This window comes from Lepeophtheirus salmonis, chromosome 3, assembly GCF_016086655.4.
Source record: "Lepeophtheirus salmonis chromosome 3, UVic_Lsal_1.4, whole genome shotgun sequence".
NCBI classification, from domain to species: domain Eukaryota; kingdom Metazoa; phylum Arthropoda; class Copepoda; order Siphonostomatoida; family Caligidae; genus Lepeophtheirus; species Lepeophtheirus salmonis.
Genome location: NC_052133.2, coordinates 27,769,322 through 27,913,500, shown reverse-complemented (window position 1 = coordinate 27,913,500; position 144,179 = coordinate 27,769,322). Strand labels below are relative to the sequence as shown.

General features: G+C 30.2%; 3 protein-coding genes across 5 annotated transcripts; 1 reads left to right on the top strand and 2 right to left on the bottom strand.

The window, feature by feature from the left end:
• Window positions 1–22,875: 22,875 nt before the first annotated feature.
• LOC121114830 (uncharacterized) lies at window positions 22,876–23,817 on the bottom strand. Its single transcript, XM_040708910.2, has 3 exons — window positions 23,714–23,817; window positions 23,419–23,656; window positions 22,876–23,356 (listed from the first exon to the last, which is right to left on the bottom strand). The coding sequence occupies exons 1-3, from the start codon at window positions 23,729–23,731 to the stop codon at window positions 23,157–23,159; spliced, it is 456 nt and encodes a 151-aa protein (XP_040564844.1). The 5' UTR covers window positions 23,732–23,817; the 3' UTR covers window positions 22,876–23,156.
• Window positions 23,818–74,096: 50,279 nt separating this feature from the next.
• On the bottom strand, window positions 74,097–74,724 carry LOC121114829 (cuticle protein 18.6). The gene is made up of 2 exons (XM_040708908.2): window positions 74,624–74,724; window positions 74,097–74,561 (listed from the first exon to the last, which is right to left on the bottom strand). The coding sequence occupies exons 1-2, from the start codon at window positions 74,630–74,632 to the stop codon at window positions 74,232–74,234; spliced, it is 339 nt and encodes a 112-aa protein (XP_040564842.1). The 5' UTR covers window positions 74,633–74,724; the 3' UTR covers window positions 74,097–74,231.
• Window positions 74,725–82,677: 7,953 nt separating this feature from the next.
• Window positions 82,678–123,734, top strand: LOC121115343 (potassium voltage-gated channel subfamily B member 2-like). 3 transcript variants are annotated; one of them, XM_071887246.1, is made up of 2 exons: window positions 82,678–83,338; window positions 122,382–123,734. In XM_071887246.1, exons 1-2 carry the CDS (start codon window positions 82,745–82,747, stop codon window positions 123,198–123,200), a joined length of 1,413 nt encoding a protein of 470 aa, XP_071743347.1. In that variant the 5' UTR covers window positions 82,678–82,744; the 3' UTR covers window positions 123,201–123,734. The 3 variants fall into 3 exon arrangements, 1 of the variants encoding a protein (XP_071743347.1); XR_011779350.1 differs by lacking the exon at window positions 82,678–83,338 and adding an exon at window positions 114,010–114,255; XR_011779351.1 differs by lacking the exon at window positions 82,678–83,338 and adding an exon at window positions 120,983–121,456.
• Window positions 123,735–144,179: the final 20,445 nt, after the last annotated feature.

The following is a 144,179-nucleotide window of genomic DNA, read 5'->3' as shown; positions in this document are numbered from 1 at the left end:
GAATAATTACATAAAAATCTATTTGTAAATTAGGCGCCTTTGTTTTAAATGATTATTTATAAATTTTTTTTGCAGGAATAATGAGATATTCTTTGATATCGAACATAAATAACAACATACTTGATTACTCGAGACTCACATAAATATTTCGAGTTTCCATGGTTCAAGTTCAAACTATGTCGAGTTTTTCAAAAGATATTTTGGACAAGTTCAAGTAATTTAAAGAAAAAAAATTGTCTTGACATATATCGTGTATTTTTCGAGTTCGAGTAATACTCAAATCCAACTCTAGTTATTATACATATAATATGGTTATTAAAAATTAAATGAAATCGGAATTTTGGTGTAATTTAGTCAAAAAATCTTCCTTTAGGTAAAAATGGAAGAAATATACACTTTGAGCCATATTGGCCAATCTTTCGAGGTTGCAAATAGTCTTTGAAATATCTTAATTTTTTTTTTCTTAAATAGCATTTTTACCTGAACAAAATCAATGGAAAAAGAGCAAATAATAATAAAAAACAATCTGAATAAAAAATCTTCCATTGACTTTTATATGATTTTCCCATAAAATAATTATTTATTATAAATAAAATATCGCTCTAACGCGTATAGCACGTAATTTCTTTGTACTTTATTAATGACTAATTAATTATTAATTTACTATTTTATTTTATTTTAATTTTATATTTCTTCATTTTTTACAAAAATTAACATTTTTAGACAGCCCAAAATTTTTAAGAAAACAAATTTAAGAACCAGTCTAATGTATACAACTATTATAGTAATGGCTGGAAGTAAAAGGAAATTTGATTTTATGTACCTGTATTTCCCTTTTTTTATCCTTTACATAATATATGCATTGGTAGGCATGTTAAAAAAAGGTATATCAAGTTCATTTATAATCACTAGGTATATAAAAAGAAGAGTATTAAGGGTCATTTTTTCAGTGGGAAAGTGCATTTAGTTTTGAGGTTTTGTATGAGTTTGTGGCTTTAAATGCTATATTTGATTATTTAAAAATGGATCTTAGGGGACATTCACAAACCACTTGGGCACGGAGGGGTTAAGGGGGAGTGCCTAAAGCATGTCTATTTTAAGGTTCAACTTAGAACTACGTAGACCTGAATAACGTCACCTCAAGATTATGTCAACAGGGGCATCTGCAAGGGGTTGCCTGAAGGAGCTGTAACCAACATTTTGAGAGGTCAAAGTAACACAAAACGTAAAAATCCATAATCGATCATAACTTTTAAAAAAATGAGATACATTACTCAATTTGATTTTAGATGGAGGTTTTGCACTCTATCGAGTGCCCATTCTACTTTATTATATATTTAAGAATCCTAAGGTTCTATGAATAAAAAAAAAAACATAGCGTAAAAATAATTCACTTCGGAATGTCTTTTGTATAGAAGACCTTAATGAAATTTTAGACAAGTGTTTGTAGTTACTTATGGTAAAACAGAAGTTTCTGAAAAAATTATTCTCAAAAAATAAATAAATAAAAATAAACCACACATTTATCTTAACATAAATACCCCCCTCTCCCAGATAAAAAGTAACCAACAACAACACTTCTTTGATAGAATAATCCAAAAAAAAAAAAAATTAAGGTCTTGTAAAGGAGAAACAAAACAGACTTAACTTTGAGCCTTATCCAAAGCAAGTTTGCTGTCAGGGAGAGGAGAGATGATTCAATGCACCGTATCTACCCCTTCATCAAAATCCAGGAGGGGTGCTTTTGTAGGAGCTTATTACTTTTTTTGTATTTAAGTTAAGAGTTTCCAATGACAAAAATTCTTACTTAAAAATATATACACTTAATTAATTATGTACTTCCTACCAAGCTGTCTACATGATTTGATTGGAAAATGGATCATAAATCTTAGAAAATTGATTTGATTGGAGACTCTGGATTAAATAATTATACTTTATTTTTATGTCGAGGAGTGTGGGTAGTGTAGTTAGGTCCATATTTATTTCATTAAGTCCAGTTTAGTCTGAGCACCGGTACATCTTCGAAAAGAAAAAAGATCGAATGTCAGTGCATATTCTTCTCAGAATTAAGCTCGTATCTCAAAATTCTAGCCTAAGTGTAGTGTTTTTGAATGTGTAGCTTACCAACAACTTCTAGGATGGCCCAATGGCTATAAAAACAACATACTTATCACAGTTTTTGGAAGCAAGAAAATCCACGTTGTACAGTCACTTTTTTCGTACTAAAACCCGTAAAATCGAAGAAAGTATTTTTCAAAATCAACTTTTTACTTTTTAAAAGTATGATTAGCACAATAAAACCATTTTATCCATCATAAATTATTATTTAAAATAATATATTCCAAACAAGATAACCTTTTTAATTGCAAGTTCTTTAATAATTTAACAACTAATTTTAAGTCTAGCTAGTTATTAAATCAAGTATTTACGGGACTACCCCCCTCCTCTTGAAAAATTATACAATTCCATTATATGAACAAACTTATCAACATCTCTAAAAATTTTTGTTTACCTCAATGTATAGTTGCTTATAATTTAACTATACGGGGAGTTAAAATAATTCGAACACCGATTTATGCGAAATCTGTGGTGCTTAAAAACTTCGTTATGCGGGGACTTCCTTTATGTAAATGTTTCAGTATTATAATAATAGTCACTAATTTAAAATTTCTTATGAATTCTAATAAATTGCCTCTGTTGATCGGGTTTTGTCTCAGCTGAATATAAGAAAATAAGGTATCTATTATTTTAATGTAACTATCGAAGTTTGTAGTTGGGACATCCTCCAACTTTCCCCAATTAGTTAATTATTTACAACACAGGCAAATACTCATTTTGTAAAAAAGAATTCAATTCAAAAAATTTATCATTGAGCGCAAAATCGAAAACTGATCTCAGTATGAAGTATTTGGGATTATAGTAATACGAGAATATTGTCGTTCAGAGTCTGTTTTAACCTTAACACAATCCCCAAATTAAAAGCAAGATTAATAGTAAAAGTGTTTTTTTAAGATAAAAATGTGTTGTTATTGTTTCTGTATCCTGGTTCTTAACTCTAAAAATTTTCATTTTTAAGCTAAAAAATGATGAAAAACGACACTCTTTTTTTCATAACTTATAACTTATTCATAATACATAGTGTTGAGGAATGTCATAGCTTAAGACATATTATAGAAAAATGTTTAATGTATAATTTAAAAAAAAGATTTATTCAAAAAATATGCATCTCCAAGGACTTTCCTTCGAATTTGTATTTTTTTAAGTGATCCCATGTTGAAATATAAAAATTATCTATTCATCGTCAATTGATCGCTTTATTGTTTCGATCCCGGTATGTCATTCCCAATGAAGGAGTCAACTCTTCTCTCTTATGAGGTCTGGTAGTTTTCCTCGGATGAATTCTTCTCCCTTCGTGCCTCTTGGAATTTGGAATCCGAACATCTTTTGAGATGGATGATCAACTTAGAAGTATCTTCCTTCGATTGCCTACATCTTCCTTTTACGAGGCATGCTGTCATGAAATTGACATTGCAATCGGAAAAAATATGATAATAATGTTGATTATTTGTAAATAAAACCCCATAAAAAATGGGATCACAACAAAATGGAACAAAAATCCTTGGAAATGTATATCAAAAGTACGGAGAAACTATAATGACGAACCCATTAGGGTAGCCAAATGATATAAAAGAGTTGTAAAGCTACCAGAAATCTGGATGAAACAATTACTAAGATCTGCATGTGGGATCTTGAATGGTCTGAAATTGATGGCTTAGTTCCAGATTTTGGCAGAATACATTTCCTTTTACGAGCCGTTCAAAGACTGTGGGAAGATATATTGTTCGGACGCTAGGGGGTACAGGAAGATGGAGAATTAAGGATTGCTTTCAATCTACAGATAGATAGTACACATGATTCTTATAAAGAGGACTCAGCTAAAAATATATAAGTGTAGGAGGGCCTTGGCATAGTAAAGTTTGGAAAACTCTGGATTAAGAAGTATTATAGGGCCCGGACTAGCTTAGTAACGGACCTAGATCCATAATTTAAAGCACCCCTTCACCCTTGCCTACAACCACTTTTCTAGATCCATAAGAAGCCCTTAGCTAATTGGAACTCAGATAAAACTGTATTGTGGTTAAATGTAAAAATTTAAAAAAATCATTAGAAAATCCTGCAATAGCACAAAAAAAAAAAAAACTCATAAAATTTAGTTATTGTCTGATTAAAGTTAATTATTTTTTTTTAATAATATACATTGTATTTTCTTTATATATTCTATATAGGAACAAAAGCACAAGAAACAAGACAGATAAGCAATATATTTCAGTCTGGGTTCTACTTAGTCGATTTCGGTTCTACCTGTTACAGAACCGGAACTGCTAGACCGATAAGGGCAAAAACTTGGTAATGGAACTTTGAAGTATTTTTAGGAAGCATCATTGACCTTCAAAAATACTATAGCTCAGAAGATTTTATTACTATATTTTTATTATATCATATTAAGTTTTCTGTGTATTTGTATCTATATTTTGAATATTTATGTATACTGTATAGTCGTGTATCAATCTATATTTAGGACTGAAAACGGAAGTTCCAACTAGTTCAGTCTCGGTCTGGTGCAGTTCAGTTCTAAAACTTATAAAGTTCGTTCCTTAATGACCTCAATCAAACTTTATTTCTTCATTCTTTAAATAGATCTAGTACTGACCATCCAAAGGACCGACGCCCATTAAAGACTGATCTCAAGGACTGATAAACCGGTTTTAGAGGTGGACTTGTCTGGACCGAATAAAAGTAATTATTTATGAGCATGTTTTTTTTTTATAAATGTTATGAATTATTTTCATTTTATGTCCAATATATGTACTTCATACTCTTTTTAGAATTTGAAACAATGATTCTTCATCTTGAATCATTTCTTGTTTTGAAGGAGGGGAAATGTTACGATAAATTTGTAACTGCAACGATATAAGTATAATTTTTTTTGGTAAGTACTTAAGTTAATATTCGGTAAATGAAATGTCCTAAAAACAAATTATCTATGTATATGAAGTGTTAGTTGGGTTGATTTGAGCGTGATAGGGCCTAGGCCAAGGATAAATGTGCGGGGTTATTTTTTTCTTTAATTTTTGAGAAATTGATTTCAATATCAAATTTTGTTTGTTAAGTTAAAATTCTCTAGTTCGGTCCAGTTCGAGTAAGGCAATGATATTCATATTTTACGTCGAGTTTCTCAAATCAGGTTCCAGATACTTTTAGGAAATAACATCAAAGGAAGGTTATAACGTGTATAACTTCAAAATATTCCATGGCCCTTGGCTTGCTCCGTTAAAACTTTCAGTCATAAAATGTAAGTGTGTACCTTATAACTCAATAATTGTTATTATCTGTAGGTTATTGAGCCATTTCTATCCTTTGTTAGGAATAATTACTTACAAAATATTTATAAACTTGTTGTCAAAAAGTATCCTTGATTTTGAATAACTATTTATAAATTTGTATTTAGCAGGAATAATTAGATATTCTTTGATATCGAAAATAATTACTAAATACTTGATTACTCGAGACTCATATGATTATTTTGAGGTTCCGTTGTTCGATTTCAAACTATATTGAGTTTTTCAAAAAATATTTTGGACGACTTTGAGTAATTTACAAAAAAAAAAATTGTCTTGACTGATATGAAGTATTTTTCGAGTTCGAGTAATACTCGAATACAACTCTAGTTATAATATTTATTAATAAATTTTTTTTCTATGTATTGATGTAATTTTTCTTTTAAAGAGTAAGATAGATATTTATAAAACACATAAATGTTATCGAGTATACTGTCTTCTACAGCATAAGCTTCTAATTTTGTTGTTGAAGTGTAACACTTCTTTACATATTTTTCTTTGTGACGAGGCAAAAATCAAAGACAACAAGAACGTTCATTGTGCTAGAAGTCTCCGCTGTGCAAGAAACGATGCTCAGTATCCTTGAATAAATTATTACTTTACTCATAATTTGATATCTTGGTAATTCACAAGGTTATTTACATTGACATACCGCTTCTTCATAGGATATTTCAATTTAATACTCTCACTATGCATTTACAAAGTTTACCTTTCCTATCTTCTTGGGATAGAGTTTAGGGTATTGATAGGGGAATATTTTAGTTCAACATATAGGAATATAAACTAAATTCATGCCCTGGTTGTTAGGACTACGAGGGTGGTCTGAAAAGTTTCCGACCTAACAAAGATACAAGATATTTTTTTCTGAATTTTTATTTTTCAAAATAGATCGTAACTCCACACACTTCTCCCAGCGATGCTCCCATCTTTGTAACCCGTCCAAATAGTACTCAGCGTTTTTCTCTGCAAAATTATTGTTCAATAAACACTTTTTTGTTTTTGGTTCACTTACTCCGAGTTGGATTGACTTAGACACGTCAAATTTTAACAAAACATGCCTTAATATGTCTGACATTGTTTTAATGTATTTAAAGGTTACACTTTCAAACGGTTACGGTTTTGTTATTGGGGGACCTTGTATTAATACAGGAACTGTAATAGTTATTAAAAACATAAATATAAAAAAATGGCAATGCATTTGATGCTTATTCATCCCTTACTGACTTTAAAAAATTAGCAAACTATTTCTAATATAATTGGCAAAAATCTATGATGAACTTAACAAATTTCTGAGTATAGTCCAAAAAAAGATTGCTGGGCAAAATCCATACATCGATGAAGTATTAATCCGTCTTGGAAACGCATCTACTTTTATTTCTAATCTAGGAACAGTTCAAGCCAGTTAAGCGTCTTTTGAAGATTCTATTAACTGTTGTATTCTTTTAATAGTGGTTTGATTTTGGCCTCCTTCTTCATGTGATCATAATCCCTTTGACTTTGTAATATGACCTATGGTCGAGGCAAAGGACAATGCAGTATTAATGATAAGTAAATGACTCCTTGATGGCCGACGTGGAGGTCGAGTGGTCAGAAATTTCGAAAGACAGTGTGCGTACTATCTGAAAGTTGGTGAATAGGCGTATCCGCCAAGTTGTTAAAAACAAGAGCAAGCACATGTAATAATATATTTGTTAATTGTACATAGGACAATATTAAACCTTTGAAAACTAATAATTATATTCGAATACAAACTATACTCTATGAGTAATTTAATTTTTTATTGATACTCTCATTTTTAGGACCACGCTGAATGTAGGTTGAACCAAGGTTAATAGAATTACATGGTTAGACCATTATGTAATTGGGCATGCTAGAATTTTCAATCTGATGTATTGTACCGACTGCTGTGCAAGACAGGCAGATTTTGACAAAATATGCAACCACTCATAGTTTATGACATCACTATTACTAGAATTTTCAATTTAATGGATCGTAATTACTGCTGGGCAAGAAAAACAGTTTTTGACAAAACACGCAACTATAAAGTCAATATTAAAAGCGTGGTGGAAGTCAGACATCAGTCGTACATGCGTTATGTTATAACCTTGTATTTCTATTAACCTTGGGTTGAACGAAATAAATTGGTTAAATAAAACCATGCTTTATTTACAATAAGTTTCAATGCTGCTTCGATTGGATTTTTTTCTTCCAATCTTTATTTCCATAGCATATTATTTAACTTCTTAGAACTTCAATAAGATTTTAAAATTACCTTTTAATTTTATTATTTTGCTAAGTCATTCGCATTATTCCATTCATACAATAATTAATTATGTGTGCAGTACAGTTTATAAATACTTAATATTCCGCAACTTCTCCTAACTAAAGTGGTGGTCTTCCTTCTATGGCCCATTTACCTTCAGAACTAACATTCAGGATAATGGTATTTACTAAAAATTATTCGTCAAATAATTTATTCTATGAAAGACCCACAAAATCTCGTACACTCATGGGGTGAAGGAGGAATTAAAAAACTTTCAAAAGACAGCTGTCCAAAAAATAAAATCTTCTAAGACAATACGGATGGTTTGGATGGATCTTTTTCACAGAACATGTAGATATATGGATCTGAGTCCACTCATAGTTCCATTGAATTCATATCTGTTTATGACAATGCCATATCAATAATGTTCAGGGATTTCATCACTTTAGAAAAGGTTCTTGTGCCTTTCTCGGTGGATGTCATCTCATTTAATAGAATAAATATCATTTATTTTTCAAAGTCAAAAAATTTGTCAAGCTGCTCAAATCAAGGATTTTAACACTCCTGTGTCAGATATGATACGTATGACATAATAGGTCCAAGGACTATAGTTGTTTTATTACTCATTTATTCGGTCGAGTTCAGTCCTAAGACTGGTCCTTATGCCTATCAATCCTTGGGACTGATCCTTAACTGTTGGTCCTTGGAACTTTTCCTAAAAATATATATGATTTATTAAGCCAAATAAGATATATTAAATATGTATTAAGAGCATTGTACATATCTTGCAAAAACTATTCATGTTTTCATTATAATGTAATATAATACGAACATATTATATCTTTAACGAGTTATATAATTTGTTTTATTATATAATGGTAGGATTAAAAAAAAAAGGAAATCATGAACTTGTCTTAAGAAATCCAGCTGTAAAAGAGGAGTTAAATGATGAAGAGGATGGTAAAATATTTAGAAAATTAATAACCAGTCACTTCTTTAGGTCAAATATGCAAGAAAATGAGCATGATGAGGATGTAATTGAATCATAGGAAACTTTAGAAGATTCTGGACTTCTTGAAGCTCTTGAAGCCGAAAAAGTAATTACAGCAGATACAAAAGAACCATCTCAAGTTTCCAAGGATTGTTCAGATCATGGTCTGGATTATATTGCAGGATTTTTAGCAAAAAATTGAAAGACTAGGGATCTAGGGAAAAGGACATGTGACTTGGGATTTTTTGAAAAAGCTTCTAGCCTTTGGATTAAATTGGTTTCTAAGGGAGGCCTTACGATCCCCTCATGTGAGTTATTGAAATTCCAGACAAGCTCTTTCCTTTCCTCAGTTTCCATACGAATATCTCTGGAGTATTTGGGTTCATCTGAACTGGGAGAAGCAATGGAGTGAGGGGACTGCACTACTTTTTAATTTCTTCCTGGCCTTTAAGTAAAGAAGCTCAGCCTGGAGATTCTGCTCAAAATCATTGGATGTAAAATGTATATCACAAGTCTTGGCTTTCTAATTATTAAGTCGGTCTTTTCTTCTGCAGACTGAGATCCAAAGACCCTGGAGCATCAAATTTTTCTGAGAAAATGCAAAATACTGGGCATCCCATGGATTGGGACAGCAGGCCATGGCAAACCACGCATTGAACCTCGAGATGATGCTATTTTTGCTAAACATATCCAAATTAGCCTACTTAACTTCTATGAAATTATCTGAACTACCACAACAGTGACGTCATTACGTCAGCTGAGTCAGCCAACGTTAACCAGAATGCCTTAGAATATATTTGTTGCCTCACCTTTATATATAGTCACCTTGGACTGTACTACGCCGCGGTCCTCGGTCCTAAATAAGGACCAAACAACACAACTAAGTTCACGATTTTACTTTTACCCCACCACCTGCATTATATCTATCTCCTTGAGTTGATCACCTATGTATTGTATTGATTTGAAGCTCACAACGCCAATTTGCTTTTGCAAAATAAATAATTTGAGATACAGTTCTAGAAAAAAATTATCTCAAACGTATTTAGCTATGAATTAAAAATCCAAAGCAGTTGTTCCAGTCCGTCATAACAAATATATTATTTTCTTATTTCCAAATTATAAAATATTTTTCCAAATAAAAACATAAATAGTGAACAAATTTTAATAATATTCAAAAACAATATTTTTATATACGTTCATAGACAAATATTCTACCAATCTTCTGCCTTCCCTTTTAACAATCAATCGCATCTAACTAATTTTTCTGTTTTCTCGATCCCAAGTCTATTTCTTAATTTACTATGTACATTTCCAAATGTACATAGTAAATTATTTCAATACGAATTGAACTGTCTGGCATAGTTCTTATTTTTATCATTAGTTCATTAAATTCTGAAGACATTATATTTGTTTTTGTTTTTTCGTACTTATTTTTCATCATCTTCAACTATTTAAATGGAGATTATGTGTCAATAACACTAGGTATGCTCATGAATCTTGGGTAAAAAAGATGACATTCTATACAAAAAACCTTAAATGAGGGTACACAATCCTTGTTCACTTCTTTTAGCCAATCCAAAGCCTGCTCTTCAGGGCTTCAGCTTCTTTTAGTTCCATCCATAATACTACAGACTCTCCCAAACACTTTTTAACACTTAGGATATAATGGAAATTTAGTGACTAAATTGCATTACTTTCATCTGTAATGATCCATCCTTCTTTATAAGTCATGATTCATTTCTTTTTTAGGCCCATAGCAAACTAAGTTTATCAACAAATGACCAGAAATAGCTTGCCGTGAGGGTGGTTCATAAAACAGTCTTAACATTTGAATAAGCTTTTAAATATGCTGATTGTCTGGAATACTGAATATAATATTACAGGCATGAAACCCTTTAGCAAATGAAGATCTAAGTGTTTCTTTTCTTTATTTGTAGTTTAATAGATGTATTTGGCAACTGATTGAACTATGATATAGTTTTGATTGGCTGATGTTTGCTCTGAAGATTGCATTAAGGTATTGGGTTCTGATATACTTGGCTTTTCTTTGGAAGGGAAATTTGTTTGACTATTCTCTGCATTACCCAAGCTCTGTGTTTTTATTGCATACCATACTTTGTGCATTTCTTCAGATGTTCTCGTAATTATCCAACTTTGGGACTAACATTTTTACTACAATATCTATATTTTTGCTTCTTACTTCCTTTACCATCAGTTACTTCTTTAAATTTCTCCATTTCATGAATCTGAATCTTCCTTTTGATGACATTCTTCAATAAATAAATTGATGCTCACTTTCAGTTCTTCTAAAACCAATAATAAATCATAAAAGAATGGTTTTAGTATGAGTATTGAGTAAACATGGGTAAAAATCGCTTTTACCCCTAAGTTAGGTTAAACATGTATACATATATTGGGTTTTTGTGAACACCACTGCAATCCACCAAGATTATTTCAAAAATGTAAATAAGTTTCCTTCACTCAGTAATGATATATTTTTTAGTAACCTTTGCACATTATGGTAATTTTCTGGTTTTAAAACATCTAAAAATCATTAAAACCCATGAAAACTTCAAAATACGTAATCCTTTGTGCGAAGGAAAGATCCGACACTGTTGCAACATGCCCTTTTCTACGCCCATCAAAAAAGCTACGGCTAAAAAGTTTATTATTGCAATTGTAGAGTATAATGCAAAGTATTGATGAAAAAAATCTATAACTTTGATGGACTTCTCTTATAAATAGTGGATAAAAACTGATTTTGAGGTGTACTTGTAATTTTTTGGAGGAACATTATTTTATAATCAGTCAGTTTTAGTTATTTTTGTTTTGAATGATATCATTTGAATTAATCCTTCTTTCACTAATGTCTTTATTAATGTTCTCAAAATGGAAGCCTTACTCAATAAGGAAAAGTTTGAGACATTGTAAAGCTTAGTATAAAGGGGTCAGTTTCAACTAGTTCAATTTTCCTCGTAATTTTTATTCTTTATACATTTAGGATTAACAGCAAGTTGTATTAGTAGACTTGTCAATCCTAAACATTTTTTAGGATGTAAGATTATTTGTATTTGGTGGCCTAAACAGTTTTTTCACTTTTCAAAATGGTTAACATTATTCTTTAAATAATTCTTGTTGATTAAATTGTCAGACTTACCATGTCCTTTTTCGTTTTTGTTTTTTCATATTAATATACTGGTAGTGCTTATAATTTAAGAATCTATTTGATAGCCAAAGTAGCACAATAAAGAGGGATGTGGGAGAGAATTTATACGATCTATGAATATATTAATGATCTGTATAAAAGGAATCTGTGTAAAGAATAAGACTAAGTTGAGCGATTAGAATAGAAAAAACGGCTGATGCGTTTTTCTTCTTTTTTGTTCATTATTTAATAAGTCATAACTCATAGGGTTTTAACATCTCCCTCTAAAAGAATAATTATCGCCTATCTTTAAAAATGCAAAATAAAATCAATATATTAGCTTGGGGAAAAAGTTTATTTCAATGCTTCATAAGAAGTGTAACAATCATCCGATTTAAGGCAAGTATGTTCAATAAGATGTTGCCAACAAGAATAAAACTTCATAATGCCCTTCTCGTAGAAGCCCTTGTCCCTAGTGCCAAAAACTCGGACAACTAATTTTCCCAGGCTTCTATTGAGGCCAAATTTGTACCCCAAGGGCGTTGGCTATAGGCAAGAACAGGTGATAATCACTTAGTGCCAGGTCCGAACTAGAGGTTGGATGCATAAAAACTTCCATCCGATCCCCTGGAGCTTCTGGTGCGTCATCCAAGAGGTGTGCGGCCTGTCGTTGCCTTAATGAAACCAGACTTCTCTTATTCGAGTTTCTTTTTTATCCAGCCTTCTGCAAAAGGTTCAAAGCGATTTTATGATCAATGTTCAGCTCCTAGGCAATGTTACTACCTTGATATTTTCCATGATTTTATCGACATTTTTGACGACAGGCCTGTCAATGCGATGTACATTATTCACTTCTACTTCTCCAGAACTAAATCGCTCGAACCACTGTTGTGCAAGACGAACCAGAAGAGTATCGGCCCCCTACATATGGTAAATTTTCTTGATTGCTTTTGAGGCATTTTTCCCTTTCAATGTAAAAATGTAAAATATAGCGAATTTCTTATTTAGAAACCTCCATACTCGACGCACGATAATTCACTATTGAACCGGTCAAGCGCAATACTGTAAAAAAAAAAAGGTTTGTTGTATACACTAACACCTTCACAACATCTATATCGTATGATCCGATGTGACCAATAATGAATAAGATATACTTAGTTATAAAGGTTTATAATATGAAATTAATTTTTCATCAACCTATTATTCCAATTTAAATATCCTTACAATATTATGCTATTTTAAATCTACAAGGCTCTCTCTATAGCCGTAATTCCTTTTATCCACCTCCCGCATCATACCGAGTTATTGAATTTTAAACTTCAACCAGACATAATTTATCAATTAACAATAGAATTTCAACAAAATTAATATACACATAGATTTCTTTCTTACCTCTCTTCATCATTAATGTAGCCGCCCTTAGCGACAATGATAGCTTCCAGTGGGCGTCGGTGGAAGGCCTGGTACCGACTGAGGATGTAGTCCTCTGTCATATTGTCCCAGTGCTTCCTGACAGTTGCTTTGAGGGCCTCGTTGTTTGGATGACGGACAGTGCAGGCCTTACCCTCGATATGCACCCAAAAAGTTGTAGTCGAGGGACTTGGCATCAGGGCTGTAGGGGGACTAATAGTGTCAAAAAGAGTTCAAAAGAAATCCAAACACTTATTTAAAAGAGTATTGCAACGGATGAGATGGGTTTCTTTCATTGTTGATGTCAAAATTGCCCCCCCCTCACAAAGCTCTTTTCACTCACTTTTATGTTAGCTCTCTGAATAGTCTGGTGTGAAATCCCGAGATCTCTTGCATGAACCCTTATGGACTTGAGGGAATTGTCCTGGGCTGTTTTCTTTCACTCCTCCGGGTCCAGTTTGACAGAGCCCTTCTTTCTTTCCAACGTTTCGAACTTGATGAAGGGACATTTGGTGGTCCTGGCGTCGCCCAACTGTTTGGAGTACGCAAATGGAAATTCATCAATCGCGTTCATGGGTAATTTTCTCGACTTGAACGTAAGCTACAGAGCTCAAATTTGTTTTGTTTCGTAAATAATTATATATACTTTAATATATCAAAATATGAATTAATTTCAATCAATCAATTTAAATTAATTATTAGTAAGTTTTTATAATTCAATGGACCACCCGGTATAACAAGCAACTGATATTAACAAGAGTCTTAATTCACTCACCGTGTGTCTAACTCCCGCCTTCTCCTCGTACTTTTATACAAATATCTACTTATTAAAAGATCAGTAAATTTATATCTTAATTTGCTCACATAAATTAAAACTAATTTTCTAGAAAAATTTTCATCTAAACTATTATTCAGTCTTCTTTCTTTTTTTTTTAATTCATAACTCAAACTCGATTTTTTAACTGTTGCTACTGACTCTGCTTCTTTATTTTCGATTTAACACGTAGTTACCATTAACTTTTTCTTTAAAAAAAGGAAAAAAATGCCCCAAAATCCGTTGGTTGTCAGATAATTCTTCTAATTAGGGAATTATTATTCAATAATTGAGAAGTGTTCAGAGTTTAACAAGAACTCACTGTAATGCAATCCATCAACGTTCAGAACAGTGATTAAGGGGGAAAAGAAGCAACAATATCGGCGGCTGAAAACTAAATACGCTGTATATGTTTGTGTTAGTGAGGTAACACCGTGTTAAATGACAAAAAATGCACATTGCATAAGAAAATATAAAATATTATTCCAAAAAGTATTTAAAAAATATGTATTTTTTATTCTAGCTGTTCCAAAAAATTTAGTATAATATACGATCATAAATTTATATATAATATGTTGATATTTTTCTCTCAATACTAATAAGGATTTTTTCTTTACGACTGGAATTAATTTTATTCTTTGACTTATACATATGTTTTACTTCTTCTACATAGAAGGCCTTTGAAGTTAAGAAAAAAAAAAAGAGAGATTAATGGATTATACTTTTACCTTCATTGTTTGAAAAAATACAATGTGATTCTTCATTTTTTTAAATTAAATCCTTATATTTTATTTTCTATTCAATATATTAATACTATTGAAATGAATTGCAACATATTTTAAAGAAGAAGAAAAAAATATTTAAGGATTATGTATTGAATTTGAAAAAAAAAATAATGAAAATTATGGAATTAGTTTTCACTTACTACATCACCACCTACTCAAATAGATATAAAATTGGGATTTCTTAAAATTATGATGGGATATGATAGTACAAGGAACTTGGAAATAAATTGTAAGGCATTTTCAGCATGAAAAAAAATGAACATGGTAACATTAAATATTTGGAGAATGTTTTAGAGGAGAGTACATAGTTTAGCTGTTATGAAGTTCTATTGGGCCAACTACAAGCAGCTATGGGAGGATAGAAATTAATGCCAATCCCATTCCGTATGTAGCAATGGTATCCATTGTCGATCCTCAATTCTGCTTTGAGTTCAACTGGGACTTACTATTATAGCTCCCTAAGAAATCCTAAGGGGTTTTCTCTGTCATTCATGAGCACATACAACCATGGTTACTCATTTTACTTAGACGTTCCCTCCTCAATAATAATAATAAAAAGTTTCAGAAAAAACCACTGTTCAGGTTGCCACCAACAACAAAACTTACATTTTGAAAAATTCATTGGATTTACGACCCTAAAAAAGCATTCTTTTTTTTAGAACAACTACAGGGTATTTTTTTTACTATTCCATATATGTGGAATAGTAATTATTAGGGATGGGACGATTCCAAAAAAAAATCCCGATGCCGACTTTTTAATATTTTAAATAACTATGTCAAAAAATACAATTTTGCTCTAAATTTCAAAGAATTATAATTGATAAAATTAATCTTCTTCCTTTTTTGAATGTAAATATGTAATATTTATATTAGAGAAAGGAAGCCGATTTGTATGCTACTAGTAATCCCCAAGCAAACTTTCTAAAGGAAAATTCTGCAAAGGTTAGCTTTCCTAGATCCCTTTATAAAAAAAAAAAAAAAAAAATATTCCCCTAAAACCACTAAATTTACACCGACTGCATGTTTTTAGAACACTTTTGTTCACGTTTAGCTTGTGTTTAATTTGTTTCTTCTCAGTTTTTGACCATTTTTATCTTATATTATTTTATTAGAATACTTATAAAACTATGAGACTTAAGTAACAAATTCACATGGTCATTTTTTATATTTTTAATATTTTTTTGTTCATAACTTAGAAAATTAATAAGTAATAAATTATAATAAATATGAATTGGAATCGTAAATTTAACATTCCAGAATAAACACCAGAAACTCCGATTTCCGATGCCTATTAATCGTTCCATCATAAGTAGCTAAATGAAAAATAATGTGAACGGAAATTTAGCCGAAACATTTTTCATTTTTGAAGCTGGTAATTTTGCCTCGATGAAATTTTTCCGTATGACATATTTACCGTTTATTTATGTTCTTATATTATCAGTTTCAACTTTACAAATGCATCTCCATCAGATTAATTATGTAGCTAGGAGAAGAAGAAGAAAAGAGAAAATAGCGATGAAATAATTAATAAATAGTAATAAAAAAGGAATATTCGAATACCACCTTGAGGAGCATAAGCTCCAATGACGCAACCTTTTGTTGCATCATTGTTAACTGAATTTTATATGCTTGCCCTAGGAATTGAAATAAGTATACAACAGTGCTCGCGTCCGGACTTTCGTCTTTTTGAATGTGCCCGAGACGGACGCTTGAGACTCAAATTTGACACAGAAAATATGGACTCGACTTCAGTTCTGTTATACAGAATATTATTCAATAAACATACCAAAATGAAATATTCATGAAAATGCTACTAAATGGTTTCAAAATAAATCGCTCAACCCAACTCCTACCGTTACGGACTAAATTGAACGACTCATGATGCAATTTAAATATATGGGGCACTAAAAATGTGGTTATTTCTAAATTTTTACTTTCAAGCAAATTTCCTGTACTAACCGCCAAATTTTTATATATATATCCCCCCTTTCTTTTTTGAATTTGTCTTAACAGAATTCGTCTAGTCCAGCTATTTTATTGATTTGTAGCCATAATTTGTCTCCAAAAATGAGCTCAAATAAGCTATATTATCCATATAAATAATTAAGCATAGGTATCGACGGAATCAGCAGTATTGAGCTCATTCCGATACTTCAAAAACAAAAAAGGCCGATTCTTGGCAATTTCGATATATTGGTTCATCCATAAATAAAAGTGGTATGAGGTCCTTGCATGACAAATCAATGGTTGAGAACAGCTCAAAGAAGTGTGGTAAATGACAAACAGAGCTCCATGGAAAGTTAAGATCCGATACTATTTTTATTGAGGAATTATGAAGATTCTTCAGTGTACTTTCTAACTCCTAATTGATAGTTGTTACTTCTAAGTAGATACTAATTATTATACATTATTTACTCAACGTCAACATCTTTCAAAACATTTCCTTCTTACTATTTATAGAAATATACTACATGTTTTTGTTTTGTCTTTTTAAATTTGGACACTAATCACTTGTGCAATGTTATGAATGGAAGTTTATACGTTAATTTCAGACACAATACCGTCTGTGCATTGGTTACAAGACCCCCTCGACATTCACCTCCAATGCTATTTATCCTCTAAGTAAATGATGGGATGTTTAATTAGTTATTCTTAAGGCTGTGCCCTTATCGGTATAGAGGTTTAAGCGGTTCCAGTTCTTGAAACACTAGAACTTGAACCGACAAAGTCGAACCGAGATCACGATATATTACTTATCGGCCTCGGTTCTTGGGCTTTTGTTTCTATATAGAATATATAAAGAAATACAAAATATAAATTAACATTAATCAGATAATAACTCAATTTTATGAGTTTTTTTCTGTAATTGCAGCGCTTTTCAATGTATTTTTTTACTTCGCTAGGATGATACAGCTATATCTGAGTTGTTAATAGCTAATGGATTTTGATGGATCTGGAAAGTGTGTTTTTAGGTACCAGACGGTGTAAATAAAAGATGGAAGGGGTGCGATAGATTATGGATCCAGGTGTGTTACTAAGCTTGCCGGGGCCCTATAATAGGATGATTATAATATTTATTAATCTAGGTTTTCCGAAACTTTACTATGCCAAGGCCCCCCTACACTAATACATTTTTTGCTGAGGCCTCCTTTATACAAAATATGTGTACTTTATATGTTTGGACTGAAAGCAATCATCGATTCTAAATATTCCTGCACCTCCCCCCCCCTCCTAGCTTCCCATCACGGTCCCACTTTGAAAACCATTATCTTAAGCAACATTAGTGTTCGGGACCCCAGCTGAAACTTGAGGCAGTATGGACTCTGTGTATAAGGTAGCTGCAGCCCTGATTGTATCTAAAATCATTTCGTGGGTCCGAATTTTCTAGCGACGTCCCTTGTTTCAAGTGCCTGCTACGAAACTGAGCCAGTATAAAAAAGAACTTACACTGAAGACTGGAAGCAAACAAAACTGACAAGACATCAAGGTTCTGATATTGTGAAAATGATAAAATGTCCTATTTCATAAAATTTAGTTTTGAGTGTTTTGCTATAAACAAAATTGGATTGGAATAGGTATCATTTATCAGAAACCCACTTTGCTTAATTTTGTAATTAATTATTGAATATTCAAAATGTTTAACCTTGTGTCGTCATTCTTCAGTACGAATTACTGACTACGTTTAATAGTGAATCATTTTAGATAGTGGGAAAAATAGATAAAATAAAATATTGTTTGAAATTCAAGTATTTATCATAGTCATTTATTAATATATTTACGCTGTTTGAATGCTTTAACTAATGTATTTTTGTAATTAATTAACAGCTGAAAAAATCATTTTCATATTGGAAGGGGGGGGGGGAGTAGACCTTTTATTTCTGGCCTTGTGGTTCTTAGATCTCAATTATTATTTAAATAATTGATTTACTCTAACTAAAAAGAACAATTTATGTGGGGAAAGGTGTTCCTACACTGTTAGTAACTTTTAATTTTGTCTAAAACCAAAAGAACTGGGAATCATTCTATTCAAGACTTCTAACACAGCCAGGACTTGTGATTAAAAGAAACGTTCAAATAATAGTTATTACTTGAGAACCCAATATATATTAAATAATCTATTTATTCTAGTTATCTAATCATAAAACTATTTATTTTAATAAAATGAAACAAATTGTTTATTTACAGACTTAATGCGTAAAAATTCAACATTCTTATTTATAGAGTTATTTTGAGTAGTGATGAGCGTATAACTTCTATTACAAACATAAGTATTTTTTAAACCTCGGAGACCCTTAGTAAAATAATATATTTTAAGTGAATTGGAAATTGAAAACACAACAGGATCGACGAAGCGAAAAAGAAAAACTGAATACATTTTAAATAAATATACATTGGAAATAATATTTCAGAGGGATGTCTCGGAATTAGACCATATAAATAAAAATTAATTTTTATAAAATATGAATTATAAGTTGAAGAATTAGAAATTGTTTCTATGATAATTTATTATGCATTAATTTCATAAACTATTTCGCGTAATTAAATGAAATAGGTTTCGTAATGTATAATGTTAAATATTTCTTTTTATCATTACTAATAATAAAGTAATTAAAAAAAAAAACCATTTAAGTACAAGGATATATTTTGTTCCACTGATATAAATATTAGGTTATAATAAAATTTTATTATTTAATATTTTAAAAATTACGAGATGGACACTAAATTTTTTGAATTGAGTCTGAAGACTTTTTTAACAATTTGATATACTCTTCCGATTCTAGCAGCTTATGTTCAAGACATACTGCCTCATCTTCGAAGTCGAGCTATTTATGTTCTGGAAATTCATTCTTGTGGGTATGTTCTGGATATTCCATATCTTCTTACGAAATCACCAGAATTGGTGGTTCATTTTCTGAATATGCTACCTCATCAACTTCAGATTTTTGCGATGAAGTAAGCACTTTGAATAATTCAGCTCAAATAAATCCAACATTAATATGTTGAAGTTGAGTACAACACAGGCATCACTTGTTTATAAATGATTGAAAATATACAATTGAAATTTAAATGACCAAGATTTAATTCCATTGCACAAGAGATATGGAAGAGTGATATAAATTGTAGGCAGGTACTGTTTAGTATATGTTGTCTAGTTGACGTTGCCTATATAATGTATTATGTAGAATACAGAAAGTATTCTATAGATTTCATAATTATTAATTAATCAATAAAAATAGTATTGGATCTTGACTTTCCATAGAGCTCTGTTTGTCACTTCCTTCACAGCTTTGAGCTGTTCTCAATTATTGGACTGTCATGCAAGGACCTCATACCACTTTTATTCATTTTCTACAGGCTAAAACGATCTAAAAATAATAGAAACAAAAACAGAAAAATAAATTCTAATGCAAACACACATCCTTGATATTTATGGACCTACACATGTTACAAACGAATCCCAACTTCTCGAGAAAGGGAAGATTCCTCTGAGGTAACATCCTTGTTGAGAAGAAAATGTAATGATTCTCCATTCTTCAATTAGAATAGAATGACCCAAGTTTTATATTATTTGAATTCGTGATTTCAAGTTGTTATTACTTATATGATATTTCAATATAACCTTATATATACCGGGTAGGTGGAAATTCCGTGGATCTCACTTTATAGACTCATCGCTTGATTTTGAGTAAGACGGAAATTTTTACAGAAGTTTTTTGAATTTATCTTAAATCTTTCTGCGTTGATGTTTTTTCTCTAGCTTGATGTAAGCAAAAATTACAAGCCTTTATCGAAACGATTGAAAATGGAGGCTTTTCACACAAAAATGGCAGAGCGGATCAAGGCAGGAGATAAGCTGTTGGATATCGCTAATATGTTTAGTGTGAACGTTAAGACTGTGTATAAGGTTAAGGAAAAGGATCACGAGTTTCAGATATAAAAGAGAAATGGGAGGAGGCCAAGAACACCAGCTAAGATTGAGGCTGCCCTAGCTCTGAATGAAGCCAACCCATCAACGTCAACCAGGAGGCTATTGAGAGAGCTGGATGTTCCTGCAAATATCATACGGGAGTTGCTGAAGGACGACTTGGAGGACTCTAGCCATGAGTTAGTTTCCTAAAAAAACATTTCCAGAGTTTCTTCTAACTCTGTATATATGAATAAAAAATGGGTTAGGGTACTTCAGAGACTTTTGGCGGCACCACTGTTTATAACTACAGCTTAGTATATCTGCTCCATCTTGCAGATACTTATTTGATGTGTCCATGCCCTATCTGTAAGCTGATGTACTATACTCTAGTATTTGTGAAAAGGATACCCTCTAGAGGACGCTCTAAAATTGGAGTCTTTTTCAAAGACCGATAATAGGGAATGGACGTGGGTTGGGACCGATTTTAAGTCCCATGTTAAACTCCAATACAATCTTATTCATGAACCCGACTCTCTCCAAAGCTGTGGGTGGTGTTCTTTACTAAACTCGTCACCAGGCCAGGGGCAAGGAAGATAAGAACGTTGGGAAGAAGGAATGGGGGTGGATTGAGATTTAACAAAAGGGGTAATATATTCTATATAAAGATATAATAGACACGAGGACAGGCAACATCCTCGTGGAGATTAACACACTGAAATTGCATATGTGAAATAAGATAAGGTACACATAATCAAATAAATAAAAGAGTCGATTTATATTAAGGGGTCAAGTGGTATGAGTGCGTGGACACTACACTGTGAAGAAATTCTGTACTGGTACGGTACCAAATAATGGTACAGACGGACGGATACCTAACCGTCAGAAAAAAAAATGGGACGGACTTCATCCAAATCTAGTCTGTACCTTTGTTAGATAAGAAAACCTTGTAGCTCATTTTTTTTTGTTGATCATTATATTTCCTTTGATAATGACTGAACCTTGGGGGAGTACATTGAAGAGTACTTACAAACAAAGAGGAAAAAATATCTTCACATCAGAAAGAAGTACTATCGATGCGACTAGTACACGCTAGTTTTTGTAGTATAACATTAAAAAAAAGTATGTCTAAAAAAATGGAGTTAAAAATGAGGTTACAATACGTAATAATTGTCAAGCGCACCATTTTTGAACTTGTTCTTATTAATCATCATTCTTCAACGAATATTGATTTAAAAAGTACTTCATAAATAAAAAATGTATTAATAGAGCATTATCTAGATTTTAAATGATCATAACTCATGAGCATCCTTAGCAAAAACAAAAGATAAAATAAGTCAAATATTAACTGAGGTATTCAATATATTAACAGATCTCAATAGCAACGTAGAAAAATTTAATCAAGGGCTTCAATATGTTAATGAACTTTCACACTTTTCAATCTGTGTTGGTGCAGGCGGGCACTTATTTCCAATCTTTTTCCTATTATTTGTCTAATCAAATTTGACTTAATTAGTTACAGTTGTTGTGCAAATGGGCCCTTTTTTATACTCCAATTCCCATCGGGAAATATAGTTAGGAATCATGGATATATAGAAAACGGTGTAGACATGCCTTTTTATACGTCCAGCCAGAGCTCTATCGGCCAGCTTTGACTCTGAAATCTTGTTATTTGAGATCTTTTAGAATATTTATTACTAGAATATCTTTGATTTATTATAAATAATTTGGTACAGTACGGAACCAAAAAAAAAAAAAATTGGTACGCTGCCTGGCTTTGCCTTTATATAAATCTAGTTAGAATCTCTCGGTAAAAATATAGATATCGGTATTAAGCCTATACATATAATCTAACAAACTCAAGCATGCATTAAAACATTTTTCCCGAATTTCAAAAAATGACTCTTATAATTATAATTTTCTGAAGGTTACTTCTACTCTTCATTATCTTTGTTCTTTGTATATTATATACGAGTACATAAACATATACTTCTGGATTTCAAGGATAGTTAAATTAAGAGATATACATTTGCGAAGGAGATAAATACATTTCTTCATAGTAAGGAAACATACAATTTTTATTATAAAGGGTGTGTCAATTCTATTAGGAAGAAATAACCTTCGTTAGTTTTTCTTCTATACCATAGATAAATATTAAATATATAAAAGAGGCCTAAAGAAATGTATTTATTAATCTTTTGACATAGAATATAATATGTAAACTGTATGTGGAGTGAGTACAAACTGTAGAATGTTGAATATACATACATACAATATAATCAAATATCAAAAGGATGAGATCTAAGTTATAACCAAAACAAGGTAATTAAAATGATTTTTTCATTCTTATAATCGTAGTATATATAGCATTAACATATGGACATTTTCACTTTCCATTATTAATGTATTTAAAAATTCCTTGCACCATATAGTGTGCAATCCTTCTAGTTCGATTGTTCAGGATTGGAGTATGATGATTGCTGCGTCTTCCTTAACTTGTAGGTATTACCATAGCCCTCAGCTGGCTCTGGAGGGAACTGTGCCTCTCCTTTATATTTAACATCAGCAACAAACCCACCATAGGAGTCTGCATGATAAGTAACCGTTTGTGTTCGACCGTCAGGAAGATTCACAACATAGGACCCTATAATATATAAGATATTTGTACCATTTACATAGTATGTCAAATAATTTGAATATACAAACCCAAAACAGTTCCCTTATCATCTTGAGTCTCTACTGCCTTATAGTTTGTACCAGTATATTGATCGGATACTCCATATTGGAAGGAGTAAGGTTGAGGAGGAAGGTCATCATCTAAATCTCCTCCCTTTAGTGAAGTTTCTTCATAAATAGATCCAAGTTTGTCAGGTGAATGAGAAGGTCGATCTGCCCTTGGTGCAGCAAATGTTAATCCAACGAGGCAAATGGCAATTAAATATTTCTATTAATTATATGAAATACTGTTGAATAAATTTATTTATACCAACAAAATTGTTACCTTCATGTTTTGGTACATCCAACTTTTTATACTATTCTGAATGGTTAAAGTATTCACAAATTTATATACTCATAGGAATACCATGAGCGCTTCGTCAAGTCCGCCTTTGCGTCTACCTGTACGATATGCATTTTATGCTTCTAATACATTCATATAATATTTGATTATCGTTTATATAGTCTCTACTTTTATATTCTTCTATAGTGTAGGTAGGGACAGTTGTCATAATTACTACAGAGGCCGAACGATATGGGTTCTTTGAGGTCGTTGCCTATTACACTATGCAACAAAATGAAGGTCTGAAACCCCCATTTATTATTATTATTTAAGCCATAAAACACGAATATGACCCTTACAAACTTTCAAATAATATAGTTTTGGCCTTTAAAGCCTTTTTTACAAAAATCAAGTTTTTAGGGTATAGCTACGATTCAGTGCCATATTTTGACATGAAAGACTTATATAGATGAAAATCAAATTAAATAACAAATTGATACAAACATTCAGCATTTGAAAAATGAAATATTTTTTTAAAATTTACCTAGATTGCAATTAATAAAAAATGTATGCAACCACTAAAAAATTGAGTAAAATGAAGGACCTTAATTAGAATTTAAAAAAGATCAATTTTGATTTTTTTTCGTCTATTTTGTTTTAATATTTATTAAGGAATTTTTATAAAAAAAGGTAGTTAGTTTGTGTTGAACATCGATTGTGATAATATTCCGTAAAAAAGAATGTAACTCTTAAAGCCTTTTTCAACAAAAATATAGATGGAAGGGATTAAAACAAGTTTATAGATGCTTCATATTTAAAATCATGAATTAATTGATAGATACCAATTCAATTTTCCCACCATATATTGTAATATATTGTCACACAAACTAAATAGCTTATTTCATAAAAATCCCTTAATAAATATTAAAACAAAATGGACATTTAAAGAAAAATTAGAATGTCTATTCTATAACTTCAGGTAGGATGTAAAACACTAAAATATATTTAGTTCTAAGCAAGGTACTTCATTTTAATCCAAATTTTTAGTGATTAGTATATAACATATATAGTATATAAACACTTATTTTTTATTTATTATAATCAAGATATATTTAGACAGCCCAAAATGCGTCTATTGATTGTTTTGGAACTGCAGATTCGTAGTTGTATACAAAACAAGATAAGTTTGTTTTCTGAAGGTACGATTCACCGAAGGGAATTTTCTCCGAATAAGATTATATAAATATTATCCTATGTATTAGAGATATCCTTATTTTTTTAATTGTTTTTCCTTTGTGAGTCATGGGATTTTGGTTTGCTAAATATTTTTTCCCCCAAAAATCTTTTGCAGTAAATCTTGGACGTTGATTTCAAATTTTGATTAATTTATGGCAAAAGTTGTGTAATTTTAATATTATAATCCTTAATTCTGAAAATGATCTACCCTAACAGGGAATTGAATAACCCTAGAAAAATACATTTGCCGTCATAACAAACATCACCGCGCTTACTTAATAAATCATAGACACTTTTTCGAAGCTCGGATATTTTGAAAACTTTTCGATAAATTAGTCAAATAAAAAGGTCGAATGCACGAATACAAATACCTAAAAAAAAATGCAAAAACAACATTTATAGAAACTATTTAATTAAATAATATTATACTTATTTTAATATAATAATTCTTTTTTTTTTTGTTCGACATAAGGTATGCAGTTTTATTTAATCAACAATTTAAGAACATAATAGGTTTCAAAAATAATTAAAATCATGAGTAAAAAAAAACTTAGTAAGAAAAACAAGATTATTATAAAACGTTTCAAACAACAATAGTGAAGGACTAAACATCAGCTAATTTGGTTAGAACATTGTAAGAGAATTTCACAATAGGCATAACTTTAGCAATAGTATTTTCTTTGACAGTTCGTAAAGTATAGATAATATAGTATATTGCACCTTGCTTATAATTGCATCGATTTTTTCCTTGTTCGAAGTATGTAATACGTCTTATTTATGTAGTTGGCATTAAAAAATTCTTCGAAGAGTTTTCGAATTTCGCTATAAGTGTCAGCCAAGATTTTACAATCCCACATAATACGGTAGGTTGTTTAAGTTGTTGTTTCAAAGAAAAAACAATTAGACCGTCTGCCTTTAAAGTATTTGCCAGCAACTTCAAGAGTACCTGACAAAACTCTATATTTGAACACTTTCTCGGATGGTGTCAACAATTTATTCTTAATTACATTGTTTGGGAGTCCTTGCAATATCGCGGCAACATAAAGAAGAGATAAAAGGTGAAAGAGTTGCGCGGTATAAATATACCAGTAGTGTTTACCGCACAACTTTCTAATCCAGTAGGAGTTAAGACATTGCCACATGTCTTCAATGGGTATGATGTTCAAACCTCCAAGCTTCAAGGGATTGTGCATTCTATGTAAGGATATGTTCATCTTCTTTAGTAATGAAAAAAAACAAAAAACACACTCCTGAAAGGCCCTTATTTCAGAAGACATTTTTACACAGAAAAGAATTACTCGCAGAAGATGCGTATACGTATTCCATGCTCATATTTTATCCCAAGTAAAAATTAAGGAGTGATAAGTTTATTTATTTAATTTCTTGACCTCCATTGGCATCCTTTTTAAATTACATTGTTGTTTAATGATACCCCAAATTCATTAAAATATTGGTACTCACAAGCAGGCTTGTACCCGTTCACCCTTTTCGCATTCAATCGCTCATTTGGTAAAATATTCCGCTCACCCTTCAATCGTTCGTTTTTGAATTATTTATTTATTCATTTTATATTTATCTAGTATAAAAAGTCCAACCTACAAAATAGTAACTATTCTATAAATCCCTTTCTGTTTCTCAATACATAAAAATGAGCCTCAATGGTGTAGCTTACTAAAACCAAAACAGTCAATCCAAAGGGTCCTGAAATGTAAAGGGCAACAATATACCAGTAAAAATGTTGCTCTCATTTTTTATAAGATTGTGTCCAATTTATTCGAAATGTTTTTTGGATAGCCTCTAAATACCCTCCATGCATTTTTTAGGGCAGCCTCGAAAAATGTCAAGATCCAAAACTTTTATTCAGTGCAACCTCCAATGTATTTTCAACAGCCTTCCTCCTTTAAAAAACAGTTGAACAGGGATATTTAATAGCAAGGTAGACCTATGGTATAGACAATATCAGAAAATGCTAAGGGGTGCCATAATGGGTGTGAAGAAAAAAAAGTTGAGCCCGAACATAATCCAAACTTCGGCATGGTCGGGCTTTAACTTTTAATTGTCAGGCTCAGTGGTGTTTCATTTTTTTATTTTCTGGCTAATTTTTTTTTTGGAGAGGCTCCAGATTGGGTTTTAATGGCTTGTTGTTTTTCAAAACGCTGTAAATTCCTTCATATTCCCACAGTTGTTTTAGTCTGTCTATAGTGTTAAACCTCTTCAGACAGGTAAGTTCTGTTATTTTTATCATTAGAGCATAAATGCAAGACTTGGGGGAGGGCTGTTTGAGAGAAGAAAATTAGTCCTGAATAACTTGTCTATAATTTCAGCTCCCAACCTGAATGAACTGCTTCGACTGCATTTCAATGGTATAAACATATTCGTGCTGTTATAATAATTATGATTTATTTTGTAACACATATCTGCAGTTTTTCGTTTTGGACATATTTCAACTTTATATTTTGCATTGGCTATTGATGTTACATTTTATTTAATTAGTTATTATATTAATAGATCCTTCTATTGTTTTTGAGAATATAATGTTTGTTTAAGGCAAATAATCTTTGAAAACATATATTGATACATGTTCTACGAAAATTAAAACAAAATCAGATATGCTACTTGGCAGGTGCACCATTTTGAAGGCTGCACCAGAGCTCCAAACTTTTATTTTTGATTAAAATACGACTATGATTGAATATAGGTTAAAGTTTGTGTTCTTGTGCATCTTTTGACGTAACTTATGTTAAAATTAAGCCTCTATGAGCGGAATTATGGCCTTCTAAACAACACTGGTCCAATGCATTAGGCCCAACTTTGAGCGGGCTTAGAACGGCCCAGGTGAGTCACAGAACCCTAATATTTCACACACTCTCTTATTTTATATAGAAAAGACAGCTCAGCAAGAATAATCAAAATCAGAGATGATCATGCCGTAAATTGCAAAAAAGTGTTCACACTTGACGTGGAATGACCCATTTATCTACATTTTTAATACCATATGTCCCCCTTCACAATCAATAACAGGCTTGACACGCCAGTGAATAGAGTGGACACTCTTGATTTTGAAGGCTGTGTCCATGGCGCTCACACTATCATAATGGCAGCTCGAAGTGAATTCAAATTTGGTTGGGAGGTGCGATAGACATTCTTCTCCAAGACGTCTCTATCTGCAGAGTCCAGTGGTTAGGGAAGGGCCTCATAGAGGTAGGCCAGAAGTAAGCCATATTGTTGCTACAGAAGTAGGGCTTTAAAAAAAATTCTAGATGTTGTAGACAGTCTAGATGGATATGCCAGCAGTATCTGTAACCTTCTGGCCACTGACACTGACGCAAAGGAGATCCCACACGCGTTGATTTTCTTTTCTTTGTTTTGAAATTTTTACTCGGAAAGACATGAAATAAAAACGGAACTTTTTTTTTTGTTTCAGCTGTCATTTGTTTGCATAATGAAAACTTGTAATTAAATGCTACTGCAATTTTTGGGAAGACTTTGTTTACCCTCATCTTCCCCCTTTCCTCCTCACTATTTATGCCCTACCTTGCTACAAAATAAGATGTAGTGAGTCTTGATTAGTTAGCATCATGTCAAAGTGGAAAAAGTACAAAAATCCTACAACTTAAATTATTAAAAACTCATGTTTCAAGTATTCTAATGCAAAATAAGAAATCATATTAATTATATCTACAAATAGATGGCACTAAAAAGAAATAAAAAAAATCAACCCTCTCCAGACACACAAATACTGAATTGAAAGAGATATAAAATATTTCGAATCTCTAATACATATTTGTAATATCTTATTAACCTTACCAGGGCTTTGCTAATTTTCATCATTTTTTAAAGGGGGGGGGAGAGGGGCTTGAACCCCCAAAAGAGAGCTAGCGACGTCTCTTAATCTTACTATATATATATAAATCTACATATTTATCTTTAAAATAAAAAACAACTAAATTTTTACTTTCTTTCAACGAATTTTTTTAGAAATCCAAAATGCAATGATGCAACTAGCTTAAAAGTTGCAAGTTATAGTTATTTATTCCTTTAAAAAATATTGTTTTTTAACTATTGCAACTGCCCTTGGCTACTTGCTACGGGTACACTTATAACATTTTCAGGGTTGCATGTAATTGCAATTTGTGCACAAACTACTAAATGGTATAACATTTAAATATATTCAAACACTAGCTAACGTATGTAGTTATGTTGTGCAAAATTTGAGAAGGTTTAAGTTGAACCAACTTAGAGCAATTTAAGCAAAAAGTGTTACAACTGCAATAAGATGATTCGGAATACATAAAACATCCTTTGAGGTAGAAGTCTGCTTAATCTTTTTATTTGGACGACACTACTGATGGTCCCATTAATATGCTTCATTGCTATTTAAGTAATCAATTAATACCGAATTCATCAATTATGTCAGTTTAGGGTTTCCCTCTCAGGATTTCTTGGGGATTTACATCTACGACAAATAACTGATAAAAAAAAATATTTGCTGATATATATTTTTCGTTTCATATTATCACAATGTGTTCTTTATGTAATTAATTACTTGAAATGTTGGACACAAATAATTATAGATTTATTTTAGTTAATGCCTTTGCCTAGTTATGCTGTGTAAATGAAAGCCTTTGTGCATTGACAAAAAATGAAGCCCACAAACATACAAATAAATATAACTTCAACTTCGAATGTACAAGAAAAATAGATTAATTTTAGATCTTTCACAAATGTATGGATAAAATACCTGAAAAGTTATATATATCTATAAAATATAACATGTAATAAATAAATTTTCCAATAGTTTTTATTTACTATCTCATCCAATAATTTCCTGAGATCTCGCTGAAGGACAATTTCCTGTGCAATGAGAAATTTATATTTATTTATCTATAATGTGCTAATTAAATAATATTCTGTTGGTTGAACATTTTTGGATATAAAAATCGTATGTAGGTAGAAGCTAGAGGGGATGGTAGTTATTTGAGATGTAAATGATTAAATCTATTGGATCAGCTGATTGAGTAGATTTAAAGAAAAATGAATAAAGTCGGCTACTTCCTGATTTGAAGCCAATACATTATTCCCTTGTTTTATACAAATGTACTAAATTTTGTCTTTTGTTTTGTTGTGCAGTTTTTTGATCAAAAATAGCTTTTTCACTGAATGTTCTATATTCGAGATGGTAACAAGAAGGGGTCTGGAGGGACTGTAACATATCCTTCAAAATCTCTATAATTATAAAAATACATAGAGTGTAATAAAGAGAACAACTGTAGAGTTGTCAAAAAAATTCCTTGCTAGAAATCTTCTCCCGAACAAAAATCATCTGAACGTCCCTGTATACCTAACAAAGACTGGAAAATGTCCTTGTCCTGCAAATCCAAGTCGAGTCTCAAGTGGAAGAGTTATATATCTTTATCTGGGAGCCATAAAGGTTATTTGATTTAGAAGAGGAGGAAGGATCCGGATGGGTGTTGAGTTCTGTTTTTAAAAGAGACTCCTTATGGATGCTTAGTTCGCGTAATTATATATTATTAGTAAGTGGATTGATTAATTAATACATGGCAAGGATATGCTTCATTGTAAATCTTTTTAGCATGTAACCATATTGAAATATATTTGTTGTTCAATATGATTTTCTTTCATGATAACATTGAATTAATTTATGTCATGTGCCCTTGGACCTCAACATATTCAACATAATGCATAAAGCACCAACAATGATAAATTTCCCGGGTCGTCAGTCTAATCCACCGCCTTGTGAGAGACGCAAAATTGATTTTGAAACAACAGAAAAAGGCTAGAGTAGTTTTCTGGCTAGATGGGAATGGTTTACAAAAATTAAGAAAGTTGAAAGTGGATAGAGAGTAGACCAATTGTTTTAATGCTGTTAGGTTGTACTTAGAAACAATTTGCTTAAAACTAGTGCAAATTTTTTGGAATAAAATTAAAATGATGTTTTGTTAGCTATTCAATCCCTGGCAGTCATATCAGAAATTCGCTGTGTAAGGCAAACAGATTTATTTATTTTGAAACAATTCCATGAAGAACCAATTAAAGCGTTCGTGTCAAGAGTTCAAAGGAAAGTGATTATCTATTACTTCTCAAAAAAGTGCAAATGCGATAGGAACGTTGATTTTACAGAAGAAATATTTCGAATAATATTCATAACTGGAGTTAATGATCGAGAAATATTCAGAGTGATTGTTACTATACCAGAAATTGTTAAGAAAAGTATATCAAAGTTGACCTAAATTATTGAAACTAGAGAAAGAGCCAAAATGACTACAAGTGGCCACACATTATCGCCAACAGTTTTTACTTTCAAATTACTGTCAATGATTAATCAAAAAGTTGAGGAAGATTCAATTACGGGAAAAAACTCACATTGTGGAAAGTTTTTGAATATTTTAGGGTTATAACAAAAAATCTCATAAATAGTCCCTGGAATGTTGTTGCAAAATTTTAAAACAAAGTAAACAAGAGGTGTCGTGAATTTGGGAGAGTTCTATTTCTCACCCATAAAAAGCCCATCTAGTATTCAGGAACGAATTATGGATAAATGAAAAACCCAGGGTGCCACTCGAGTACAAGTAAATGTATCTACCCATAAGATGTACTACGAATATATATCACACAAATATCCTAAAATGGGTCCAGTGATGATCCATGCAATAGCTGATATTGGGACTCAACTTTACCTTATGAGACTAGAAGCTTTTTTTCAAAATCGTATTACGCTTGCAAAACCTTATAAAAGTTCAAGATCAAGCTATGTCAGTGAATGGGGGAAAAGTTAATATCGATGGTGCAGTTTTACTTCACATATCAATAGGGAGTAGAAATAGTGGAAATTACGGTCTACGTAAGTCCACAAGCTAGGAGTCTATACTTATGAATGGATGTATTAAAGCAGCTGAAGGTAATTGACATTTCCAAGTCCAGTTAATTCTGTGATGGTGAAGGAAAATCATGAAAAATTGAAGAATGTAGCAGTTTGAGGCACAAGGTACCTCCAGAGAAACCAAGGTCATTGCTTTTTGAAGCTGTTGAATCGAATGTTCCTCTGATGAGAAAATAGGTAGTTGAGCGATATACAACATATACTTTTAATACAATATGTCCACATCAACCTTTTCCCAATGTTGAGGGTTCACTAATTAAAATACTATTGGAGCCAGATTATATCCCTACAGCTATATATACACCATCAACCAATGCTCATTCACAAGAAAGATGCAGTGGAAAGAGATTTAAGAAATGACGAGAAGATGTGTATCATAGAACGCCTACCAATGGGATAATCAAGTGATTGGTGCCACAGAATGGTAGTAACCAGGAAAAATGATGGAAATCCTAGAAACACGGTGGATTTTACTTCACTGAATCAATATTGTGAGAGAGAAACCAATGACATGGCGACATCCATACCTGCAAAGACCTACAAAAGAGTCACTGACGCATGGGATTGCCTCCAAGGTGTTCCAATTCGAGACTAAGTCCGTCACATGACACCGTTTATAACACTTATAGAAATATTCTGATACAAAAGAACACTTCAGTGTTTTTTGTCGAGTGGGGATTAGTATAATCGAGGTCTTGATAAGATCATGGCTGACTTTAATAGAAGAGTTCGTTGTGTTGATGATGCTCTAATTTAAGATACATAGCTGGAGGATCATTGGTGGAAGATAATCGATTTTCTGGATAACATAGGGAAATCAGATATCTTTCCAAACGAAAAAATATTCCAATTTTGTAATAAGATTTTTTGTGGAGTTCAGAATATCTGATAACCAAGTACAACCCTTATCCAAATTTATTGAATCGATTCCTGCATTCCCAACTCCTAAGTCGATTACAGATATTCAGTTATGGCTTGGATTAGTTAACCAAGTGGATCTTTATGGACATATGAAAGAAATAATGGAACCATTCAAACCATTACTTAGTCCTAAAATAGTATTTCCATGAAGTAATACTCTTAATTATGCTTTTTTGAGTGCAAACCCGAAAAAGCAACATCTCTCGGAACAAACTGATCCAACAGAGGACTGGGATACGATCTGAGTTAAAAACATTGCCAGTGTTCCAGTCCTTGAATATTTTTATGGAGTCTAGTTTGACTCTTCAGATTGTTTTTAAGTTCATTTCAAGTTCATAATTATAATATAAGATCCATAGTGTCAAACCCTTTCTTGAGTTCAGTATAAGCTATCTTTCGAGTCCAGGTCGAGTTACGAGTCTTAGCTTTCAAGTCGAAGTCAATTCGTGAGTTTTTGATTGTTCAGTCAAGTTGAGTCGTAAGTCTTCAAAATATGAACTCGAGTTCAAGTCAAGTAGCACATCTCTAGTCCTCACGTCTGATATTTACCATGGCGTAATCCCACTAGTAGCACCTCAAAAATAAGTCCTCTTTTCCTAAATTTTACACATATATTCATCTTTAATAAATTCAATTTCAAAAATATTTATTATTTTTGTATTTCTTTGGGAATATGAATGTAAAAGATGGCTTATATTTTGTATTTCATACTTTATGTATGATTACATATGTTAGTAAACGCAATTTGTAAAAATTGTATGGTTAGATAAAATGAATGAGAGAACACATACTATTGATACTTATAAGCTAAATGAACAAGGTTTCACTTAACAATGATGAAATTTCCAGATTTAATTTCCCTTCTAAACTATGAAAAGTTATTATCAAAAATTACCAGTCCCAGTTTCCGAAATGACATAGAGTCGAATGGAGAACAGAGCTTGTCCATATGCAAATAAAAAAAATTGTGTCAAATGTTCAGGGGGATTATCCAAGAAAATCCAAAAATCTGAGTCAGTAGGGATCATAGTGATCGTCGCATTGCATATCATATAACTTTGATATGTATTTAATGAACTTTTTTTTTGTATTCATGAAGATTTTGGTCTGAGAATGTGAAATATAATTAATGATAAGACTTCAAAATGAACTGTTGTTTTAAAAAAACAAATTCCTTAAAATAAAACAGCGCAACAAGTTGTAATCTAAACAAAACCTAGAAAAAAAAAGAGTATTTATGGATGTTTTACGATCTAAATGATGCGATACTGGTCACCTTGTAATGTTTAATTTGTTTAAATACTATACTTGAGGGCAATTCGTTCATATGAATAAGGCACACAAGCTGTTGAAGTGGTTTTCCAATTTATAACTATAATCTAGTGATTACTCCTGACCATTAGTGATGCATCAGTCACAAACAACAGCGACTGAATCTACACTATTACGATCTTCTAGAAATTGGAGGATTTCCCTGGATTAATCTTCAGCTTTGCCAATTTTTGGGGACACATGCTGTCTGTATTCAAGACCAAGTTCTTAAATGATAGGGAAAAAACAAAACATCTAATTTATTATTTCTTATACTAATTAAAATGTAATTTAATAATAATGTATTGCCAATCTACCTTTAATTATTACAATATGTTCTTCTTTTTTTGTGCAGACAATGATACTTCTTTGGATAGCTTAGGGCGTTATTTATTAAATGTCGAAATATAGATCTCATAATTGGTAAAGCATAAATCATAAACTTATTAAACGAGTGGTTCCTCAATATAGGTTTAGTTTAATAAATTATACGTTATTAAATGAAGTGGCCTACAGAGGAGTAAGCCATAATAATTTTAATGTCAAATTGAGTTACGCAAAGTAAAGAATGCAGGATTTCCCGAATCTGAAAAATCGAGAAATAACCTATAATATGCACTAACTGTAAGGACCATTCTTAAGATCCATAAATCAATTGTTCCACTAATATACATATATTTACAAAACCCAATCACAAATATAATTAACTATCGGTAGTACTCGGCATTGACTGAATTATTAGGCGTTGACGAATATACAAATTTTGATTTAATAATATAGAAGATATTATTCTCCAATAAGTACTTGGTGTTACTCTCCGTTTTACATAAGCGCACTAACAATAGCTACTTCTAACGCAATTTCAATTTAGCCATTCTCAAGGCCTCAAATATATATTTAAAGAAAACAAAAAATATATATATGATTTAATGAGCCTGAGAATACTTTATCTTGTTCCTAAACCTCACCTAAAGTCATATTCATTTTTTTAAATTTTATATAAATTATTTAGCATTTTTTCTTTTTTAATTTAAATTGAATTAAATTCCTGCAAGATTAAATTCATTTTATAATGTACTCCCTGTATAATTTACTCCAATATTTATTTATAAATTATACTGCATTGGAATGGTATACGGTCAAAGATATAATTTAGTTCAGAGTTTGTATGATTCACGCAACTTCTTGAAAGTGTGTGCTGTTTTGTTTAGTTACATTCAATGCATAGAAGTGAATACGCCGCTACCTTTATTAGATCACGCAACCTTTCCTCCAAAAAGAAACAGAAAAAAGGCCCGAAATCATCTGGTAGTTAGGCAAATAAGTCAATCATACAATCTACCATTTATCTTTTATATAATCCCAGACTATAACCGTTATATTATTTCTTCACCATTTTTTAAATGAATCACATATTATTAAAATCTACTTAGTATTTTGTTCGATACTGAATTATAATATAACTTAGTAATATTTTATTAAAAGTGTAGTCAGGAGTAGTTATTATATTATTTCTATGAAGAAATAGGCAAAATTTATTTATAGAAATAATAAATGTCCACTATATATATAGTATATAAACGACAGGGGGAATTAATTATAATTACAACTCACTAATCAGAATTAGGAATTCGAACATTAGTTGTAATTAACTCTTTTTTAAATTATTATTGTACGAGGACTCGATTTGAAGAAGAAAAAAGGAATTTCCTATTTGACTAGGATTCGATGTAAAAGACTCGTCACTCGACAAGATTTTGTTGATAAGGCTCAGATTTAAATAAGACTTGAGGCTTGAAAATCATTAACTCACGTGTCTAAAGACTCTCAACTTCACTTGAACTTCGTGGACTTGTATATAGAAATATTTAACTTTGCTGTTGAGACTGTAAAAGACTCAAAAGTTTCAATTTTTTTGTATTGATTTGAATCTGGTTACTAAATACTTATCTGATTCTAATTCAATTCTTGGCTTAACGTTCAAATTAGATGATAAGTCCTTTAAATAACGTACTGTTGGTAATAATTAAGGCTTTCTTTAAAAATGTATTTATATAAATCGGGTGAAATATTTTCTCATTGCAGAAGCAATAGTCAAATAGTGTTTTCCTTTTTAAGTTTTAATATAAAAATATATTGTTCCATAAGAAAACTAATTGATTTAGCAACATGAGTTGTAAGAATATTCAAAATAGCTTCAAATTGTTTTTCAATGTATTTAATTGTATCAAGATTGGAATTTTTTTCAAGACCCTTGAGAGATGTTAAATTAGTCAATACTTCGGAACAGGTACCAATTGATTATTTTTAAGGAACTATATGGCTCACTACGGATAAATGATAAAATATAGAATTGATTGAATATTCTACTTTATGATCCTTCTTCAATATAATCGAAGTTTTAAAGGTTGGTCGGTAGTTAAACCTTAATCTCTATAATAATTATCTGTCAAGTGTAGGAAACATATTACTGCATTTTTTATATTTATTGATTGTTCACCTGAAAAAAATACAAAGTTGGGATAAAAATCATATCCTGTTTGAAGCTTCTACTGTAACGCCGTTTTTAAAAGTCAATACTTCATAATCAGGAACTAAAGTTTAAACCAATATACCAATATCATAATTCATCACAAAATAAGCATAGGCTTTATTAATTTCACGGATACCTAAGCTCCAAAACTAATGATAGCCACTCTTTCCTAGCAGAAGATGTTAGTCGGTGGAGAAAAAAAAAATACTTGCAATTATAATATTTTAGTAATAAATGTATTATTTGAAATTCCGGACCAATAAAATAAATTATATAAATACTAATTTAATTAATACGTTCCTATGTTAATGAAACTACGAGTATAATAACATGTGCCTAAGCTCTTGGAATTGCTATTTTCCATTTATTTATCATATTTACATATATTAGTTGGGAATCCATGTAATGCGAGTGTCGAATTAGTTTTAAATATACATATAACCGGTATCCAGTTCTACAATCCAATGCTGTGCATGTGCTATTTTAAAACTTGAAATGAGTATTGAAAATGAAACGATGATTAATGAATGACTTACCATTTAATAATATAACAACTAATAAGAAAATCGATAGTACATAGTTTTTATCAGTGTTTTTAGCGTTTAAGTAAAATATGTCTTTGGTTGATAGGATATAGTTGAATTAAAACATTTGTTAATATCAGTTGTATGTTATCTGATTTTGAGGGGGGAAAAATGAATTAGTACTATTAAGTGGAGAGCCTTCCACACTTAAAATATAATTAGTGGAGGGATAATATTGTAATTATATTTAAATTCATATATATTTATTTTATTATGCATTTGAAAAACAATTTATAACAAAAATAGGAAATTATACATACTTCAGAGAAAGAAGTTACACAATTTTTTTATAAACAATATTATAATATACCATTATTTGACTACTATACCACTTTGTGGAGTAATGATATTGAATTATTTGTTCAGAATTTTCATTCGTAAGTAGTGGATTGCATGTGACATAAATCGATCATGATGATGGTATTTTTAAATTTATATCATGTCATTATGTGAGAGATTGAACTTGAAAAGTTGGCCAGCTTCTATTAATCTCCTCCTGTAATTCAAGTAATTACATAGGTATTTATGCTTGAGCACAGATAAAATTGTAAAAGTAAAAATTACATGAGTAGTGTTGTTTTTACTTAAGAAACTAAATAATTAATTTTATTTCTCCATATGGTGTCTTTAATATTCTTAAAAAAGAATACTTCTATTATTACATTAATAGTTTTTGAAATAAAATTTGCCTCATATTTTTAGAGGGTTATTATTTTTGAATCTTACAAATAACTGTAAACTACTACAAAGCTACAATAAATGCTCGAGACGACGTTTCATGAAGAGTGCTCAGATGAATGACGAACCACTCTATTTTTGTGAGAGTTTCTATAGCTCTAGATATAACTTACTGTTGAAATATTCAATTTTTTTAATCAATGGGGTTCCTTATATTGTTTTAAGCCTCAATTAAGAACCATGACACATTGAGTAAAGTACCACTAGTAATTATTCATTTTGAAATAGACTCATGAGCCCGGACCCGTAATTTCTTATTACTTCGTCCTTGTAATCACTATTTCTTTTTTACATAATACATATTTTCATTTTTTCTTCCTCTTCTGACCTATAGCTGAAGCACAACAGTAAAGAAACAAGGCAAGGCTTTAATATATGAACATAAAAAAGCTTATAAAATGTAACGTAGTAAAACCTACCAGAGGCGAAAATGTTTGTAGTAAAATTACTGGTTACTATTTTAAATGTATGAGGTTTTTCTTTTTAAGTAGTAATATCGGACTTGTAAACGGAATCCGAAATTTACCGGCGGTAAAAGGAACGCACATTTAATATTTTTTTATCACTAAGAATGGGATTTTAGCGTTCCGCTCCACTAATTATCGCGGCACTTCATCTTAAAATTCAAATCACTTGTACGATCAGTGTTTTCACTCAAAAACATAAATATATATATATAAATTAGTATCTTTCAAGGAAACATTCGGAACATCTTTGAAATTTTCTCTAAAATTAACGGTTGCCAAGAATCCAACACCTATAATCAGTCCACATTTTTTTTTTAATTCAAGGCCATTTACATGTTTTTTGTACAACTGATAAAACATCAGATTAGTGTTGACGTATGGTTAAAATCATATTTTTCTAATTAAAAAAAATATCAACATTTTTAACAATATATTTGACAGCGGGTATTGTCGTATTCTAATTTTTTGTAGTGAGTCAAAGATACTAACTTCTGACACGTCGTCATCTTTATTGTATGACGCAACCTTTCATCCAAAAGAACAGAAAATAGGCCCAAAGTCAGTGCATAGTTAGTCAAACCTTTCAAACTATGAAACTATTGTTCAACCAATCAACGTTTAGAACATTGTTTCGGTGGAAAAAAAGCAAAAATATCAACAATTGACAACAAAATACACCGTATATTATTGTTTTAGAGAGATAACGCCGTGCGGCATCACTAATATATATGCATTTCAACGAATTACTCCACAGATACCTGATTATATGATATAATTTAATTTAACAGGAATTAAGCAGGCATTGAATAATTTGAAATGTTGAGTCTAGATAGATTTTTAAATGATTTCTATAGAGTTTTAAAATATTCTCCAACTTCAAATCTTTAAAAAAAAGGACTATATCTGGTCCGTTAAGATTGATATTTCGGCAAAGTAGTCGAACACAAAACTAGAACTCATGCCCTGAAGTGATGTTAAGAGTTTTATTTACTGTAGTTAGGCTAGGAATAAACCCGTATAAATCATAACATATAAAATTTAACTTATGTGAAAATCTTTATGATCTATCACCCTTAGAAGCATGATTGAAAGTAAAAAATTGCCAAGGAGAAAATTGCCAGTGCGGAAAATTGCATTTCATTTACTAACAAAATCACAATACCTCGATCGAAAACCTGTTTAGTGCAATGGTTTAAAAACCACCGCCGCCATTTCAGAAAGACTTTGGGCCCTTTTCAAATACTTCAAACTTAGCCCTACGCACATGGGTTGTTTAATACTACGTCAAATACACCATAAAGGTTAAAAACCATCGTTACTGCCTCACAAAGCATATATATCCCTTCCAAAAGCTCCAAAACAAACCCCAGAGCCATGGGTTGATTAAAACTAAAGGAAGGCCATCAAAGGGGTTAAAAACACTGCCGTGAACCTAACAAAGCATTTAGGCCCCTTCCATAATTTAAAAATGAACTCTGATAATTAAGACTACGACAGGAATACCATATAGACTAAAAATCATAGCTGTCACTTCATAAAGTATTTAAGCCCCGGAGTATATGGTTTTTAACCGACTGGGTGTCTTATGTATTCTCTTTTCACCAGTTTTTGTAAGTTCACTCTTTTGATTTAAAGCGACTAAACCTACGTATTAATGAATTCAAGAGGATATTAATTATTAATGCATCTTAGCTTCCCTAGAAGATACCTTAGTATAACATAAGCTTCACGTTGCTACCATAAGCTTTTGTTATTTTTTTCTTTTCATTTTGAAAGTCGATATTTTGGATGGACAAAAAAGCTTGTCATCTAATAATCTCAAATGGAATATTATTATAATTTAATTATTTTCCTCCTTTCACATTTTTTTTGCGTAGAATGAAAAGAAAGAATCATACTTTCCAAATAATGTTAACATTAAACAATAAAAAATTATTCTTTCATCCTTTCGTTTTGTATGATGAACTCATTGTATCGAAATACAATATATTTACTAATCCAACCCTTCTCAAAAGTGTTCCTAGTATAGAACAAATAGGGGTACATAGTTACAAAATCAGTTCATAATTTCTGGCAGAGAGTGACCTACACTTGGAATTTAATTATCCCAATAGTTCTCCCGTTACTTGGTCCACGCGAGCCCATAAATTACAAAAATAGGTTATAGAAACGATTTAATAAAATAATATTTTACTTATTTTTATTATAATAATTTTTTTTTTCTTGGACATAGAGAATGGAATTTTATTTAATCAACAATTTAAGAACATAATAGGTTCCAAAAATAATTCAAATCATGAGTAAATAAAAAACTTAGTAAGAAAACCAAGATTATTATAAAAAGTTTCAAACAACAATAGTGAAGGACTAAACATAAGCTGCTCTGGTTAAAATATTGTTTAAGACAATTTCGCAATGGGCATTACTCTAGCAATATTATTTTCTTTGACAGTTCGTAAAGTATAGATAATATAGTATATTGCACCTTGCTTATAATTGCATCGATTTTTTCCTTGTTCGAAGTATGTAATACGTCTTATTTATGTAGTTGGCATAAAAAATTCTTCGAAGAGTTTTCGAATTTCGCTATAAGTGTCAGCCAAGATTTTACAATCCCACATAATACGGTAGGTTGTTTAAGTTGTTGTTTCAAAGAAAAAACAATTACACCGTCTGCCTTTAAAGTATTTGCCAGCAACTTCAAGAGTACCTGACAAAACTCTATATTTGAACACTTTCTCGGATGGTGTCAACAATTTATTCTTAATTACATTGTTTTGGGAGTCCTTATGTAGTTGGCATTAAAAAAATTCTTCGAAGAGTTTTCGCTATAAGTGTCAACCAAGATTTTACAATTCCACATAATACGGTAGGTTATTTAAGTTGTTGTTTCAAGGAAGAAACAATTAGATCGTCTGCCTTTAAAGTATTTGCCAGCAACTTCAAGAGTACCTGACAAAACTCTATATTTGAACACTTTCTCGGATGGTGCCAACAATTTATTCTTAATTGCTTTGTTTGAGAGTCCTTGCAATATCGCGGCGACATAAATAAGAGATAAAAGGTGTAACAGTTGCGTGGTATAAATATACCAGTAGTGTTTACCCCACAACTTTCTAATCCAGTAGGAGTTAAGACATTGCCACATGTCTTCAATGGGTATGATGTTCAAACCTCCAAGCTTCAAGGGATTGTGCATTCTATGTAAGGATATGTTCATCTTCTTTAGTAATTAAAAAAAAAAAAAAAAAAAAAAAACTCCTGAAAGACCCTTATTTCAGAAGACATTTTTACACAGAAAAGAATTACTTGCAGAAGATGCGTATACGTATTCCATGCTCATATTTTATCCCAAGTACAAATTAAGGAGTGATAAGCTTATTTATTTAATTTCTTGACCTTCAGTGGCATCCTTTTTAAATTACATCGTTGTTTAATGATACCCCAAATTCATTAAAATATTGGTACTCACAAGCAGGCTTGTACCCGTTCACCCTTTTCGCATTCAATCGCTCATTTGGTAAAATATTCCGCTCACCCTTCAATCGTTCGTTTTTGAATTATTTATTTATTCATTTTATATTTATCTAGTATAAAAAGTCCAACCTACAAAATACTCATTATTATATAATTATGTTTCTCAATACATAAAAATGAGCCTCAATGGTGTAGCTTACTAAAATCAAAACAGTCAATCCCAAGGGTCCTGAAATGTAAAGGGCTCCAATATACCAGTAAAAATGTTGCTCTCATTTTTTATAAGATTGTGTCCAATTTATTCAAAATATTTTTTGTCTAGCCTCAAAATAGCCTCCATGCATTTTTTAGGGCAGCCTCGAAAAATGTCAAGATCCAAAACTTTTATTCAGTGAAACCTCCCATGTATTTTCAACAGCCTCCCTCCTTTAAGAAACAGTTGAACAGGGATATTTACTAGCAAGGTAGACCTATGGTATAGACAATATCGAAAAATGCTAAGGGTACCGTTCATTCAAGAGGTGTCATAATGGGTGTGAAGAAAAAAAGGGTGAGCCCTATCTAATCCAAACTTCGGGTCGGGCTCAATTTTTCAAACATGATAGTTAGGCCAAGTTGGCCAATAACATTCTGCCATGGTCGGGCTTTAACTTTTAATTGTCAGGCTCAGTGGTGTTTCATTTTTTTATTTTCTGGCTAAATTTTTTTGGAGAGGTTCCAGATTGGTTTTTAATGGCTTGCTCTTTTTCAAAACGCTGCAAATTCCTTCTATGTGCTCATCTCCATATGCCTACAGTTGTCTTAGTTTTTCTATAGTGTTAAACCTCATCAGACAGGTAAGTTCTGTTATTTTTATGATTAGAGCATTAATGTAAGACTTGGGGGGCTGTTTGAGATAAGAAAATTTGTCCCGAATAACTTGTCTTTAATTTCAGCTTCATTCCAACCTGAATGTACTGCTTTGACTGCATTTCAATGGTATAAACATATTCGTGCTGTTGTAATAATTATGATTTATTTTGTAACAGATATCTACAGTTTTTCGTTTTGGACATATTTCAACTTTATATTTTGCATTGGCTATTGATGTTACATTTTATTTAATTAGTTATTATATTATTACATCCTTCTATTGTTTTTGAGAATATAATATATGTTTAAGGCAAATAATATATTCAGCTTAGTGGGAGTATATAATATTGAATATACCTACATATTAATGGCTGATATCTTTTTTATAGTCTTGAAGAAGTAAAAAAAAGGCAATGAATAATAAAATACAAACACCTAAAAAAATGGATTTACAAAGACTCAACGAAAGTAACGGAGAGTTGAGTGAAAGGTAAATAAGAATATTCAAAAATAGCTCCATCTGCCGCATTTTGGTAATCATGGATAACTTAATTTAGAGTATTTTGATCTTATTAAAGTTTAGTAAAAATACTGTTTTTAAAAATATATTTTTTTAGTGGGAAAACACTGGTAACTGGAATAGGCACTTAAAAATTTATATATATTATATTGATATAAAATATCAATAAAAATAACACTATGATATTGCTAAGAAATTACGGAGGAAGAGGTTGTGGTAATTGGTGACTTTTCATAAAATTACAGTTTTATTGTCCAGGATGCAGCTCAAGCATTTCATTGGAATAAAGCACAGGCAACAATAAACCCTTGGGTTTACTATTATAGGAATAATAAGTGAGCTTTGTCACCACTCGTGCACTATTATATCCGATAACAACTATCACGATGTTGTAGTCGTACATTTATACCAGAAACGACTTGTACATCATTTAAAGAAAAATTGTGTCATATTAAAAAAATTTATTACTTTTCCGACGGGTGTGCGGACCAATATAAAACTGTAAAGCGTTCTTGAACCTCATGTTCCAACAAGAGGACTTTCAATTGTCCGGTGAGTGGTATTCAGATGGTGTAGGTGGCACTATTAAAAGAGAAGCTACAAAAGAGAGCCTCTGACGTCCTTATAAAAATCAAATTACAAAGCCGAATGATTTATTCAAATATGCATCGGTACAATATGAAAAATATGAAGATATATTTTTGCACAGAAGAAGATTATGAAAAGAAAATACTATTTTAAAAGAAAGGTTTGGTTTTGCAAAAACCATTTATGGTACACAAAAACTTCATTCATTTATTCCCGAATTAGACCGATCATTAAGAGTTCGCATGTAAAGTGAATCAAAGGAGTCAAAAATTGAATCTGTTATATAATTTAAGTTTAAAATGAAAATGATTGACTCAATCATATTGTTTGAAAAAACGGGTATTTAATAGTCTCAGTGGTCTTGACGACTCTGTTCTTAATAATTGTAAACGTATTTTAAATAAATCCTTTACAAACTCGCATCAGAAGCTGTTTCGATACCGATTAGTGACGGGTTATCTTTTTACAAATTCAAAACACGTGCGTGCACTCGCACTTATCCGTTAACCTGTCTCACTACAGTCTTAAATATTTCAAATCTTTTTTAAATACTCATTGTAGTTCTCTTTTATTTTCAGAATTGACCTGTTTTATATAAGGGGTGGGGAGAATAAGAAGCAGAGTAACTCGAAAGGAAGATGGGATGAGAAAAAATGAATGAAATTACCATTATACTAACTAAAATTTTCCTAATTTTATATAAGTTAAGACGCTTCCCAGTAAAAATAGATTAACTTATTAAAGATCCCTTTAATTATAATTTAATTTTTGTGTGTTTATGTGTATTTTTTTATATGCACTTACTTGTTTATTAATATGTTCACCTTATTTGGTTGAGAAAAAATAATAGTAATAGAAAAAAAAAAAAATAATCCGACCCTTAAATTTTTATATTTTTAATTGAATAATATTTGCAAAGTAATTATACTATCACTATAAACACTGATTATTCATAAAATATATTATAAATATTTACTATGGATAGTAAAATCGTAAATACATTCATGAAATGTAGTTAAAAACACTTGTCGACAAGTTTTTTACTTTTTAAACAATATTTTCTGCTATGTGTGCATCTCATTCTATTTTTACTTGACGCAATGATCGCAGATTTGTAATTAGTTTTTTAGTATAAAATCTGGTTTTCGATTACTTTAAATTTTAAATATATCTTTTTTTTTTTTTTTTGTTTAAGCCAAGTTTTGAGTTAGAAAACAAATTTTGAAAGCAGCATAAAAATATATAATTCTCTGCAATATATAACTTAAATTTTCAAAAGTGTGTTTATATTTTTTGTGAAATAATCAAATCCTTAGAAAAGTCATGTAACATTTCAAAAAAATTATGTTTTTAAGAAGGGTTGTTCAGGGGAAATTTTCTCAACTTTTATTTTTTCATATGAAATATATTATTTATTGGTTGTGTAATTAATTGGTTTTCATTTTTAAAAGACTATATGCTTCTAAAGTGTCGTCTAGTTCCGTAAAAAAGTTGAATTGAATCCAATTTTATTGAAGTAAAAATATCAATCGAGGTGTTTGAAGTGTTGAAGTTTTTAAAACTCCGTTATAATTAATGATATTTTAATAAAAAAGAGAAGTATATAAATATGAATAGATGTAAAATGCTACAAGGTGCACAGGGTGTTACCTCATTAAACAAAAATATATACGGTGTATTTTCTTGTCATTATTTTTCCCAATAAATTTTTTGAACGTTGATTGGTCGAATTAGCTCCATTTAAGATATGATCATTTCTCCTAATTATTTAATATAATTTCATTGTTGGGAAGAATTGCTAAATATCCACTGATTTTGGGCCTTTTATGTGTTTCTTTTCGAAGGAAAGATTACGTAACACAATAAAATTAACGGAGTGTGCAAAGACTAGGGAAGGGTCCAGTCTAATACTTGTACATGTGAGCTCATACACGGAACATCAATATTAAAAATACCTCCAATATTAGCTGCAAAATAGATGGGCTGCAATACTCTGCGGGTAATTACTCGACGGTGGGTAAAATTTCAAAAAAGAATTTAGATCTTTAAAAATTGGCGGGTATTTACTTTTACCTGGGTGCTTTGGAACATTTCTTTTTTTTTATGAGTACTTATGTAAAACTAACACATTACAAGTGATTAAAAGTCTAGAAAACTCCGCACATATGTTGCTAAACTATTCACTTCCTGTGTTCTCAGTCATCACACCAAGGTCGCCGGAATCAATTCAAGAGGGGGGGGCAGTCTAATAAAATGACGTCATTTATGGATGACAACATATTCGTGAAACTTTTCGTTATAATTGTCTTTCAAAGGTGGTAGGTACACCTATGCTCATCACTCATCAGTAACTTAGTTGCATTAGTGAATTGTTCAATATTTTTGAAGGTTCTTTGTAATTAAGGCTATATAGTTAACAATTAAACAAGGGTTTCAAAATACGTGGTAAATATCCGATTCTATCCAAATACGAAGTTCAATTACCTGAGTATCCGGTTAAAAAAGTATGAGCAACACATGCATATCACATATTAATACACGACGACAGTTTAGCACAAGATAACTCAGTGCAAACACTAATCAGAGTCATTGTAATGTATTTTTTATGATATCAAATATACTCCATTAAATATAATTAGAAAAACATTAAATATACATGTATATATGTGTACTAATAGCAGTGAAGACTTAGTCTAGGAATTCTTGACCATGAAGTCATTATGTCATCATAAAATTTATTTCATTGACCTCATAGTGACTGTTAGCTAGGTGACAGATGGTTGTTATGTAATTATTACTGCTGAAGAAATTACCTATGCCCCAAGCTTTCTGGCCCCTCAATGATTAATTATCTCCCTCTTAATTATTTTTGACCTCCAGCAGAGGCCCTTAACATTGACCATCAAATTTCTTATTTACTTCAGAGAACAAAAAATATCAGCTAGTACCATGTCTGGATTATATTATGCTGGGCTATCGTTTCGATACCTTTTTGACGTATATAATTCTCTCAATTGAGTGTTGTGAAATTTTTTTTTTTGGTTCTGATCTTTTAAATCGTTTCAGAGACCAATAAATGCAATTTAAAATTCGTCTATTCGAGATACATTAAGATTATACAACGAATTTATTAAACATGATGTCTACACACTCGATAAACATGGAATTTCGGAATTTTATAGAGGATCCATCTCTAGGATCACTCGGGCCATCTCCTTTCCTTAACTTCGATACAATTCTCCAGAATCGTCTTATGGCATTCATTCATGATGGTTTTTATCTCAAAAGAGGTTATTGATCCCATAGGCAAGTAAAAAAAAGTTTAAAAAAAAACTAGTATAGGAATGTGTGGATAGTAACTTTTGATAGTCTATATGGGTAGCTGAATCTGGGAATTTCAAACTTGTTATGAATTGAAAACTTGCTTTTAAGTAGTTAATTTATATTTCAAATTCACTAACAAGTATTAAATTGTACATTGGAACGTACCGCATACTAAAATTTGCTGACAGAAGTGACATGACATGTATCGAGTGAACCTCTTTTTTGTTTTGTTAACTTTAATATTATAGTCAGGTATCTTTTATAAAACATATCCTAAATATCATTTTTTGTAGTTAAAATATATTCACTTTCATTGTTATATATAAAACATATGTGTACAGAAAATTATAGAAAGTAGGAACTACCGTAATGTTAAAAAACAACAACAACGAAATATGACTTAGTAACCCGAACAATTGGGCGAATGTTTGGCAGAAGAGTAACTTAGCTGTCATGAAGCTTTATTAGATTAGTTGCAAGTAGCTACGCAAGGAAGGAAAAACACAAATCTCGCTCGGTAACTAATGAAAACATAGAAAGGAATTACTTTGATGTAGTTTTAGATCGCTTTAAACAAACTAAAATACAGCAGTCTTATCAGTCTGTTATAAATAAAAAAATTGTCAGTCTTAGGACCGGTCCTTATCGGTCTTTTATGAAAACTTCAACAGCTGAAATGATGTAGTTACTACTAACTACGTCATTTAAGTTGCTGAAGTTTCATCATAATTCATAACCTCTTTTAAAGAGAAAAGATATATCAAGTTAAAAGTAAGAACTTATTATTAAACGTTCTAGCTATCAAGAATTATTTTTTGAGTTCTTATACAAGTATTCTTCAATCCCAGCTAGGATCATAAGACTGATGTACCGGTCCTTAGGACTGTTGAATGTTAAAAAGATCCTACTGATAAAAAAAAAAGACTGAAAGGAGGGGGGAGGAAGACTGATTGATGTCGATACTTAATTCTACTCTGACCAATAATGACTTATATTTATAATTACTCGAACGATTCTCATCTCAGTGTTATTCTACATATTCCATGAACATACGCACTAGTAATTACTGTATACTTATATGTGCTCTCTTCACATGAAACTTATCTTCATCTCCAAAAAATTATAACTGTCAAAATGTTGTAATTTTTTTTTTCAATTTGTCGTTTTATTAAAAAACCAGGGTTCGACCTAATTGTGTCTCTTTCAAAAAAATTTAACACTAAAATATCAAAGTATTTTTTCAAATTTACATTTATAAAAAAACAAAAACATTCTGCCAAAATTGTCAAAAGGCAAATTTTCAGGGGTACGATTTAGATTTTTGGTATATTTTTTTCTTACATATGGAAAATGCTTCGGATTTATAACTCTACATCTGTAGATAGTGTTATGTCAGTACTTATTTAGGATTGAAGACTGCAGTCCCGCCCAGTTTAGTCTTGGTACGGTTCAGTTCTGCATTTCAGTCCTTCAAACTCATAAAGTTAGGTCCTTTATGACGTCACTCAACTTTGTTTCTTCTTTTTTAATCTGTTCTAGTATTGACAATAACGTTGATGGTAATATCTTATTAATTTTCAATATGACCTATTTGGCCCTCAATTCTCCCACAAAGTAACCAATTGACCTAATAAAGAAAAATATTAATCTTACATAAACGGTCCAAGAGTTGGTAAATTGATTTTAAATCAAATCTTTAGTAGATCGTTTGAATATAACAGTTTTGAATAAAAAAAGGTTTGCATTTTTGTACATTTTTCACATTAAATAGACTTTATTAGGCCGGTTAGTACTATTTGAAACCATTGGTATTACTGATATTTTATCTTGTTTCAACTCTTATATGTCCAGATTTGCATTTATATGAATTTATAAAGTAAAAACGATCGTAACCATTTTACTTCATAAATACAAATTTTAATCTTCCATAAACAGTCGGTTTGGTCAGAGTTGGTTTCAATTAACTGATCTGAATCCAATTGGATCCTAGCGCAACACAAAAAGCTGTGCACACCTCATCTCAAATTCCATTTTAATAAGGAGAAAAAGATGGAAGCTGATTTTGTGAATGACGAGAAAATGGGAATGGTAGAAGGAATACCACATGGAGAGATCAGTGACTTTTGTCACCGTATGGTAATCACTCGTAAACACAACGGTATCTCCAGAAGAACAGAATACTTTTCCCAATTAAATAATCATTGTATAAGAGAGTAGATATCTTGATGATACATTTGTTTATGGTGAAAACTTACATGACCATTGATGTAGTAATAGGGGGTAAATGATGGGGGATGTATAGAGGGTTCAGGGGATTGATGGATCAAGTGATGAAATGCTCGGGAGTAAAAGGACGGGTGGTACTCGCTCGAATTCAAAATGAAAGGGGGTAGGAGTCCTAGAACAATTTCCTCCGCCGAATTATTATTATTTAACCCATAATATAGACAGGTTATGTCATCTGCACAAACATCTACTTTATGATCAATTTCGCCAATAGCTGTGTCCATTATTTTTACCTACAATTTTTTTAATTAATGAATCGGGTGCCTTTATAAAGAGACTTGGAGCAATCGAATCAACTTGCCAGCAACCATGCCGAATTTCAAAGATGTTTTTTCCATGCCATACTTAGTATGAAGGTTAGGCTTTTTTCTTCCAATACTTTAATAGTTACTTCGATTTGATTCAAATTGCGGTGAATAATCATTATTTCTGACAAAAGTGAATCATTCTTCAAAACATTTTTAAATTTTTGATTGCATCATTGTTATCGCTTCTAACACTAATATCCTATGACTGAATTGAAGTGCTTGATATTAGATTATACTGATTTAAGCTAAGATCCCTAACGTGTAATGATAGGTGCAGGTAGGAGGGAACTCGGCATAAGCAAAAAATTTACGTTTTCTATCGCTTGAAAAAAAAAATATATATTTTCCTCAGAGTCGGAACAAAGCGTTGATATTATATTCAGACCATGAACTAAACACATTTAATCATTTTATTGTTGGCTTTCGCAACACCTTCAAAATTAATTAAATAAGGACATCATCAAAGGACCAACCAACACTGCAGTCATAGATTAATTTGGAGTGTCTGTAGTTTAATCTAATGCAAGAAATATATCCTTCTCCCCATGTGCTCTACAGATCTTGGAGAACACTTCTTTACTTTAGGACTCAATTGACGTGGTGATGTAGAAGCAAGAAATAATTATTTTTCAGTGTAAAGTTCCATGAACCTAACTTAATTTGGACTGAAATATTGCAAGAGATAAACATTTTGGTCATATCAATAGTAAATTTGGAATGCTCAGAAATGGAATTAATTATGTGATTTGTATACAGTTCCAAATTCCTATCATGATTTTGGGTTTTAATATTTTGTTCCACTTTAAACATCTTCAAGACTATAGTTCCATTATTAAAAAGACGCTATACCAAAAACCTACAATTTTTGTTGTAACTCCATATATTTTAAGCACCATTGTCAGGGATCCAAACTGCATATTGATTTTAGAAGACATTAAAAATAGCTATATTATTCATATACAGGATATACATGATAATGAATTATTGAACTTCTTATAAACCAAATTTTAAATAAATAATTTATATCAAACTTCATCACGATACAATTTTTCCTGTTTCTAAAAATAATATTCACGTAGTACAAGTTACTTTTATATATGTATGATTAATGATTATGACATATTTCTCCCTTCCATATAGATTTTTCAAGCACAGTCATTTCGAATAAATCTTGGGTTCCCAAGTTTTCCATCGACCGAAAGGACTCCATCCTTTACCCAAAAAATTGTAGGTTTCACTAAGAAACAAGCACAAAAATTTTTTTATAGTAAATTTAAAAATCAGGAGCAAAATTAGAACAACTTGACTCCCTAAGCTTATAGCTTAAAGGGAGAGGCAATTAATAATGCCCCAATATTTGTTCCTAAGTTTTTTTAAACATATTTTTCACTGAATTTCTTTTCTGAAATGACACTTCTCGATTATATTTCTTTTAGAAAAGCTATTTTTTAATGACCAGATGGAGCCCTGGCTTGAAATCACTACCTAGGATCCTAAGCATTTTAGTGGCAAAAATGGTTTTTGTTTCCAATATGAAACACACACACAAAACGCCTACTTGAAAATAATATATAAATGAATATATAATGAAAATGTGTCAAACTACAATTTGTTTTACATTTGCAAGAACCCTGTTGGTAAGTGTGAGTCGTGAGTAATAATATTAGTTTAATGTTGCATCAGCACATTCACTAAATAGCTAATTAGTATCTTAGATATCCTGAACAAGATTTATATATTGTAGTGTTCTGTTTTATAAATGAATATTCTATGTATATTTATGACCCTTCTTTCTTATGTTGGATATGTGCAACAAATTCAACAGGAGGTAAATTATTTATATTATACCATTTTTCTACCTTATATTAGGTTTACTTTTCGTTGTTATTTTTGGTAACCGGAGTAGCTTTTTTTTTCTTCTAAATCTATTATAATAATTTTTTATTTGACGTAGATTAATATTGAGGATTTGTTGGGGAGTTATAGCTAGGGATGTGAAAATTTATCTGAATCCTCGTAAGTGTAAATAAACAAGAAACATATATGCGGAAAACTTTGATAAACCACATATCTGGTGAAAGAGATACATGGTAACTATAGTTATCTTTACATGCTAATAAATTTAAATGTTCAAAATAGGGATAAATAATTAATAAGAACACTAATATCTTGCAGGTTACCAAAATATTTGTTTTATTCAGAGTACAATTGAAGATTACCATTGGAGTCACATCTGGCAAAAAGTATGTGCTATATACAGAATTTAACTAGTATTTATTTCTTATCTGGTAGCTACTCTAATAAACCGTTACGACAGCTGAGCTTCCCTCCTCCCAATCATTCTTAAAATGGTCAAGATTACCATATTATTTTTTCGTTTAATTTATTTTGATATACCGGCAAGACAACTCGATTTGTAATGCGATTAATGCCCGTTGGACTCTGAGCATAATTGAGGATCGTCATCAAAGTACTTTGCTCACAATCTGTTGCAAAGTGGCACTTTTATTTATTTTCTTGCCGCCATAACTAGTAGCAAAGTTTAGTTAAATATCTTCTATTTATAACCCTATACCACGTGAATTTTCGGGTTTTTTTTGCAAACCGAAAATACTTACGATTTACAACACTAGTTATTACCCCTATGAAAAGTTTTTACTTGATAAAAACTTTTTCAAGCCTGGAAAAAAACAAAACATTTACAGGTTAATGAATAATTCTTCAATTTTTTTAGGTGTTTAAAATAAGTAAAACTTACAGTTTTTCTCCTTGATAGAGGAAATTAATATGTCATTTTCAAAACACCTTTAAAACGAAAGTAAAAAAACAAAAGTAGTAAATTGTAGGAGAAAAGGAATATTTTAACATGTATAATTTACTTTCCCAAATAATAATTTTTTTTCTACAAATAATATTTACACCATGCGTGTACCTATATCAAAACAAAACTATTAGTATCAGAATAAAAATACCTTTATATTTATTGACAAACCACAAAAATATTTAAGGGGGAGGAGGTCCGACCAAAAACCTTCCTTGTTGGGGGATGGGGGGACTAAAATTACAAGATGCCATTGCAGGGATACATGGGCAAAAAAATTGATATAATAGAAAAATAATTGACTTTTTCTTTTTTGTAGAATGGAAAAGCTACGGAATTAGAAGTAATATAGATTATATAAAGATTTATGAACATCTTAAATTAATTTATACTAGAGTAGATTTGGCCAACGTACCCTGGGACATTTAGAAATTAAAATCAATTGGAATTTTATTGCTAAATTTTAAACAAAAAATAACGACTGTAAAATTTTGATAATTATTCTCTGTAGTTTGAGTATAAGTATACAAACATATAGGCACTCTTCTTTCACATGACGAGGAAGTGGTTGCTATTTCTGGGTAAGGCACCAAACTCGCAGTCTCGCAGCTGCTTCCATGAGCATCAAAGACACCTCATAATATTCCAAAATACACTCCAGCTCTCAGGTTGAATAGATGAAGTACTGTTACAAAATAAAGTTTAAACTCTTCCCCAGCTGCGTTTCTACGCATCAAGGAACCATTCTAATAATTTATGTGTTCCAAAGCCCCAAGAACCCATTCAAATAAGCTGGAATACGCCTTAGCTCACGGTTTGTGGACTTTTGGTCTCTGAGGCAGGTTAAGTTCTTCATCTACCGCTTTCCTTCGCATCAAAGAACCCTTATAATATATAAAATACACTTTAGCTCTCAGCTTGTAAAGGTGAAGTGGTAAAATGCTATTTAAAATCCGCCATGGCCCTGACGACCAAAAAAAGAAAAAATATTTCAAAACCGTTTCTGGAGCCATAAGAAGCTACTGGAAAAGTTTCAACAAAATCCACACATAAAATATTTTTAAGCTAACTGATAGCTTTTTAATGATGTACTTGACTATTCTTGATTTTGTTTACGATATATTGCTGATACAATATTCTTCCCAATACAAATTTCTTGATCTTTAAGGGCTCAAAAATCAGAGTTGGATTGAACTACATACCCAAAACTTCATTTTAGAACTGGTTTACCCTCATTAATATCATTTGACTAAAATCTTAGTGAAATCCGTTTCCTCACGAAAATTGATTATGTATTGGCCAATATATAAAAGGTAATTAAATGAAATATGGAGGAATTTATTTTTCAAAAAAAAAAAAAACGACGCTAGTTTACGAATACGGGGAAAAAATTATTTAAAAAGTCAAAAGTCTAAAATATCTATTTTTTACAAAATAACCAATCATCTGGTGAGTAAGAAAGGAAGAAAGAAGGGTATTATATTATCTGAATGGATGGCACTGGCAATTCGGAATGGGATCATGATAGGAACCCATATATCAAGAAAAAGTCTTGGATTGGATGGTAAAATAGTGAAGGTCTTTTACAAAGTTGCTGATATCATATCGAAAGTTTCGTTCCCAAAAACTGAATAAATTTTTATTTAAAACTACTTCCTCTCATTGCGAGAGCGTTTGAGATTCTTATTTTTAAAGGAAAAAAATTTATATAATCTCAGTCATATCCGATATTAATGATCAAGAGTACACAAATTTTGCAGCGAAAGAATAGTAATAAAGGCTATCCAAAGATCAACCAATTTAGAGGAAAGAATATCCAATACCATATCACTGGAAAAACTCTTTGTTCCATCAACAATACTTTGAGATGTAAGGAAATTGATAAACTATTACATATCTTCATGGAGTGCGGAATATTGTCAGAAAAGTAGCTAATTACTTATATCGCTTCTTGGGCTTAGACATCATACGGAGGAATGGTTCTTGTTTGCTTCATCTGGATAAACAAAAGAAGAGACAATTTGCCGAAACAAATTTGCAATTATAAAATTGACTCTAATAAGAGCAAAACTACTCGTTGGGAAAGATTACATGGATCGAGTCAAGCACAACTGAATGATATTCATGACAAGCAAGGGTAAAACATCATAATAGTCATAAAACGACCCCTTAAGAGACAATATGAAAATCCACGCCGTTCATTTTTTTTTCTTCAAAAATGAGTGGAAGGTGTGAATGCCGTTTATTTTCCCCTTCAATATTTGCATGCAGAACAGAGACAAAGACCTGGTCCCCATAAATTTTTAGAGGAGAGGCGAACAAAAGCTTGAGAGGCGAATTTTCAAGTCTACTTCCTATATAAGCCGTTACAAAGGCCCAATGTTTAAGAGAAGGGTAAAATTTGTGTTTCCAGATGTAATGTTGGTAGTGATATAAATCGTATTTATTTTTCTGTTTGCCATTTAAAAAAATAATAGTAATATGAAGAATAACTTTTTTCCCTTTAGCTGCTGTCATTATTATTTAACTCCTGAGCAGTGAACTTCCTTTCCTACTATATTCAATTACATTCAAAACCTGAATGAACAATCGTGTGTACTCATAAAAGATGAAGAGTATTCTACTCATCAGCTGACAATGTTTTGACTTCGAACTAGCTTTACAGGAAGGCTCACTGATGATGTGAGAAAATATATTATTTTTCCTCCAAAATTGATCCAATTTACACCAAATTTATAAAACAAGTGATCTATTATTGTTAAAATTTACTTGGCTACGATAATATTTATTTGTCTACTAGAAGCTCTAAGAATGACATTCACTATTTTATAACTAATTACGCAACCTCCATGAAATCACCCTATTAATTGAGCATTATCAATTGAATTTAACTGACGGAAGAAAAAAATCACAAGGAACATGATATAGTATTAGTTACATGCAGGATGAAAGAAATTCTTGTAGCCAAGATGGGATATGGGACGCGTTTTGTCACTTTGCTTTTTTTTGCTTTGATCCACATTGTAAAAAATCTCTTAAAAATTATCCCCCCCCCCCTAAAATTACCTTATTTCTTTGAATGTTTAATTTTTTTTAAACATAGAAACATAGTGAGTCTCATCAAAAATGTTTTTAGTGAAATAAGATAATTCTTTATCTCGTCTTTTTTTACATATCCTTATTGTATTTTTAAGATAATTTCCGAAATCTTTTTTCGTGCAGTAATTTAGGCTTTGACAGTCTTTTGAATCATGGTAAAAAAATTAGTCACAACACTTATTGTTAAGGTGAAAAAAATCAAATTTACATACAAAATGAACTATAATACTTCTTAAATAAAAAAAAACCTCATGACTTTTTGTGTAAATAAAATTAAATCCAGCTCTTTTCTTACAACTGAAAACTGATTTTTGTTTAATACGTAATTTTTTTTGGCAAAAGTGCCCATGGTTAGTGTTGCATCTGTCGAGATTAATACCAAAAGAGGATCAGAATGACCAAGGGAATAAAAGCAAAGTTTTGGAGGAATAAGATATGATAGTATATTCTATATACAAACAAATATCATACTACTGTGACATGTACAATCCCGTAAGTGTTCTTTTAGCAAGAAATATACAAGCACTTAGTCATAAATAAAACAATATTGATACATAACAGCGTGATCGACCTAAAACGTGTGAATCACTCGACCTTTTCTATAGTCACGGAAGGGTTTGGTTTTCCTTTGTAAATGTAGGTTGAATATTTAAATACCGGTTCCTGGGAAAATAAATGTTTCCAGAGAATTTACCCTTGGTCTAATTTTTTTTAAATATAAGCTTTATCCAAGTTTATAGAAATACAAGGTTATACTATAACCAGTGTACGCTTTTAATATTGACGTCATATTAGATGAGTGGTTGGATATTTTGTCAAAATCGGTTTTTCTTCCCCAGAAGTCAAATATATCAAATTGAAAATTCTAGCAATAGTGACGTCATAGACTATGAGTGGTTGCGTGTCTTGTCAAAATCTGCCTGTCTTGCAGTACGATACATCTGATTGAGAATTCTAGAAAACCTGAATACATGATGGTCTAACCTTATATTTCTATTAACCTTGGTTCAACTTACATTCAGGGTGGTCCTAAGAATTAGAGTATCATATAAAAAATTAAATTATTCATAGAGTATAGTTTGTATTAGAATAGAATTATTAGTTTTGAATGGTTTAATATTGTCCTTTGTACAATTAGCTAATATATTATTCAATGTGTTTGCTCTTGTTTTTAACAACTTGCCGGAAACGCCTAATCCACAACTTTCAGATAGTACGCACACTGTCTTTCGAAATTTCTGCCCACTCGGCCTCCACGTCGGCCATCAAGGAGTCATTTACTGATCCTAAATGCTGCATTGCCCTTTGCCTCGACCATAGCTCACATTTCAAAGTCAAAGGAATTATGATCACATGAAGAAGGAGGCCAAAATTAAAGCACTATTAAAAGAATAAAACAGTTAATAGAGTCTTCAAAAGACGTATTACTGTTGTATTTGTTTTTTTACATCATTCATGTGTATTTTTAGTATATTCAGCCTTGCACGTTTATTCTGTTATCTTGTTCAAAATTTGTTTTCAAGTTGTTCAGAGATATTTCATATAGCTAATGAATGGCTTTTGCTTCTCAGTATTACCGTTTCTTCCAGGATCGTATACTTTTGAAAAAAAAATATATATATATATATCCATAACTGATAAGATCTAATGTCAATCGTTGTCTGAGACAAGATATCCCAAGATATGATATATTTTCACCTTCAGATTAAATTTTATAAGAATAATGGAATTCCTATAGCGTATCAAAGGGATTTGACCTAACATTTGTAACTACTCTTAGGTATGTTAAAGATAATCCAAAATCTTAAATTTGAAGGAGATAATTAATTTTATTTGATGTCGTTTTTTATTTGGATTTCAATGATGCTAGTATTTCAATTTTTATTAGACTAGAACGTAGTAATTATATTTTTTCGATAGAAAATCTGCCTCCCTCTTTTTAACGTTTATAATTCAATATTATTGTTTTTTTATCGGCTATGATATATGTCTAATGTTCCAGAGTCCTATAAAAAGAGTTACGACACCAAGCCAACTGCCTGACATCATCTGACAATAAGCTGTAATAAATTTATGGAATTATTCAAATCTTATTGAAAGTGAAGACAAAGTAATTTTTCCAATAAATCTACCTAAAATTAGGATAGCCTTCTTATAGCTCTATTAAATACTCGAGCAAATCTGAAGACAAAGATGCCTCGCTTTTTTCCTTTCCAAAGAATAAGAGTATCTCAAAGAAATGGATGCTACGAATGAACCAGCCTGATATCCATAGGAAATTATACGTCTTCAAATGGATTATTTTACGCCTCTAAAAATTTTGGAGGAATTTTTGAACGTGCAAATCATTTTTAGATCAAACATTTATAAAGATAATAAAAATTGAAAAATCTTTTACGAAATGGCTATTAGAATTATAAAGTCCTTTACAGAAATTCCTAAATGCCCTGACGTACCCTAGTTAATTTTCTTATTAGTCGCTATATTCGTATTTGGCTGGACAAACATTTACGAGAACAAACCAAAATTATAAAATAGGATAAAAAAGTTATATTTTCAATAGTTGTAGTATGCTCATGAGAGAAACATTAAAATAAATATTTTTCGAAAAAAAATTGATTATTATTTCAATATGATTTTTTCCTTATAAAATCGACTTTTTGAGTTTTTGAAAATTGGAAGTCCATAAGAATAAATATTTAATGAAAAGGGTAATTCCTTATTGCCATAAAACCTTAATTTAATTTATATTTTTGGAAATTTATAATTGCAAGCAAACATTTTCTGTAAATGTCAGTTTTCATATTTATTGATTATTTGTATAATAGAAAAAGTCGTCTAATTTTATGTCGTTCTAATTTCAATTAATTGTTTAAACTGAAATGAAAGTTTAATATTTTTTTTAAAATGTTGTCATTTAACAATGATTTGATAAGGTTTTATCTACTTTCAATGTAATTAATTTAAGTTTCTTAAAGCCTCAACTGTAGTTACATAAGGTTGACGTAAGGTGGCGCTCCAGTCCATTATCGCAACTCTTATTATAGGGCTATGTTATGTTCATTTTATTTTTTCACGTTATGATAAGAAAACAAAAGAAGAAGAATAAAAAATAGATAAGAAAGAGAAAAATTACGTGATGTTCATTTAGAAATAGCAATAAGCAACATGGATAAAGCTTTTGAACTCACATTGACTTATAAATTAGAAAAATATATTAATGTTATAAATATCATGCTGCCATTCCTCTTTATTCTATAAATAATCTATTAACACTATACATGTATCTACTAGGGAAAGGACGGTACGCTAAACACACGGTTTGATACAAACCGCGGTATACCCTTCTTCTCCTTTCATCTCCCCTCTTATTGTTCTTATTCTTATTATGATTATTTGACATGATGTATGCAATATACTGTTTCTATAATAAGAAAAATTAGCCATGTTTTCTTAAATATTTTCAGTGTAGACTATAGAGTAGTCAATAATATGTATTAGAGATACTATTTACGTTTTTAAGATGAGGATTTATTTGCTGTAAATCAGCAACAAGACATGTACATTGAATATTCCTTAGTCCTATTATAGCAATGTAAGTTATCATCAAAGTTTATATTTTCGTAATCATAGAAATGTAATGATCAGGAATAATATCCCTGCATGTATATCGCCATTTTTCTACTCTGTATTTCTATACTGTTACATTAGGAAATTGCCATTTATTTTTCAACATAGACGTAAAATTTTCACTTTGTATACAAATGAACAAATTACATTTACAACAAAAAATAATATTTTCTCCACAACAAAAAACTATGACATAGATTTACAAACCTAAATCATAAGGTCACACTCCATCACTATTAAAAAGTTACTTGACGAAAATTTTTCAATAATAAATAAGTTCTTGAATAAGAGCAAATTAATAACTTTAAACTAAATTGAAGATTTTAAGGAAAAAATTATGTTAAAAGATAGTTAAAACATTTCAGTATTTAGGAAAACTTTCCAAAATAAAGTATTTCAAAAAATGATAGAATTTATTTTAATATTTACATTTAAAGAAAAACTTCACCCTCTCTCGTATACAAAATATTTGGATCGCGTTCCATTTTATTAACATACCTAACTCAGGGAGGGCTTTAAAGAAGGAGTTGTGCACTTTTATTGATATATCACAAGTTGTCATACAAAAATATTATTCCAGTTCATTCAATATATATCGGATTGAATAAAAGTAGATAATATTATTTATACTCATATAATTTTATTTCGATGAATTATCCATTAATGAAGAGATACCTTATATTAAAAATCCTTTTTCAAATAATGGGTATAATATATTCATCATATTTGACAAAGTGCATATTTTCAAAAATTTCTATAATAATTTCTTATGACGTCGAAATTATCTCTTGTCATCTTTTGAAAATGACAAAATTACTTATACTGCAAAATTCGATGACATTGAATCTATTTATAAAATAGAAATAGACATGGGCATCAAATATGCCATAAATTAACTAATCAAGAAATTTGTCCACATCCTATAGAAAAAAACAAAAGTTAACTTATCACTAAAAAAATCGAGGCTTTAAATCATTATGGTAAAATAACGGAGAATTGCAAAGTTACATCGAAACTGCGACATTTCTAATAACAATAAAAACATTTTGGAATTGGGTTAATGTTGATTAAAAACTATTCCATGTAAAATTAAAGAATGACAGCAGAAAACAAATTTCTAAACGATCAAGGAACACAAATATATTTTATAATTTCATTCGGAGAATAATGAATGAAAGAAAGAAAAAAAAAAGCGTAACAATTTATTAAATTAAACATTTCAAATTGCAATTCACACAGTTAAATGATTAACCAACTTGTCTACTTATCTCCTAGATATAAAATACGTTCAGTTTGTATTACTCAGAAAAATACATTTTTACCCATTTAAAGGAGAATTATACATTTCTTGTGAACTATTACAAAATATATGATTGAAATGATTCTCTTAATTTATATAATTTTTTTGTTTGGCGATATAATTGATGTTTAACCCCCCTTTCGGTATAAAACTAAATTGACCTAGACTAAGTACTCAATAAGCATTACGTATTCACATCTCTGTACATGTATATTCTTGTATTTAATAAAAATTACACATAAGTTGAAAAATAAACAATTACAAATAGATTAATATATATTAGTATATCGTTAATATTAACTGATAAATAACATAAATATTTAGTAAAAATTTCGTATTGTTGCCATCACACAAAGAATAATAAAGGACAAATTAGTTGTAAAATTCGTATTACACAGTTCATCTCTAATAATTAATGTATCTCGAATTGCTCCGATTTCCTTAGCCTCACAATTGATTTAAGGAAATGAAAAATTTATAATATATAAAGAATAACTAAGTAAATAATATAAATTAAATTATTTGCTTCGCACATCGTTACATTTATTGAACCACGCAACCTTTCATCACAAAAGGAACCCAAAAAAAGGCCCGAAATAATCTAGTAGTTAGCCAAATAAGTCAATCATACCAACTGCTATTTATCTCTTATATACTCACAGACTATCAATGTCATATTATTTCTTAAGCATTTTTAAAATGAATTACATATTATCAAAATCTACATAGTATTTTATTCGATACTGTATTATAATATTACTTAGTAATAATTTTATTAAAGAAGTAATTATAGTATTATTTCTCTTTCTTCATAGACATAATAAATATAATATATATATTATATAAGTGACGAGGGATCAACAATAAATTGTATTTTTGTTCTTTTGGAAACGGAGCTTAAGTGTCGAATAACTTATTACTTTGAGTACTTATGATTTAAATAAATTATGCAATAGCCATGATTATCCCTGTACTTAAGATGATCATCCAAGAAAAACCCGCCATTTTCTGAAGATAATTGGGAATTTCTATCAAGGCATCTTTTAATGGAGTGTACCCACCCATGGCTAGTTCAAGATTATAAGAAGTATCTTTTACCCTGTTAATTAAGGAGCACCAATATTTGAGTTGAGGGCCTTGTGAAAATTATTCTCAGCCTTCATATAAAATTTAAAAAAATCCATCTCACTATGGATTCTTGAATTATTTTGTACTATAAATTACGAATTATTGAACTTACCCCATAGTTGGAATATTGGAGATTAAGACAATCAGAAGATACTATTGAGTTCCCAAATTCTTCTCTTCTTAACATTTAAGAATCCATTCAGCTAAAAGATATTTCCTAAAGATTCTGAAATATATTGCTCCAAGCCCACCTAGGCTTTAGGGAGTAGTGGTTCTTTTTAAAGAGATATTCTGTATGTGTTGAAGGTTTATGAATTTCATCAATGTACCATCTATCTTTGAGAAGATTTCGATATCATACATACATATACGTAGAAGATGAGTTAATTTTGGAAGTATATATGAGTTTCAGATTTGAACTTACTCTCATCTATGAACGTTAAGAGATTCAATTAGATTTGTTTTTTCTTTATTAGGGAAATAATCTCCTGTTTATTATAGTCCATTGAATCCTTCCAATAACAACTTCAAGCACCTTTATCCTTGATTTAGCATGCAGGAAATATATTGAGTTGATGTCATTATTATTTGATATTAGCTCAGATTGTTGTATATTAATTTTTAGACCTGACAAAATCTCGAACCATGGAGGAAGCCTATATATTTCAATGATGGATGCAATTGTTAAAACTTTTCCAGCCACTATGATTACAGGTGTATCATCTACATAAGCATAAATAGATTCACAACAATCCTTGTTTTTTTTCTCAATTCTATGCTATCCCTCATTTGTAACAATAAGGGATCCACAGCAACTATAAAAAGAATTGCTGCTATGAGATCTCCTTGCCTACATCCACGTTCTACCTGGAAAGATCTTAATATGTGTTCCGACCTATAACTTGTATAGGAGTATACAAGCATTGTAGCAACAAGCCTTTATCATGAATTCTCCAAATATTTTGCCTTTCAGTGTTCTTATAATGTGAGTGTGCGAGACACAGTCAAACCTTTTTAAAGTCATTGGTCAATATAGTATAATTGACAAAATTATCGAAAGCAGTATATAAGTTTGTAACGATGTCTTCCATTCTCTGAGCAGCTATAAATCCTTGCTGGGAGTTATGTCCTGTATCTTTTTAAGTCTTTGCTCAATTACATGGGAAAATACTTTGTACAAAGTATTTTGAAGGGCCTCAAATTATTTATGAACCTTATATATTTTCCTTTTTTGGGTATTATAATAAGTAGACCATCGGTTATATATGATGGAAAGGAACCCATCTTCAGTATCCACACAAATGCTTCCTATAGAATTGGTGCAAGTTCATCAGCATAAAGTTGATATATTTCAAAACCAAAGCATGATCATCTTGAAAGATTTGCCTTTTTTGCCACATCTTCTTATTGCATCTGCAATTTCTTCCTTTGAGAAGTGTTTCTCAGTTTCCTGAACAGACAACGGTATCCATTCTGGAGGGTCAACACGAATATAACGGGTATTATTAAATACAAACTTTTGGTCATTATGGGGTGTATTAGTTAATTAAGATCTTATGAATTGTTAGAAGTAAATTTAGGAGTAATTTTCCGTGTATTAATCATAATTTCAATAGAACTAGCATATTTCCTAAACTACCTCATATCAAGCAATATCGTCGATCACAATATGTCAATAATAAAAAAATAAAAAAATGACTATTATTTAATAAAGCTAGAAATGACTTTGAATACGTAGATGAAGAAAAAAAAACCCGCTGATATGGAGGGATGAATGCAATTTGTTGAAAATTCGAAATTTAGAAGTAATTCCCTAGGAATAGTTTTCAAATGGCAAATAATGAAATTTTTTGCCCCATAAAACAAAAAATCATATTTAGATAATATTTACATTAATTCCATCCAGTTGTATTTTGTACATATAAATCTTTTACAGGATTTTTTCATACATTATTTTTTACACTATTCACAAGTTCCATATTTTTTTTATCTTTTCTTCAAATATTTACTGTTGAAATCACACCTTTCATAGGAAAAACACTTTTTCTTTCTTTTTCTATGTGATTTAATCACATCCGTCCTTTTTCTGGATACGAATGAGTTGATAGTTTATTTGTAGAATCAAAATAGCATAGTAAGTCTGACAATATACATTAGTTGACAGACGTAGGGCTCAGAGACGTTTGCCTGCAGCCACAGAAGCACAGTGGACCTCAAGCTTACTTGAGTTAGATGTGGGAACTAATTTAATAGTACAAAATTATAGAGCTCGGAGATGGTTAGATATAGGCGAAGTCTTAGAAAAGAGAGTCAATAGAAGCTACCATGTCCGATTAGAGTCTGTGAAAATATTGTGGAGAAACTGGAAATTCTTGAGAGTGAAATATGGAGTGAGTTAACCTAAGAAGATGATCGACATACCTAAATGCAAGGAACTACAAAGATTGCTGAGATTTAAAAAAATGAACAAAGAAGGGTGATGTTGGCGATTTAGTAGTTTACTAAACAATTTAGAACGTCTTTTTTTCTAACAGTAGGTACTGGACAAGGGAATCACTATTAATATGGGATTTACTTCGACGTTGAATATTTGATATATTGATTATTAGTTAATGATATAATATAGTTGTATAAATAAGATAATAATCAGTCAATATCATTATTGGATCGTTCTAAATATAAAAAATAACAGTTATGTAGAAGAAACAGGTTTTTCTGTGTACTGACGACTTTTTAATAGTAAATATTTATACTTTTATCGACTATGCAATATAATTTCTAGAAAAAAAATATACACCCCAGACTTGCTAAATTCTAAGAAGGAAAATCGTGTAAAGTCAGATACGGTCTAATGAAAAGACTAATGACCTGAAATCCATATATTATTGGTCTCCAAGACATTAAGCGCCTAATTTCCTGTTCATGTGGAAAAATTGTGTAATCATTGCCTCCCTAGTTGTTTTAGCTTTTTCTACACCGACTCGTGTGTAAAACGTGGAGCCCTTACTTTTATATTAAGATTGTTAAATGTTCCAATTTGTGTTCAAGAATTTTAAGAAAAAAGTGATATATATAAGATCTTAATTACTTCGGCAACATCAGAATTCTTTTTAATCAACGTGTAAGGTCCAAGTGAGAGAGAGTCGACTTTTTTTCAAGCTATTATAAATTCTTAAAAGGGAAATGCTTGCCTCTTACTATTATTGCTGATATATATAAGATTAGTAGTCCAAACTTGAAAATTTTAAAGAAGTTAATGTTGATTAAAAACTGGACTTTTAACACTATTTCGGAAAATTTGACAAAATATCAAAATGTTTCAATTATCTTATTATGAAAAGTTTATTGTGGATGACATCAACTATTTGTTAGCTGCACTACAATATAAATTCATGGTCATGACCTTAACTAAATGTATTTAACTGTCTATATCCAAACTCATAAGGATGAATTTATTCAAATTGTATATATCAATTATTAGATAAATCCTTATTTTAAATGGTACATTATTATATTTTTCTATATCAGTTTATATATATACTTTATGTATACATAGTTATAAAAAATATTAATATATATTTATTTCTGGATAAATTGACTGAAGAAGATGAGGGGTTGCATGTTTTGTCAAAATCTTATTATTATTGCACAGCAGTCGGTACAATACATCAAATTGAAAATTCTAGGAATAGTGACATCATAGACTATAAGTGGTTGCGTGTTTTGACAAAGCATTACTACAGTAAGAACCAATAACCTTGGAGTAACAAAATAAATAGAAAATGTACTTTTGAGGTTTCTTTGATAATGATCATCCATATAGTAAAGTAACACTCAATCAAACATTTTTTTTTTGTCGATATTGTTCCCAAAACTTAGTAGTACTTGAAAGTAGTTTAATATTCATTTATGCCTATATTTATCAAATACAAAAGTGTGTTCTAGTTGAAATAGGTTATTTAAATGTTAATAATATATATATTTTTTTAAATATAATGAAGTCAAATGAATTTTTTTGAATAAAATAAGTTTTGTTGAACAACACAGAATCTGTCATTAAATTATTTTATTTTGTTTCTCAGAATTAATACTTTCCAATTCCAAACAGGATAACAACTATGCAGAAGCTGTATGTCTTTAAAATAACAAAATTTCCAAACTAGTGAAAAAATAGAATAGTTTTTATATAAAATTTAAATTTGAGTATAACTATTAATATTTTTATGTCATTTTTTTAAATATTTATCTACATTCTTAAGAACTTTAACTTATTTTTCGTATCAAAACAAATTTAAAAGCATTTATTTATGAATAAAGGGTAATATAATCAACATTATACATAATTCATTTTTAGGCTATTACTTATTAAAGCTCATTCTTTTTTTTTTTTTTTTTATTGTTTTCAGAAATTTAAAATTCGTAATCGTTAAATATAGACATCAATGAACATTAAATTACTTTCAAAAGATTTAAAAACGATTTCGGCAAAAAAAAAAAAATCACGTTTTTACAAGCGTGTATAAATTACAAGTTCCGTACATAAGACATGTTTGATACTTCAAAAATGAAATAAGGACTAGAAATCAAACCAAAAAGCTCACATATTATTTATGTGTAAGGTAAATTATTTGTGAATTGATCCACGTCGTCTCAAACGTTCTTTATTTGAAATATAGCAAGGAATTTTGAAGGAATATGAGAAGTGCCGTTTGAAATGACTAATATTTTTAAATAAAAAAAGTTACGTGAGTTCCTGTAATTCCGAGTTGATACTAGTTAGTGAACCATTTGTCAAATTTAATACAACAAGTCCAATTCAAGACAAGGTACATTATGAAGTCTAGTTAACCTTCCTTTCAAACATTGATTTACTGTGACAGAAAGTTTAACTTTTTATTAATACTACTTTTAATTCGGTTTTAATTTTGTTTTGAGGGTAAAATAAGACTGAACGATAATAGTCCTGAATTACTTTAATCCAAATAATTTTTTTTTATTCAAGGGCTAGTAGGCTATAATGTCTGTCGAGACATGTTTAAAGGTAGTCAAATAGACTTGCAAGATCATCCTCCATTACACCATTCACAGATTAAAAAAACCAACAGCATTGAGGATAGATTTAAAATAATTTATGAATTTCATGCAAACGACTGCAAGGGCCAACCGAGATAAGGAAATCATCCGTAAATTGTGTTAAGAAATGAGGTAAATGCTTCAGACTTTCAAAGCCACTGGGAATGGTCATTTTGAGTGAAGATATATAATGAATAAATGTTGTACTTTCATTCGTTTAAAAAAAATTGCAGTAGCTAAAAAAAACTGAGTTATTAATGATTGAAATGCCTGAAATATGAAATACAACTTTCTACAGTGTCAGCCGACCCTGTAAAAAGTTGTATCTAATCAATGTGTTTTTTGCTAATATCAAATATCAAATGTAAAAATCTTTGATTTCAATCTTTTGTGGCTACTTTCAATTAAAAAAAATATGGAGAAAACGATGTTGTTGAAAGTCATTTAGTTCTTCCTTGAAGGAGAAAAACCTTTTAATTATTACTCTCTCGCTTTTATAGTCGGACGCTAGATTTATAAGAATGTCAAAATCAAACAAAAAGAAATTGAATCAAAGAGTAAAGATGACATATATATTAATAAAAAAACAAGGAAAAACATTATCATTTGATTATATCAACTGTAATTTCTAGTAGTCAAAAGAGTTCATTTAAACTGGAGTTAACAGACTTCTTCCACAAAATGAATGTTACCTGATAAAAGCATGAATCCCCTCTAACTACAGCAGTTAACACAAGTTCTAAAAAAATCAATAGATTTGATAAATTATGTGTATTTGACACATTAATCACAAAACAGTACTTTGTTTTTTTGTGTTTGACACATTAATCACTAAACAGCACCTTTTTTTTTGTTTCTATTCGTACAAATTCTTTAGAATTTTTACATAGCAACTTTCTTATTATTTTACAAGTGAAATGTTCTAGAAATGTTGAGTTATGAAAAAATACAATTATAAATACACTTATACGATGTGGATATTTTTTAGTTCCATAAAACCAACATTTAAACAGAAAAAAAACCCAATTTATGAACCGATTTCCCCGCCCTCTCTAATTTAACTTATGAAAACATAGAAAAATAATGAGACAAATGGCCAAGAGAATAATTTCTCCCAGCGCGTTGTCCATTGAGCTACATCGTTCCATTATCACATTTATCACATGATACAAAAAAAAAACATCAATTAACTATCAATGATGGGTTCAGTAATTAGATATAGAACCGACTCAATAAAATAATATAACTTGAGTTTTATAAATATGTTTATATCGATGCATCATTTTAATCTAAGTCGATAATTTGAGCTGATATGATATTTTTTTACAAGTAAATAATAGTAATTATATAATATATATATATATATATATCTACTATATTTGCATAGGATGTCTAAGTTAAGCCTTAAAATACCACTAGATCCATTTTTTCAACTTTATTGTTCGTCATACTTCTCCTATTGATCCTAACCAACCCTAATTACCTAGTGGTGAAGCAATAATAAACAAATAAAAAATCCCTATAGTGATGGAGGAGATTGGGAACAGTTGCAACAGTCCCTTTTTTCTCTAACATCAAAAAAGCTATAACCACAAAATTCATATCACAATTCTCTGGTATAATGCATATTATTGTGGGTAAAAAACAATAATTTTTACTAGCTTTTCATCGATATATTGGATAAAAATGAATTAAATGGGTAAAAAAAATATTTTGGAGACAACATTTTCATTGTTTTTCCTGGAGCTACTAGCATTGGAATTATTGATTATCTGTTGATATCAAAATTAAAAACTCAATCACTGTAAGAATAAATATGAGATACGGTAACGATCAGTACATTGGAGACAATCGCAACAAAGGCTCCAATTATCTTCTCTTTCTTTATTTTTCTTGATTATTTTACTAATTGTATTAACTGTCATTGCCCGGAGTAATTAAGCGTCGGCTAAAAGCCAATTTTGCTTTAATAAATCCTCAGTGTTACTCTCCGTTTTTAATGAGCACTTTACACGTAACTACTCAATACTTATATAAATACATTTGTGTTCTATCTTCAAGAATGAAAGAATAATAATAAGTCTTTGATAATTATTTTTTTTCTAACACCCACTAACAAAAAAAAACACCTGCGATTGTTAGTTCATTTTTACTTCCCAGCGTTTATATTTTATTCAAATCTTAATATATACTGTAAATGCATATGATATACATCAGAGACAAGTAACAAAAGCATAAAGAAACAGTTCCCCTGGTATAAATGTTTACACCTAAAATATTTCGTTAATACGACATTATTTTTATTTATTAAATCAAAATTATATATATGATATACACCAGGGAGTACTATATACAGTAGGGGGTATCACGGGAGCCCAAAATTGAGCTATTACGCATTCTGACCACTCAAAAGTAGCAAATGATAAATAGAAATCCGTTTTACAAAAAAAAAAAACAGTAGAAAAAATTTACCCCCCTCCCCCTTTTTTGTCCGGAAAGGTTTCTATATGAAGTAAAAAAATAATTATGAAATAAACTTTTTTTCTCTTATTTATAAAAAAACTTTATGTACTTTAAAAAATGATATTGCACGATATGTAATTTTTTGCTAAAGTTAAAGATAAATGTTGCACGCCCCCGGATTTAGTGCAAAAATATACGAAAAAGATAAAAATTACTTATGAAAAGGAGAAAATTCTGCCGATATCTTTTTTTTATATTACATATAAGTTAATATATAATAATGTGGATAATTATCCTAAATCTTTGCTGAATACTATTTATAAACATACTATATGTTAATATATCAAACTGGGTACTGACACTTAGTTTTAAATTTATTTAGTTTATCTCTTGATTTTAAAATTGACAAAATGTATTCGTGTCTTTGGTTATATCCCTAAACCTTACAGGAAGCCATGGAAACTAGTTTCACTGCCCTTTTTACAGATTGGGAATGGCATAGATATTTCTCTAATTTCAAAGGCTCATTCTTTGCTTTCATAAGTTCTTAATCTCACCAATATTGTAAGATTGGAGGAACTGAAATTACTATCTTAGACTAATCAATCAATTCTTTTTTGTACAATAGGGGCCAGATCTTGATCAATACCCTCTTGATAGTGAGATTGCAAGCTGAAAATGCTTCGAACCATCATAGTAATTCGGTTGACATTTAATTGCAAACCACATTGGAGCGTAATAGTTTCAAGATAAATGCTACCAATTTTAAGAGGTTTTTGGATGGCTTTTTATTCGATATATAATATTGCAAAATGCGATTAGCTTTGGTAAGCCATCTAGCCTCATGCAAGGTGCCTAGTGTTTTAAAAGGCAAGTGGGAACCAGGAGTAATTTTTTTCTTTTTTGTCTATTTTCTCACTAAATCTGGGGGCGCGCAACGTTTATCTCGCTGTTGAAGTAACAAAAAATTACATATCGTGCAATATCATTTTTAAAGCGCATAAAACTTTTATTATAAAAAAAAAAGGAAAGTTTATCTCATAATTATTTTTTTTACTTCATACAGAACCATTTCCAGACAAAAAGGGGAGGGGCGGGGTAAACTTTTTTCTACGGGATTTTTTTTTTTTTTTTTTTTTTTTTTTTTTTGTAAAACGAATTTCTATTTATCATTCGCAACTTTAGAGGGGTGAGAATGCGGGATAGCTCAATTTTGGGCTCCCGTGATACCCCCAAATATACAGTGCTCCCTGTGATATTTTCATACATGACTATAGATAAAACTTTGCTTTATTAATTTCATATACCTAATTACGCAAATAATGAACTAAAAATAAGAAAGATCAAACGTAATAATCGTATTCTTTTCTCACTTTAAAGGCAGTTTTTTCATTACAAACATGTCAATAGTAGTGATGAGTAAAAAAGAGATCTGTTTAAAGAAAAAACTAGGTTTAGCGATTATAAAAGGAAAAAAGGTTGTTGTTGTCGTCCTGGTATTAGCTCCTCCCTCTGTAGTAAGCATTATCACCTATCTTTGTTGCAAATTGTTTTAAAAATGCAAATAAAAATAAATACATATGGATTTAAATATAGTTATATTATTAACCTTGCATTAATGTTATTCTAAAGATAGAGGGTTTTCCTCTTTTTAGTAGTAATTCATTTTCTCTATCCATCTGCTAATAGTAAGTGTCTAAATTAATTTATTCCATATTTCTTTCTCCTTCCACTCTTACAAAAATCCCATCTCTAGTAATGAGATATGATGAAACAAATGTCTACCATATTTACTCACTTCTTCCCTTTGTTCAGTAAAAAAAGTTCAGCTGTATAGTCAATAGTACAGTAGCCTAGGTTAAAAAATGTTTAGAATGATGGACATTGCATCATTAATTTTCCCTACTAAAACTAGAAAATTGTTGACGAAAAATGCACATTAACTCAAAATATTACAATGGAATGGATAAGGCAGGACCAGCATTAGTCATTTGAGTGACCTACGTGTTATGATAACTTTTTACAAGGCATATTTTTTGTGTCCCTACGGGCAGTGCACAATATTTTTAGTCCTTCACTAAGCAAATGTTGGCAAAGTTGTATCCTTATTATTCTTGAAATACTAGATATGTCTCAGTCGATGTTTATTTCACATTTCTTATGCAAAGTTTTCTAGCTAGAATCAGTTAGTATGGTATATCATTGAAAAAGAAAACTATATATTTTGTTTAAAGACCTTTATAGTTGGTAAAATAAATGTCATATAAACTTAAATGATGCATTCTTATTCATTAATTTTTTATTAAGGTTAAAATAACAGGGAATGCATCCATTGCCTTTCTTTGACTGTACGTCCCTGGATCCAACTTATCTACTTTAGGACAAAATCAATTCAAATAATTTAATATAGACACTGTCAGGAAGAGTTTGTTTGAAACAGAATCTTTTAGTAATTTTTGGACAGGTTGCAAGCTCTTGAAAAAGTAGTTAATAATGTACTCCTCACATTTGTCAATACTTGTCCATGTGAAAATGGTTATTCATTTCTAGCTTATTTGAAAAAAAGTAAAAAAAAAAAAAAGATCTATGAAGACTTATCCCTGTTTTTGATATGCGATTGTGCATTGAAATGAAGGACCATGTATGTAAAGTGATGTAACTCCTGTGTCTTTTGTAGCTGGCCCATTTTTTGGAATGGGCAATCTGAAGAATGGATTTTCCTTTCCTTAGCTGGTGTCATTATTATTTAACTCCTGAGTAGTGAACTTTCTCCCATACTACACTCAATTATAATCAAAACATCAAATAATTAAGTCGACTCTTAAGTCACAAGTCCTTGAATATTTTTATCGAGTCTTCAAATTTCATTCGAGTTCATTTCAAGTCCATCTATATATAACTCGAATTGAGTTTTCTATCCTATAAAATATACTTGAAAAAGTAGATAGGCTTTATATTAAAATGGTTGATATGGTATTCTTAGTACAGTCAACCCTGTGTAGTAGCAGTAGGGCAAGAGAAACTGAAAAAAGGACGCTTAGTGAAGAGGACCTATTATTGGTATTTTGGAACATTTAAACGGAGCAGACGGAGAAACTCAAACATCGGCTTGGAAGTTCTTGGCCTCTGTATTTTGTGATTCAGATGGAATTTTATTCATTGACTACTTGGAACATGGAAACAAATCACCAAAGAGTATTATATCGGTTGGTTGGATCGTTTGAAGACCGAAATTACCCAGAAAAGACCTCATTTGAAGTAGAAAAATGTGCTCTTTCACCAAGACAATGTGCCGTGTCCCAAATCAATAAAAACAGCTGCAAAATTGGTCAAATTGGGTTTCGAATTGCTATCTTACCCACTGTATTCTCCAGAAATGGCTCCCTTCGATTACTGGCTCTTTGCAGAGCTCAAAAAGATGTTCTGTGGAAAGAGATTTGGTCAGATGAGGAAATGATTCTGTAGCATATTTTGAAGGTCTCTATAAATCGTTCTACACCCGTGGTATCGAAAAGTTAGAGAAATGTTGGAATGGTTGTATCGTTCTAAAAAGAGATTATATTGATGAATCAAAATGAATTTTGGCAAAAAAAAATTTTTTTTCCTATCTATGCCCGGTACTTATTGACTAATATGTTACTATAGTTGGCTTGAACAAAATACTCGGAAACTATTGTAAATTAGTCAACCAAACTTAGAGTTCACGCTTATTCCTAGAGAATAGTTGTAGATAGTGTATCTTGCAACTCATCCTATGGCTAATAGAATTACCAGCTTAACGTGTTTGAGCAGTATAAAAAAATATGGAAGAACAGAGAAGTCTCTCTTCTCACTCTCTCCAAAAGTAAAAAGTTATATCATAAATTGTAAAAGATCGCAAGTGTTCTCGATCTTTATTTTTATATAAATAAGATAAATAATCAATTTAAGGAATTCAACAATAAACACTAAGTAAATCTTTCACCAGTTGAGGAAAAAAAATATTTCTATCTTAGTATTGTCATATTTGATATATAACATTTTTTTAGTTAGGAAATAAAGTATGTAGTTCATATGACATTGATACATTGTCAAACTTGTATTTCTTGTTTTCCTTTTAAATAATTGACTTTAAAAAAATCTACCTATTCATTAAAAGTTATTTATAACAAATACACCGAAAGGAAAAATCCAACAAATGCAAATCTGAAATATTTGTGTATTGACCTTTCCTAAAGAGACTATAGAGACAAAAGTTTGATTTAAAGGGAGTCCAAAAATTATTGATAGACATATTTCTAGTAATTAGGGATCAGGTTTGGAGATCGAGCGGAAATTTATAGCTTTTCATGGTTTCCGTTTATTTTTGAGCGCCTCAACGGGGAACCAATTCTTGACCGCGTTTATTTTTTCAATTCTTTTGAATTATTTTTCAAAGACATCTATGACCCAAGGATCAAAGTTAGACCAAGTGGTCTACCAAAATATTTTTTGTCTACTATGAGTGCTCAGAATACAATGAACTATTTAATAACTAACTACCCAACCTCTATATAATCGCGTTATAGGTAGCTGCTTAATTTCAAAGTGGAAAGGATGAAAAAATTACATACGTCACGAAGAAAAACAGTTAAAGGGATGTCATCTCTGGTACCTCAAAATTGACATAGTGTGAGGAAAAAAGTTTTTCTTAGTAAACAAAATTTGGTCAAAAATTTATAAGGTGGATGTCATTTAATCTTTAGAAAAATAAGGAATGCACTGAAAAAGTGTGAAGAGGCCTCTTCAGGGAAATTATCAAAGAAAAACAAAAACAACAACAAAAAAAAAGCATATATATATATATATATATTAAACATGTTCAAAAGAATATATTTATATTCATATAATGTTGATATACAATATCAATCACTTTACAAACAAAAAATATCAATAATTAAATGTCATAATACAATTAAAGCACTTTGAAAAAAGAAACATATTTAGAAGTGACGCTCTTCTTCTGTAGGTTCAGGAGGATATTGAGCTTCTCCTTCATATGTCACTTCAGCCTCAAAACCATGAATAGCATCAGCAGTATAGGTAACTGTTTGAATTCTTCCATCGGGAAGGGATACTTTGTATGATCCTGAGACAAATCCTGTCGAATCTTGCTGTTCTTCCTTGTCAAAGCTGGTGAAAGTTTCTTCATCGCGTACTTGATAGTTATATGCGTATGGCTCAGGTGGAGGGGGTGGAGTACTTTTGCGAAGAGGCTCGGAATGAAAACCATCTCCCAAAATGAGTGTTGCACAAGAAATTATTATTAAGCACTGGAGTAAAAAAATAATTAAATTACAAGAACCAAGTATATCCTAAACTATGACATTCTTACCCGAAGCATGATGATGATGATGATGTAAACTATTTGAATACTGACTGCTTAACAAATATGTTCTACCTTTATATAGAAACCATGAGAGTTCTGCAAATCGGGTTTGATACGTCAATTTTTATTATTATTTCAAATCCTTAATTTTAACGATGTTGTGATTGTATCCTTTTTTTTTTTTTAAATCAGGTTTTTGTTGTTAAGGAAATAGAAGTTGTTATATTGGTTTAAGAGCACAAATTAAAGATGTACAAAAAAAACATTTCCAAAAAATCAAAAAAATCAAACAAAATAAAATTTGCAAATTTATATTTTTTATGTTTTATTTCCTCAAATACTGAACTACATTACCTTAAAATATTTGACAATTTCCTTACGCATAGTACCATCTGGGTTTATTAGATCCATATTTACTTTTCAGCATCTTTTCATCGTAAAATGTGGGTTTTATTATGTGATGCCTTCTTAAGTAATGCATAATCTATATTAATGAAGCAAAATTTGTCTGTTTGTCTTTATGAATGTATAAAAAACAGTCACGGCGTACACTGAATATTTTGCTCTCTTATGTATATCATAAATATATTTTTGATCTAAGAAATAACAAGTTAGTCCTATAAATAAAATATCAATGAATTGCGCCTGTAGCATTGAATATGTAGCACTGTTTCTGTTTGTTTTTGGTATTGCACTCCTAGTATATCGTATATCCTATGTATTTAAATGCTGGTATGTAAAAATGAATTTTCTCTCGCGGGCGTTTCATACGGAGATTACTTTTTTTTGTTAGTGAGCGTTCCAGAGATTAAAGTTATCATCAGTCATCCCATCATATAAAAAAATGATATAAGTATGGAGTAGTTACGTGTTAGTGTGTTCTTCTATATTATTAAAGCAAAAATTGTCTTTTATCTAATGCCTAATTACTCGGGGCAATGCCGGGTACTACCACTAGTAAATAATAAAGTATATTACAAATATATACTAATCGGATTAACCGATTCATATCAAAAAGAACGACGACATTATAATAGAACATTATTTTGTTCTTGTTTGTAGCTAATTACTTATTGGAATAGCAACATTGAAATTAACTTTTGGTGCACAATGCCCCAAAAATTTAAATAACATAGTCCTTATCTTTATCAATATATTAACTTATGTTACTCTACTTATTCTATAATCAGTTTTAAGTTTGGTAAATAATAGGTTACACTTATAATCGATCAATTGGTATTATATAATATGTTCTTATAAGTATATCTCTTATGATAATAAATACTGTGCATAAATGTATCACAGCTCCATTCTTCAAGGTAAACTAAAAAACACGCGGTAACCTGAAAAAATAAAATTTGCCTTTTTTTTTTTGCAAAAATCATTATAATAACAATTTAAACTTGTTTTTGATTTTTTTTAAATAATGATCCAAAAATGAAAATAAATTAAGAACGAAACATTTGGTATTTATACATCAAATGAATCCTCCTCTGTATATCCGAATTACTCCAGTGAGGCTGTTAAAGGCCAAAATATATATTAATAGTGAAAAGGTTGTTCATTCATTTATATTTATGTTCTCAAAATCAGGCAAATAGTTTTAATTTGAAGGGTTTATTTTTTTTTTAATTCTACCTGGAATTTGTCATCGCTCTCTTCTGATTAATTTAGCTAAAATCATTAAATTCGCCTCTTCCTCTGGGGGTTCATTGTCAGTCAAGTAATAATTGTCTATTGATATTTTTTTATTTCCCTCTTCCCTCCAAAATAATAAAGATGAAAAACGTATGTTATAAGTTCAAATTATGGTCTTTTAGGGGTTGATACCACTAGTAGTGTGCACAAGGCTATTAAATTTCTCACTTCTCTCGCTCAACATTTAATTGTTTTTGATAAAAGTAAATGAGGTGATAAATATTACTTAATGAATGTTCTACTTTAAACAATTATCACTAATTAAATATATTATGAATCAATAATTAATTTTCATTTCATTTTTAAAAAATCCGAATAACTTCAGGTACCTCCTCTAGTGCAGAATATTATATTAGACAAAGGAAATATTTAAAAAAAAAAGATTATATTTCATATCTATATAGAGGTATAAATATATTAACAAAATTATGGTGCTAGGTGATTTCATTCCTAATAAATGCATTCCCTGTCTTTTCATTCCTAGTAATTTAATTTTAAGTAAATTCCTTCTCTGTAAAATTCATCCCCGAACATTTCATTCCCACTTTGTAGAGGAATATTTAGTAATGTCATACGGTTTATGTTTCTAACCTAACAATTGGTTTTTATGTAGGGCTATAGAGGGCGGGCTAGGCATTCGGCACTGGAGATGAGTAGTGAGTCATCGAGGATCAGTGATGGAAGGGAGACGAATATGAATGATTTATGGTGCCTATACCTTGGGAATTAGAAAAAACAGAAGAGTAATTCCGGGATTTACTTCTATTTCCCAATGTATAAATATTATCCACACATCGAGATTCCATTCCTACTCTCTATAAAAATGTATCATGACGTAATTTCCAATCCATAAATACCATAAATCATTCATATTAGTCTCCCATCTATCACTAGTCCTCACTCATCTTCAGTTCCGAATGCCCACTGCCCAGGCCTCCCTTTACAGCCCAACACAAAAACTACTGGTCAGTTTAGAAACATAAACAGTATTTAATCACTAAATATCCCTCTTCATAGAGGGAATGAAATGTTCGGGGATGAATTTTACAGAGAATGAATTTATTGGTAATTTTATTAGTACGAATGAAAAGGCAGGAGATCAGATTACCGGTCGCACAAATTATGGTTGGCTGGGATCAATAGGAGAAGTATGACGAACAATAAAGTTGGAAAAATGGATCCAGTGGTATTTTAAGGCTTAACTTAGACATCCTATGCTAATATATTATCTATATATATAATTACTATTTTTTACTTGTGAAAAATATCATATCAGGTCAAATTATCGACTTCGATTAAAATGATGCGTCCATATTTTCATCTTTAAAAAACTCAAGTTATATTATTTTATTGAGTCGGTTCTATATCTAATTACTGAACCCATCATTGATAGTTAATTGATGTTTTTTTTTTTGTATCATGTGATAAATGTGATAATGGAACGATGTAGCTCAATGGACAACGCGCTGGGAGAAATTATTCTCTTGGCCATTTGTCTCATTATTTTTTTATGTTTTCATAAGTTAAATTAGAAGAGGGCGGGATATCTGTTTATAAATAAGTTATTGGATTTTTTTTCTGTTTAAATATTGGTTTTATGCAACCAAAAAAGTTACGTGTAAAGTGCTCATTAAAAACGGAGAGTAACACTGAGGATTTATTAAAGCAAAATTGGCTTTTAGCCGACGCTTAATTACAGTTAATACAATTAGTAAAATAATCAAGAAAAATAAAGAAAGAGAAGATAATTGGAGCCTTTGTTGCGATTGTCTCCAATGTACTGATCGTTACCGTATCTCATATTTATTCTTAGAGTGATTGAGTTTTTAATTTTGATATCAACAGATAATCAATAATTCCAATGCTAGTAGCTCCAGGAAAAACAATGAAAATGTTGTCTCCAAAATATTTTTTTTACCGATTTAATTCATTTTTATCCAATATATCGATGAAAAGCTAGTAAAAATTATTGTTTTTTCCCCACAATATTATGCATTATACCAGAGAATTGTGATATGAATTTTGTGGTTATAGCTTTTTTGATGTTAGAGAACTGTTCCCAATCTCCTCCATCACTATAGGGATTTTTTATTTGTTTATTATTGCTTCACCACTAGGTAATTAGGGTTGGTTAGGATCAATAGGAGAAGTATGACGAACAATAAAGTTGAAAAAATGGATCTAGTGGTATTTTAAGGCTTAACTTAGACATCCTATGCAAATATAGTAGATATATATATATATATATATTATAATTACTATTATTTACTTGTGAAAAACATCATATCAGCTCAAATTATCGACTTAGATTAAAATGATGCATCGATATAAACATATTTATAAAACTCAAGTTATATTATTTTATTGAGTCGGTTCTATATCTAATTACTGAACCCATCATTGATAGTTAATTGATGTTTTTTTTTTTTTTTGTATCATGTGATAAATGTGATAATGGAACGATGTAGCTCAATGGACAACGCGCTGGGAGAAATTATTCTCTTGGCAATTTGTCTCATAATTTTTCTATGTTTTCATAAGTTAAATTAGAAGGGGGGTTACTTTTTAAATGTTGGTTTTATACAACAAAAAAATATACACATCATATAAGCTTATTTTTCATTGTATTTTTTCATACTCAACATTTCTTGAACATTCTAGAGAATTTGTGCTAATAGGAACAAAAAAAAAAGTGCTGTTTTGTGATTAATGTATCAAATAAACATCCTTTATCAAATTTACTGATTTTTTTTTTTTTGAGAACTTGTGTTAATTGATGTGGTTAGAGGTAAATTCATGCTTTTACCAGGTAACATTCATTTTGTGGAAGGAATCTGTTAACCCCTAGTTTAATTGAACTCTTTTGAGTACTAGAAATTACAGTTGATATAATCAAATGAGAATCTTTGTCCCTGTTTTTTTATTAATATATACATATGTCATATTTACTGTTTGATTTTGTTATTCTTATAAATCTAGGGTCGGACTATAACAGCGAGAGAGTAATAATTAAATGGCCTTTCTCCTTCAAGGAAGGAATAAATGACTTTCAATAACATCCTTTTCTCCATATTTAAAAAAAAATTGAAAGTACCCACAAAAGATTGAAATCAAACATTTTTACATTTGATATTTTCTAAATTAAAAACACATTCATTAGGTACAACTTTCTACAGGGTCCGCCCTACTTAGGCACTTCAATCATTAATAACTCAGTTTTTTTGTAGCTACGGCAATTTTTTTTTAAACGAATGAAAGAACAACATTTAATTCATTGTAGATCTTCACTCAAAATTACCTTTCCCAGTGGATTTGAAAGTCTGAAGCATTTACCTCATTTCTTAGCACAATTTACGGATGATTTCCTTATCGAGGTTGTCCCTTGCAGTCGTTTGCATGAAATTCATAAATTATTTCAATCTATCCTCAATGCTGTTGGTTTTTTTAATCTATGGATGGTGTAATGGAGGGTGATCTTGCAGGCATATTTGACTACCTTTAAACATGGCTCGACAGACACTATATCCCACTAGCCCGTGAATAAAAAAAATCATTTGGACTGATTTAGGGTGGCCTGTATGTAGCCCGTTTGGCTAAGTAATACTGCATATACTTGTTCAGAGTCAATTTTGGGTTCAAACTATAAGTATTACCTTGTTTCAAAATCGAATACTCCTTATATACATTGAAAATCAATGTTATGTGTGATTTTTAAGAAAAATATTTTTTAAAGACAAATTACGTAATATTACACTTGCTGTGTAATAGTTTTGAAATGTTTTTTGTTTTAACAAAACTGACATTTCTAAAAGTGGAACACTCAGTAAATTTCAGTTCCAAAATCCACTCATATATATTACATATTCCATAGAGAGTTTTGTTTCTTTGTTTCTGATTGGACAAAACGGACATTGTATAGGGGTTTTCTTCAAATCTAAGCCAATCATATACATTGCTCCGATTATATATCAAACTCATAGGTAGTTTCTATGGATATTTCAATGAATACAGTTTTATTATTATTTCTTTTAATAGTTAGATATGGATCAATTTTTTTATAAATTACAAGCCCCCATGTAACTTTCTAATTATTTGGAAACAAAAGTACTTCGATAATGGTCTAAAAATGATCAATATTTGTGGTATTCTGGCTTATAAAAAGAAAATTAACTATCCCTACTGGCTCGTGAGTAATTTTAACGACTCCCATCCCCTGCTTTTTACGTGTGAAAATTGTCAGGCTGTTTTTTTTTGTTTGTTTATTTGAGCAAAACAAAAAATTGCAACTCACTTAAGAGAAAATGTACTAAACAACAACAAAACTAATGCACCAGTCATGTAAGAAAAGAATCAAAGTACGGAAAGTTCAAATTGAGTAATAATACTTTTAAAAACAAAGTTTATCTAGTACATATGTTGTAATCTTAGGCAATTAAGAAGCTATCGTTTTGTTTAGGATGTAAAAAACAAACATACAAAATAAGCAGGGCATTAGTCCGCTGAAGAAATCATGAGTACACTCCCCCTCCTCCTCAGTTACGAATTTAGTGAGTGCACTCTTGGTCCTGCTCAATTAAAAATGAGCGGTGCTCATTTAGGAGTATTTGAATTTGACAACTCTTCAGTATTGCAATTAATTTCCTTAATTTTTTATTTATCATTTATTCCAAAAAATGAAGACAAATAAGGTAAAAGAATAAATAAACCTTAAAAATCTAAAATTATATAATAAATAACTAAAAAGATTCATTAAATGATTAATGTTTTAACTATTAAACATTTGATTCATTGACAAAGGTTGTTTTTAAGGTTTTTTTTTCAAAGTTTTCATCTTTTAAACTTTAGTATCTATCCTTAAATAATTAACCACTTTTAGAAAATACTCTCTCAACAGTAGCTGAGAAAAGCAGTGTATAAATCAAAAGGTAACATACGTGCTTAATAATATCTAACGGCAATTCTGCCAAATATTTGAATATCTATGCATAACAGTTATTAAATTGATAGAATTCACATTGCCACATGCAAATAAGGTAATATTAAGTGCGAATGGAAAAGATCGAGGAAAGATCAAATGTGCTGTACAATTTGTGACAGCCATACATTATTTACAATATCTTATCTTATTCCAAATAATTGGTTTTACTAAAATATGGGTTTAAATAAATTCTTATTTATCTTTTGTTGTTCCTTGAGTTTGGGAACCACTGTCTTGGGGGGACATTTTATTACAAGGTTTCATGCACTATCATCCAGTTAAGCCTGATAATTAGTTTGAACTTGAACTCAGGGTTCTCAAATTTTTAAACTTATGACAATTTATTACAGAAAAATATAGCAAAATCGTACTTCAGTTGGGAAATGTCACGCTAGCATAATCTTGCAACGTAATCTCCACACACGAAGGAGCTGGCGGTGTCTGTGATGGAACTGATGTTTGAGTCTTTTTATAGTGGTCAGCTACATTAGAGAGAAACTTGTCTACTGAAGATATCAGAGAGACACAGATACAGCATAGAAGAAGAAAAATTCTAGCTTATCTTGTGTCATAACGTCAACCATCTTTTCTTGCAATCTTAAATATATTCTTTGACTTTCCATTTCTTAGTTATTATCTCATAAGATGTAAAAACGGAAAAGTAATACAAATTTATAAATGAGCGAAAATTCGATAGATTTTATGACTCTTCTAAAATGGCAAGTTTTCTCCCACTCTCGCTCTTTATTTAAAATAATGAGCACTCTTCCGCTCAATAATTTAGCTCAATTTGGTGCCCCTCACTAATGCTTTAAGAATAGGTGATAGTGATAAAGTATTTATATTATACCTTTATTTATGAGAAGGTATTATTGTTGGCTGGATTTATAAATTAGTATTGCAGCCTGTACTTCCAGTAAAATTATATCATAACCCCTCTCCTCTAATCTTCTCCCTCTAATCAAGAATGAAAATTGTCCTAAATAAAATAGCTTAACAAACTTATGTAATACAAGCAAAAATCCTGACAATAAGTATCAAAAACCCTGAAAATACCCTAGCAATTTTAGTAGCTGAACCAGAGCAAAATATAGGACCTGTGACAATACTGATATCTATGAATTTATAACCCTTAATACATCAATTCCATGTTGTCCAGAACATATACGTAAAATTTAAATAAATATTAAATGTGCAGAAAAGCCCTCGATAAAAAAAAAAGGTAGAACTGAGAGGAAATTAAATGGAAAGGTATTTATTTTCTCTTTTTCTTTTACCCATAGAAAGTAGTACGTACACCTTTAAAAGAGTAAATGCAGACGGAGTGTTAAGGTTTTTCACGTTCCGGTAGGAGAAATATATTTTTACGTTTCTTAATAGAGCCAGTAATAGAAAGAAGTCGTAGTATCTCCATCTTGTGAGTATCTTTCTTTTCAATAATCAAATTCTTCATGATGACAGAATCAGATTTTGGACACATGGATCTATTAATAAGCCCAACAAATACCTGTGAATTAGACGACGAGACCAGAAGAGTGATTGGAGATAGTCGAGAAACTGTTTTAATAGATGTTGGTGGTATGATATTTAAGGTTCGGAAAAAAATATTTGCGGCTCTTCCAAACAGTCGCTTGAGTCGACTCATAAGAGCTGAAAGTATGAATGAGATACTTACCCTATGTGACGATTATACCCCTGGGACTCCTCCAACTTTTTATTTTGATCGTAATTTCCTCGGTTTTAATGCAATATTAGACATGTACCGTATTGGAGGCCTCCATTTAACTGTAGAAATTTGTGCTACTGTATTTAAGAAAGACTTAAACTTCTGGGGTATTGATGAACTCTATCTAGAGCCATGTTGTGCTCTTAAATATTATCCAGAAATGGAAAATTGTGTTAAAGAATTAAGAAATTCTTTAGCCTTACGTGAGAAAGAAATTAACAGAATCAAAGATGAAAATTTTGGAAATCATTACATTGGAAAAGTGCGTAGTTATTTATGGAATGTTATGGAATATCCTGAATCGTCCTTAGCAGCGAGGGTAATAATTTTCTTGATATTTTTTTAAACAATCCAGTACCCAATGATATTCATTTCGATGAAGGTTAGAATTTAAAGAAATCGAAAAAATTACTGATTTATAAGCATGAATTATTTATTTATTTATAGAAAGTTTTTTCATAAGAGATTTTTTCTCATGCATTGAAAGGCATATTACATATGTGAAATAGAGATTAAAAACCACAGCTGAGATGACGTCAAACGTAGCCCTGACAATTCTTGAATATAGGAAAAAATGAATAAGCTGCATAGTCTATGTTAACTACTTTATCCTATGTAGCTTCAAATTTTACCTACTTCATTTTTTATCTATGGCAACAAGATAAGAAGTCCTTCCATGTAAAACGTGTATTTTGTTGTATATTTTTTACTACAAGCGATATGACTTTGCCATTTTTAATTAATTCATAATGACATTAGAATTTGGCCGCCAGAAAGAGCTCCTTTTCACATCATTAAATATGATATAAGAAATTTATTTTCCTTTTAAACTAAAAAAAAACCAGAATCTTATTTTTTCATATTATACTTTTAGTTTTATACACTGTAACGCGAAATTTTATAAAAATAATGTGTTATTGATACCTATTCATACATATATGCTTCAATCTATGAGAAATTTTCATGAAATATCTTAAACCTAATGGAATTTATGATATAATATAGATATTTGCCTATCAGTTGGCTTAAGACAACTTATGTTAACATATTTTTATTTTTTTGTTATAAAAAAAGTAAAGTAAAATTTAGTTTTTTACATTACATTTTCATGGCCTTTCATTTTTATTTTTTTTTAATTTTAACTATATAATTGTAGAAAAGTTATAAAAATCATTGTTAAATTAATATAGTATTTGTACACTTATTATATTTTTATGTACTAAGAAAATTGCCAGTGGAAGATTGCTTTGAAGAAAATTGGCAGCTTGAAAAATTGCCCGTATTTTAAGATCGCTAAGCTATTTATTCCCCCTACCTTCTCCTATATTACAATAACATTATTCACAATTGAAGGATCTCTCTAATATGCTTACATATTTGTCATAAATAATATTAAGTGAGCTTATATTGGGTTATTATTCATCATGAAGTTTGAACAAAATACGGGCAACTTATCTAACTTGTAATTTTCCTTCATGGGAATCTTTAACGGTCAATTTTCTCCCGGCCAGTTTTGTGCGTACGGATATTTTCATGTATGTAGAAGTTTATGTCCGATTAAACCTTTTTTTTCTATATAAATGAAGTTACTATTTTTATATATCACTAGTGCCGTGTCAATCCTTATTTAGGGCTGAAAATTAAAGCAGCTTCCGGTTCAGTCTTGATCTGGAATAGTTTAATTCTCTATATCAGTCCTAAAACTGATAAAGTTCGGTCCTTAATGACGTCACTCATCTTTAATTCTTTTTTTTTAATTGGTTTTAGTACTGACAGTCCGAAGGACTGACATTCTTAAGGTCTTGCACCAAAGACTGATAGTACCGGTCTTAAACTGGACTAGAACAAATAAATATGGACTAAAACAACACTAAATCACACAATTATTGTTATTCCATTAATTTTCCACTCTACAGTTTAAAAAAAAATATTTGTAAGGTTCCTATTTTTTAAATGCTTAAAATTTAAAAAAAAATCAAAGGCCTTGAATATTTTTAGGTCAAAAACTAATGACCTGATTTATTTATTTAGTTATTAAACAAAAATATAAGTTTTGTTAAGCTAATTGATAGCTTTTTTCCTATCAATCCTTTGGTTTAGAATATAACGCTACTCAAATATTTATTAAATGCTAATTTCTTCTTATTTAAGAACTCAGAGTTTATTGTAACACACATTTATATTTCAAGAGGAAACAGATTTGACTCAAATTTGGTAGGTTTTTGTGATGTCAAAGTCGATAATAATATATTGTTTAGATCAGAGTCTGACTGTGTTACAGTTCCAAAGTTTCATATCTGAACTGGTATATCACACACAATAAACAAGCAATTTTCATTAAGTTTTAATAAAATTTGATAAATAAATTTACTAAGGTACCTAGGTATATTTTATATTCTACCTCAACATGTGTTAAAAATATGTCAATAGACCATTATACGATCTTATTTCCATACTGTAGACAATAAATTTACTATAACTTGAAGAATCCTTCATATCAACAAAAATGTGACTGTTAGGCAAGTGAACATTACTAGAAACTCAATTAGACTAAATTTCTCGTAAATAAAGTGAGTTCTCCAAATATTTGTATTGTTATTCATTATTTCCTACAAATTTTGAAGATTTAAATGACATTCAACAAATACAGTGTTTGTAGATTTACCCATATATATACCTATTTATTTTTATCTCAGGCAGGTTATTCTACTCTTACCATTTTTCAGCAATTTTCAATTAACTAATGACAAATATTATCACTAGGGTTTTGATCGTCTTTTTAACTTCTCATTGAAAAATTGCATTTCATAGATACTTTAATATCTTTTTCTTGAAATAGATTTGAAATTAATCATTTAATGTCTGTAATGGAAGTTTTCCTCGCTTCGAAGTAATACACTGATTAATTTGGAGCGTTCATCTTTTTTACAACATATGAGTAGGGAATTCTAAAAAATTATGACAAAGTAAAAGGTTACGTTATTAGGTACCCTAATAACGATGTAGGTGTTTGACTTTTGAAAATAGAGGGTATGAATACTATAATATGATGAATCAAGGTTAAAAAAGTTCAACCTTGGCCACGCGCCCATCAATATTTATTGATACATTATATATATTTTAATCTTGACAAGGCTATCCACGATTTTAAACATTAAACACTTTTAAACTATCCAATCTTGAACAATAGAGCATAAACAATTTAAAAAAAACATCCTTTCCCTGTAAGATGGGGTAGATATATTAAGCTGAGGTTACAGGGTGATGAATAAGTTAGGGAAGATATGCTTCAGTTTATAAATTCAATATAAATTTATTAATAAGTATAAAATTTGGTAAAAATGATAAAATTGTTATATAGATTAATTTAAAAAACATTTTTTCAAAATAGTCTCCCTTTGTCCAAATTACATGGCGGAGACAAAGAGGCACTTGTGTAGAGGCAGCACAGACAGTTTCGTTTGAGATATTGTACCGATCCTAGATAAGGGCACCTTCAAAGTGTCTTGAGTTTGGGGGGTGCTTGGTGCAAGCCCTGGCCTTAAGCATGGATCATATAAAAAAGTACGTAGTATTTAGGTCAGTGCAGCTAGGTGGCCAGTTACTCTTGTACAAAAAGCCCTTGAAACTAGACTTGAACCAGTCCTACACACTTTTTGATGATTTGAGAGGGAGCGCTATCTTGGCTGAAGATGTAAGGAGGATCACCATATGTGTCCTGAAGCCAGAATAGGATCTTATCGACTATCATGGCATTGTAGATGTCTCCTTGTAGCGGCAGACAGTGTTACACACATACTTCTATATAATGTTGGCGGCCTTCAACTCTTTGACAATTTCATTGTTACTTTTAGCGCATTTATGAAGCTCAGCTACTCTATTTCGGAGGGTTTTTATCGTATCCATGATGCTGAAAGGAAAAAAAAACTTATATATATGTATATTTAATAGACAAAGATTTAGATATTCTTCTCACAAAAAAAGATGGCATTATAAAAAATATAATTATATTTCAGACACTAGATCCTCCAATATTCCCTATCTTAATCTTCAAGGACAAATTATTAATATACGCAAGGTAGCACAACTATTCTCAGATATGTAACCAAACTACTAGTAAATCAACAATGTTTATGCCCCATTAGTGATGCTATGGTAATAATACTGTCGTAGAAAAACATGTTTTATTCTATATCCGGCGTCAAATAGGTATGGAAACTTTGAAGTGTACATTTTCCACCAAAAAAAATTAAATTTAGATGAATGCAACAGCAGTATACGATGGTTTATTTCAGCTGATAACTCTTACACATACTAACTCAAACGCCCTCCAACTTCGAATGCAAATTATCCAAGAGCACAGAGCAATCAAAATTTCAAGACCTCTAGATGCTCTTCGGGCATGCACTCTTCAGATTTTGTACTCAGCAACAAAGAGTAAGTACAAGAGCAAAGGAGATTGACGATAGCGAGCTAAGATATTGGGCAAGGTAACTAGAAACATCCTTTCCAAATTGTTGTACCGTACCGACCGCTAGTCAACCTAAATAGAAGGATTGTTTTTGTGATGTCAAAGTCGATAATAATATATTGTTTAGTCATCGTTTTAATAGTAATTAGTAATAAATTACCATTGTATCAATTGGATAACCTAAAAATACTTTTTTATTGATATTCCACAAGTGAATTTATGCATTGATATATGATAATGCTTCGAGTTACGTCCAGCTTACCTATCCATGACGATGTCAACGAATTAATAATAGGAAGGATTTTTAAATTTCTACTCGTCTGACAACAATAACAAAAATAGTATTTTCATTTCTAACTAAAACCGAATTAATCAATAAGATTATAAAATAAAAAAACGGAGAACTCATAATTAGGGAATGTATATTTTGAAGAATATCATTAATGTTATATTATTTTTTCAATCAATACTTAACAAACGTATTATTATTTTGTTACGTTTTAACTATTCTTTTCAGTAAAACAACTTATAATTAGCTATTATGGCGAACATTTAATAATTTATTCATTTCTGTGGAGATCTTAGATCTTTTCGAGAGTCATATTCCAATATGATGACAAGTAATTTGACTGTTCAGAAATGGATTCCCGACTCAATAAGTTTGGGTCGGTTTAAATGACATTGAGATATTTTAACATAAGTATACAGAAGTTAGGATATTAATGTATGTGCCATTCGACTTTTAAGTGGATAGACTGATAAAAATTATTCAAAGTAAATACCCTAATGCACCTCCTGATGTTATAAAAAATTTATACGTGCTCGAACTTTTATTCGACTAAAATATATTAATAAATTAAATAAGAGCCGTATAAAAAATAAATTAGCTTGGAAAATAAAAAAGATGACACATTTTGTATGTTAACTTTTTAAGTAATCAAATATGAAATTTTTATCCTATTCTAATTCATTTTTATTAAAAGTTTTTAAGCAATTTATATATCTTTTTTTGTGTTCTAAATATAAATAATTTCCCTCGATAATATTTTATTTTTAAGGTAAATTTAGTTTTAAAAACTGAAAAAACAATTTATTCTTAATTATTACTTGATAATTATGCGTAAATTCAATCAATGAATTTAATAGTATATCGCCTAATACGTCACACTCCATCGACAATGGAAAAAAAAAGGAAAACGTGAGGTGGAAGACACACATCAGTCCAAATATACGTAATTGACATACCTTGTATTTCTAGTTACCTTAATATTGTAGTTTGTCAGCCAGGGAGTGTAAAATTTTGATACCCCGAGTGATAAAGTGTGACGTTTGAATTAAATAAATGTAATATGTACTGAAAATCTTTATAAAATGGGTAGATTTTTACTTTTTTTTTTTTTTTATCAATTAGGACAAATACATAAAATTGAAAAATTTATAATAAATATTGATCTTATTTTTTCCATTGTAATAATAAATTTATTGTCTATAATATGGAATTAAGATTGTATAACGACGTAATGTCATGTTTTGAATTCATTTTAGTATCTGATATATAATTAAACTAGCCAATTGATATTTATATTTTTGATAGACAACAATCTCTTTTTATTTGTTGGTCTCATTTTGACATCAAATAGTTCACAATTTTCCTTAAAATTAATGAAAAGAGTTTTTATCGGTATAAAACTTGGTTGTTTAGGCTCTCAAAATGACCAACATCAACAATGATGGCGTCACATAAAAACGCTCTACCAACACAGTTTCAAGTTCCTTTGTCATCAATTGTTCACTACCCATATCTGAGAGATTTTGATTACGAGCAACATAGATCATAGAACATAATATAAAAATTAATTAATTGAATTTTTTTACAAAATTAGCTACATATATATCCAGCTGGATCTGACTACAGGATCTAAATATTATGATTTATTTTCGTATCTTTATTCAAGAATTACAGCAACTGCTCAGTGCTCCTTTAATGGTAATGGTCATTGATTCGTTATTCTCTTTCTTTATTCTCTTTTGATAAAGTTTATTTGTATAGTACATCTCCTTTTAAATAATTCATTAATTTTTGCTTGATTTGCATGTTATCCAGTCATTTTGATCTCTTTTGATTCGCTGTTTTGCTATAATTATGTCCTTTATGATTTCTACTTTCAAAGAGGATGTGTGATTTATCTTTCATGATTAATTAATAAAAATATTCGTTCAACAGAGGCTGATGAATGTGGCAAGACAATGAGATTTGTCATAAAATCTAGTAATCTCATATTTTGAAGACCTTTAATGTATTTTAGTTTATACCAATACCAATACCCATCCGAGCACTACTCTAGTGCTCAGGAAGTGTAAATAATAATAGTGAGTAGCAGAGTAAGAAAAAAGAAAAGAGGATCTTGTGGTAAAGGGACTATTGATAACATCATCATGTCTTTTTCATCACTTTACAGTTTGGTATTGCTTTTAATATATCTAAGATATCCTTATCATCATATGATTGATTAATTCAACCTATAGTACAAAAATTATTGCTTTCAGGATTTATTTAAAATATGAAATACTGTATAATATTGGACCCAATTCAGACTGGTTTAAAAAATAAGATTATCAGGTAGTAATCAAAAAGACATTGTGATTTGGTCAATGTCAAGTCATACCCCTCCTTCAGACACTATAATTCTAATTAAATAAAATAAGAGAATAGAATCGCATATACATTAATATAAAAAAATTAAATATTATCAGAACATTAATATCATACATCAGCTCTATTCATAAAATTGAAATATATTAAAAATAACACAAAAGAAGAGATTTGAGATACTTTATCGTCAACAAGAGATGCTCGATTTCTGATATATATGGGAATGGTGTTGGAATAAAAATTTATCCTAAGAAGAGAACCAAAACAAACTAAGCTTTATATGAGATTAGAGTGAAGTTCTTCCTTGGGTAGGAATCTATATATTACAATGAATATATTCAAGGATTGAAAGTTGAATTTATGGCGGGATCCATTCACTTTGAGATTTAGATATGTGAAATATAAAATATGATATCTTAATTGGAACTAATATTAGGTACTTCAACAATTTGAAGTTCTTACCATACATATAGAATATATATAATTTCTTTATTACAACTGATTCTCGTTTATCATTGGAGAACAAGATGAAGATGACTCTGAGCTTGTAAAGATAATGTGCTTCTCTTTTCTCGATATTTTGGTCTAAAAAGCATATTCTATTCTGCTGTTACATATAAATAGTTATTTGGAGCTGTTAAATGACTATGTGTTTGACAAAATATATAACACATCTCCTAACTTTTGTATACTTATGTTAAAATATCTCAATGTCATTTAAACCGACCCAAACTTATTGAGTCGGGAATCCATTTCTGAACAGTCAAATTACTTGTCATCATATTGGAATATGACTCTCGAAAAGATCTAAGATCTCCACAGAAATGAATAAATTATTAAATGTTCGCCATAATAGCTAGTTATAAGTTGTTTTACTGAAAATAATAGTTAAAACGTAACAAAATAATAATACGTTTGTTAAGTATTGATTGAAAAAATAATATAACATTAATGATATTCTTCAAAATATACATTCCCTAATTATGAGTTCTCCGTTTTTTTATTTTATAATCTTATTGATTAATTCGGTTTTAATTAGAAATGAAAATACTATTTTTGTTATTGTTGTCAGACGAGTAGAAATTTAAAAATCCTTCCTATTATTAATTGTAGAACTATTACACTATGCAACAACATTTTTCCGCACAGACTGAAACCCACATTTATTATTGTTACTAAAACCGTAGAACTCGAAAAGGACCATTAAAACATTCAACCTCTGCAAGTATGGCCTTTAAAGCTTTTATTTTTTTAAACTCAAGTTTTTATTGTATATCTACGATGCAGTGTCATATTTCGTCATGAAAGAACTATGTAGATGAAAATCAAAGTAAATGACAAACTGATACAAACATTCAGCATTTGGAAAAAGAACTGTCTACTACTTTATCTTGATTAAGTTAATAAAAAATGTATATAACAACTAAAAAATCGAGTGAAATGAAGGACCTTATCTAGAAGCGAATATATTTTTTTCTTAAAGTGCTTTATATACTACTGGAACTTATAGAATATACTTTATGTTTCAATTTCAAAAAAATTGCCTTTAAAAAGGTCGATTTTGATTCATTTTTGGTCAATTTAGTTTTTCATATTTATTAAGGAATTTTCATAAAATAAGCTGGTTAGGTGGCGTTGAATACAGATTACAATAATATTCTGGGGGGGAAAAATTTGAACTCTTGATAAGTTTTTAAGTAATAAATATATATGAAAAAATAATTTAGATGTAAGGGGTTAAAATAAGTTTATAGATGCTTCATATTCAAAATAATTTAGTAAATGATAAATTATAGACGATTTAATTTTTTTATCCAGATTTTTTTTTTATTAGACATTGAATATTTTTATATATAATATAAGCAATGATATTTCTCATCACTATTTATTTTGAATAAGTTATAAGGGTCTAAAGAAGAGTGTTCCTAATTTTTCAGCTTAAAATGGATATATATTTAGTTCAAAATAAGATACAGAATCAGTAAAAAACTTTTACATTAGTTTTATTATTTTACTTTTAATTTGGTGATTGTTTTATGAGTAAAATGACTCTGAACGATAATAGTCTAGAATTACTATAACAACAGAAATTTCAGATTTCAGACGACTCAAATCAGTTTTGGATTTTGCACTCAAAGATAAATTCGATAATTGGCTAGAATTCATTTCTACAAAATTAGTGTTCCCAGTGTAATTAAACTCTGGGTCTTACAACAAATTACTGACTGATATACACGGAATTATAGACTCATGGAAGATGCATTGTACTTATTTGGGATGAGTTGCAGGGATCAAACCCCTGCAACGAGTACAACTCAACGGATCTGCACAAACGTTACAGCACATTCTCACGATGTTGATAGTCCACATAACACTCTACAAGACAACAACCTGACGCATGTGTCAGAGACTATCACATCTAGTGTTGAATACTCCTGCATGGATGAGAACCAAGAATACCTGCAGGAACTAACTTTGAGAAGATCTACTAAGAACTGGAATTCAAAGAAAATATATGACATAGAGTCTGGCTCAAATGTAATACCAAAGACATGGTAAATTTCGCATTTCTATCCTGCAATGTCGGGAGGGGGTGAGGGTGGGGAAATGAAGGAATATGAGCCCATCCTATCACTACTCTACTGCTTGGGAAGTGTAAATAATAATAGTGAGTATCAGAGTAAGGAAAACGAAAAGAGAAATCGTAAAGGGACAATTAATAGTTAAAATATTGGCCTTTAAACAAATTACCTACTTATAAGTAAGACAATATTTTTGTAAATATTAATGTTTTGATATATTTTGTAACCCGGAGTATTCTATTCCAGGAATTTATCATCTTTTGTGAACAATGTATTATCGTGAAAGAAAACTGTACTTATTTAATACTGTAGAATAATTTATGTAGATATTGGCAAACGGTCTGCTGCAGATAAAGGGCAAAACCTCCATTGATCATCAAAATAGTTTTCTCTATGTTCCAGTGCTAGGGAAGTGGACAGCTAATGAAAACAAAGATACTGTAGAAATTTTGGGGCTTTGAAATACTTTTGGATTTATTTAACTTTGCAATTATCCCATTGTTATCAAAATTATATGTTTTTTTATCTCATACATAGCCCTACCAGAAACTTTAAGCAATCATGTTTAAGCTTCCTATCAATTATTTCATTAAATGTGATGATGCCTTTCCTCCAAGATAAAATTTATTTATATTTTTGTAATTGCTTAGATTATTCGAATCAATCATCTGATAATTCGGCTGACTGCTTTATTTCATTTTTCACAAAAAGCTCAACATCATCGGAGTACAAAAAAAAAAAAAAAAAACTTAAATTTAATATCAAATTAGATTACAGATAAACTAGAAATAGATAATAGCAGAAATTGTAACATAGGTTTGGTTTCACATTCACTTAATGTTTTGAAAATTATGCTTGGATAGTCAAATTTATCAACCTTTTCTTCACTTTGGAAATATAGAAGAAGTGAGCCAATTTAGAAATTTATAACGACGGGCATTAGCTACATCTTGGATAAAAACAAATTCGCGTTATCTTTTACCACTACGTGAAAAGTACGGGTAATATTGATCAAAAAGTTTTTGTTTTTTTTAATATGATGGTAATACAGCGACAGAATGACTGGCACATAAACATGACAAAATACATCCCATAACAAAATAAGACGAACACATTTTTTAACAAATTTCCCCCCATTATTGAAGAACCGTTATCGTTCTCAAATCCTATTATATTTTGAAGAGGAATATTTTTCTTCGTCAATAATGATTTTATGCCAATGGGGGTGTTTAAACATTTTAGTATTCGAACTAGTTTAAACATTAAATATCTCCAAGAATTATTATTTTTTGATTTTTTTATACTAACGACGCTAACAAATATATAGAAAAAAATATCTTATTTTATTCTTTTATAGATATAGAGTACTTTTAAAAATGATATTTGTAGCTTATTCATAGGATTTAATGAAAAACTTACAATTAAAACTTATAGTCACAGTGCCGCCCCACATTTCAGACTTTAGTATTTGTGCTACTATTATCTTTATCATTCATCTGGTTAAGTTAAAAAATAATCAAACCAAATTTCACTCTAATTTTATGCAATGATTAACACTTATCAATATGACAGATGATAAAAAAATTAAAATTAATATGTCTTTTGACCTTGTATCGAGTGAATGCAGAAGGTGATCAAAATAATTTAGAAAATAATCTTGGGGGCTTGTAAAATTTCAAAATCTAAAGTAGTCCTTCGTGCAGTCACTCGGTTTTGGTTACCCGAAATAAAATGAACTGGTCCATTTTTTGGTCTAGTTTGCAACCACAGTGTACTTAAAGCAACTGTTTTATATGTATCCATTCTTCCGGAATTTTTTCTTTTCCTTCCTCATTTAGGTACCCCGCTATGCAGTGTCTGTAAAATTTTAGTTACCCGAGTGAAAAAATAAATAGCCCGGGACAACGTGCTAATGAATCTGCAATCCTTGAATCTTAGGGCTATCAATATCCATAGTTCGGATTTGAGTGCATTATTTTCTCTACGTGTTTAAAATTGTCTGGGCTTATCTTATCAAACCGGAAGTATATCAAAATCAAATCAAATACTCACAATTAAGATTTTTAGTGTCCCTTAAATTTCTCACCACACGCTTGAATTGATTCAAAATTATGTTTGAAAGCATGCTTTAGTTTTTTATTTAAGGGGGAAAAATCTGTTGTACTATATATATTATGCCAAATAGAAAAGAAAAAAAGTTGAGCGTGTACTATTTCTTCTTTTTTGTTCATTGTTTAATTTCTACCAATAAAATGAAACCAAGAATATAATATATCTTTGAGCACAACATCCAAAACTGACCTCATTTTTGATCTAGGTCGTCAGGTTTCAGAAATATAAGAGATTATAGTAATTCGGGACTACATCGTTCGTAGTCATTTTTCATTATTAACACAATCGCCAAATTTAGGTACGAAAAAAAAAACTGATGGAAAAGGGGTTTTTATGATTATAAAATGTTTTTATTGATTATGTATCTTGTTTTAAACTCGACATATTTCCATTTTTAGGCTGAAAAATAATGAAAAACGACATAAGGAATATCATAACTTATATTTTAGAAAATATTCCATGTTTTATTTAAAACAAACTTGTACACGTATTTTTTTCAAGTTTGATACAAATTAAAGGTCATATGATTTAATTCTTGTGACACCTTTTATGTGTAAGCCTACGAACATTTGAGCCGACCTAATATATTTGATATTACAGTAAATACTATGAACAGTGAACACTCTTTGGTTAGCTTTACTAATTTAATATAGAGTAATATAATATTTTTCTTGTGAAACAGATAAATTAATAAGTATTTTTTTGTAGAGTACAGTTTTTATTAGTTAAGTTAAGTTAGATTTAGGATCTTCTGTTGTTTTTAATTTTTGGAACTACATCTTCAAAACGTAAATTTGTTTCTTCATAAAAAAGATAATGTACAACTGTATAGCACGTTTGAGCAAGAACTAGAAGATTTAAAAAATTACGAAATATGCCAATAAACAGATAAAATAATTTATATCCCAAAATGTAATTTAAATTTTCTTAGGGTTTCATGTTAACGATCCAAATATCTCTAGAGTTGGAAACTGGATTTGATAGTCATAAAAACGTTAATGTTAAATTATAATTAGAATACTTATGCTCAATTTGATGCTTTCAGTATAACTAGATAAGTTTAAAAGCGACAGATTGTTCGTAATTTGATTTAAATTAACACAAATTTAGAACTTTTCATGTCATTTTTTTAGGGCTGTCTCATCTCAGTTCTGATTTATAGCGAAAAAAATCACTACAACTCTCGAGGGAAAAATGAAGATATTTGATATTATGCTTTATGTAATAAAAATGAGAATGGAATTGATGAAAACATCAGCTATTCAAGATTGGATCGTTATGTCCTGGGAATTTACTTTAATTTTAAAATATTCTCTGCGTATTGGTATATTTTTTATAGTCCCCACAAATTGAAATGATCAGTAGGGCAAACTACACTTACATGTTTCAGTACAAATTTGTCCACAATTTTTGTAAATAATTAAAGTTAGTTCGCTGTGATTATAATCACTTTAATTGGAATTATTGAGTTAATTGATTGATTTTAAGAGTAATTATCTAGATTTGAGGCCTATAATAAGCCTATAATAAATTTATTGAATTACAATATTTCTTAGAATTGGATCAATCCCTTTTTTCACCCTTTGTGGGCCGTATTTTCAGTAGAGAAAAAGATTTGATCGAATTTAAATACTTTAAATTTTATAGTGTTTTTTTTATCTTATCCCCCTAAAAGGAGGGAACGCAAAGGTCAGCAAAATCTACCAAAATTTACATTTGCTTGAATTATGATGGTTCAAATGTTGTATTAAGGCACAGTGTGAGACCTTTATTTAAGACCAACAAAATTTGAAATAACGACTTTCTTCTAAATTAACTTTCCTATGTTAATAAAAACAATGCCAAATGAAAGATGATTTAATTTCCTTTGGCATCAATAAAGGTCTAGACTCGGTCTCGGAAACGGGAACATGTATTGATAGCAGTCATCTTTGGCAGATTCTAGAATTTATATCGGATCCTGGACATCAGTTCGGACTTTGTGTTGCAGGAGGATCTGTTAGTATGTCGCTCACTTGCACCCACACAAAAAAAACATGGGATTTAGGTCTGGTGAGTTTGGAGGTCAATCACTGGTTCCAACAAAGTCAAAAAATTCTGACAAGATCAATATTTTCTTTACAGTGTGGTATGGTTATTGATTCATAATCACCTCTTAATCTTTCAGTTCCTTCTTGACTCTCTAGAAAAAGGACCTGTCCATGTTTAAGAAGTTTGCAATCTCAACATTGTCTCATCCGACGCGGATCATGGCATGGTCATCCTGCCTTTTCCATGATTGTGGAATAAATACTTAGTTGATCGATGCCATTTTTTTAAACTGACTCCAAACACTTTTGGTTAGCCGTTAAAACAACAGAAACCGTTCTACCTGCGCAAGCACAGCTGCTGCATGGGCTTAAAGTGTGTAGTTAAACAACAGCCGTTCCCTGTATAATAGGACTTCCTACTTATTCTGGAAAATCAAGAAATGTCATTTAAAAAGTGTATTTTTTAGCAGAAATGCGTTTTATTGTGACAGAAATGTCCAAAATGTTTATAGGACAAAAAATATTGATGAACAAACAAAAAAAAGATTAAGATATTTGACTTTTCATTATGATAACTCAATCATTTTAAATATTTAAAAAAAAAAAAACAACAACTGAACTTTAGTCCTCTTTACACGAGGTTTGCTGTAAAAATTATTCGTAGGGCATGAAAATAGCTGACCTTGCGTTAAAAAGTTTGAATTTGTATGTACTGATTTAATTAAGAGACAAACAGTTGATCAAATCATAGTAATATGGTTCTATTAAATAAATAAAATATTGAGATCATTTCTTTTTAACACTAAAAATAACTTTATCTCATCTTGTTGTAAGTGGAAGACAACTACAATGGTAAAAACTATTGCTGAAAAATATCTGGATTTATATACTTGTCATCAATTATGTACTTTAGAACAAACTGTATCTTCCAGATATTACAAATCATAAACATTAAATAAAATTCATGATGTGGTTGGAACAAAAATCTTCGGAATTTTTACTTGATTAGGGATCTTTGATTAAATTATTTTTATCTCGTGGGTTTTTGTCTACGGTAGATTTTGTCCGCAAAAAGATGTTGTCTTAAAACAGAAGGGCAGTTTCAGGGGCATGTGCCTATGCCCTGCCCTTAATTAAGGCCTGCGCTTAGAAGAATTTTAATATATACACCGAAAATATTTTTTTACAAAAAGGCCATAAATGATAAAAATAAAGGTTATTTTAAGAAAGTAATAAAAATTATTTTTTAAAGAAACCCTGATTCAATTAAATATGCATGCAAAAAGCTATAAAAAATTGACCTTTTCTAAAGTAAAAATCCCTCATCTATATTTAAAAAAAGAGAAATTATTATTTTTCATTAAAAAGATGAAAGAATGAAATAGTCACCGCATATTTATCTCTGCCCCTGGCCCCAATAATGATAAAACCGGCCTTGCTGATACCATCCAACAAAATACATACGTTTTATACATCAGTAGGTTTTTTTTTCTATATTAAAGGAGCATGTAGATTTTTAATAATGCAACTTATGACCTAAAAAAGTGGAAAATGCCATACATAAGTCATAATCAATTTTTTGCCACAATCATAAAAAAAACTACAGCTCTATGTTTTTCCTTGCAATAACCTCCACCACAAATGCACTTTTTACTATAAAAATAGAAATATGAGTATGATGTAACTTGTAGAGGCCATGAAGTGTATATACAGTTAATAAAATAAGTGGAAAGCGACGATTAATGACTAAGCAAGAGAATTAAATGAGTTTCAAGTAGCTATGAGAAAAGAAAGCAGAAATTGGACACTGTTATATTCAAAAGGGCACTTGCAAAAAGAAGGCCATAGTTTACGATCAAAAAGGCATTTATAATTATAAACCTTTATTTTATACAAAAGAAGGTAAGTTCAATATTCCTATCACGTCTCTTGTTGAAAAAATACGGGGATTTTTACAAAAAGAACAAGTAAAACACTGACGCTAAGCAGACCTGAGCTAAATCAGAGAATAAATTTGGAGAATAAATAAAAACAGCTATATCAAGTTTCAACTGAGGCTTAATCCAGGGTATATATAATAATGTTGAAAATAAAACAGTATTATAATTACGTTCCTGGGTAAGATGTTGGGAATATACTTTATATAAGCTCATTTAATATTGATAATGAACGTTTTAAACAAAATATATTTCTATGGAGATAAATATTATTCAACAGTATTTATACTAATAATTGGAAAATGCAGGAGCACAGCTGAAATTATACAATTATGAGATCTTCAAAATAATAAAGTAAACAAACTTTTCTAAAGTAATAAAATAAGAAAAAATTTTAAAATATGTCTGTGTATATATTTCAGTAAAAGCAGAAAATTGTCGATCATAAATTCAAAAAGTTTACAAGTAGGCTTCTTCTCTTTTAATAATCTGGGCTTCCGTTGTCTGAATTTATATTGGTTGGCAATATTTTGGGATTTGAGTAGAACATAATACTTTTGAATGAGTATATTTTGTATATTGATTTGGTGAATTTTTTCTAATAACACTGTCCAACAGCAAAAATGGTACAAAATCACTATATACTTAATTTAATAGAATGTGATCCCCTGATTCCATATATGGCCTTATTTTTTTTCTCATAGCCTCGTTGGTTTCAGAAATAGGCCATACATTTTTTTTATGTTTGACTATTTTTATGGTTCAATGCAGTTTTAAGGCCTCTGTGTTGAAGATAGGGATAAATTATGTAAATATATTTTAAAGCCGAATGTTAAAAAATTCTAGAACCATTTTAAAAATCTCTGCATCTTAATTCTAACTCGAGTTATCTTTGTTTAAATCGGAAAATATATCATTTTTATTCAGAAGATCATAGCTTCAAGAAGAATAGATTCAAAAAGTTTAAAAGTTTTGCATTTGATAGCTGAAAGTATGATCTTTAATTTTTTTAAAAGAACATTTCCAAAAATACTCTATATCGTTGTCAATTTAAGAGAAGGCCACGACAATATTTCAAGAATAAAACTCATTTTTGAATTGATCTCATAATAAAAGTCAATAAGTATTCGTATGCCCCAACTACAAGAGAATGAGATAGAAACAAAGAGAGAGAAAGTGAAAAATGATTTGCTCTGAGGACTCCGTTATATGTCCGTTTTTTGGAATCCCTTACTCACTACGGGTCCTCTTGTGTCCATGAAGCTTGAAATAATTTATTTATATAGTTTGAGACATGAGGCTTAATGTTATTACAAATTGTATAATATATCTTTTCTTTTTCTCTCTTTGTTTCTATCTCATTTATTGTTCTCTCTCTTTGTTTCTATCTCATGTAGTTGGGGCATACGAATACTTATTGACTTTTATTATAAGGTCAATTCAAAAATGAGTTTTATCCTTGAAATATGTGGTTGCCTTATCTTAAATTGACAACGGTATAAAGTGTTTTTGGTGAGGTTTTTTTTAAAAAAAATTAAAGTTCATACTTTCACTTATCAAATGTATTACTTTTAAACTTTTTGTATCAATTCGTCTTGAAGCTATGAGCCTTTAAAAAAAAAGGCACCTATTTTCTACTAAACAAAGACAAGTCGAGTTAAAAGTATGATGCAGACATTTTAAAAATGGTTTTAGAATTTTTTAATATTCGACTTTAAAATATATTACTATAATTTATCCCTATCTTCAACAATGAGGGCTTAAAACTGCTTTGAACCTTAAAAATAGCAAAAAATGTATGGCCTATTTCTGAAACCCCCATAGGTTATGAGAGAAAAAATAAAGCCATATTTGGAATCAGGTGATCAAACTGTACTCAGTTGAGCATACGCCGTTCTTGTGCATAAAAAAAAGTGTGATTTTGTTGGATAGTGTAATTATTCTTGGTGGTACAATCAGCGTCCAAATAAAAACTGCAGAGCTATTTTCTTCAATATCTGAATAAAATTTAATGGGCAAAGTATCCCAAAGGGAAGGGATTGAAGAAATCATGTTTTTAAACTGTCACAGAAGTCAGAGGTGATAAACGATTTGAAATAAATAGAAAAATATTTCTGTGTATATATTTCAGTAAAAGCAGAAAATTGTCGATCATAAATTCAAAAAGTTTACAAGTGGGCATCTTCTCTTTTAATTATCTGAGCTTCCATTGTCTTAATTTCGATTGATTGGCAATATTTTGAGACTTGAGTAGAAAATAATACTTTTAAATGAGTATATTTTGTATATTCAAACTCGAAACTACATAGCATAGTGCTTTAAACACCTTGGTCAACAAAAAAATAAAAAATCAATAAGTCTTCATAAGGATATTACTAATTTCATTTAATTATCGATTCATTCTCCTCTAAAAGCATTCTATAGCCGTTTGCGAATAAATTTGACAAGACCAGTAGGAAATATAAAAGATAGTTTGTCTGGATTTTCTTAGTCATCAGATTTTCATTCACGCGTGAAATGCTCAGAGCAAAGCTTTGAGCCTTAAGGAACCGTCAAGAATATTACAATTTATCATTATTTCAATATTAAGTTCAATATTATTATGACTTACTGCTTTTCAAGTCCCAAACTTTTCCATCAAAAACTCTGTTATTCAGACTCTTAATCATTTTTTTTCTTTCTGGCTTACTTCTTTAGAAAGCTTTACTATCTTTGACTACGTTGTTGTGACATCCCACTGCCGCACAATAATAATCAAGGTTTATCTTTAGGTTTTTCAAAATTTAATGTATGTAAATAATAAATATATGTATTTATGTTATATATACACAGTTGTTAACAATCTAATTACTTTAATGATTTATATCTACATGGATAAGTTTGTTTACTTCCTTCCAATAAAGGTTTTGTGATTACAAAAAATATTTTTTCTCCAGTGCATGCCTATATTAAAAATTTATATTATATTACGATATTCCCAACTTCTTATCCCAGTTACATTATTATATAGTAACACAACTAAAAATTACTGTTTTCTTTTCAACTGCTCAGACCTTATTATATATGTAGATCTTGGGAAATATTTTGTGATTAAAAAAAAAAAAAAATCAATTAATGATATCGTATGAATATATGACAAAAAGTCACTGGATGCACCATATATACTGTTCCAAGATGTAGATATTTGGATCTAAGAAATAACGATGTTGTTTTATTATTGAAATATTGCAGGGGTGTACATATAGCATCGATCCTGTATACAGGGTGCATGGTATAATGTATATAGTGTTACCTGATGTAAATCATATTGATATTTTTTATTTAAGAAATAAAAATGTAGGCCTGTGCATGTATACAAAGAGCATTTTTTTTGTTTTTGTAGAAATTCCATAAATTTTGGTTAACATTTACCGGGCCCACATCATTGGTAAAAAATGGGAATGTTACAGGATTTATGTCCATCAAATAAAAAATGAGACAAAAGTAATTTAAATCATAATAAATATATTTGCATTTAAACATTCTTGCACCCTTCATACGACATCCAATAGTATTATTTGTTTTCGAGGTTAATGAAAAAATACTATAATCCGAAATAAACAAATCAAACGTAAATAAATTATCTACAATGTGATAATCTTCACAGCTACTCATCTTTACTCACTATTACATTAGCTTCCGCTTGTGCAATCATATCTGTTTCTACTGACGCTAATGGAATTGATCATTGATTTGGAAGACATATAACACGAAAAAATTATCTACTCTGTGACTTTTTTTATCCGGAAAGTAGTCTCCAAACTGAGCAGTGTAAAGATGAGCCAGGATTCGCATGAAACTAAATCTGAAATGTCGTAGACTGTATTATGTCAAATGGAAAACGTGGTTTCCAAAAACAAGTACTAAAGCAATATGCCCTGTGTGTCACCAAGTTCATATTTAACTACTATGAACCTCTTAGCCCATATTGTGTTGCTCACTTGTTGGATTTAAATCACTGATGAGCGCAAGTGGTACATTTTCTGCGGTTAAATACCACAGATGACGAGATGGAGCAAATATGGTACTCTTAGACATGGTTGGATTGATTACCTTATATTACTGGGATTTCTTGTACAGACACAAATCATTTCAAGGAGTATTTGTGGTACATGTATTCCAAAAAGAACTGTAGAGAAAATATACAAAATTGACAAAGACTTCTCAGTCTGATATTTGATATAAATGGTTCCACTTGACACAAATAAGATATTATATTGTAAAAGAACAATTTTTATTAAAAACAGTAATTTCAAACATCTAGAGGGCATGCATTGTACACTGCAGCAGGACGTTTGAGTCAAAAATCCTTGTTTCTGAGGGCATCTAAATACAACACACACAGTTCAGAGAATTCCTTGTAATGGTCACACTGATGTGATGTAGAGACTTTTGACAAACTGAAGTGCTTCATTTCTCCATTCTTGTCCTAATTTCATCAATGAACAAAGAGTTTCAGCTTTTCTTTGCTGAGGCAGCTCTCACTTTCAAAAATGTTCAGAAATATTTTGAAGACGGATAGTTCTGGTGATTTCGAAGTTTTTATCTTCAGGTCTTTGAATATCTGTGTCAGCATCACCTCAACAATTTGATGACGACATGGTGTCCAGAGTAACAGCCGTCCTAAGACCTATTGAGGACAAATACAAGCAGCAGTTATATTGTCTGTGTTAGAGGAATTTGGGTCAAACACCCTCGGTACAACTGATTTTTCACATTTCCATGCTATTCTCATTTATAACTTTTCCTGAGTGTCGGTCAGTGCCTGTTTTTTAAGATGGAATCCCAAGGAGCTTTGTTCACTTCATCGATCGCTACAGTCAGCAGCTCTTCATTAACATTGTTATTGGTCAAAGTATCCATAAGTTTTGAATCCCACTGAAGTAATAAGTAGTAAAATATTTGTATTTAGGCTGTTTATATTTGACTCTAGGTGTCTTTCTCTATTATTAACACAATAGTGTCCTTAAAATATCAACATCTGTGAGCTGTTAATCTCTCTGCTCTTGGATTTTACTAGTGTTCTGAACGTTAATTTGTTGAAATTTTATTGAATTTTGTGAAGTTGTAAATATTCCTTCTTTTTAATTGAAAATAAAAGAGAGGGTAAAAATTCATTATTGGTACTTAATGTCCAAGTCAAGTGGCAAGTATTTTATCACAAGTCAAATTCCTTAAATGTTTATATCGAGCCCTGTTCAAGTCCTCATAAAATAAAAAAATACTTGAAGCACTAGTGAATATCTAGGGAAATAATTCAAATGACTTTCGAATCCAAGTTGAGTCGTGAGTCTTACTAGCTTTTGAGCTCAAGTCTAGTCACGGGTATTTGGTTGTGTGATCAAGTCGAGTTGTAAGTCTTAAAGTATTGCTTCGATTCTTAGCCGAGTAGTAGGTAGTGAGAATGACGTAGTTCTAGAGCTTGAATTTCTTTTTTAGCCATTAAAAAGGTGTGTCTCACTCTTCAGATCCAATCCTTTGAATAAAAGTACCAAATAAACTGCACTTAAACATTTAAAAAAATTAAACTTTACAATCTATTGACGAGCTCAACTTCTTTCACTAGCAAAGTAAAAAATAAGTTTAATTGAAGTTTTGTCTGTTAAGAAAGGATAAGGAAAAAGTTTTTGGAGCTCACTCTCAGCTCAGGAAAAATATATCAAAATTGACTTTGTTTATACATAAAAAAATTCTAAATTGGAAAAAAAAACTACTTTTATCTCGGAGGGTGGGTTAAAAGAACAGTTTCCTGATATTAAAGTAGTATATATTATAAAAATGTGGTGTGAATCATCACTTACTATGATTAAAATGTTTTGAAGAGGAGAAAAATAAAATAAACTGAAGGGCAAGCATGTACATAAGAGTTTACAGAACCCATTATTAACTACAGTCCTTTTTCTACCAATTTGAATGATTTTGCCTAACAAACACAACAAAGTTTACTTTTTTAAAAGATACCTTTGTTCTATGACCATTTCCTTATTCGATTTAACACTAAAACTAAGTATCACAGAGTAATCAAAAAATTATTGAAGATATGATGACCATATCAATTTTGTACAATTCACTCCGTAGTACTTTTGGTATATTTTTCTTTTAACTAGTTTATTCAGGGACTCAGATGATAACATTGTATTAACTTTAAAAGTATGAAAGATTCATAATCTTTTTATAAATCAAATAAATCACATTCGAACAATAAAATGGTTTAAGAAAATGAAAACCTCAGTTCATTAAAATTTCTATATAGTTTCTTGCTATGTTTAAATGGATGCACCAATTTTCTCTTTCTTTGCTTTGATCACATATATAAAGTAGCTTTAAGACCAGTTTATTCTAGTTTAGCTTACTTAGGACAAAGAAATTCTCCCTTTCTAATTACCTTCCAAAAATTATCTCTTATTCTGCTGCCAGTGTATATTGGCGTAGTATTATACATTCATATAACAGGTATGATATCTGAGTACTTTGACCAACTAAGGACTAATTTCTTCTCTTTTTATTATTAAAATATTTATCAAATGAAAGAGAGAGTTGAACCATAACAATTGTGTAACGATTGTCTGCGGAATCAAAAAAAAAGTTCTTATTAATTACACTTGTCAATAGGGTCCATCAAACTCCACAGGATTTTTAAATTTTTGAAGGATTTTCTTAACTATTATCTTAAATGTAGCTAGCAAAAAAAACGAAATCAGAGGTGGTGCTGGGTAGCTACCGTGTGCTTATATATCTATGTACTTGGCTCCATTACATAAATATCTTTCACCTTTTTATTTTTTCATACTACCTAGTCTTGAATAATATGTTTATGTTTGTGTATATATATATAAGTGCTCAATATCTCTGATTCATTATTTTTTTTTTCTTTTTTGCATACATGTTTATATCACCAAGTTTCACCTTTGAGACGTTGGTACTAAAAACCAAGAACATAAGGATGTTAATAATTGGTTTTTCACCTTCTGATGAAAATGTTGTTCTTGTTTGTTTTTACGTCAAATACCATTAAAATAATATAAATTTCAAAAATTCTTTTTTTAAAACGTATTACAAGATACGTCATGTAATTTCTTAAATAAAAATATTTTCCATTTGAAAGATATATGTAAAATACTCATTTAAAAATAACTTTATTAATACAAAAAATTAAGTTTTTCATTGAATTACAATAAATTTGTCATTTTAGATCCGAATGGGATAAATTGGAATTTATTGTAAAGTGAGAAGACATCATAATAAAATAAAAAGTACCTTAAAAAAAAATATTTTAAAAGTTATTAAAGATTTGTTGCTTGAACGTCAAAAATGATTAAGGTATAGATAAAGAAAGTGATATATTTTTACAAACAAGTCAGGGGAAGATCTTAAAGTGAGGTGTTATTATTTTTGCCATAAGAAGTTGGAAACATCGTTTTTTCTTTTGTTCTTATGTTTTTTTTACCAGGACGGGATAATACTGTTTCCGTTGTTTTATAAATGTATTGTTTATAATGAATACATATATTAAAAAAAATAGTTTCTTGAAAAAATAATTTTGTACATTTTGTCATGCTGTCAAGGCTTATTGATGGAACATACCCTATGCGTCATATTTAAGTTTATCCTGAATATTGTTTTGCAAACTTTATTAAAACTTGTTTGTGAAGACAGTGAGAACAAAATTAAGTTTATTTCTAGTGAATTATATCTAAAATCGAGATTTTATATTCCATATGGCCCCCTTCAGCCTCAAGGAGAGCATCCACCCTTTTCCTGAAGATCACACAAACTTTATGGATGTAATCTTATGATAAATCTACCCATGCGGCCTTAATGGCAAACTCTAAAGATTTAACTCACCCATGCGGTTTGTTAAAAACAAATCCCTTGACCTTTGTCTAGATGGAACAATCCAAAGGATTAAGATTGGGGAGTTTAGAGGCCACATGTTTTTGGGGACATTCAAAAGAAGTTTGGCTCTGGAGAATCTCTTCTCCTCTGGTGCCGTTGTAATGAGATGTTTCTTCCTCCTTACTCTTGTTATTGCTACCGAGTCATCTTTAATTATCCTTTGGAGCGTCATCTCGCTCACATTCATCTTCTTGGCTATACTCCAAATCGTCCACACTGGATTTCTACTAAGGGGTTTTTGACGCTCGTAATCATGGTCTTTGTTCTTATTGCTCTTTCCGACTTCCTGATAACTGGTCCTTGGGCTTCAAATCACTTTTTAATGCTATACACGGCGTTCCGGTTGATCCTGACGTCAATGGCAAACTTGGCTAGGATCTTTCAGCGCACCCGCATTTCAACCACAAGGATTTTTTGTGTTCCATTTAGTTGTCTTTGAAGATACAGCCAATATTTATCAGTAAAAGCAATTACAAAGGATATTTTGAATACATTGCAATCTCATATTTGTAAACAATCCTATTGAAACTTTAGCTGTGAGCATTTCTTTAAGTGTAAACTTAAATAGCGAGTAGTCCATTAAAATCTCAAAACTTTGAATTTTAAACTTATACAAGATTTAATTGTTTAATTAACAAAAGAATTACAACAAAAATAATAATATAAATAGATGTGTTTCTGAGCTCTCTTAATCATTAATTTTTACGTCCTTAGTGGCAATTATGGCTTCACGATGGTGGCAGTAGGCCTGGTTTCTACTGTAGATGTAGTCCTCTGTGTTAGCGTCCCAGTGCTGGCTGACAGTGGCTTAGAGGCCTCTGTGTTTGGATGACGGACACTGAAGCCCTTCTCTTCGACATGTACCAAAAAGGTGTAGTCGAGGGGTTGGCATCAGGACTATAGGAGGGTCAAAAATGTCAAAAAAGAGTTCAAAAGAACTTTAAAGACTCATTCAAAGAGTTTTGCAACGGATAAGATGGTTTTTATTCATTGACGGTATCAAAAGTAACCTCTTCAGCCTCACAAGGCTCTTTGCACCTAGTTTTTTTATAGCTCTCAAGACAGTCTACTTGCATGGCCCTCATGGACTTGAGGAGATTAGGCTGGAGTGTTTTCTTAAACTCATATGAATCCAGTTTCGCCTTTTTGACAGAGCCCGTCTTCCTCTCTAAAGTTGTGGACTAGCTGACGGCGTACACGCCCAACTGTTTGGAGTGCGCGAATAAGCATTCGTCGATCACGTTCAAATGTCATTTTCTCGACTTGTACGTATGATAGAGAGCTCAAGTTTCTTTTCTTTTTTTCCCCTTAATTATTGAATTAATAAGTTTTTGGATTTGAATGGACCACTCAGTTTGACACATTGAGGATACAAAATGGTGCTCTTTATAGAAAAAAAGTATGTAAAGGTTATTATCATATTTTTTGAGGTGAAAGCAATCAGGAACACAGCATCTAAATCAATGGGCAAACATTTATTGATTAGTGTTGTCATTCAGATAACCTGAAATGTCAGGATCAATCAAAATCATTATTTTAATTTTTAAAGACATTCGTTACTCGAAGGTTCAAATTTAACTGCCTTTTTCATTTCATAATTATTATAATTTAACTTAATAGCCTTAAGTTGATCAAAAAAAGGAAGGTAAAAAAGAGTACACGTTTTAAGTCTAGATTACTCCATGCTCGACAAAATCATTTTATATAAAATATAATGTTATAGCCCTTACTTTGGAGAATTTTTCTTTGTCTAAAACCAGTGCTATATAATTTTTGAAAAAGGCAAAAGATATTATTCTTAGAAAAAGTATACTATTTATTACCTCTAACCATGAATTAATTATATAACTAATAGTAAGTATGTAACAAAGTTTAAGCCTCTCTTTTTTGTTCATAGTTTTTAATGTTATTATATATTTGACTTTATATTGAACTAGCAAAGGGTTACCCGGCTTAGCTCGGACCAAGAAGGGAGCTGAAATCACACTGACAATGGTCGATGTAATTTCTTCTTAATGTTTAGATTATTTCGGTGCGGGCGAGCATTATAATATGGAATGTATTATCATGAATTTGAAAAAAAAAAATTGAGTTATAACTTCAAATAAAATACGAACATATATGCATGAAAAAAATTGTCTAGATGAGAAGTCCATCTTTAATTTTTGTCAAAATCGAAATTTGCAAAAAAGTATTAAATAACATATATCGGCATTGTAAAGATTTACCAGGATTTTTTTTCTACTTGCAAAACCCAAAAAGTTCTCGAGAATAATGTCGTCGAAAAAATAACTCTCGATAACTGGTTTAATGTTACAAAATTATGAAATAAAATGTTCGGGGAATTGAAAATACTATGAATTGAATTGTTAGAGCTTAAAATTGTTCTTCCAAAATGCATTGTTTTGTGGCATTTCTTCTTAAAAATTAAAATTCACGTCTGATGGAGAGAAAAAAATTGAAAAATTGTTCATAAAATAACTGACAGTTGAACATCTATTTTTATGTGTCAAATTTACATGCAAACATATTTCCAGACAAATTTATATTAACTTTATTTTTTCTATGAATCCAATATTTCTTTGCAAATCCATTTTTTTGAACCTGAAAAAAAATTAACAAAACTAATTTTCACCAATTTCTTTTTTTGCCCCATAACTTTTGTTATTTTTAATAAATTTAAAACCCTACTTATTCGTATAGTTGTTCTTTGAGACATCAGTCACTTTTTGATTTATAACTTAATCCCCTGTTAGACTTCTTGAACTCAAAAAAAAAAAAAAGTATAGAATAAGCTCCTCTCCCCTAATATATATAAAAATGTACCCCCGTCCCAGCCGGACCAGGTTCAAAAGATGCAAAGTTTTAGCCTCCTTTGCTGAATAGTGTGGGAACCACAGTTAATAGTGTAGTACACGCACAGAATCTGTATATTATGAGTATATATAAAGATAACACGACAGTGAAAAAATTCAAATTTTTGCTTTGCAATCAATAGATCTAATAATCAAAATGATCTTTTACAAATTAGTGCATTTCAAAGATTCACACTCCTTCTTGTTATGAAGAAATTTTTTTCTTTTTTTAATATTCGATAAAAGTTATAAGCAAAAATTTTTAGTTTCAAAACATATTTTTAACATTTATCTATCTTGATCTGAGTTTCTAACCTCTAGGAAACATATGTGTATATATATATTATCAACTAAGATTTTTTAATGCGAGGATAATATGTTTCCTTGAATTGATAAATTTCCAATACATTGCTGAGTAGGACAATCTAAGGAATATTCAATACCACAGAAAATGTACTCCTTTTTCCGTCTTTTTTTTACCAACTAAGAGCAATGTTTATTTATTTATTTTAGAATAGTTATGACATGAAAGAGATAATTGAATTACAACAAAAGTGTAATTAATGTGTCAAAAAATTAAATGAACTTCTTTTATTTATCATTATTTTGATGGCATAAAACAAATACATCAAACAAATAAAATATTAGAATTCCTCAAGAAATTCATTACACGAATGTTTTAACTCAATCGCATATTCTATTTCATAAATATTCTACTATAAAACATTGCCGTTAGTTCCATCAACTAAAGTTTAAAAAAGGGATGTGCCATTTATAGCGAATTCTTTTTGACAATCTAATGAAGAACGATATTTCTTATCTATTTTTTAAATTTAAATTCACCTAACAAGCCTTAATATATTCTTTAAAAACCAAACAAGGAAGCAGTCTAAGCACGAAGAATCCACTTATATTCATAGCGAACATGTATAAATAGATAAATGCAAAATAAATTATCGTTCTATTAAAATTGCTTCTTAAAAAGTTTCTTGGAAAAAATAAATATTTTTGCTAATGCAATTTTATTTTACTTTCACCTTTTTGGTAGTGATTCACATCCTTTTTATCATTGCAGAGTCCTTAGGTGATTTTTTTTTTTTTTTGGAGCGAACATCTTATTTTGGTGGAATATTTTTTTAAAGCTTTTTAATTGGGAATCATTGCCTATGACGATCATAAACTTTTTTTTTTTTTATAAGATAATTTTATCGAATTCTAGGTTTTTATTATAGAAAATAAAATGTGAAGCTTTTTTTTAAGTTTATTAAAAAAAAGGTAAATTAACTTATAGAAAATTTACTCATTATATGGCCCCTACTTTTTGGTATCTAGTACGGGGCCTTGTCAAATGTCTCAAATTCTCCTTCCCCTCTCAAAAAAATCCGACTACCTTAAAAATTTGGAATTTGAATTAAAATCTCCTATTGGTACAACTTCTATCAAGATTTTAATTAAATTATTCATGGCATTATATCTGCTAATTTCCTAGTGCCTTTGGAAGGTGCCCTTAAAATATAAATAAATGCGATGTATACTTCGTTATTGTTTATTTCTGGTTGAAATTGATGTTCCCTTTGAATTTTTGATCAAAATATGTAGTGTGTGTTTCTATAAAACGCATTAGATAGTCTTTTCTGTTGGAATATTGATGGAATTATACTCTTTTCTCGTATTAGGCTTTATTGTTAATTCATAAGTATTTACTAACATGAACAATAATGTCTAAGATAACACTATCCAACAAAATTACACTTTTTTTAATGCTCAACTTAGTACAAATTGATCCCTTGATTCCAAATATGGTCTTATTTTTTCTCTCATAGTCACGTGGCCTTCAGAAAAGCCCATACTTTTTTTTTGTTATTTTTTGATTTTTTTGAAGATAGCGATAAATTATGATAATACATTTTAAAGCTGAATGTTAAAAAATTCTATAAGCATTTTTAAAATGTCTGCATCATACTTTTAACTCAAGTTATCGTTTGTTGAAAGTAGAAAATAGGAATTTTTTTGTTCAGAGGCTCATAGCTTCGAGTTGAAGAAATTTAAAAAGCTTAAAAGTATTGGATTTGATAGCTGAGAGTATTATCTTTAATTTAAAAAAGAGAGCCTTTCCAAAAACGCTCTATATCGTTTTAAATTTAAGATAAGGCCACGACAATATTTCAAGGAAAAAACTCATTTTTGAATAGTTGAAAAGTGTAGTTTTTTGTCGGACTCAGAATATAATTCAAAAGCAACATCAGAGTAATTCCAATCTACCATATATGTCCCTGTTATATCACGGCGTTACCTCACTAACACTCACAGAAAAAACACCTTTGTGTTTTGTTGTCAGCTGTCAATTCCCTCTTCTCCATTGATAGGTCATGGCTCTTTCATAATTTATTATATTTGATAAATAAATAAAGTCATAAGTTATTCCATAATTATGCTCCGTTTCCAAAAAAAAACAGGGATATAATTTCTTGTTGATCCCTCGTGGTTATACAACATATAAATTGTTCATATTATTATTTCTATGAAGACATTTTGGCTATTTCTTCAGATAAATAATACAGTAACTACTGTTAACTACTCTTTCAATAAAATATTACTAAGCAATATTATAATACAGTATCGAATAAAATACTATGTAGATTTTAATAATATATCATTTATTTTAAAAATGGTGAAGAAATAATATGAGAGCGTGAGTAATAGTCTGGGAGTATTTATGAGATAAATGGCAGTTGGCATAATTTACTTATTTGGCTAACTACTAGATGATTTCGAGCCTTTTTCTGTTGTTGTTTTTTTTTGGAAGAAAAGTTGCGTGGTACAGTAAAGGTAATGACGTGATATACGAAGTGTGATTTGTGTTTATTGCATTCCTTTTACGGCTGCTTGCAGCTGATATAATGAAACTTCTTGTTGCTAAGCTGCTCTGCTCCCAAACATTCTTCAAATTGTGAAGATTACCACGTTTATTTTCTGTTTATTTTTTATTCATACATACTGGAAGGAAATATTTGATGAATAACTGATTCACAAGGGTCTTAAAAAAGGAGTAAAAGCGGAAGGAAGAATAGAATACTCTCAGTAAATAATAACCACAAAACCTCTTAATAGATTATTTCATCATTGTAATGTGAAAATTTGTTTTAGGTTGGTAATTTCGAAAGATGACATATCCGCTGACAGAAATCACTAATCATTATGTAAACTGAAGTACTGGTTAATGCCCTCTAATAGGTTAGAATTTTCAAAAAGGGAAGAAATAATTTATAGAAGTAATAATTTCTTCTTCTTTTTTTTTTATTGTACCCTCACGAGTATCACATCTCTATTATACTTCAAATTCCTTCTATATTATACATTTGTTTCATGCCAAAGACACATAAATGTTAAATTTAAGGTCTATGAACACAAATACAATTTTATTATTTCTTCTGAATTAAAATCTTTATAAGAAATGAGATACAAAGTTGCAAGAGGCTCAAATTGTTAGATCAGCTCACATATTATTTTGATCTGGAATACATTTTAGGGAGAAATCAATTCATAAAACTTGTTGGAGTTACAAATATTTCTGAAAATATTTAATTTAATATATTTAAATTTCTTTGATTTTATTTAAAAAAAACTACACTACTTTGTAATTGAATACAGAGCTGTGGAGTCAGATTTGGTGCTATTTTTTGTGGAGTTGGAGTCGGAAAATTTATATTGATTCTGACTCCGGCTACAAAAATTATTATAATTTATGTAAACAAAACTTATTTATAATTTAATAGTCCAGTTATTTTCTAAATCGTTAACAATTATATGTATTAAGTATTATTAATTTATGAAACTTATGAAGTAGCTATGTTATAAAAGAGGGAGTGCTCTAATCTTTTTTCTCATCCACGTATTAAGTTGCTCAAACAGCTGATCTATAAGAAGTTTTATGAGGCATAAAACGCCATAAATATGTACATTTTTTAAATCATAAATTGATGGTTTTTTCTTAAAGACATTACAAAAAAATTAACCTAATAATGTTCTAGATGGGTTAAACTACATTGGCATTGCGAAAATTCAAGAAAAAGATACAATATATAGCTTCATTGAATAACTTAAAATGACTTCCGAATTGACTTTGACGTTTTAGGCCAAAATGACCCTTCTATGAAATCAAAAAGGGTGTTGTCGCTAATAAATAATAGGACTATTTATTTATCTTAAAATTGTCTTCGACGTTTTAGGGCATAAATGACACTTTTCATTAATAGAGGTTTTTTTTAAATGTCAGAAAGCTTGAACATTTTGTGGTTCATTAGTGAAAATAATATATTAATTGATTGCGCTTATAAATTATGAGAGGAGTGTCATGTTTGTGTTATGCTCATTCTTTTCCGGTAACTCAACCTCGTCAGTGAACATCTAGAAAAGTGTAGGTTTCGTGATTCAAACTACGATAGTCCTAAATGTCGAAGGACATAATTTGAGTGAGATAATAATAACAAACTCCGTGCGTCGCGTTTAATACGCGTGTCTTAAGAAACCAGTTCTAAGTACGTGCAATTCAAAGAGAAGACGAATTTAATTTTCGACCAAGAATATCCGGATTTCTCAGTGAATAGGCAATGGATTTTAATAATTGAGTTATTTTTGGGAAGAGACACTCCGTACACAACGTAAGATCACCTTTTTCAAATTCATATTTTGAATTTTTTTAGACTTTGTAAAATACCTATATTAAGTTAACTAATTTATAAGTTTACTTCACAACTTTCCATGTGCTTTATAATCCATACAATCACAGTTCCCAAACACTGCTAAAGTCTAAATTATTATGTTGGGTAGAGCATAGCCACTAGCTGTGTTAATTCACTAATTACACTTTTGAATATAGTCAATGTGATCAGACAAAAGGGCAACATTACAGTGAGATATTGAGTGTATTGTTGTTCCTCGGTTACGAGTACATAAAATATTTTCCGAAACTTATGAATGATAGCTGTAGATAATTTTTGATCCATTTCATTTCTTGTTCATCTAGTTAAATATTTTCTTTATTCATAGCACAATTATTTACTACGTATAACTAATAACTACCTATAGCTATAAATTAAATCTATTTTAAGTATATATGTATACTCAAATAACTCAAAAGTACTTATATTGGCTATAAAACATATTATTAAAATACAATAATGTGTGTTAGAGTCGGAGTCGGTGACATACAAAATACTGAAGTCGGAGTCGACATTTTATGTACCGACTCCTCAGCCCCGGCTTCAGTATTTACAGTATGCTAAAACATTAGACCCAAGAGCCCTTAAATTTTTTTCAAAAACTTGACTCGTGTATCTTAAATCCGAGTATTTACTCGTAATTCATCAAAACTTTGGATTTCCTCCGCCTTTTCTTTTTCGAATAAATTATTATTTGAAATTGAGGATTTATCTAAGAAATTACATAAAAGTATGTTGATTGTTGTGAAACTGTGTCAGTGGTGCCAGAGTCATAGGAACCATTCCCCTTTCCACCAATTTTCCAGAATTTTTAAAGTTATAAAAATATCGTCGAGTTTAAAAAATTTAAATGTTATAATTTTCGAGAAAAATGTCAATTTCACTTGTTTTTTTGTTGTTCAAAACTTTTCGTTAATTAAAATTTAGTCTCTTCTGATAAATTTTAACTTTAAATATAAAAATAAGTTTTTTTCCTCTTCTAAAAAATATTAGTCAAATTTGGTATTTATAAAAATAAACCTGCCAAAATTGTCAAAAAAAAAGCCAGCAGCTCCCAACGCCCTTCTCCCCTCCACGAAAATCCTTTGGGCACCCTTGATGACGTCACCGTTATATAATTTGCCCTCCATCCACTGGAAAATACACTTCGGCCCTGGTAAAAATGTGTCTACTCGGCAATGTTTTCATAACGCTTCTGTATTTCTTTTATTCGGATTCAATTAGATTGTGTCCGCACAAAGAAGAATACTGTTTAATCTGAACCGGTTAATGATGTTGTTGTATTTGATGGGATTCTTATTATTACTTATTAGAGAAGGGAAACACCATGTTGAAATGACAAATTTTAATAATTATTTATTAAATATAGCTTTTGATTGTTATCAAGGAAAAAGTGTTTGGGCGAGTAACGAGTATTGCTGGTAAATCATTGAGTATTTTTTTTTTTTAGAAATTCGAAAATACTCGAGCAGCTAAATTCAACTTGCTGTGCATCACTTAATATCATATAAAATAAATCTTTTTCGTGTGCACGGAAAACTGCCCTAGAGTTTTTGCCCGTGGAAGATTTACCGTATTTTGTTCAAACTTCATAATAAATAATAACACACTATAAATTACCTACAAGTGTGAGTAATATTAGTGCAATAAAGGAGGAGTAGGGAGGGGGGGGGGTTAAAAGCTTAGGGCCTCTTAAAATATGGTTGAATATTCTCCACCCTCGGATTGGCCAATGTCCCGGGTGTAGTATGGGATTGTTAAAAACCACCACAAATACATCCGAGGACCCCTCTAACACCACAACTAGTTCAAAGCCCTCGGATTGGTCGGGTTCCCGGGTGTAGTGTGGGATAGTTAAAAACCACCGCCAAAGCATCACATACAGCCAAGGAAGAGGGATTCTTTAGATGTATCGGATGAATTGGTGGTAGTTTTTAAGGATCCAGTGGTTCCCCTGAGCACCACGAGCAACCCAAGGGCTTGGAACTATTTTTTTGGTATTAGAGGGCCCCCTTGGATGTATTGGAGGAATGGACAGTACAATCTTACACTAATCCGAGGACAGAAGGTATTCAAGGATATTTTAAGAGACTCCAAACTATTTATTCCTTCCCCCTTACCCCTATATTGCAATAATTCATCATGAAGTTAGAAATCAATACGGGCAATTTTCTCCCGGGAAATTTTCCTCCATGGCAATTTTCTCCAGAGCAATCTTCCACCGGCAATTTTCCCCAGGGCAGTTTTCCTACTTCCCTTTTTTCGATGTGTCATATTTGAACTATAAATCCTGAAATCAATTCATTTGAATTTGAAGATAATTTAATGTTGGGAGTTAACCTTGTGCCATAATTATGTACCTTAACATTATATTTGATCATTTTACTCAAAATATAGGCATCACAAAAAGTTTTGTTTGCATTATCATTGGTGCAAGTAAATTTTCTCTAAATTTATTTAATAGTTACAGGGATAAATAGTTTGAAGTCTATTTATTCTAATATTTCCTATGATTATAAATATCCACAAATGTTGGTTCAATAAATTAGTTCTTAAAATGAAAGAACTTTATGTTATTGTTTTTTCTCGCAAAAATACTTCTAAGATTTAATCAAGTCACTAGAAAAAATTTGGCGAAAATTGAATTTCCTCCTTTTTATAAATTAATAACCCCCCCCCCCCTATTACTTGTAGCTAAAGGACTAAGAAGGATAATACCGTGTTATTGTTGTGACGTAGTCGCCCTTACTCTTTCCTTTTCACTAGGGGGTAGACGGCCTGTTCAAACTGGCTGCGGGCCTGGAAAAACTTGTAGCAGTTTCTAATTTTAAGCCAATCAGAACTGAGAGCTATTTAATCCTACCTTCCTTGCCTTGAGTGTCTACTCTATACCTAGATTCCTTTACTTTTATAAAATTCTAATAAAACGTCATGACAGCTAAGCTGCTTTCTTTCCAAACATTATTTTAATAAAATAATTTATATCGTGTCTTTTTTTTAATATACCGGCAGTGCTTATAATTTACAACTGCACTTATTTGGGTGTGGACTGTATACGTGGTGTCCCAATATAAGTGCATATTTATGTAATTTTTGAACTAAATTAATATGCTTTTGAATATGAAAGTCAAAATAGGAGATATATTGTTGACCCAACACGAAAACACTATAACTGGCAAAATGAATTTAATAACTTTTTTGGGGTAACTATAGATGGAGATTTTGATTCTGCAATTATATTTGTTTGCCAAAAGTCAATATTTTTACATTGGAGAGTAATATTTTAACTGAAAAGTACTATGAATCTATTTATGTTATATGGGTTTAACAATCCTATTTGGAATTCAGTGTTGCATTCTTTCAGAAAAATGTGACCATTTTACAAAGACTATTAGCTGCAAGGCTGTACAAGCCATATTATTAGCTTTTAAATAATATAATTATTTAAAATATTTCACTTCAATAGCTGCATATACTAATATACAACAACATTTTTAGTAAGCTGTATGATGTCTTAGTTTAATAAAAAAGTTAAATGTCCTTGAAATATAAACTATACTATACAGTTTAGCGCTAAATTTAAGATATTTTGGTTCCAAAAATGTATTATCTGGAAAATGCATGTCAAAATTAGGTATATTTATAACAGGCAAAAATTATTAAAAAACTTACAATCTAGTCTCCAGATAATGACAATAAAAAAAATTGAATCTCTTAGCTTCAATATTGGCGAAGATATTGTCACCCAAGTATTGAAAGTTAAATATTTCAATTCAAGCTTTTGTACAGTTAGCATGTTTTTGCCCTGGATCAACAATATCTGTACTTAATCCATTAATCCAAGGAATGCTTTGTTCTTGGAAAATACACTTTTTATTTATAAACCTTTTTCTCCCATAGTTGGTCATTACAGCTAGGAGCGCAGTTTAAATTTGATTGGTCCTGTATTCTTATGGGCAGGCCTCCCCATGCCTAATTGGGGTTTTTTTTTTTAATTTGAAATATAGAAGACTTATACTAGAGAAGAATATAGAAATAGATAAAAATGTATTATCAATTTAAAACTGGGTTTTCAGGGCCATCTCTCTTTCCCTGCCAACCCTTTGTATGTTAGTATAAGTTAAATATTGTATAATAATTTGTTAATGTGGAAACATGTTTTGAGACAAACAAGTATGTATAAAATATTTAATCATACCAGAAATATGCAGAGCTAAGATATTTGAACAATACTACTCCAAAGAATGTAAAATAGGTTTAAAGATATTTACAAGTATAGTTTATCTGAAATATTAACGGACATATCAATAAGAAATTCTAATGACATTGTCTCTTTTACAAAAATAATTAATGTTCCCCGTTTGACCTGTGTAAAACACAAATCCCTCCGGGTTTCCAGTCTTTGTTTAAGTTTCCAGAAGGATTATAGTTTAAATACAGTTTTCGAAATTGTAAGTAATTATATAGTGTTATAAAAGATACTTTTGCCATTGTGTAAAAACCAATGAAAATAATTATTATTTTTAAAAGCATGCTTTTAAATGAATAATTACCATTTTTTAAAGTAGAATGGTTATGAAATGAATAAAAAAAACCGTGTAATGAATGTCCTAAGGAATAAAAAAAACTTATCTTATTAATTTATACTTGTCAATAAAGTTTCAACTCCCCCCCCCCTTATTTTTATGATTGATATTGATCATGATTGGTCAATAAAACTTAAAATTACATTTATATCCAAAAATTTCTAGAACTGTGCCTACAATGTCCTACTTGCTCAGATCATGAACTGACCAATCTGAAATAACACTGTTAGGAAAATTCATACACCTTGATGTGGATGAAGCAGCATTTGAAGATCTACAAGCTATTGCCTTCACTCTAAAAGTTACTTCCGCAGGAAAGGTGCGCTTTCAGGACCCTCAGAACGCGCCCGTCACTTAGTGAGGAAACTTTTGGAAAAGGTGATAGACCAAGATTAAAATTATGAACACTGTGTTGATAATTATAATCAACACAAAACAACTACCATTGTTTATGATAGTGCAAGTAGTTACACGGAGGAAATTGTAAATGCCCGTGTTGATGCTGGCAATAATAAAAATAATTGTAAAGGTAGTTTAAAGGCCAAGGAAACTGGCAGTGTCAGAGAAACTGCTACTGAGGACCACAGAAAATACCTTTTAAACCAAGCAGCAGGTGTGAAAGACTCTGGAAACTATTTATTCAAAAGGTAGTGATGGCAAAAATAGATATGTTCTGCGATTTGCCTGCCAAAACCCTATAATTGGATAAACCCAAACAAAATCATTAGCTGCTCTTATATCAACACTCCACACTGCAAGGCAGCTAACTCTGAATTGAAACTCAGAAAATATCAATTAGTCTTAATAACAGAGTAACAGCTCAACAAAAGGCCTCGCTCAAAGTGTGTATACTCATTGCAAATATGGGTCTAAACCAAGAGCATGTATTCAAACTGGTAATCATTTACATGCATACAATATAAGAGGCATGCGTATGTAGCATCGAATTTACAGCACTGTTTTTTGTTTTTTATTGCTCTCTTATCTATCTATATCATAATTCATAAGCATTTTTAGTAAATGTTAAGATTTGAATAAAAACAATAAATTCTTCATTTTAGATCATTAGAACAAAAATTATAGTTTGTTGTAAAGAGCACCTTAAAGAAAAATATTTTAAAGATTTGTTGCTTAAAAAATATTTTTGTATACTTTATTAAGCTATCAAGACTTATTAATTGTACATATATATAAAATGTTACTCTTTGTAGAGAAAAAGAAACAGAAATACACGGCTATAAAGGTTATTTGCATGTTTTTATATGTAAAAGCAATCAGTATATAAAAATACTATATTTTAATTATTTATTTATCTTCTTATGAACGAGAAAAAATCTAAATTAATAAAGTAAAGTCTGTCCGTCTGTATGAAAATTGATAATGGGATGCACTGAATATAGTGATTTCTACTGTATGTATGTCATAAACATGTATTGATTTAAGAAATATCAATGTAGTCGTATGATTGAAATATTGCAGGCGTGTGTGTATGGCATAGTCAAATAATTGATTATGATTGGTAAATACGTTCTTAGTAAATTTGTCTCATGCAAAAGTGATTTTAAAAACATTTTAATTCCTCTTTTGAGGAGTACTATTTTGTGACGTCACGGGATTTACTATTTTATTAACTAGTTAGTAATTTTTGTGTAACTACGTCCAAAGAGACCTGGAGATTCAGTGATGGGAGACAAATATGATTTATGACCATGAAATCGTCTCTTATGGTCTATATATGTAGGTGCTGAAATTACGTCATCATAAGTCTTTAAGAGTGAATTTATGGATATCGATACCTTGGAAAATATATATAAGAGTAAATTCCGCTATTTAATCACATAATCAAACATATATCCAAATAAAGGGGCTCAAAATTTAAGAGGAGACAAGGATGTGAAAGGATTTTTCCTTCATTTATTCTTCAAATTTTTTAATGACCTTTTTTTTAAACCCAATATCTCAAAATATTATTTATTTAACATCTATTCTATTATTACACTTCTCAGTATTCACATGTCTGGAAGGCACATTTAAAAAGAAACGATTGCTAGGTCCAATAATTTAGAATGTAGTCAAACTTCTATAGTTTTATTTTACTAAAATAAATAAATTACATTCATATTTATATTTCAGTTGAGGGTGGAAAACAAATTGCTTTGGACAGACACGGCTCCCAATAACCGCTAGTTACGGCACTAATTCAATTGTTCTTTCCTTATCGGTTATTATAACAGATAATCATTATTCCAATTATTTCATCTCGTCACAATTCAAATCCAAGAGACCATCTACAAAGTACCCCATGTTTGCATTTGATACAACTTTTTTTACCTTCTCTCCTAATAAAAAATACGTAAATTATAGATTGTGTACAGATGAAAATGGAAAATGTCTATGAAGTCCATATACACAATGTATATTTCCTTCTCTAGGAACGACCGAGATGCAAACATACCCACATTAGGTTAAAGAGAATATTTTTTCGAAGCTCATTGTCCATTGAGCTGCGTCGTTCCATTGATAGTGTTCACAATTTCAAAACCACTCCTACTTACGTACGTATTTTATACATAGCTCCTAAGCTAAGCTAAGCTTCTCAGGCCCCTGACTGCCTTTTCTAAGTTTGACAACACTAATAACACCCGATATCTTTTTGTATATTTTTACACAAAAAATGCTAACTTGTTTATAAACCATATGACGTAACAAAACATCTCTTCTTAACTGTCTGAGAATTAATTTACTGAAAGTGGATTTACTAGGAATGAAACTACAACACATTGTTCCATTTATTGTATCTCACAATTTCCCCCAAAATAAACAGAAAAAAGGCCCAATATCAGTCGGTAGTTAGCCAATTCTTCCCAACTATGAGATTATTATTTGATAGCTTTAGGGATCTGTTCACAGCTTGACAAGAGGAAATTGTAGTTTTCCCAATCAACGTTCTGATTATTAATAGGAGGAAAAGAAGCAGAAAAATTGACAACTGACAACAAAATAAAGCGATCATTTTTGTGTCAGTTAGCTAACGCAGTGAGAGGGAATTTATTTAATAAGAACGTATTTTTGTATCACTATTTTTAATATAATAAGATAAATATTAAAGAAAAAAATTATTATTTATATTAAAATATCAACATGGTATATATTATTATTGAATATAAAACGAAAAGGAAAGATGAAAGTTAATATTTACCTTCCTTTTTTTTTTTTGTATTAAATTAAATTTGATTGTCATTGCTTTCATTTAAACAAGAATGCCATTAAACCTATATGAGACAATTTAAGAAATAGTCCTATTGTGGTGACATAACAAAAAGATAATATATTCTTCAAGAATTAGATACAAAGGATTTTTTATGTAGAGTCAAAGAAGAAGGGATGTGAACTTATTTTCTTTTATTTTTTTCTCTATTATATACCTAATACTTGGCTTGATCCATTTTAACTCACATAATAATATGTACTTCATTTCAGATCGCAGGATTTACTTCATTAGGAATCGTTTTTTTCTCAACATTGACTTTTATTATACAAACATTTCCAGAATTTCAGTACGAACCAGAAAAAGGTATATACCCTGAACATCCAGAAATTGTTAAAGGATTTCAAATCATTGATGACATATCAATTATATTTTTTACATTTGAATACCTGGTGCGTTTCATTTGTAGCCCACGGAAATGGATTTTTTTCAAGCACCCAATGAATTTCGTGGATCTCTTGGCCATTATTCCCTTCTATTTCACTTTATTACTCGACTCAATGGAAGATATGCAAATAATTGGAAAGGCTGGAAAATTGGTGCGACTTATTCGAGTTTTGAGGATAATGAGAATTTTCAAATTGGTTCGTCACTTTGCAGGTCTTCAGTCTCTCATCTATACACTGAATCAGGCTTATAAGGAATTGGGACTTTTAATGCTAGTTGTTACTGTAGCAGTTTTGACATTTTCTTCCTTAGTTTATTTCGCAGAAAAAGATGTTGAAGGGATGAACTGGACTTTTTTAGATAGTTTTTGGTGGGGAATCATGACACTCACAACAGTAGGATACGATCAACGAAGTCCCCAATCTGTCTTCGGAAAAATAATTGGAAGTGTGTGTGCTCTTTCAGGTGTATTTATTTTAACCCTTCCAATTCCTATTGTGGTTAATAGTTTTGCCTCATATTATAAGAACAGATTATGGAGGAACGAAGTTGCTCATAAACGGAAAGAAAAAATGAAGACACTTGAGGAGAAAACTGAATCTGGAGAAAAAGAATTTTCCATTGATGATCTATGTATAACATAAATTAAAATTATTGAACTATCAAAACCATTTCATGTTTCACATTTGATGTTGTTATATTTAAATGAATTTAAATACACTTATTAATGGAAAAATGGAAAATCCACTAATTCTGACGATTATTACGCAGTCTACAAGTAATTAAACAAAGTGTGCAGATTATTAACAATATTTTTTTCTAAAACGTTAGTATTTATTAAAGAGACTAAAAAAAAGAGGTGGCGTAATAATTGAAATAATACTGAGACAAAACTCGTACTCAGTTTAAGTAATCACACAATCTCAATCAAAAATAAAACAACAATAACAAGAAATGGGACTTTTGTAGAGCACGAGGAGAATACAATATCAATTTTTCTCTACAAAACCCCAATTCTTATAAATAATACGAGACAAAAGATGAACTTTGCATAATAAACTAAATTTAAAGCTGTCAGAATTCTAGACTTTCCGCCTCTTTAAAAAAAAATTTAAGTTACATAATTCTCACAAACCCGACTTGTTGTTTTTTTTAGTTGTTTTTGAAGTTCCATTTCCTCCCTGGCCTTAACCAATATTTTTGACCCTGAAAATTACTGTAATTTAACGAATATGAAATGAATGGACTTTTAATTATTTGATTTTTTGTAAAATTATACATTTGATCATTAATTAATCATCCTTTAACTAATAAATAACCATTCTTAGACATGGATAAACCGGTCGTCAAAAATTATAATTTTTTTATAAAAAATCAAAAACGAAGATTTTGATCGATTTTAAAAAAATAATATTGTAATATTGGTTATTACAGATAGAAAAAAAAGGACCTAACTTCAAAAAATCAAAAAAATATCACCACACATTAGTACCTTTAAATGAAGTTAAGATCAATTTCGGTGTGAGGGGAGGGGGGCTAAGGTTATTTTCATTACTTAAGCTGAATCCATCTACATTGCTTGTCATATGTTTCTTACTAAGATTTTTTTTAAATTCTTATTTATTAATTTGAAAAATAATATATCTATTTTGTGTTATTGTTTCATAGTTTTTATTAATGCTCTAATTTTTAAAGTCCCAAGCTCCATTAATTAACTCTAATTCAGAATTGAGCCAATGCCCCCCCCCTCACTTATTTAGATAAAGGGGAATAGTTAAATAATAAAATTGTAAGGTTTCATGACTATGACGTCACAAGTGTATAATTGCCCCCCCCCAACTTGCCAATATATTTTGGCGCAGCTGAGCTAAATTGAATTTATTGTGCTCTTTGAATTTAGTTGAATCGTCTCAAACAAACAATATTTTTAATGAATCTTGCAACATTAAAATAAAAAAATGCGGGCAATCAGTTAGCAGTTATCTCATTTTTCACATCTGGCAAATTATCCTTTACTAAACGATGAAAAAATATCATATATAAAATCACATATTATTGTGTAGTTGAGGTTCTCGTGATCTTTTTTACCCTCGTCTCAGTCTTCACTCTTGAAAGTCTTGGCCTCTTTTTCAAAACCAAGTCTAAAAAAAACGTATTCTGAAAAGACAAAAATGTAAAAGTTTTTGACCGCACAACTTTAATATAAACTATAATCTGTAATCCCCTTGGCTGTTAGCACTAGACTTGCCCTGTTTTCTAGGTCCCTCATAGTCTTGTCAACGTGATTGTTACCTACAGAAAGGATAAATGTGTGAGGCCCTTTTGTTTGTTTTAAATTGACAAAATTTGATTTTTTTAAATATTGTCCGTTTTTTAGAAAATAATATTCAAGGCCCTATTCTCAAATGGACTTTTTTGGTAGAAAAAAATAAATATAAAGAATGTTCTATTTTAAATTTTAAATAAACATTTTATTAGAAAAGACTAAGTCTTCTTTGACTTTTTTTAAAATCTATTTCCATATTTCATTTGTTATCATTTGAAAAGAATACTTTTTCTATTTAAAAAAAGATAATCCTTTTTCTATTTTTATGGTCTTTTATAAAAATAATTTCTTCATGTATATATATGCAAATGATATCCAGCATGGGGCTCCAATCAAAAGCTGGACCTGTATACCCCTTTACCCATTCTTGGTATTGAGTAAAATGGTATTTACAAGAGCACTACACAATGTACATTTATAAAAATTGGACCAATATAGGATAATTATATATATTTAAAATTTATCTTTTAACTAGAAACCTTATAAGATGTATTTGAACTTTAGGTGGAACAAATTACAAAATTCACCAATAACAATATGTAATCTCAACTTACAGACTTATTTATCATTTACGAAAAATAATTATCATTTTTAACTTATAAGTACGACAGAATTAGATATTACTAGTTTTTCGTTGCTTCTCTTTGTTTTTACGCCAGAGAGCTGCAAGGGTTTGGCTTCGACGTCCAGGTTTTGTATTCTTTTTCTTAGGAGTCAAGTTGCTGATACTATTATTACTTTCTTCTTTTTTGTTTTCATTCTGATAAGAAAATGGCTCTTCAACTGGAGTTGATGAAATTTCTTGCGAGGGCTCAACTGTTTGTAACTTTTCTTCGTGTAATAACACATCAGAATCCTCCGTCTCTGGTAAATTACTACTATCAGTCATATCGAAAGATACATGCTTTATTTGCTTACAAGTAGGAGATGGAGGAGATTCATTACTCTTATTATTGTTTTCCAATTTGGATGTAGGGATGTGTACCTTTGTACATTCACCTTTATTTATTTCAACATGTAATTTATCATCAGTATTTTCTTTCAAATCAATAGATTGCCTAGAATGCTCAATTGATTTTCTCTGTTTTAGTATATTATTTTGTACTCTTTCTTCTTTCATAACATTTGTAATATTTGTGTCCTCGAGACTTTTGATGTTCTCATTATTAGAACTTTCATTGGCAATGTTGGAATTCGTATTTTTTAATAATATGTCGTTATTATTGACTATATGATTTTGTTCTACGGAGCTTTTGTGGCTATCAGATGAACTTGCTCGGTCTATTAGACATCCACTTTTTGAAAGGGTACATAAATGTTTTGCATTTTGAGAAAAAGAGTCTTTTTTAGATGTTACAGCTGAATTATTTTTCATTTCAGTACATTTTGTCTCCGTAAAATCCGACTTTATTGTTAAACGAGTGTTTGACAATACAGAGGGTTTTTCTTTTATGTGGGTAATACATTCTGTTTCTTCCTTATCAACTGACTTTTTCCTTTCTTTAAAATCTTCTTTACTTTTAATTGATGACGTGTAGGATTTATTTTTTGATATTTCAACTTTTGTACACTCACTTTCCTTCATACAAGGATATGACTTTTTTTCGTTAGTTAATTTATTTTGCACTGACTTTCTGATCGGGCCAATTTGTTTTTCAGAAGAAACTCTCATTATTTCTTGATGAGAAGAAGAACTATCCTTTTTTAACTCTTTTATTAAACATTTTGTATTTTTAAGTTCTTGATGTTTTTCTTGAATTGTAGCGGGAGCTGATGATGATAAGGTCACTTCTTTTGAATACGTTATTTTTGACTTCTTTTTATCGATAGATTTATTTGCAACCTTATTTACATTTGATGTATGATTATCTTTAGGAATACATTTTATTAAGTCTGTGTTGAAATCTTTGTAACACGGAGTCTCGATACTTTCTTCTATTCTTTTTTGAAAATTCGTTATAACATCATCTTGTCTACTTAATTCTCTATCCTCTTGGAGTGTTGTTACATTAAAATCTTCATCATTTTCAAGTATACTATTATTGATACAACAACTTATTCCGTCTCCATTCTCATCTATTTTTTGTAAAGGTGCATTATTAGATGAGTCATTCTCTAATAAATCCATTGATATTGCTTTAGAGGTTCCTTGGATTTTGAAATCCTCGATAGATCTTTCATTTAATTGCTCTACTTCATCATTAATATCTGACGTTTCTATAGATAATTTTTGTTCTTTTGTTGACATCACTTTTATACTATTTGATTCTCTATGTTCTTGATAAGTGTCATTCAATTTGACGTTTAATTCTTTTGATGGGCTTAATAAGGACTTTTTTTCTGAGAATTTACTTGGTAAAACGGGCGAATCCTTTAAAACTGAAGATAGTTCTGAAGTTTTTGTAGAAAAGATTGGATCTTGATTGTTATCTTTCAGTATTTTTTTTTGATCTGTCGAAACACGATAAGGATATTTGGATATGGATAATATTTCTCTTTTCGAATCATCGTTATGTTGTGTTCCTTCAGGAATTGTAATTTTTTTACTAGATGGAACGCTTTTAGTTGAAATAGTTACATTTTTATCGAGGGATTGAGTGTAAGATAATTTTAAAGAAATTGAGTCATCACAATCTAAATTTTTTGAATTTAGAGTCAGTTGTTTTGAACCAATCTCTGTCTCATTCTTCTTCGAATCATGTGTAGGGGCATAATCATAGGAAGCATTCCGAGAACAGGTTGCAGGTTCCTTTGTCACATTAATATCGCACTGAAATTGAGCATCTTGTAGGGCACATTTATCTTCTTCCCCTGTATCTTCCTCCCAATCTGAACCCCACTCTTCTTCTTCCCCATCTTTTGCCTCTGGGTATCCTTCGAACGAACTTCCATCTGAGTCATCTCCTGGATCATAGTGAGGAATGGATGGTACGACCGTCTTGTCCTTTTTCACATCACATAAAAAATTTGATGCAGTTGTTTCTAGAACATTCGCAAAATTGCTTCCCCTTTCCTTTAATGTATGTATAAGCCGTTGAAGTTTAAGTGTGTCGCTTCTAGTTCGATAAGGAGGATGGGACATATTGCTACACTAAACTGACGATATTGTAAAGAAATCATATATGTCTTTTATCAACACATACATATTATGTATAAACGTATTGAGAAAGCAACATTTCCATGCTGTTTGACCTGCCTATAGCATAGTCTGCATATTAAAAAAATTATTCATTATCAATTTATATACATATAAATAACAGAAGTTGAGGTTAATATATGATAGCAAGATAATATATTTATTTATTTCTAAAGTATGCACGGAAATAAATATTCGTCAATATTAATCAAAAGTTAAAATATGAACTTGTCATATTTAAAGCTAATCTTTGATAAACCCATTTAGGAATTAGGTAAATAATTTATAATAATAAATTATGAAAGGAATAATGACTCAGTCAAGGACAGAGTGAAATAACTATGTCGATATTTATTTTCCCTGCGATAGCCAAATTGATGAGTGGACAAGCTTCGTACCTTTCGTTTTTCATTAAGTAGTTGAAAATAAATATTTAGCATTTTTGTCTAACGGCAGTTACAATATTCTTATATAATTTCAAAAATGCTAAATATGTAAACTTTTTTTTGTTCAATTTATAATTGAACGTAATTGTAGAAATATATACCGAGTGGTCCAGAATTAGAGTACAATTAAATTTAAACTCATTAAATAAAGAGTATTGTATGTAAAGGTTTCATAACAACGGCAGGGACATTGAATGATATATGTATTCTCAATTGCAGGACAATATTCAGTTATCTTCCAAAAAGAAAATGAAAAAAAGGCCTAAAATTAACTAGTATGACATTGTCAATGCCAATGTCATTATTCCCTTCAATTGTTGTACTATTCTGCATTTAATCGTTAAGGAAAAACAAAAAAAAGTAGTAGAAAATTGACAATTGAAAATGTAGCAAATAGTTGATGTTTTGTGGGTTCCATAATGTACATATAGATAATGTTGTACTGGTCATTATTTATTATGTCCAATTCTAATATCAGGATCGGTCCTGTCGGTCCTTAGGACGTGATGGTCTCTAAATAAAGATCTACTAATATTTGAATAATATTTCCAATGTTGGAAATAATTTGCTAACTACCACCTGGTTTTGGTCTTTTTCCTTCCTCTTTTGGAAAAAAGATTGAGGAGTATTATCAATTATGTAAATCCGGTGTGTTTTTTAGGTGGGCCGTTCATTTGTAATTGGTAATATAAAAAAGGAATTTTCTTTTCCTAAGTAGTTGACATTATTATTTAATTCCTGAGTAGTGAACATCCTTTCCTAAATAGATTCAATTATATTCAAAACCTGATTGAACATTCTTGTGTGCATATAAAAGAAGGAGCATAACCCTGTTGATTTATTGTGGACTCATTATTGTAAGTCCTTGTTGGACTCAAAGTTGAATTGGGGATCGACATTAGAGTAATTCTAGCAAATATCCTTGTTTATATCCTGTTTCCTTCCTCTCTTGTAACAACTGATTGTAGCTGATTTAATGAAACGTCATGAGCATTATTATTTATCTCCTCCTAAACATTCTTCAAATTGTCAGGGTTACCTTGTTGATTTTCAGTTTCTTTTTTAAACACGCCTATTCTACTCTGGATTCTCATCATTGGGTATAATCAAAATTAGTAAGTATTTGTAATGTTATTGTATATTGCTACCTTTACTCCGAAAAGAAACAGAAAAAAGCCCCAAAATCTGCTAGTAGTTAGCCAATTATTTCCAGCTATGAAATTATTATTCAATAAATGTTGGGAACTGTTCAGAACTTATCAAGAGCTAATTTAAATTCAGACAATCCACCTTCAGAACACTAAGGAGGGAAAAAGATTCCAGTTATTTTGTGAGTACGTTTTTATAGTCATTACACTTGAGAACCCAAGAAAGCTATATCAAGGAGGAATCACGTTTGACTTCAAAAAAAGAGGTATACTATTTTTCTTCCCTTCACAAAATTCACTTTGTTAATTTATAAGGTATGTCTGCGAGGTTTTTTTTTTAACATGGTATCGAAAAACGAGTCCAACCACTTTAAAATCGATTATTTTCAGTATTTAGCATTAGCCAGCAAATTATTGACCCAATTAGATTGTATTCAATAAAACTGGTCTTAATTATTACTTTGTATCCATATAAATATTGGAAATAATCGATTTATTGTGAAGTGTTTGAAATTTAAGTTTTTAACGCTAGAATAACCCAAAAAATATAATCTTGGTATTCATATTTCAAGAGCATAGAGAAATAAATAGAGGAGACAGGATGCATGAATGAATAAGTATATCTATCAGTTGACAGAAAGGGGATAATATAAGTTATGATGTTAGATTTGTTTGTTCTTCCTATATTAATAATTGTCCATTCCTACTGGAGAAATGGTATTCAACTTTGATTGACTCTGGTGATGTAATAAAATGTTAACCAATCAACGTATTTACTTAAACTTTAGTTTAAAATTAACAACAAGTTTTTACATCCACTCGCAACCTCGACTGGCAAAAGGAAAAGGAAAGATTTGGAAAAAAACATATGGTATCTAGCCTAGTGTATTTTATCATTATAAGCTATTAATTATTATTTAGATAATAGTTATTAATTAATTATTAGACACATTGAATTGACTATCTTATAAATATCTGAATATGAAATGACAATAATTTTAAGCAAGGGTTCTTAATCTATATAAATTAATCTAAAGAACAAAATCCTATTTAATAATCCTTTTGAATTCATTATACATAGAATCTGTCGCTTTAAATCATACAAGAGTCAACTCATGAAAATTAATGAAAATAGCAGAAATGAAAAAACACTGTATCTTTTTTTTATTTCAAAAAGCTAGTCGTTATTATAATGCATCTTTATTCTTAGATATAAAAAAATATATAGTAATGCCTTGACATACGTGTTTAATTATTTCCTTGGCAGGCAAACCAATTTATCCCAAAATAAATAACTATCAAAAAGTAAGCTTCAAGTGGCTCTCGTGCTCCGCCACCAACTCTCAACCAGCTCGTATCTTAATAAAATCTGTATGTTGTGGCTCTTGTATCTCAAGGTATTACTTTGTCTTTGTTTCTACCCTTTGTCATAGCTGATGTTCATTGCTGTGCACAAGATTTTGATCTACTATATCTTTACCATACCGAACTGCCAATCGAAATCCCTTTGTCGACTCCATGTATCTTTATGAAGACTATGACTCAATCATTTTTGCATCCTTTCACGTCTATCTATTTCTTATTATGAGGTGACCACCTTTTCATTTCCAAAAAAAGATAACACTTGACCTTATAAAAACAATATATCCAAAGGCAAAACGAGTCTGTTAGATTCATGACTCATAGTCTGTTTGAATTTTTTAATTAATTAATACATCATCGTTTTATTCCAAGTTACTATGTTAAATAAGCGATTGAAAAATATTGGAATGAATCCAATTGCATTGTCGTGAAAATCTTCTGTCCCTTTATTCTTTATTATATGTATTTGTATTGTTCAAAATATTTAAAATCACTAGTTTTTTCAACTTACATAGGTATAGGTATGAGCAAGGCTCATTGTCAATACGTAATCAAACTCTTTTTGATGGATGAAAGGGTTTGATTTTTAGTTTCATGATTTAGAAGAATGTAGGGACAAGGAAAGTACTTAACTAAATTATTGATATCTTTCGACATCAATAAATAGAATTGCAAAAAATAAGTGTCATGATGTTTCATTAGATTAGCTGCAATGAGCCACAAGAGAAAGGAAATAAACACAAATCCTACTCCGTATCTAACAAAGATATAGGCAGAAGTGTTAATTTATGAAAATGAGCAAATTACATTTAAACCCAACTTTTCCAATGACTACATATCTTGGAGGAAAAAAAATTAATATCAGACGCCAGATATCAGATGTTATTTAATTCTCCGTATTATTTTAATGAAAAAGTTATGTTTGTAAAGTTTCAGTCTTCAAATGGCGTTTTTAGACCCCTATGGACATTTACAAATCACTTCTTAACCACATTATCTATTTGTAAGGGGATTCAGAAGCTTTAATTTTAAATTTATGTAGGTTGCTGAATTTCAGAAGTTTCAATTTTAAAGCTATGTTGTTGAATTTCAAAAGTTTCACTTAAGTTCATTTTCTCAAGTGATGCATAAGAATAGTTAGGAAGTTAATTAAAATTTATTGTTTTTTACCATAGACATACATGTGAAAAGAAAAATAAGGTTAAAAACGCCACCCCAGATTGGAGTATTTGTGCTATTTGAGTAGATCCTGATTATGCATTAAAATTGAATTTCAACAATTATCTTCATTTTTGAACATTTTATAAATTTTAGAACACAAACTTCTTCCTTTTCTTCTTGCATTAATTTATAACTTTCATACGAGAGTGCTGGACATGAGTTTATGAGATGTTCTGCACTCTGTGATTCTTCCATACAGACATTGCGAGTTGGATTTATATTTTTCCATTTACCCAGGTGGTCCAAAAATGGCCTGTGACCTGTAGAAGCTTGTACATGAAGTTTTATCTTATCAAGTCCAAGTTTGACACTCTTTAGCTTTGGCTCTTTCAGCATGATGTGTGTATGTTTCATACTTTGGTCTTCTTTGTATCGCTTGCACTAGACTTGCCTTTGATGAAGTCACTTGTTTGATTCATTTTAGCCTGATCAAGTATTTTATCAAATGAAAAATGACACCTCAGAATTTACAAATAACTGCATGTTATATAAAATATTTATAATCCTTATATGCCCCACATTGACCACAAACTGGTTTCCTACATTGTTTACATTTTTTAAAAGTTTTATTTTTTGAATTTCTATTGCATTTTACTTGATATCATACTGTTTTTACGATTGGAGAAGTAGGATCAGGCTGGGTTACGGCTTCTTGATCAGATAGATGAGGTTTCGCTAGATTTTATAATTCGCAGATCAATTTTAACAAATAATCACGTGTCATTTAATTGTATACAACGACAGAATTAATTGACACTCAATCAAGTACATTGTAGAATACTTGCAATGGCCAGCGTCGTGAAGATATTTTTGTTGTGTATAAACGTGGCTTTTGGTCTATCACTTCTAATCCATATTTTGTTTGGTTATAATATTTTATGCTTTCAGGCGTTTTCTTCTTATTTTCTGAGCAAGATACATTTTCATGTACTGTACTCAAAAGCTAAATATTCCATGACGGCTTGTATAATAAACTTTCAAGCTCGTGTTTTTTGTTTTTTTTAATATTATGGTGGAGTACAGCGGAGTTTTCATTGATTTTACTTCATGTTCTATCTCTCTCCTGATCCAGTTCATGGTTCCAACGACACTTGTTTTCTTAGCTTTCAATTGCTCTGATAATATCAAAGAAGTAAAGAAGTAGTATGTGATAACATTTCGACCTTTTCCAGCAAATGGTTCGATAAGTATGAGGACAATATGACTTGGCATTGATCATTTTTTCCTAAATAAGGATATCCATTCAACAAATATGTTGTTTTCCTATCTACGGCCAACCAGAATTTGATTCTAAATTTGTCTAGCTTGCTTGCAATATACTGCATGAATGGAAATATTGTTTTAGTTGGAAATAGTTGTTCATAAACAGTTATGTTTTGATTGGGAATATAACATGATCCATAGTTTTCAATAGATATGTTCCATACAACAGAAAAAGAGCAAACTTGACATTATGTAGTCTTCCACTTGTGTTTGTTCTTATATCAAAACGTATGTAGTTTATTAATTCTTTATAACTGTTTGGAGACATGATTTGGTCGAAAATTGGAGGTCCCGACATCTTCAACCAAATATAATCACCAGGCTGCCCTTTAGCTAGAAGTCCACGACCATACATCACAGCCAGGAGTCCATATATTTCTTCGGTAGAAGTACTCCAGTCTGCGTTGCCTGTTTTAGAACGGGCCTCAACCTGACTGCATTCAATTATGATATCAACAATGAATTTATGAATAAATAAAGAAAATACACTAATGGCATCTCCTTGTACAACACACCTCTTGGCGTAAGATGGAGCATTTTCATTACATTATGCGAAGCAGCACGTCTAATTACAATATTTGAAGAACTAACTTCCCGTTTTGTTCCATCTTTGACTGTGAAAACAGTTCCTCATATAGGTATCGTGATATCTAAATTATATTTTTTTATGAATATTTCTTACTGAAGTATATGAAGCTAATGGATGAGCACTTTTGTGACTATCAGTAATAGCATTTCTTCAGATGAACTGCAAGGTGTTTCGTCGTCACTGCTTATTCTTATATCTTCTCCTTCAGATTCAGAATATGATGTCGGATTCAGAATTTTTAGTATTTCCCGTTTGGATAGATGTTTCTTTTCATACATGTTAATTTTATATTTATCTTGATAGAATGACTGCAAGGCGCCTGGTACTTTGTTTATACATATATGGTAAACGATGCCACAATTTCATGCGGTATTTCATAACTTCACACACTTGATATTTTGTAAAATGAGAGTAATAATAAAAAAAAAGTAAAACATCTACAGGTTAATTAGATCATTACTTGTTTAATAATGTAATATTGAACCATTCTAGTGCTAAAGATTTAGCAGGTGATTGCGTGTATCACTTGTACGTTTTGAGGAAACAAATTGAGTCGACAATTTATTCCTTAATCCTTATTAGTTTAACAATATCTTTAGGACTTTCAGCTTTGCTGCAGAAATGTTTCCATAATTCTTTCTTCCCTTTTCTAAGTACCGTACGATACGCATTTTTTACAAGTTAGGTACACTTCTCTGTGTGAGGTGTAGTTACGTTTTGGTTCGAGTTTTCTAAGTTTGTATCTCAAGCTGGGATATGTTTTGTTGAAGTTCTGAGTTTGTTGCATTACACTGTTGGGTGTTGATATATGAGTAGTTGATCCTTACAATTTTTTTGATTGATATGTTAGTGAAGTTTTTCTGTATAATTAGCTATTTTTATTTTTTCCCTTCTTTCTTTTCATATGCTCCCCCTTGGGACACCTTTAAAGTATTTTACGTAAACCAAAAATATTCTTTGGTTTTTGCCAGTCTTCTGTCAATCCCTTTCCTTGTTCTTACCGTGTAGTCTTCTCTGAACCTCTCAAGACTATCATTTAACAACCTGGTATTGTATATCTCTTTGCTATGAAGTAAGAGAAAAATTAAAAAATAAATTTCGTAGAAAAATTATTCAACATTGCTGTAGAGTATCAAACTTCCATACAAATACCACAACGAGTATTTGTAATGTATATTTTTGGATTGATGTGGCTAAATATAAATTCATCTCCCAGACTGCATCCGGATTCATTATGAGTGAAGATGTACAGAGATATGTGATCAGAAATTTCATAGTAAAGTACAATGTATTCTGACTTATTTAGTGTATACTTTTCTTATAAAAGACGCCAAATTCATCATTGGAAGTAAATCACTCAGCATCAACAATTTCATAAAATATAAACCTTCAGGTATGATTCAAAATAATTGATTGGTTCCACTTGATTTTTATTCATCTTTCAATGTCCAGGAGAAAGATAAAAGTTGAAATTTCATTTTTGTTTCAACTTTGTATGACTATCACCATAAAAGGACCTTTGAAATTGTATTTATTGATGCTCTCATTACTTTGTCTAAGAAATCATTCAGTAAATTTCTGAACTTCGTTTGGTTAGATATGATTAAGCATGTGGTCATATCAAAATCGAAAGACCTTTGTTGATGAAATCATTCGATTATTATGTTTTTTAATTGAAAGACAGGCTGGCTGGTAAGGAAATATCTAGGATATCTCAAGGATTTATTGTATTCAAATGAAGATAAAGTTCATTCATTTTAATTACTAATTCATTGAATCAAACATTTGTGGATGTTGCTAATCGTAGGAAGGTACAGTGGTACTGATCATTTGAGTATCCAAAGGATTATATTCTTATGCATCACTTGAAAAAAAGAACTTTAATGAAACTTTTGAAATTCAACAACAGAAAATTAAAATTGAAACTTTTGTATCCCTTTACAAATAGAGAATGCGTCAAACAAAGTCATTTTCAAATGCCTATAGAGGTCAAAAAAGGTTTTTTGAAGACTGAAACTTTACAGACATAACTTTTTCATTAAAATACAATAGAAGATTAAATAAACAGGTCACTCTAGTACATGAATTTAATTTATAGTTAGTACCAACCTTCAAAATATAGTTTTCAACATTTCTTGACAATCTGTTTTTTGGTTAGTAAGTTACTCTAGAAAAAATGATTTGTAATTTCAGGACCAAATCCCCCCCGAAAATTACTTTTTCATTCATTAATACATATTTTTTAAATCTATTTTGACTTAATTAGAACGCTGTGTTCACAACAAGAAACATCCAATCATTATTCATGAAACCTATTATTTTTTGTGCCTTTTGAAGTTTAAAATTACATAAACACGCAAAAATTAGCTTGAAAGTCTAAGAATAACGTAAATGAAATGGGAGTGAATGTTTATATATGTTAGAGAGTCATTTTTTCTTGCATATACGATGTACATACCTATTTTTATGTAAATTATTTGGAATACAGGGGATCCCTAATTATTACAGATTTAGGTATCAAATCAAATACTTACAGGAAACCCCCCTCTCCCTATGTAAAATTATACACAGCTTTTATATGAATAAATATGCATAGTATGAATAAACTCATCAACAACTACAAAAATTATTGTTTACTTCAATATAGCCACACTTTTATATAATTTATTATGATAATATAAAAGACACGATATAAGTGAATAAACGTAAATATACGGGGAGTCAGAATAATTCCGAACACCACGTTATGCGGGGACCCCTTTATATATGTACCTATATTTGTATACCTCCATCATAATCATGGTCTTTTAATAAATTTTTAGTTCAATATATAATAAGATAGGATTTTTATACTCAAGATACAAATGATTATATTTTTTTAATATACGAGCGAAAGCTAATGCTAGAGGAAATGGCAAAATTTACATCACATTTGCATAATATAATGCAGATTATAGCAAAAAAAAAATGTAATCAGTTTTTATTTTTATAATTAATAATTTTTTTGCTATGAGTTGATATAATTTTATTAAAACCTGCTAATTGAGGATCAATTTGAGATAGAGTAACATTCGTTAAAAAGGAACGGTTACGATAGGTAAATTTGGGAATATATGTAACTATTGGTAATACCCGATATTGTTCGGATTTATTAGGTATTAAATTTTGCTTTAATAATATAGTAAATAACTCCTCAATAAATACTCAATGTTACTGTTCGTTTTTTATGAGCATACTCACACATAGTTATCCATACTTAGACGTATTCTTCTCAAGAATGAAAGATTAATAATAACACCTTTTCAAGTTTTTTTAATATGTTTTGATTAGTTAAGAAGTACTTTAGTTGGTTGTTAAACCTTATCTAAAGTCACATTAATTTTTTACGTTTTATATTAAGTACTTTCCTGTATTAATAGGAATTGAACTAAAAGAATTTCCTAAATTTTTACATACCTTTGTTATATATATTATACAACTTTTAATATTTGTACTTTAAATGTATATGAATTATGCTATACAATATACATCAGAGAGCAATATTTTACTCCCTTTTCTCCCTATTTACTTTATTTATATATGATATACATCAAGGAGTACTACATACAAGGCATTCTGAATACATGCTCCATGCAAAACGCATGTAAGACTTAAGTAATATGGCTACATTGCTATTTCTTAGATCAAAAATATGATTATGATATACACCAGGGAAAACTATATACCAATGTACTCTGTATACGCACTCGATACTACATGCAAACAGGGGTGTCCCCAGTGGGGGCTGGAGGGGCTGTAGCCCTCCCCAAATTACGAACTTTTTGATTTTTACTGGAAAATTTAACATTTGAATTGTTTATCAAAAATCTAATATTTGTAATTTTCTTCAAAAAAAATTTCATTTTTTTTTCTAACAATTTTAATTTTTTATATATCTTTTTTGTATAAAAATTCAAAAACCAAACACCCCTCCAAAAAAAAACATGCAGACACTTTTGGCAAAATATTTGTAAGATTTCCTTAATATGACTACGTTATTATTTCATAGATCTAAAATACCTTTTTTCAAACAACCTAACATACATTCATACATACAGATAATCCTTGCTTAATTGATAATATATACGAGTATTCATTAATAGATTGAAGCAATAAAATATTTAAAAAATGATCAGAAATGATTTTTTCTGTTATCAAATTTCCTAATAAGACAATTATTTGGAGAATCTGAAGTAAGATTGATATGGTTAAGGGGATTTAAGGAAAAAATGGCAACGGAAAAATGTCAATGAAAAAATGGCAGCGCAAAGAATGGCAAGATAAAAAAAGGAAAAGTGTCTAAATGAAAAAAATGGCAAGATTCTTTTAAACTGATGTAATACCCATCACCAATATAATGTATAATAAGAAGAAATAAAAATAAACAAACACGACAGTAGTTCCAATGGAAGAAGTCTTAATTTTCCGTTATTAATTACATTATCATTAGACATGATGAACTATTCATATTGGACACGACTTTTGGATTGACGGACAAGCATTTGCAAAATACTATGCATGAGCAGCGATTTCCACTTCGTTATGATCGAGGATGTGTCAGAAGAAGAGGTGGTTGGCTGTGGTTGTAGAGCTCAGTACAGTTTGAGCAATCTGAAATTACAATAGAACGATGGTCTTCGTTACTTTATAAACCTTCTTTCTTGCCCAAAGAGAACGAAACAGGCTGCATTACGTAGGACTCGAATTCTCGAAGTTGTTTATCTAGGTCTGTGAATTAATATCTCCAATGTATCAAGCCAAGTATGAGAACCATAAAAAGTGACTTATAGGCTTTTTCAACGAATTTTTAACTGTATTTTTCTAGTGTCATATAATGACATTTGAATATGTAACTACGTTTGTAATAAATAATAATGGTCTTCAGTTATATTTATCAAAGAATATGAATATTGCAACTCTATATATTCATTCATTTCAATTTAGAATGAGAATCCAGCTCCAACTTTATTAACTTGTAAAACAAATATAAATGTAAATTCCTTTGTCAATGGTTGATTCCATCAATTAATTTATTTATTCAATAAATGTAAATACAATAGTTTTATGACGACAAAAACGGCTCTAAAAAAATAACTCGGCACTCATGTAATCATCTAATTTGGTTAATTTAGGTACGTATAGTTAGAGCCAACTCAATGGAAGGTTTCAGGGCCTCAAAGATTTCAGGTCCTCTCTTAACTGTTTTGTAATTTAAAAGTTTAGCATTTGTGAAACTGTTGTGTCTATTTAACTCAGGTTTACCTTTCAATTACAGAGAAATACAATCTTTTTTATTTCTTTTGATCATGGTGTGTATTAGATCATCTTTTGATCATAAATACACTAATATTTTTTCATATGCCCTTAAAAAGTTAGTTCCATGAATAAAATATATAATATTATCAAATTAGTAATTTCAATCGTTATTTTTGGCATATGGATATTTAAAAAATTCGTAACTTTCAAGTAATTTAGATCTTAATGCATGGAAAATAATCAATAAAAAAATCATAAAAGTTACATCTATCAATTTGTGATAAAATAAATATGTTTACTTATGATTATGACAGCATGAATATGATATATTAGTTATTATTTTAATGTTGAAACATATCAAACATAATACACACAAACAATTGGATAAATGAAGCGACACATTTTTAATTTAGAACTGTTTTTCATATGCTTAGATCGATCTTCATTAATTAAAGACAGAAATACTTCCATGTTCTCTAAGAATTAGTACAAAAATAGTTTATCCTCAACAGGAGATTCTTGAATTTCAAAGGGAATGATGGCAGATTGAAACTTTATCTGAAGAAGAAAACCAAGCTAAGCCTCAAAAGAGAGGAATCGACTCATTCCTTGGGTGGGGAATCTTGTCCAATATGAATAGTTCATCATGTCTAATGATAATGTAATTAATAACGGAAAATTAAGTGATTAGCACTCCTTCTATTGGAACCACTGTCGTGTTTCTTTATTTTTCTTTTTTCTTATTATATATTATATTGGTGATAGATACTATACCAGTTTAAAAGAATCATGCAATTTTTTCCATTTAGACACTTTTCCTTTTTTTTATCTTGCTATTTTTTCTGTTGCCATTATATATTATATTGGTGATAGATACTATACCAGTTTAAAAGAATCATGCAATTTTTTCCATTTAGACACTTTTCCTTTTTTTTATCTTGCTATTTTTTCTGTTGCCATTTTTTCCCTTGCCATTTTTCCTGACACCAGTTAAGGGATCAGCAACATGGGATATGCAGCCTTTTTTTTGGCCCACAAGCAAATTTCAAGTACTCTAACTATTCTTATGAGTGAGTGGCCAAAATCTTCTCCATCACAAGTCTGAAGTTTTTTTTCTGAAGTAGAGTTATTGTTTTGACCATAGATAAAGAAATATATGGAGACGACAAGTTATTTTGAAGGAAGTTTGTTATTCTTGGGCAAGTGTCTTTTAGAATGTAAAGCTCAGCTAGTAGAACACTTCTCCCATAAAAAAGAATAGGTATTTCCTTTGAACACAGAGGGTAAGCTCTAAGGACTTTTTCTTCGGGTGTTTTCATTAGAAAGATCTATTAATAAACTCAATTCAATTCAAACTATTTTTTCCTGGGCCCTCACAACTACACATTGCGAGGGGAAGAAATGAGCTCCATATTTTTTTTTATCATTTAGTTTATTTCTGAAGTTCTTTTTTTTCCTTGGTCCTTAGATTTGGGGATAAGGATATGTAGAGTGAGACACACCTTTTTAATAGCAATAAATAATAGAATAATGTACCACAAGTGTTTCTGTTAAATGGTAAAGGAGATCTTCATCATTCATCCTTACGTATAGGCGCATTTGAAGATTAAAATATTATATGCTAAACTATTTTATCGGTGACTTTATGAGAAACCTACAAGTATTTAATGATTACATAATATTATCATAATAAATTTGGACTCTTAGGTCTATATTTAAAATAAACTTTTAAGTCAAGCCATAAAGACAAGAAAGACTTCATTAATATTCCTAAAATTTCAAATAAAATTACACAAATAATTTTTTAAGGTCTCAAAATACGTATAATGTCAATCGCTTGAAAATAAAATTAAATCAATAAAACATTTAAAGGATAAATAAGATTTTAAGGTACATACAAATTTGCCAATGAATAATCATAATCAAAAATTAAATATATACATATTTATCAAAATATTTTGTTTTAGTGTGAAAATCAAAGTAAGGGTATATATACGAACAAATTTGGTGTTAATAAGTAATTGTGCAAATATTTATCTCAATATCATTAAGAAAAATTACATATATGGCTGTTATAAATTTTGAAAATATTTTTTTAATTACTCTATAAGTAATTTTAAATTTAATTAGCCAATTCTGGCAATTCTTTCTAACTATGGAATTATTATTCAATAATTGTTGAGAATTGTTAACAGGAGCAAGAGCTGATTTAAATTTGTAGATAAGTTCCTTTTCAAAAGATCCACTAAATCATAATTAATAGTTATTTAGATATATTTTGATTATTTACCCCACTATCTGATACAACTAACCGTACGAAAGGGATAAATTGTCACATTGGAAAAAAATTGAATAAAAAATTAAAATCAATATAAATAAAAGTTTTAATTCACAATTTTTGTACAAGATACTGACAAGTATCAATCGGGTAAATTTTAGATTGAATCCAGGGGATATATAATTAAGGATTATACCAGGGGTATTAAAGTAAAAAATAGATCTGCTTCTTGCAATAAGTGCCATGCTTAGTGATAAATTTAGGCTGCTGTAATGAAGGGAGCAGATAACTAAGTGATATAGTACAATAAAGAGATAAAAATCGTGATTGAGAGGCTTTCAAGTAAAAACTTTTTTGACGAAACTTGAGTGAAGTCGTTCTCGTTTTTGGCTGAAAAAAAACCAAAACGTTCTTACAACTCGTCAGCTCAAAATAAATGTTTTCAAGTTTATCAAGCATTCTGACATCAAGTGTGAGTACGCTTCAAAGAAAGACTTCATACGATCGTCAAACCCTATCCCTTTTATCGTCCATCGCAAGCATTATGGGAGATTACGGTCTCATAGAGGCGATTGTCAAACATTAACTCACCCTAGTCCATTTGATATGTTGTAACTATTTGAACCTAAGGGTCTAGAAGATACTTCTCTAAAAAAAAAGTATAGGACATTCCATTTACTGCACTTATATCTTCAAGAATGTGTGAAATATTTATTTATGCGATATCGAACAAAAATATATTGTATTTTTCTATGTAATATTTACACATATTTAAGACTTACTGGGGATTAACTTTAGTTTGTAAAAGTTACATAAATAAGTCAATTAATATTTTTGTTTCTTTGTTTAATGAACATTGCATGAAAAACTATTTTCTATAAAATTTAAGAACCTAGAAGATATTATGAACTAGTGTTATCACGATACCAATATTTTAATACCGGTTCAAGAACCAAATCTAATATCTATCTTGAAGTGACTTATACAGTACTTAAAGTTGATAATTATAGTAAGAATACAAAAGCGCGCGAGGAGAAGGGAAGAAATACTTATAGTATCATTGATTAAATAATATACATCTTCTTCTATCATGAACGTTATCATTTCCGCCTTTATTATTCAATATTAATATAATATTAGATGCTGATAATAGATAGATAACTGAATAAAGTTCCTAAAATAACGTCACCTTCTGTCTGGATTTCTGAAAATGGAGGGCCAGGAATTTGGAAAATACATATCGGATGAGAAACAGATGACTTGTCCGATTTGTCGATATAAATGTGTCTTTAATCCCCTGTCTAGAATTACGCGCCACTCATTATCCTCATATCAAGAGTATGGATATTCATCTATAAAATCAAGTTATCAATGAATACATCAGTCAAACTTCAACATTGATCTAACAAAGATGGTTATTACATGTAATAACCTTATTCATTGCTTAGCATCCTACGTTAAAAAAATTTATGGAGAAATACACGGGTAAATTCTTCCCTTCCCGAGGAACCATCATTAATTAATGGAGGATGTTGGTAATGATGTCATTTATAGAAATACCACCATTGTAAATTGTGAAGTTAAGATAATTTTCAGCATGTTTAGAGTCATTCACACCAAATTACGAAATGGAACTCTGAATTTTGTACCATCTAACATTAAGTATTCATATTTTTTTTTTAATTTAATCATAAAATATAATTCTATTTTAGCTAAAAATATCAAGAATTATGATACAAAACTCATTAAATGGCAAAAACAACTTCTTAAATGGTCCCAACAACGAGGGTAGTAGCATTGGATGGTTTGCAACTAGTTTGTCTGACACTAGTTTCTTCACTTAAAGACCTGGGTATGATCCTTAGGCTTTTCAATATTACATAGTCAATAAATATTATTTTTTTATCACTTAAGGATTAGCTATGGTTCATAAGCTCCAAGAAATGGTGTTCAGAAAACTCATAAAATGCAAAAAAACTGCTTAAATGGTCACAACAACGGGGGTAGTTACATTGGGTGTAGTATTATAATTAGCAATTATGTATATCCTTCATGATAATAGTATGTTGTTATACAAGCATAAATAACGGGGGGGAAATAAGGAGTAATACCGCCGGACATTACTGCATAATTAGCTTTTGCACTAAATCTTTACGATGGATTTAATTGTAATATTTTTTTTATTAGTATATTTATTGTCTAATTTTATGATTTTGACATTTACTTAATTATTAATAATTATTTAGATCTTAAACTCTACGCCTGGCTTTTGTTTAGCAACTTAAAGTTATGACATATTTAACTAAATTCATGTCAGAACAAGAAAATATTATTTGGATCAATCTATTATTTCAATATTATGTATTTATAATATATTATTATTATTAGTTATATGATTACCCTTGTTTCATTTTGTATATTTAACATAAATATATGATGGTTTATTTTTTTAGTATGTAGATTATATTTAATTTAATCCTTCTTTTTAAACTTGGAACTTCAAATATATTTCGAAATACTCTACTTTTTACTAGTTATTATTCTGAGAATATGGTTCAT

Excerpts from the sequence above, each read along its gene's own strand:
- LOC121114830 (XM_040708910.2), bottom strand. Across the intron at positions 23,357-23,418 it reads TGATAAGGGAACTGTTTTGG|GGTCCTATGTTGTGAATCTT; the intron begins GTTTGTATATTC and ends TATATATTATAG.
- LOC121115343 (XM_071887246.1), top strand. The coding sequence starts at position 82,745 with ATGATGACAGAATCAGATTTTGGACACATGGATCTATTAATAAGCCCA. Across the intron at positions 83,339-122,381 it reads AATCGTCCTTAGCAGCGAGG|ATCGCAGGATTTACTTCATT; the intron begins GTAATAATTTTC and ends ACTTCATTTCAG.